Consider the following 144179-nt stretch of genomic DNA (forward strand, 5'->3'; position numbering starts at 1 on the left):
CATTTATTTATCTTTTTATTGAAGCTACCTTCTACCTTCAGTCCGTCTGACACACGTTTGCGGAAACAGAGCTGGAGGTGTGATGTTGATGTCCTGCTCTGTGACTCTCTCTGACTCCCTCTCTGTGTGCTCTGTTTTTAAAAACCTTTTCTTTCTTTTACTTTGAAAAAAAAGCGAGGATATGATCTTTGGCCTCTGAAGTTTCCTTACTTGGAGAAAAGGTGGCAAGAGTCAGAACGTCTGTACTTGAGCATACAGTGTACATAATAGAAAAAGAGCCTAAATTTTCAGTTGAAAAACAACAGTTGCAGTAGTGTTTGACCTATACTAAACAAAAGCAAAGGAAAGTCTGTCATGTCTTGGTACATATGTAATTGTCTCCTTAGCCTCCCAGCTGTACAGTTTGAGCTGTGAAAAGGAGCTGCTCTAAACCAACATGTCAGACAGGGTGGTTTAAGAAAGGTTTAAAAAATAATTAATAAATTATATATATATATATATATATATATATATATATATATATATATATATATATATATATATATATTTTTTTTTTTTTTTTCTATCATCACACAACATATATTGTCAAGGATTAAAATTGTTTCTTAATAGAGGTTACACCAATATAAGGTTAAAGGTGTCTTTACAAAGGGTTAGAGCACAGTAAAAAGCCATAATTAACTATTTATTAGATGGTTTAATTGTGCTCATGAATGACATAGGGAACTTAAACTGTTATTTGATAAAAATTCATATACACTGTTGCCCATAGAGTTGGAATAATTTTGTCATCTGACATATTCCTCTTTTTTGCAAAGATTAATTGTGGTTTAACTTTCACTGAGCTATGTCTGAAAGAGAAAGTTTTGAGAAGATATACTTTATCAAGAATAAATCACATTGTAACAATTTCATGAGATGATTTTAAAAATGTTTTATATCAACTGTTTGGGCAACAGTGTAGAAGGTCTATTTAATCATTACACATTACTGATTTTAACCCAATACAGTGTGTTTGTTCTGACAGGTAAAATTTCCCTTATTTTTAGGCACAGCCACCTTTACAGGGCTCCACTTCTTACTTTCAGTCACACAAGAAACAATCCAAAACATTTTGGCCTCAGCGTTGCATGGTTTACTGATACTAAAAAGGTATCACAATACCCCTCCCTAATAAGAATGACCATTTATTTCAGTTGGGATTTTGGGAATGACTGCTTTAATATGAGCAGTTTTTTGAGTGTGTCGAGGTAAAACAGCGGAGACTGTGTGTGTGTGTGTGTGTGTGTGTGTGTGGCATTGTTTTCCCTGCCTGTCATCTGGACACTCACTGTAGGCAGGCAGCCATCCAAGTGAATTAGAGACATGGCTGCAAGGAGAAGACCTCCTTCTGATTATACATTGTAGAAAAAACAGTGGCTTTATTTCCTTTATGGAGCTGACATGTCAGGACAAACCAACATATTCTACAAACCTGACAGTGAAAGATGTTTGAAACTGACACGAACAAAGTAGCCCACATGTCCAATTTGGCAAACCACCTCATCTGCAAACATGCTGATTTTATAAAGCAGCAGGTGAATATAATAACCCTCCCCACAAATACAAGTCAGTTTGATTTATTTGGAGACAAGCAAACATTTTTGCCATCAGTTTTTGGCAAAGACAAAATCTAATTTGGCTTTATCTTTTTAGCAAACTTAGATGTTAACTTTACCAGACATTCCCAAATATGTATTGTAGAGACCAGATCAATACAGAGTATGTAATGGCTTTAATACGCTTTTAAAACACAGCTACACACATTAAGTAAACAAAAAACTTAACAAGCAAACAAGGATTTTATAAAGCATGAAAATGTCATTTATATATGACATGGTGTTGAAGCCCAAACTTAAGTATTACTCTACACACACACACACACACATTTGTAAATTAAAATATAGTGATCACAAATTACTCAAGACACCTAATTAGTAAGGATCTGTGCTCTAAGTTCATTTTTTGATTTTTGTTGGTGACAAACAGAAATTCTGTCAAGATAGTCTTTTGAACAGTTTTATTACAAAGTATAAAAGAATAAGAAAGCACAAAGAAAGAACTACAAGTTCCTCAGCTATTTATCAGTGTTATGTCTCTCTCCCTTTCTAGCTGAACTATGCACCATTGTCTTTGCCATCTTCGTGGTCAGGGTCAGAGGCACCCATCCTGCATTTCCTCATATATCTGTCCCTCCAGAGCACTTTAGAAATTTGTGAAGGATACTTTAATGCACTATTAATAGAACATTAACGATTTCTATAACATTTCTATCATGATTTATTAAAAATTATAATGAGTTCAATGTTCTGTCATCTTTTGTACCTCAACTTCTCACAATGAGGCGAAGCGCGCACACACAAAGAAAATCCACGACCACTTCCAAGACAGCGGAGACACCCGGCGCATGTGGCAGGGCATCCAGGCAATCATGAACTACAAGACAACTTCACCTGCTTGTGACCGCGACGCCTCCCTCCCAGATGCGCTGAACCACTTCTACGCCCGGTTTGCGGCACAGAACAACGTGAAGGCGAGGAAGTCCACTCCTCCTCCCAGTGACCAGGTGCTATGTCTAACCACAGCTGAAGTGAGGAAAACTCTATGCAGACTGAACCCACGGAAGTCTGCTGGACCAGACAACATTCCTGGCAGAGTGCTCAGGGAGTGCGCAGAACAGCTAGCGGATGTCTTCACAGACATCTTCAACATCTCCCTGAGCAGCAACGTTGTTCCTACGTGCCTCAAGGCAACGACCATTGTTCCCGTGCCTAAGAAGTCTACTGTCTCCTGCCTCAAATACTATCGTCCTGTCGCACTCACACCCATCGTGATGAAGTGCTTTGAGAGGCTCGTCATGAGGCACATTAAGTCCCAACTCCCAACCTCCCTGGACCCCATGCAGTTTGCGTATCGTCCAAATCGTTCCAGGGACGATGCCATCTCCACAACCCTCCATTTTGCCCTCACCCACCTGGACAATAAGGACTCATACGTACGAATGCTGTTCATTGACTTCAGCTCAGCATTCAACACAATCATCCCTCAGCACCTGATTGAGAAGTTGAGCATACTGGGCCTGAACACCTCCCTCTGCAACTGGATTCTGGACTTCCTGACTGGGAGACCCCAGTCAGTCCGGATCGGGAACAACATCTCCAGCACCACCAAACTGAGCACTGGGGCCCCTCAGGGCTGTGTGCTCAGCCCTCTGCTGTTCACTGTGCTGACGCACGACTGTGTAGGAATGCACAGCTCAAACCACATAGTCAAGTTTGCCGATGACACGACCGTGGTGGGTCTAATTAGCAAGAATGACGAGTCAGCTTACAAAGAGGAGGTGCAACGGTTAACAACGGCGTGTTTTATTACACTGGTGTGGAGCAAACAACCTGTCTATTACGATGACAAAACTAAAGAGATGGTGACTAAAGTGATGGTGATGGAGCACAGAGCAACCATTCTCCACTGATTATCGATGGATCCTTAGTGGAGATAGTCAAGAGCACCAAATTCCTGGTGTTCATCTGGCGGACAACCTCACCTGGTCAGTCAACACCAGCTCCATCACCAAGAAAGCCCAGCAGCGTCTCTACTTCCTGAGAAGGCTGAGGAAAGCCCATTTCCCTCCCCCCATCCTGACCATGTTCTACAGAGGGACCATTGAGAGCATCCTGAGCAGCTGCATCACTGCCTGGTTTGGGAACTGCACCGTCGCGGATCGCAATACCCTACAGAGGATAGTGAGGACAGCTGAGAAGATCATCGGAGTCTCTCTGCCCTCTATTATGCACATTTACACAACACGATGCATCCGCAAAGCCAACAGCATTGTGGACGACCCCACACACCCATCACACACACTCTTCACACTCCTGCCATCAGGAAAGAGGTTCCGAAGCATTTGGGCCACCACATCCAGACTGTGCAACAGTTTTTTCCCGCAAGCCATCAGGCTCCTCAACACACAGAACTGAAATGGAACTTAAACACACTACAAACCGAACTCAACACACTCTCATCACTCATTACTCATCTCAATTCATTCCACCACCACTTATTTATTTATTTACTTTTATTATTCTACACTTACCGCACTACACTGTTTACCTGCTGTTTTTTGCACATTCCAATGCAATTGCACTGTTTACATGCTGGACATTCAAATGCACTATACTGTTTACATGCTGCTCTTTTTACACCCTTAGCACACTTGACTGTACTGTACTGTAAAATTAGTATACAGTAGGTTTACTGGTCGGCACTGTCTTAGGTTCTGTGTCCTGTCCTGTGTTACTTGTGTTTTCTGTCTACACTGTCTGTCTGTACTGTTTTTTGTCTGCACTGTTTGCACTAGGTTGCACTCGATGCACTTTACATAGCTTGTGTTGTTTTGTAGCACCTTGCTTCTTGGAGGAACCTTATCTTGTTTCTACTGTGTACTGTGTACCACTGTGTATAGTAGAAATGACAATAAAAGCCACTTGACTTGACTTGACTTAATGTTTATGTCATGGTATCATATAAGTATTGAGATATTTAGGCAGGTTTTGTTATCAAAGTCATAATTCTTTTATTGTGACACCACTAATTGGTCGTCATGGTATGAGGACTTACCCAGGTAAACAACAAATTCGAGATTTACTGTAAGTGCACAATGTCCACTCATGCACAGGTCTTGTTTAATACTTGACTGTTACTGGTGTGTGTCCTGGATGGAACGCGGCTAAGATAAACATTTCTCTGAGTCACTGTTGTGGGTTTAAGTCCATGATCTGAACATTGAAGTTCAGGTTTCCCTCCAGAGAGTGTGAGCTGAGAGGCAGTCAGCTTGTATTGTTCTTGCTTTGCCAGGTTTACTAACAGGTGAGTGTAATGTTGGCCAAAAGGTCCCGGGATGACCTTTGTATGAAATGTTTGTATACTAAACTGGTGTTACTTTCTTTCTGAACATGCCTCCTGGGTGTTGCTGTGTTTCTGTTTTAATGGGACACTGTCTTCACTGCTGACACAGCTGGAATCTCCACATGTTGAAAAGTGAGTACTGAAAACATTTCCCGTTACCTGGTTGTTCTTTTAGCATATTTGCCTTTAAATGTAAGTTTCTTTATCTCTTCTCCTCTTCCATCTATTTTTAGTACTATTAAATAATGGAACAAACTAACATATTTACAAACAAAAGCATTGTCTTTAACACCTGACATCCTGAAGTCTGGAACCCATGGAGGAACCTTTCTGCAGTTGCCCTGAGCTGCTGCTTGTTTTGGCCTTCTGTCTTGTCTTAAGCTGCTCTATGGGGCTGAGATCAGGTGACTGATCATATGATGTGACAATGTTTGGGATCATGAGCTTTTTCCTTTTCTTCTCCACACTTCTCTCTTTCCATCATTCGCTACAAAGTTAACCTTTCATCAGTTTAAATGTTTTTTTTTGTGTGTGTGCTTTCTGGCAAAGTCTATTCTCGGCTTTCTGTTCTTGTTTTTTTCATAAAACCGTCTCTTGACTTTAGACTATGCCTACCTCCTCAAGACTCCATTTGCCTTGGCTGGATGTTTTGATACGTTCTTTTTCACCATGGAAAGAATTCTGCTGTCGCTTTTCTGTTGCTGAGCTGCCAGTTCATCCCTGCTTTTTTAGGGAATGTTCCAGACTGTTGTCAATGTTTTTGCCATCTGTCTGGTGGGTTGATTTAGTTTTTTCATCCTAATGACGGCCTTTTTCACTTGCATAGACACCTATTTATACCTTATGATTACAGATCCAGTGAACACATTGATAACTCGATTAGTTATGGAGTATTATGGGAACAGGCTACATCTCGCCATGCAACTGCTTGTCAGCCATTTGTTCCATTATTTATGAGCCTGTGTGTGTGTGTGTGTGTGTATTAAATTCCTGTGTTAAATTGGCCACTTCAAAGATTTTGCTCACTTTGCTTAACTATTGGTAGAGACTTTTCTGTCCTCTGAAAATATTGGTATGAACCAACTACTGTCCACATGCAAAACTCCTTCCAGAGGTTTCAAGTCCCACATTGCTGCTCACTTAAGTTGCACGCTGCATCTATAATGTTTGTGATTTTATAGTTATATGTTTTCTGATTTGTAGCATTTCATGCATTTACTTAATTTTTGTGCCTCTACTTTTGAATGTCCTTGTCCCAAGGGGTCAGTGTAGATTATGGTCACTCACACTGCTCTCTTGACTTTGCTGAAATACTCTAGTTATTTTGGTTGCAGTCCTCATACCATGTGAAAGTTACCACAGTGCGGGTGGAGGCCCTGCAAGTCTATGATTAGCCTGACACTCTCCCAAATGAGACACATGCACTTTTCCATGTCCTTATGTGACTTGATGACCTCATTTAAACCATCTTTTACACAACCATACACACTTCGGCACTGCCACTTGCTCTTTCACAATGTAACACACACCCACTGATCTCTAAGCAGTTGTTCATGTCAATCCTTAATTGTATTCAAAACTCTCTTCTGTTTAGTTGGTATATACACACACTGGTGGTCTTAATGTCATAGAGGTCAAAGGTCAGCATGGTCACTCTGATCAGCCCCATACAAAGCACACTGTGTGCAGAGGTGGTAGAAATACAAACTCAATACTCACGTATTGCCTTAAAAAAAGCCCTCCACATTAAATCGTTTACTTGAGTAAAAGTACTAAGCTGATTATCTACATTTTACTTTGAGTGCAAAAGTAAAAGTACTCCACTAAAAGACAATGTACTTTAAACGATACTGATTATGATAATTATGGCTAATCATACACAGTAATTAATAAAAGGGGTCACTGTTGGTGAAGGTGGAGCTAATTTGAACGACTTTATGTGCCAACAGAAAATAATTTTATAAATAGAGTGGACATATAGTTTAACCCCCTCTTTCAATCTCACATTCACATATACACATTTAAAGTTGTTTGAAATCTAATTAATTAAAACTGATTAGAGGAAAAAAACTGTTCTTTGCTCTTTGTTTCTAGTGCAGAGAATTACTCTATACTGTATTACAACATTTAATCCCGTCTTTAAAACCGTTTTCCTTTCTAGGTTTTTTAGTTTAGTTTATATCTTTTCAATTTATCTTCTACAACCCTGCACCAATTTTATTGTATGCAGTAAGCTACTCTGTGTGTGTTTCTTAAAAGACTGGATGTTTTCATAAAATTAGCTTTAAACAAAACCTGATCAGAGCTAAATAGATGATAATGTGTAGCATAGCAATAAGTAGCATCACATTATAAGTAGTCTTTATTTTAGTGGGTACAGTAGTCATTTATATATAAAAGGCTTGTAAATCTACTTCAAGTACATTTTTGCATACCATAGTCAACTTAAATCACAAAAAAATAATAATTCCCAATTATGAAATTGTGGGCAGTGAAAAGAGTGACTAGTAACTTTGAAAAACTAGCCACAGTGGTTGGTGGGCAAAGAAGGTAATGTCAAGCCCTGAAAATAACCACACTATTATTTGTCACATATTAGCAAACTCTGAAAACAGCCACAAGTGGTATAACTAGTTCTGCCAGTAGAGGACTTCCATTTCATCACTTCCATAGAATTCCATTGTGTGTTTCTTCTCACTGGCAGTTAAAATTTTTGGCTATGCTAATTTATTTTTGCTCTCCTTAACTAGGGGAAATGCCATGCATTTACAAAATGACACTGCCCCACACATTGCTGCTTAACTGCAGTCAGGTAGCATAACATTCTTCTAGCTGAGCTGGAAATGAAGCTCAGCTGCTACAGTAAAGAACAGAAAACAGAAATTGAAGATGCATCAGAAAAACTTGTGCCCAAAAGAGGAGAACTGTCTGCAGTTTGGAAGCTTTTTGCTTTAAAATATCTGATTTGTTTTATGTATAAATCAAACAAAAAAGTAAAGCAGTTCAAATATTAGTAAACTTCTTTTAAACAAAAAAAATAATTATACTTTCAGTTTGCTTTGTATGTACCCACCTAAGGTATACAGACTAGTAAGTCCAGATAATTAGAAGAAATATGAAGGACAGTTCAATAGGTTTGATAAGTTCAATACACTATATGCCAACTTTATTCAGCTTAAAACACTTCCTCCTGAGGCCACCACACACATTAACAGCTGACCTCATCCTTACTGCTACTGGACATACTAATACTCAACCACTGCATCCCCATATGATGACTAAATGCAAACTTACACACTGACCAGCTGCATATAGGTATACAAGGACTTGTGCTGGAAATTTCACACACACACACACACACACACACACGAGTAAATCCGCTGTATTTTTTAGGATACTTGGCCATAAAGATGATTATGAGTCTTAAAATCATGTATAATGTACATCCAGTAAATTCTATGCAGTGCATACAAATTTAATTTCTATTTATTTCTAAATTTTAAATTACATTTTAAATTATGGAATAAAAAATGCAAAGTATATTGTATTTTCTGTTTTATTTCAATTTAAAATATGAAATTCAACAACATGAAATTTAAAAACATGCCTTTCCTACAAATCCGGCTAATATTTTATTTCAAAATTTTTAAATTAGTTTTGTCTCCATGAGAATAATCAGCGTTTTGTCGTCAAGTCAATGAGTGCATGGTGAACTACTCAGAAACAAGCAGAGAGCTACTGGCAGCTACCAAGTTCCAGGGTGGAGACCTACTTTAATGGTCAAATGACCTTCAACCATAAGCCCAAAACTGGAAAACGTGGCATTTATATCTTAAGAACATATTTCACATAAAACAACATGAAAGTCAAGTAACAACATGTCTGCTAATTTAAGAAATGTACTTTAGCATTGAAGACTTATTACAGTCAACATCTCTAATTCGCAACAAATTACATCAACTCTCTGGTTTGGTGGGGACACTCACTGAACTCTCTAGTCTGTGAAACTGTGTGGAAAAATAGTGACAAAATAACATGTTTTGAACAAATGGACAGTGACAAGAACCCCAGTACTGATGCTACTGCCAGCAATCCACAAAACAACCACTGCAAACAGCGCAGAACATTTGTTTTAAAATGCTATTCTCAAAGTCTAACATTACAAATTAAGCACTTAGAGAAGAGGTTTAACTATTCTCAACCCTATTTTAAACAATAAGCTGATTTTTCAGTTTGAATTTCGGGTGCAGGGCATACATGCAAAGTGCCTCAGAAGGCCTGAGGAAAGTTGGCCAGTTCATTCATCACCATATTACTTACTTTGGAGATGGATTAAGTTGAGGGTTTCCTTGATCAACACTGGATTCCCACTGGAAAGATGCATCCTAACAGAGAAAAAAAAAATAAAAGATTGACAAGGAGCAGACATATTTATACCTTAAGGATAATGCTGTATTGCATATCAAAAAGTACCTCTGGCTATTTATAATGAAAAGCACTGTATAATATAAACTGCATTGGCACCAATTATTAAGGGAAATACTGGAATACTAAACAGACTTTCATCAATAATTGGATCTGTTCATTACATGTACTGTTTTGAAATACTCTCTCCTCTCCCATGGGTTTACTTTTTCACAGGACACACATACTTGAGAATTGGGAGAATTGGGAATTGGGCTTATGGTGGGAGAGTTCATGTGGCTCCATGGTAGTAACTTTGGTTCAAGGGTAGCTATTCAGTATAGAAAAAATTTAAATGTTGCTGTTCTAACCACTACTGAGGTGGCGAAGGGGTGCCTCTTTATTATTGGGGCAGAAATAGAGAACTCTGTTATATTTTGTTATGCTGCTGTACTATGGACAGGAGTAATAAGGAACCTCATCTACCACCTTCTGAGAGTCTCAACCATTGACCACCTGGATTCGAAGGCACACGGAGCATCAAACAATAGGGTGTGTCAGCCAGGAAAGACAGACATGACAGGATCTACATTTCTCAAAGTTTCAGTCCTAGAATAATTAGCAGTATCATAAAACCAGTTGGATTGACTGAACACCCCCTCATTAGTCTAGCTCTGACCTTTTAACCAGGAGAAACGTTTTTATGACACAACACCTTCTGCCAAGGCTTTAAGAGATTCTAGGCACATGGGCAGACTTAGAAAAAGCGAACTTTACCTCTGGTAGGAAGTGGAACAGTCGTGTCTTGAAGCACACATAAGAAACACTGGAGATTACAGGGAGACTCAGATTGCAGGTCATTTGCTACAGGAAAGGAAGCTGGAGTTGAGATACTTCTTTTAGGAGAGTGTAAAGCAGGCTGTTCCAAGTTCTTGCTTCCTCCATTTAGAAGATATGGATGCCCCAAGGTCTCTCTTTTTCAATCTGGAGAATCAGTGGGAGAAAAAAGCAGATGACCTGCTATAAACTTCCAGGAGGCAGGGTAACCTGTATCCCCTGTGAGATGAAGCCCCATTATGTGGATTTCTATTCTGCCCTCTTTAGTGCCCAACATTGTTATATTGGGTGTGCAAGTGCTTCCTTTGCTCACCCAGGAAAAGAGAGCTGCTGGATTGTGAGCTGACTTTGTAGATGCTGACACATAATATAATAAATAAAATGGCAGCAAGACGGGCACCTGGGATTGAAGGTCTTTCTAGCAACTTTATTTAAGCAGTTTTGGAATATCATGGGTTCATATTTACAGGCTATATTTTTGGTATGTTTAAACACAGGATCTTTTCATGCCTCCTGTCAGTGCTGTCCCGGATGTCCAACAAGGTAGACTTGGTTAAGCTTAAGAGCTATGTATATTTTTTAGGATACAGCAAGATAATATTTCTTTGACTGCATTTTTCCCCCCCCCAATTAGATCTACAGCTATTGTAGTTGAGGGCCACTAGCAGAGTTTTGGACTCATGTAGAGTTAAATTTATATGCAGTCTACAAGTAAGTAGACTGCATATAAATTTTACCATAAGGAATTAAATATGATTAGAACTTTAAAACACAAAACAGTTTACACTGGTGGGCTCCACACAGATTGTTTTTACAACACTAATTTAAAGTCTGGTAATCATATTTGACATGCAGGTTTGCCATCATCCACGGTCTAATCAACTGAACGTGTTTTGCTTTCTCCTTAATTAGTCAGACAGTATGTAAACTTTGCTAGACTAAAGTATCAGCCTACATGCTTAGTCAAATGTATGATTCAAAATACTTTAGGTATTCCCTGTAACCATCACCAATATGTCCAATCATACATCATCTCCACAAACTTAAGTCTGATACAGTGCATCCAGAAAGTATTACCATCACTTAACTTTTTCAACATTATGTTACAGCCTTTTTTCAAAATAGATTAAATTCATTATTTTCATCAAGGTTCTACAAACAATACCCCATAATGACAATGTGTGAAAGAAGTTGGTTTGAAATCTTTAAATTTCATCTGTAATAAATCTGTAAATGTATTAGAAATGAAATAAATCACATGTATATAACTATTCATGGCCTTTGCCATGACACTCAAAATTAAACTCTGGTGCCTCCTGTTCCCACTGATCATCCTTGAGATGTTTCTACAACTTGATTGGAGTCCACCAGTGGGAAATTCAGACAATTTAACATGATTTGAAAAAGCATACACCTGTCTATATAAGGTCCCACAGTTAACAGTGAATGTCAGAGCACAAAACAAGCAAATTGTCTCTAGACCTTCGAGACACAGATCTGGGGAAGGGTACAGAAAAATTTCTGCAGCATTGAAGGCCTCAATGAGCACAGTGGCCTTCAACATCAGTAAATGGGAGACTTTGGAACCACCAGGACTCTTCTTAGATTCACACTGATTGTTTAAGAGGAAAGGGCCTCCACCAATTAGGCCTGTATGGTAGATCAGCCAGAAGAAAACCACTCCTCAGTAAATGCTTGACAGCCCACCTAAAGGGATAAAACCATGAAAAACAAAATTCTGTAGTTTGATGAAACAAAGATTAAAATCTTTGGCCTGAATGCAAAGTGTCATGTCTGGAGGATACCAGGCACTTCTTACCACCTGGACAATGCCATCCCTACACTAAAGCATGGTGGAAACAGCATCATGCTGTGGGGATGTCAGCGAAGGAACTGGGAGACTAGTAAGGATCGAGGGGAGAAATGAATGCAGCAATGTACAGAGACAACTCTGAATGTCCTTGGGTGGCCCAGCCAGAGCCCAGACTTGAACCAGATTGAACTTCTCTGGAGAGATCTGAAAATGGCTGTGCAGCGACACTCCCCATCGACCCTGATTGACCTCGAGAGGTACTGTTAAGAAGAATGTGAGAAACTGCCCAAAAATAGATATGCCAAGCTTGTAGTATCATACTCAAAAAGATTCGAGGTTATAATTTCGGCTAAAAAGGTGCTTCAATAAAGTATTAAGCATTAGGACCACCACACCACATTTTACATTACAAGCGTATCATGAACCCCACCTGAGTCCCTGGTCTGATCTTTCACCATCTTGTAATTTCTTTTATCTTTTAACCTCCCCTGTTCACAATTTCCTGTTTCCCTGAGGATTTTGCTCTCATGCCCTATTTACTCGTCAATCCGATCAAATTGTTGTTTTACACCTTTTGGCCTGCCTGTATTAATCCTGTTCTAACCCAGTCTCCATGCCAGACACTTACTGAGTGGCTATTGAAGTAGTTCTGGAAAAGGAAAGGGGCATGATGGATTCTTCACTTTGTCTAGAAAACGAATTAAAGTTCAGGACAATAAAAATGTGTGGCAGCAGTCTTTTGATGTAGATATGTTTGGGTTTTTAAAATTAGTAACTTTATCTAACATTCACTTACCACTAAATTGGTGTTGGGAGTCAGTGATCTGAATGGAACTCAGCCATATGCTCCTTATGTTTTATGGTCATTAATTAGCCATTTACAGCTTGTTTGAGGCAGGTGATGTTATGTAGTGTTTCTGTTAAGAGGGAAAAAAGTAGAATTGTTCCAAAATCCATCTTGCGCAAGTTTTACAGAGGTGGAGCTCTTAACTGCTTTAAACATATCAAAGGCTATAAGGGTAAAAGTACAACATGAAAATGCTCTAAAAGCACTTTAATTTGTTAATGGAGTTCATTTACATTTCTGCACTAAAATATACAGATCCAATCTAAAAAAACTGACAGAACACAAACAGTTAACAAATAAAACCATAAAGACAAAAACTAAAGTGAATGGCTGGAACCTTATTCCTGCTTTGACATTTTTTACTGTACACCCATATGAGACAGACTAGATCCAGCCCTGGTCTCTGCAGTCTACAATAATTTCTCCTACACAACCCATTTTATATTAAGACACAACAAAAGACTGCATTTTGCCAAAAAATCAAGCAGCTTTTTGCAGGGTGACAATTTGTCCCTTCATCTGATCAGATGGTCAGGAAGAATTGTCCTGTTTTGTGAAATACAAAGGACACAAAGCAGAACACAAGCAGCTAGAGCCAAATTATGCGTCCTCCCTCTCCTCTCCTGTGACATCAGCAAAATAGCTGCTCTATATTCCAGTCATTATCCAAATGTATGCGATGAAACTGCTCCACTCTGTGTTCCGGCCACATTTTTTGCGTCTTGCAGCTTTTTTTGACTGGTCAGTGAACCAGGACTTAAATACTTGAATTTGATTATGTTTCATCTATTAATACATATCAGTTAAATTTAAACTTTATTTATATAGTGTAGGACTAGGATAGGAGATTCACTGAACAAGTGAGTGCCATTAAAAATTATTGGTTTCAGAGGTAGCTGGTTTTCTGTCATTTGTCTTGAGCCTGCCGATTTAGTCTGCTTTTATAGTTAAACTGTAGCAACAAAGTTTAGCTCTTTTAGTGAAGTTGATTCGGTTGCACTTACATGTTTGGCCCAACAAAGGCACCCAAATTTAGCTGAAACCACAAATTTAGCGAAGTTTCAGCTGCAGCCAATTAACCATGTGTGAAGACCCATTTGTGTAGACTGTAAGATCACTATTTTATCTTTTTCTACTTAATCTCTTTTTGCTGTTCTTCCTTCATCTTTTATTTTCCTCTCTTTTTAAGCATATTTTATTCCAAAAAACTTCACTGTGTTTTCACCATCTGCCCACCATTACACAGAGCATCTTAACCTCTACCGTTTTTTCTCTTGCACAATCCAACAGCCAGTCTGCAGTGAACAAGGCTGATTTCATCCCAGCTTTGGCTACAAAGGCAGCTGTTCATCAGCTGCACAGTCCTCCAATGTCATCTTTTCTCACACTTCTTTCCCATTAGGACAAAGGAGGTGGGGCTTTGACTGCTCATTGCTGACACCTGGAACTTTTCCCTTTCCCCCTACAGCACCCCTCATCAATGTTACATTGTCGGATTGGGAGATAACACTGCTGCAAACGAGAGTTATTGGAACAGAAGATCACAGACTACTGTAAAAGGAAAACAGAAACAGAGCCTAACTTTCAAGAGCTGTGTACAACTCCAAACAGCTAATAAAAAGATAGCTGACCATAGCATGTTTCAGATCAGCTGTGATAGAAAGAATTCTTCCTGATCAGCTTCATGGAGTTTGCTTCCAAACAGCTCATGCACATCTCAGTTTTCGAAGCCTCATCCCCGCGCATAAGAAAGCCCTGGTTGTGGCCGCTTCTTTGTCGCAACTAAGCTTCTTAGACTGGAAGTTTTGGAGATTGTCTGGCTGTAATTACGGGTCACAGAGAGCTGCAGCTACAGAAGCAGCACATGCTGCAAGATTTTCTCCCAGTGTAGATAGTGAATCTAGGAAGGGGAACCCCAGCAGGCCCCACCCAGGACAGACTGTAGACTGGTGCTGTAAAAATTTGGCCTTGGAACATTATGCCCTTCAGACAATGACAAATAAGCGTAAAAGCTCATTTTCCTTAACTTATAGCTCTAGAAGCATCGACAGGCTACACAACATAACAACTAATTGGCATAGTGGATTTACTTTCCTCTATAACATGTAGGACAAGAAAATGCAGGAGAGAAAAATTAATATAACTGCCTGCCAGAGGTTGGGGGTTTTAAGGTTTAAGTAAATAAGGCTGTCACTGTGAATAATAGCTCTCAGGTGTGAGGCCATCTCCATGGTTACCTAGCCTTCTCCCTGCCCAGCGGACCATGGTAGAGATGTTTGTTTGCCATGACAGTAGACTTGTTAGTGACGCAACAAATACCCAGCCAGAGTGACGCACATCTGCCGAGTGCATCATGAACACATGACAGCAGTAACTTCAATAAATGGCCTATTATTATGAAATATGTCCGACACTGAGACTGGGCCAGTGTTTTTAAAGTCATTAAATTTGTGTTTATGTCCTTCTCACTAACACACTGATTTAAAATATTAGTATTCTAAAATATTAAACTGCTCATTTTATTCAGAGCAGTAAACAAATACAGACAACAGCTTAATCAGTGAGATGGCCTGAGAAAAGAAACACTTCTGGTGTCTGCTGCTTTTGGCAGACAGAGCTCTGCAGCTCCTGCCAGGGAAGAGAAGCTAGATAAGTTTGTGTCCAGGGTGAGAGGGGTCAGTGGTGATATTCTTTGCCTCTTCATGGTTCTAGATGTGTACAAGTCTTGGACAGGGCTCAGGGGGAGCATGACATTATTTTCTCGACTGATTTTACTGTCTGCTGCAGTCTGTTCTTGCCCTATTTGTTGGCTGCTTCAAATCAGACCATGGACTTACTCAGCTGCTGCTGGAAGAAACTCTTCTAAGGTTTTTTGAAGGCAAAGTCATTGTATGTGCACACTTGTAACACTTGATCAATCTGATTCTTTTCATTTTTAATTTCATTATTTAGTCCGATCTGATATTTGAATTCACATGTATCCAGCACTGTTGTGAAGTCCTAAACTGCCATGCATTATCAAATTTAACTGTGACACATGACGTCTGATATTTTCTTACAGTGTTCACATTGTAAGAGATAGATATACGTAAACTGAACATAAGGCGAAGCTCATCACCTGCCCAATACCATCCCTACAGTGAAGCATGGTGGCAGCATCATGCTGTGGCGATCTTTTTCAGCAGAAGGGACTGAGAGACCTGACTTGAACCCTATTGAATATCTCTGGAGAGACCTGAAAATGTCTGTCCACTGTCAGCCAGAGAGGATTAGCAAAGAAGAATGGCATTAAATCACCCAATCCAGGTGTGCAAAGCTTGATGCGTCATACCCAAAAAAAAACTTACTGCTAAAAATTACTGCTAAAGGTGCTTCAACAAAGTACTGAGTAAAGTGTCTCAATACTTATGTACATTTATACGTATGGACATTTCAAAAATTCGGTTTTCACTTTGTCATTATGGGTACTGAGTGTAGATTAATGATGAAAAAAATAAAAATTTAAACAACTGTAGGATCACACTGCAACATACCAAAATTGAAAAAAGCAAAGGGGGTCTAAAAACATTCTAAAGGCACTAATATACATATTAGCTGACAGTGATTGCTGGACTGAAATGATTGACGACTTACATCTGACTGTGACTTTACAACCCTCTCATTTTATACGTGTAAACCAATCAAAGTAATTTCACGAACAACGGGTTAAATAGCAAATTAAAACACAAAATAGAAGGGAGGTTCTTTAACATACTGTATACTTAGAGTTGACATCTCTGATCCTCCATCCCCCCCATCAGATCCCAGAATGAAACATGCATACTACGTGACCTTTTTGTAAACTAGGATAATTGGATTTAATGTTTACTTTGAACAAACTTAATCAATAAATTCCATTTTGTTGAGAACTTGAGTAAAACATGATGTTATACGTAGCAACTGATGGATGTAGTTATTAAACTAGTGCCTTTGTGAGTATTCTTGGTCTATTTTCAAAGGACCGTTTTACAAAAATAAGGAAATGGAAATGGTGACTCTAAACAAGATTAGCGCTAGACCTATGTTGTGAATATTTTAGCATGTTTAAGCACGTACATGTAAAGGACACATGTTTAACACTCAGAATGTTTCATGTCCTCCTTTTGTGTATTTGTCCATGAGTAGCAGCAGCTGGCAAAAGGGCACTGACCCAAACTGACCTCATGCAGTCCTAAAGGGGTTGTGTGGGAAAAACGTGGGTGGACATGAATCACTTCCTTGGGACCAGAGGAAGCAACAGAGCTGTGGCACATTGTAACACTGCCATATGAAAACAATCAAACACTAACTTAACAAGTGTTGGGCCATATGTGCCGCTGCACCTGTCCAATTGACAGGTTTAAATCTGCATGAATTACAAGATAGGAGAAGAGACTGTGGTTTATATAGCAGCCACAGGGCAACATCATCTTCATATTTGACTACTATTTAGTTAGACATGACCTGCAGGTGGAGAGACAGCGCCGAGCCCAGGTGATGCTTATGCTGAATACACTCTGCAAGTGACATGCAAATAAAAATAGTTTATTAAAACTCCTGTTTGTGCTGAAGAACAAACATGCAGCAAATACATTATTTCAGCTTCCCCTGCAGTCTTCCATTCATTGTTGCTATGTGTTACCATAGAAAGCGTGTTTGCTAATCAATATGAACATGATAAAATGACAGCTGTACATACAATAAAGTTGTTTTAAAATGCGACATTCAAAGTCATGCTCTTATTTTGAAAACCATATACTTCTTTGCTTTTACCATACTGTCCCTTTGTATCAGACACTGCACCTCCCACCCACTGCATGGTTCCTGCCATTATCTGCTTGACATTGTTTCCCTCTGGCCAAACACACCTGCAGCTTCCCTTCCACTCAGTCATTGCCAGATTGTTGGTCTATTTAAAGCCATTATCAGCAATGCAAATTGTTTTTGTTGAAAGCCAGGTTTGGATATTTGTTTGTTGGCATTGAACTTGCTAAGATTAAGTTCTTTAAGTTAGTTGGTTGCTCTTGTTTGGTATTGCTAGGAAGAAGGACTTAAAAGACTTAGTTTGAGATTTTTTTTGTGTGTGAAGACTACTTACCTTAAAGATCTTTGTGTAACATCTCAAGAGCCTGTATTATAGACCCGTTTGTCACTGGACTTACCTGTTCTGGTTGTTGGGTTTATGTTCTTAACTTATATGTAAACCCTGAGCTGAAAAATAAAACTAAAAATAAAAATCACATTATGTAATCTTGTTTTTGTTAAATAAGTTTTATAAGAATAAAAAATGTATCATTTAGGAACTAAAATTAAAATCAAGGTATCAGTATTTGTACTGGTATCAAAAATATTTTATATCTTCTTCTTTTCTTTTCGGCTGTTCCCTTTCAGGGGTCGCCACAGCAAATCATGTGCCTCCATCTAACCCTGTCCTCCGCATCGTCTTCTCTCACACCAACTAACTTCATGTCCTCCCTCACTACATCCATAAATCTCCTCTTTGGTCTTCCTCTAGACCTCCTGCCTGGCAGCTACAACTTCAGCATCCTTCTACCGAGGAGGAGAAACTGTGACTATATTCCCAGTTTCTCCTCTGATCATGTCCAAACCACCTCAATCTGGCCTCTCTGACTTTATCTCCAAAACATCTAACATGATCTGTCCCTCTGATGTCCTCATTCCTGATCCTGTCCATCCTCATTCCTGATCCTGTCCATCCTCGTCCCTCCCAAAGAGAACCATCTGTTGGATGGCATGAAACCATATTGCTGCTCACAAATGTTCACCTCTGCTCTTAGCCGAGCTTCCATTGCTCTTTCCCACAGCTTCATAGCTTATTCCTCTGTAGTTGCCACAGCTCTGCACATCTCCCTTGTTCCTAAAAATGGGCACCAGTACACTTCTCCTCCAGTCCTCGGGCCTCCTCTCACTCTCCAAAATCTTGTTAAACAAACTAGTCAGAAACTCTTCTTCCACCTCTCCTAGACACTTCCATACCTCCACAGGTATGTCATCTTAGCTCCTGAACTTCCTCATTCCACCACCAAGTCTCCTTGTCCACTTTCCTCTTTCCAGATGACACACCTAGTACCCTCCTACCTATCTCCCTTATCACATTAGCTGTAGTGGTCCAGTCATCTGGAAGCACCTCCTGACCACGCAGAGTCTGTCTCAGCTCCTCCCTGAAAACTACTCGACATTATTCCTTTTTCCCCTGCCATCACTTCGTCCTCTGTTCTGCCTTTGTCCTCTTCATCTTCCTCACCACCAAAGTCATTTTACACGCCACCATCCTGTGTTGTCTGGCTACACTCTCCCCTACCAATACATATATATATATATACACATATATATATATACTTCCTTTTATTACATCTGACTGTGTAACAGCACTTTCTGTAGACTGGAATGTTTTCTATTCTAATACTGTATCTCAGTGATTTTTGTCCTCTTGTCTTATTAGGATTTTAGTGTAGTTTAGGGTACAAAATATTACACGGATATATTGTGTTTTTTGTTTTTTTTTTGGTTAATGCACATTTACTATAGCAGATAATCCTAGCAGCTTACTTGCATCTGTGGTGAGTAGGCAACGGTTGTGGAGGGAAAAAATAATAACAGTACAGACACAGTATTGCCTTATGCTCAGCTTAGCAGTATTAAGAAACTTAAGGAAAAAAGGAAAAAAGAAAGAACATTTATTTGTTTCACTTTCCTAAAGGTTTAAACAAAACCACCTACTTCCACAAATATCCCAAAAAATGACAACAATCAGTAAATGTTTTATTTGTTTGAAAGATAAAGCTCCCCCTTCAAAACAATTCAAAAAGAACATTAAGTTCAAGAATATATATATATTTGGTTTAATGTAAACATACAGTGATTAGTGTAGATCATTCGACACTGTGCTTAAGCCTGTCAGCATTTTAAATTAGTGGCTCCCAGTCCTTGACCTAAATTTATTAGTTTCCAACTAACCCTGCACAACACACTGCTGATTACCTGGATCAGGTTTATTAAGTCAGTTAGCATCTGGATGACAGAAATTTGGATAGTCTTTTCCTTGTCCATCCTCATCTGAGATAATATATTCCAGCTTCTGATTGACTGAACAAAACTGATGGTAGTAATTAGCATTGGGCAATTAAAAAAAGGGATAATTGAAAACAGAGCAAGGGTCTTTGAGGAGCAGGATTGAGAAACACTGTTTTATACTGCTCTTTAAAAATCTTGTTCTTCATAAGATAGTGTGGTGCTCAGGTTTGGCTTAGTGGAAGAACTGTGAGGCCATCTGTGGCTGGGGTATCTCTGTCTGTTTGGACTGTTGTTCTGGAAGCACATACCACATGACAACACCTGAAGGATTGATGGAGATTGTAATCTCTGTGGTGGCATTCAGCCTCGTCAGAATCGATCCATTAAACACATCATACACCTAGAGGCAAGTAAAACATATTTAAGGATTATGAAAATCAAATGATGATTTGAGACATATTTCACCATTTGGGTGTTTAAGATATGTAATCTGTGACTGTAGTCGCTAATTTTACCAGGTTTAGAATTTGATGGCAATGGACACAGATATCTGTGCTACAGATTGTCTATCATGGTACAAGAAGTGCCCGCCTGTTTTTTCTTCTTTTAACTTCCACAAAACACAGGAAGGGAAAACTGTGGGACCATTGAGAGCAATTACTGTGTGTGTTATATTGTACTGTTGGCTTTTTTTCCAAATATGAAAACACTAAAGAAAAGACTACAGACAGAGCTGACTAAGGCCTAAGGGCCTAATCAGACAGAATTCATGGACTTTTTTAAAAAAAAAAGCAGCTTGCTGCATCTTTTTTTTAAAATTAGAAACCAAACCACTAAACTTTAGCTTAAATCACTGGTTAACTTAACATGTCAAATTTTTGTAAATACTTGAAAAACAGTTTTTTGCTATGTACACCATACCTAGGAGCTGCTTAAAAAGTGAATCTCTCTTAAAAAGTGAATCTTTATTGATCAATAAATATCTTATCTTAAAATATTAAACAAACATTTATTTATTTAAATATCTGCATTAGAAAACGAACAGGCAGTGGGTACCTGCTCTGGCTCTGATTGAGGGTGAGAGGCTGAAGAAGTGATTCGTAATGTGTCTTTCATATGCCTCTGCTGTCTTGGGGGGTTTTTTTGCAACAAAGTTTTTGAAAATATTCGAACTAGTCAGATTTAGCACTTCTAAGGACCTAATTTACACCACTTTTAGGGCAATTTAAAACCTCATTTATAGCTACTCAGGACAAAATCATGAAGTATATGAAGAAAACCAAAAGTCCAATTTTCATATTAAATATGAAAAAATTGAATATTCCAACACATTTCGGACATTTTTAAGATTCGATAAAGTCCACAACATCATTAAAAGCATCACAGCTTTTAATAAAGATCCACTGAATGCACAGTTTTGAGTCTAGGTCTCTTTAAAACTTAGGTAGATGAAAGTAACAGAAACAACCATGATATTCCACATTATGTGACCCACCACAACATGCATGGATTAATATAAATAACTAAAACTCAAAAACTCTTAGGTTAAGAAGAAAGGCAGTTTTGTCATGTTCTTCCTATCTTTGAATGGTAAATAGACAGCTCCTTCTTTAATATACATTTTCCATAATCAAATAAAAGCACAAATATTATGTTTAAGATTTGTTTTTTTAAGATTAAAGGCCTACAATTTAAATTCTTGAACTGTTTGACTTTTTTAAGAACCTGTGGAAACCCTGGTGAAAACATGTTCCAGGAGCCTTATTGTATTATCATACTGTGAAAGACATCAAGATTGTGTCCTATAACTTTTGTTTTCTCTGACCAGGAGCAAATCTTAACCATGGACAAGCTACAACTAGAATATGATATGAGGCTTTTTAAATTTAGTTTAGTTTAAAAATGACTGAAACAGTTACTATTAATAAAGTCACTGATTCATCTAATAGACACACACAATTTCAGCAAGATAAATGAACAGAGAGACAAACCTTATAGTTGCCAGGCTCATAGTTGAGTTTAGTTAGAGAAGTGTGGTAGCGGTAGGGCATGTCTGTTCGACGGCTCAAGAAAGCAAGGGTGCTGGCTGAGTGAGACAGAGGTCTCCAGTACACCTCAATACGACTGCTCTCCTGTGCAAAACACACAGACACATAAACACACACGCACTGTGTAATCACATAATACATTCCCTAGCCCCTAACCCCAACCTCAACCTTTATGACCAAATGTTGAACCCCAGCAGCTACCCTAACCATGGAATATAGCTAAATCTAACCACAACCCTAAAACCCAGTCTTAATCCTCAAGCAGACCTTTAAAAGGTGCAAGGAGCAGATACAATGGTATTACAACGGTGATCTAAAAATGGCACACAGAATAAAAATGGCACACAAGTTTTACTAATACCAACTGTATTACTGTATGTGTTTTTCTGGCCTTGTTTGTTCACTGTACATAAACTGAAGATGATGACCTGCAGCAGGCGTCTTCCTTGGATACCCATGGGGTCCTGGTTGATGGCAATGGCCATTTTGTTTTGTAGGATGGCTCTTGCACTGTTGTCTAGGTTTCGAAGATCATTAGACATGATGAGAGGTGCAGCCATTATAGCCCACAGAGCCATTTGCGAGCGAGCCTCGTCCACACTGAGACCAAAGTTGCCAATGATGAGCTGTAGAGACATATGAGGAATATGTGAGGCATTAAACATTTTTATATTAATAGAAGATATTTATATTAAAATATTACATCACTGTCACACAGTTCTCAAACAAATATAAAAGCTATCATTATAGCTTTAAGAAAAAGCTTTGTTTTCTTAATATGCACACAGTAGAAGATTATTGGTTATTGGTGATTATTGGTTCAAGTTTATCCAGCACCATCTTTATAAAGTGTATGAAACACAGAAAAAACACACTCAGTGCAACTTAGAGTGATTAGAAGGCAAAATTAGATGAACGCTCTACCTTTCAGCGCCCCAGTTGCCCCTAGTGGGATGCCTCCAGCATCAGGTACCTGTATGTACACACACTATACAAGCTGAGGTTTGATTACCTAAACTATGCGATAAACACTTAGTAATCTAAGGTCTGAGAAATACTCAATGGAGCTCTGATGGTCTCTGAGTTTGAGATCATTGTCTCAGTTTTTAAACTACAGGATCATTAGTAAAGACTAATCCATCATACCATGTCAGGGTCATTCCATCGTCCAGGCCCTGCAGCTGGCTGCAGATCATCCTGGTTACTGGAGAACCAGTCAACTATGCCCAGCACACTATCCCACGAGTCTTGGATGTCATAATAATTCCTCCATAGGTGACAAATATCCCCTAGCAGAGAGTAGTTCACCTGGTAGGAGTAAGAGACAAGACAATAAAAATCCAGACTAAAATACCAAACCCCTTTCTGTATAGAATTATGTAAGCAGCAGACCAATGCTCATTAATCAGTCAACAATAAATACATTTTAATAAAATTTACACAGCCATGTTTGCCGTTTTGTGTGTCAACTACAGATGACTGGGCAAGTGCAGCGATGCTCATGTGAGTTATAGTGTGTATACTGTAGTAAATAGTGTGCATTATCAATGTTGTGTCTAAACAGAATTGAGGCACAGGTCTATCCATTTTCAGTTGTTGTTTAATCAGCGTTCCATGATCTAACCACTACGTTTGTCAGAGATGTTTGTGATGGCACTCACATAAGGTGGAAGTCCGCCTTGATAGCAAGGCCAACTACAGGAGTAGGCTATCGGTCTGCCTGTATCATTCAAAGCCTTGGACATCAGAGGATAACCTGTGTGGCATAAGATAAAAACAAGCTATGGATGGTCCATGATCTCTTGTGCCTTCTTGCAGTAAAGGTTTTGAGTGACTTCATTTCATAAATACAAGTAGTATAAATCATAACAAGTACACAGCTTACCCAACATTTGTTGTACAGGATTAGAATTACAGCCATCAAACTTTAGATAGTCAACCTCCCAACTAGCAAAGGTCTGGGCATCAATCTCAATTTTATCTAAAGTGGTGCCAGGGAATCCCATGCATGTAAATGTGCCCATGTCTGCATAGATGCCCAGCTTTAGTCCACGATCATGAATATACCTTGCCAGCTTTGCAATGCCACCTGGGAACCTAAAGGAAATGAAGCACACAATGTTACTTGTAGGAATGTTTATATGCACTGAAGGAAACATGGCCACAAACACCCATGAAGGGATTGATTTTAAATTTTAAATATTTACATAATTAAAATAATTTTGTTATAACGTTAACCCACAGATTTTAAAAGAACTGCCAAATGGAGGATAATGACTATCCAATCAACTGTTCAAAGATATAAGTTAAGACTTATATCAAACAAACCTTAATCAAACAAACCTTAATCAAACAATATCCTAGTTAGTAATTTAGTGAAATGTAATAGCTTTTCAAATCTAACTACTGATGTAGATGACTGACAGAAAAACAGCACATTTACTCAAGTACTATTCTAAAGTAAAGATTTAAAATATGCTACTTGTACTTGATTCATACTTCAAATTTACTACATATCAGAAGGAAATTTTACCACAGTTACTGTACTCTTAGAAATGTGTAAAATAGCTGTAGACACTATTTACTTTTCAAAGTAAAATTTTACAAGTTTTAAAAATTGTATAAGCTTTTAGTGCAATAAAAACTCCAAACCTGGTCCATTGTAACCAGTTCCATCAAAGGCAGGGCTTACCTCTAAACATATCATATGGTTTTATTTAATTAACTGTTTAAGGCTAAAAGAGGTACGAATACCCAGCGTTCCAGATCAGTATATGAATGAAAACAAATTTTTACAGATGAATTAACTTACAGCACTTTTGATTTGTCAATAAAACCAGCTGCACTTTCATGTTTTATATCATTTAAATGCAACTTGTTCAGTTGTTCACTAATATAAACTAATGCTTCTTCCACTACTGAGTACAGAAGACTATAAATCCGACTACATTAATTTATAACTTCTATTATCAACTAAACATATTTGTATTATTTGCTCAGGGTTTATGTTAAAGGGAGTTTCCAGACTCATCAACAAATATTTCCAACTTTACCTAGATCCATCCTGTATTCAGTCTGAAAGCTTTAGAAAACGTTGTAGCTTTGTGTGGCTATATTTACATCATCCAACTCCATCAAAATCACACAGAATAACTCAACAGAATATACACAAGAGAAGTTTTGAGTTGAAGATTTAATGTTCACTAAGTGGCCCACAGCAAAATTAATCCTAGTTTTCTACACAGGTGGTGTATACAAAGCTGAAGGAAGAAGCTCACCTCATAGAGTAAACAACTGTAGTGATAAGATGAAAGAGGTTTTCTTCTCTATGCAGAGGTTTCACAGGTTGATCAGGGTGGATCGCACTATTGATCACACAAGATCAATAGTTTTTGGCTTGTCCCTTCGGGGTCGCCACAGCAGAACGTGTTCCGCACGTTCATTTGGCCTGTGTTTTTACGCCAGATGCCCTCCTGCCGCAACCCTCCCATTTTATCCAGGCTGGTGCCTTGGTGGGGTGGGATACAATCCGGCAGCCTTCTGCATCCCTACACAATGCTCTACCCGTTCTGCCACCAGGCTGGATCACCTTATCACACAACTTCAATCAATCTTCATGCTGCGTTCAAGCACTGTGCCACCAGTGTACATGAAACTGTGAACTTCATTTGGCAAAAGTGTTGATAAATCTACATTAAACCAGGACAATATGATAGAATAGAAATGTAACACTCATAGCAAGAACAATTGTTGATGTGTGCGAAGTTTAGATGAGGCATCGCCATATTCATCTATATTTCCCATTGCCATCTCTACCACAGCCTCATGCACGCCAATATCACCAGATAATTCAACACCAGTTAAACGGGGAACAATGGCTCCTCCTGTCACAAGTCGAAGTTTCCTTGTGTAAGACACTGAAAACCAACTTGGTTGCTTCTGATGAGTCATAACAGCTCCCTCATTGGTGTATGACTGTGTGCAATTTTTAATGCCAATTGGAGAATGAGAAGCAATGTAAAGCGCTTTGGGTACCAAAAAGATGGAAAAGTGCTATATAATTGCAGACCATTTACTATTTACGGAATAAACAGAATGCCAGAGGTAGACCAACCTATAGGGATCGGGCTGCAGCCTCCCTTGTTTGTCTCTTAACAAGGACATCCAGCAGTCATCTATGATAACATACTCATAGCCCAGCTCCTTCCAGCCATCCTCAGCCAACCGGTCAGCCATGTCTTTGAACAGATTCTCACTGTAGACAAAGGAAAGGAATAAAGCACTCAGTTTTGCATGAAACACATTTATATATGTTTATGTGTCAGATGCATTTGGAACATTGCTGTGTGTCACATGTATTTACACATTGTTGGGATTAGACATCATTTTAGGGACTAAAAGAGGTATTTTTGAGAGGAGACTTTAAGATTTAAGATATGAGTTTGGTTGTATTAAGGTTAGGGTTAAGTAAAGGCGAGTAGGCCACAGTGGAGCTGAAGGTGTCGTCCATCTGAAGGCTATAATTGCACAAAACCACAAATGGTTTTGAAACAGAATGGTATTTCTGCCAAAAGTATGCCTTTTGTCAAGTGATATATACAAGCCATCTGGCTTCTCGGGACAAATCCTGGTTTGCCTGCTGCATCTGTGGGCTGTGAAAAAGATAAGCCTCCAGATTAAGTGTTTTTTAAATTGGCCCTCCCTGTCTGCCTGAGAGTTCATTCAGAGAGTGCATGACCTTGTTTAATAGATGTTTTGAATGGCCTCTAACTGAGGCTCAGCATCAACTAGTCGCAGTGGCTGGTACCTTTGCCACAGATTAGATCTGTCTCCTTCAGAATTATAGCAACTCTCACAACTCTGACTTTTAGAAAGTTTAGCTCCTTGGACTTTATTAAATTAGACAGCTGCAGGATTATGTGTCTCAACATGAGACCTAATGGGCAGTGCGCATTTATGCACACCGATAACCTTATTTTTACTTTTATTTTTCAAAATGATTTTATGCACAGCAGAGACACTTGCTTTTGATCAAAGATTCTGTTTCTGCAGTGGAACAGTTGTTGCAGTTGTTCATGATGAAATCAGCAAAGTGGTCACCTCTATCTCATATTTTGCATTAGTAACGTTATATATAATAACAGGGTGTGGTAAGTGCAGGTAAAAGGCTTGAAGGGTTTTCGCAGCTTCAGACAATGTTTTTGTGTGTGGGTTTTTTTCTGGCCAAACATCCCTCTTCACATAGCAAAGGTTTCCAATTCATGTTCTATATAGATGGAAAAAAGCTGCATATGTAAAAGTGTTTGGGAATATGATTCCACTTGTGCTAAAGTTGGCAACCAGTGAAAGCCAAAGCAATCTGATAATCTCAATTCAATTTTCAATTGATAGGAAATAGGTCACCTGTGCAAATTCTGAATTATATGGTGAAACTGCAAAGTCAGTCTAACTGCATTTCTTTATTCAAAGCTGAACATCCTTTAGGAAGAACAAATGATTTTTACTATAAGTATTGAGACAAGGTTAGATGACTCTTGGCTCATCATTTAAAGTTCCAACAGGCCTCCCAGGTCTGGTATCCTTTACAGCCTCCTACCTCTGATGCTAGAGAGATAAACTTTGTCTGTGTCACTTTTTACACTAAATTGTAGCAATAAGAACCTTCAGCAAACATTTCAGTTATGTGAGACTTCTTCAATGCACTCTCATTTCCCATTGTTGGGAAAAAAAAGGTTAGAATTTTCCTTGTGCTCACAAGAAATAAATATAGCTTTTAAAGAAAAAAGGATCGGTAAGGCTTCCACTCATGCTTGATGGGTGTTCAATAAAGACCCGAAAGTTCACGACTGATGTTGTGTTTTTTATTAGCTTAGAAATATTCATGCAGAAAATCTAGTGACTGCTAACAGTGACATTACTTATAATCCCACAAACACTGCTTTCTGACATTTATTTTTGGGTGTGTTCGTGTCGTGTGATAGAGCAGGGGGAGAGAAAGGAAAAAAAGACACAAGGCACATGCAGCTAATCCACAACAGGAACTGTCTGACTTTAAAAAATCTGTGGGGTTAAGTGATTTATTTAGACCAGTTACATTTTCTGTCAGACATTAGGCGGACTTTGTTTTTAAAATGAGGTGGCATTGCCCCAATAACAGTCTTTTATTTTCATTATTTTTTAATACAGTGGTGTGTTCCTGTCTGCGGCCTTTGGTTACACACAAAAATGCTTCCCTCTCAACCAGGCAGCAAAATGATTAGGCCCCAATCATCTACGTTTTTGTTTTGACAGCTTCTTTCAGACATCTCATCAGACATCATTATTGTTTTTGTTCTATGAATTCACTTTTGAACAGGTCAGGCAAAAAATGGTCCAGCGTCCTCCTTTCCTTTGTTGGTAAAATTAGCTCTATAAAGATAAATGTCCTCCCAAGATGTATCTCTTTTTTTCAGTGCTATCCAATTTTACTTCCATTTTCGTATCTAAACCTAAATCTTTAGAAAAACTGATATCTTTATTTATCCCTGGCAGATGAGGTTCAATGTCCAAAAGAATTTTCTAACAAGATAAGCATCTTGGTCTCCCCTGCCCTAATATTTTATACTAGGCTATTAATGGACTACTTATATTCATAAAATTCATACAAGGGTCCCTTACCGCAACATTGGCCTGGTGCCTAATTGAGTGTCAATCATGCCATTCCTCATTATCCAAGCCCTTGTATGTGGGCAGGGTTCTTTAGCAAGTTTACTTTGAATTTTAACATCCTCTCAATAATAATTGAAAAATAAAATGTACTTTAGTTACTTTTAACTACAGTATATTTAGTCTGTTATGAGCCCTATACATATAAATACTATATTAATCCCATTACTTATGTGATTGCTCATACTGCATGGAGACTTAAAGGCATTGTGAATATGGCTGACCTCCTTATTAATGACATTTTGTGTCTTTTGAGCTCATAGGTAATTTTACATTGCAAATCATATCTCTGCACATATTTTCAGGTTTGCCGCATGGTATGTTTGCACTTTGCCTCTTTCCCATATTCAACAAATCGCTCTCTAAAGACGGGATTTATGGCTCTTTGAAAGGAACCGGCTCTTAAGACTCTGTTCCTTTCCAAGAGCCATTAAAAAAAAGTATTGTTATTTTTTTCATATTTTTATTAGGAGGTGTGGGTGACTGTGATGATCTAAATAAGCACTTTGATATGTTAGGGTAAAGTTTCAGATCAGATTCCACTTATACACCCCATAAATATAATTTATTTTTCCATATGTAGACTAAATTACTCATATTGCTAGACATAATGTCAGTGTTCTGCATTATAAACACAGGGTATACACACACACCTGCAGAGCAAAGAGGCCACAGAGGAGAAGACAGGAAAAATGTGCAATTCAGTCACATTCACACAAAATCCTTCTGCAGGGTTGTGTGGAGGTGTTAAACATGACATTGCCCCTTGTGGAAGCATACGTCTACTGTGCAACTCTAAAAGAAACACGGGCAAATATCCAAGTGTAAGTCTACATCGAGGATTATATGTGTCGACAGAGAAGCGTAATTACGCCTTGGGTTTACAATAAGTGGATTTAAGTGAACAGGTTATAGTCTCTGAAAAGCAGATTTCTTAAGTGTCATGTAAATGGGAAAGCTGGTTTCTGAAATCAGGCTAGGGCTTCTCATTCACCCTCACAACCACACACACACACACACACACACACACACACTCATACACCGATGGGGGAGCTGCTATGCAGCTGGCCAACACTCAGCAACTAAGTCTGTTCATTGTCTTACTCAAGAACAATTTGACATGTGACTGGAGGAGCCGGGGATCAAACTAACAACTTCGAGGGAACTTTGATGAACGGCCACTGCACCACAGTTGCCCCTTTTGTGTGAAACAAAAGACTGCAGACAGGAACACACAGCTTTTGTATGTATGAGACTGTTAATTGGGGAATGTTGCCTAAAAACAAAGTCTGACAGAAAATGTAAGTAATACTGTGTGTTAGAAGTCTAAATAAGGCATTTTCCCCTGCAGCTTTTTTTAAATTCAAACAGTTCCTGTTGTCGATTAGCTGGATTTGTGCCACCCCTCTTTTTTTCCGTTCTCTCCCCCTGCTCTGTCACTCTAATGCAACACGAATTAACCTGAAAAGAGGTGGACAAGAAATCAAGTTACTCTTCTGCTTCTTTTATACATAGATTTCCAGTAACCAGGTCACTGTTGCAAACACTGTTCCTCGATTACCTAAAAAAGCTGATTTCTCAAAGTCCCCCGATTACTTAAGTGTGTAAACGCAGTCCATGTCTTGAGTTACTGGTGAGGGAAGGGGACAGTGAAATATGGGCACAACATAAAAAAAGAACAGCTTTCTAATAGGATTCAGATCTCTTTGTTTCTATCATTGAGCCATGCAAAGAACCAGATCGTTGAATCTAACATCTCTACACCTCCCTACTTGAAACTATTATTTCCCTAACTAATTCTTTTGGCTCAGTCCAAGTTTTCTATAACGTCCTAATTGCGAGAAAGTGCTTGGCCTGAGTCTGTCAGAGGTCCTGTGTGACAATGGCCACAGGTATGTCCAATGTCCAATTCAATGTCCTGCATAGGATTTATGTCACCAAAATTCAGAATGACTTCACAACAGTATATTGGCTGTGATAGTTGAAGACTATTTTTAGCAAACCATATTTTTGCAGATGACCCCATGTGGGTCAAAAACTTGTTTTTGTGCTGACTGTCTGCAGCCCTAGTGCACCAGCTGCATGTGGCAGAAAAGTAAATCACCCCCTCATTTCATATATCAAAGGTATGTAATGTTTTTTTAATCAGACTTTACAATATTAACAACTTTATTTCTTTCACTTTTTAGACTTAAAATTTAATTAATTGCTGCTACTCTCCAGCACATGCACATCCCCTGTTCATGTCAGAACATGACAATGGCCATTAGTTAGTGCTTTGCTTTCTGGATTGGACAAAATAACTGGGGGGTACTATGGTAAAAGTTGATATCCTAAAAAGAGTTTAAAATTACTCATGATCTTGAAATACTAGGACAAAAACTGAAAGCACAGTCACTTGTTAAATTCTCCAATCTTTTTTCATGGAATAAGTTTTTACCTATAGATGGTGCCACAGTAACATAAGTGTATAAATAAATTAATGCTCATAAATATGACTTGTATAATAGAACATTGTTTAGTGGGTTATAGCCAATTACATAGCCAACACCTCTACAAATATTCATCATTAGTAGAATTAGTACCAGTTCCTGATCGGACTGACCTGATCTGCTCATCATAGATTAATGCAATATAGTGTTGCACAGTTATTGTGTACACTCCTCAATTATTGTAGCACGAGGTTTGACAGATTCCCACCCTCCTCTGAGTTTTGTTTTTTCCTTAGCTCCAGCAACTCTGACCACATTCTCTTTCTCACTGCTCCCAGTTGATGGTGGGCAGCACCATTATCTTTTTTCATTATTTTTTTAAGATAATTGCCTCAAAAAATATAGACTAAACTATGTTTGAGAAATTTCTCAAGTCATCATACCCGATGCAGTTTTGTGGGTCACTTTTACAGTCAACATCACAGCGAAACCGTTCCCAGGCCATCCATCCCATAGGTGGAGTCTTCAATAGTCCATTGTCCAGTGCCACCGTCAGTGACATCAAGCCAAGGAGTTGAGTCACTGCTAAGGGTCCCATCCCTAAACAAAGATTTGGATTTTTAAAATGGTTTTAACATGTACATACTGTACACACTTTAAGCATAGTTTACTGTTGGATGTTAATTCTGGTATTCAAGGTGATGAGAATGACATCTGTTAAATGTCAGTAGACTGTGTATATAGTGTGGTCTGTTGGCACAATAGTTGTTTTAATTAAAAACGGGTGATGTATAACCAGCTTTAATTCAGATTCTGCAGTGTTTCCCACAACAACAATATATTGGGGTTAGTATGTTAGTATGTTAGTGTGACCACCCATTTTTCAAGCTGTACAGAGAATGACACGATCCGTGAACAGTTCACATGAAGACCACTCACCCCACACCTGTAAACTACTTGTTTAATTTAAATGTCCAACAGAAAGACGATGGAGAATGAAGAAGGAAAACCACACATGCAGCACAAGAATCTGTGTCCAAGAGACAACCTGTGTCTGCAATTTATACGTTTTTTGTTTTTAAAGAATCCAAAGCAGATCAAATGGCTAGACATGTAGCTGCTAGTGATAACACTGGCAAGAAACTACTGTTATTTAAACAATACAATACTGATTAAGGTAATTATGTCAAAACATAGTAATTCATAAAAAATAAGGGTCAAAGGTCACTGTTGGTAAGTTTTTTCGCTTGCGTTGCTGAGAGGGGGTTAACCCTTTTTATAATATTTTTATACAGTCCATATAATATTTATATATTATAACCCCCAGGTGGTATTAATGTTGTGCCTGATCAGTGAATAATACATGTAAATTCAATTGCTTGCATACTTGGACAACTCTGCATATTAGCCTTTAAGATTATCCTCTGAATTGCACTGCAATTCCCTCAAACTGTCAATGTCAATGTATTCTACCAAACTATGGGTTTACATTTTTCTGTACTGTTGTCTGTTAGCATAGCCTGTTAAATGCATTGTTCTTTTCTACCTCATAGTTTTCCTGAAATGTCACCTTGGTATTTATAAATTGCAATGAATCTATCTAGCTATCATTATAACCAGTGCTAGTTCAAGTTTTATAAAGATTAGTGAAAAGTTGTGAAAGCTGTAAAAGTGTTAAAAATGACATGACCATCTCTTACCTGTTCACCTGAAACCTCTACTCTACACAACAGAACTGAGAAATCATGTTACAACTGATGTCTCTTCCTTCTTCCTTCTTCCTTCTTCCTGGTGAGGTAAGGTGAGTATCATGTGACTATCACATGATGAAGCAGGAAACTGGCTGAAAAGACAAATAGTTTTTTCTCTTCACTGCAGAACAAAAGGGTATACCAGCATTGGGTAATGGTAACATGACATTGCTTGACAGCACACTGGAGGGAATGACAAGACAAAAAAAAATAAAGAACTGAATAAATACAATAAAAAAAATATATAAAACCCGAACTGTCAATACAGTCAATACTGTCAATATTTCCAGGTATTTATAAGCTCTAAGTTACAAAAAAGTTTGATACAAGTAAAAGCATGTATTTCCTTAATTCAACAAATTTAATCCTACTTTTTCCCTTTTTGCTATTCTGTTCTACTGAACCATTTAACATTGTGTAGTGACTTGTGACTGTTAGAACTAAAAAGGATTACGTGCAAACCCGAGTCTTTTGGACATAATGTAATGCCATGCAGGACAAATCCAGGAGAGGTGATAATGGAGTCATTATTGTAAGTGTAATGAAATATGGAGAAAATTAATTTGACAGGAAGGCAATAATGAAAGAACAACTGGACTATTTAAGAGTGGTCTATTTCTTAAACAAGTCTTCTCCCAACCAATAGGAGGCAGTAATGCCTCTTCTTAAAAGAAGAAGAAGCGGATTGATCGGATGTAAACGACACGGAACCATTTCGGTGCAACACTGCAATGGCCGCTGTCATGAAAACACACGTGAAGTTGTCTGGTGAGTCTTTATACACGACTTGATACTACTGCCTTTGTAAAACACCATCATATTTATTTGCGGTGAGTTTTAATCTCCTAGATGTACACTATATTGGGTAGCTAACGTCCTTTGCTTTATGCTGGCCGTAGACTAGGATAGCTTTCTGCTAATTTCACTTGATTTGTTACTTGTAGTGATGTGCGATGTGTCTTTTAAGATACTATATTAATATCTGCGAGATGCCAATATCGACTGTCATTCACTTAGCAAACTGTAACACACTTTGAGAATCCACACATGGACATAGTAAGATCAACTGAGTGTGCATGCAGTGTGCAAGTGTGCTACATCCATAGATGTCATAAATGTAGTGCTTTTGTTTTTCTTTTCTGTACTGCAAACGTCCTCAAAAATAACACAGAAGCTGTGCAACTTGTGTACATGTCGTTAAGTAAACATGCCTGCTCTTTGTTTGTGTCTTAACAGATCCAGGATCAAATGAGTTATGCTGGATTATCTAATCCTGGATCTGTTTGTCTTAAAATTTTAAAACCACTTGAAGTGGTTTAGAGAAGCTACATTTAATCACCTGGCATAACATTATGCCATTGTTGTTGTTCACTAGACCAAGACCATATGTATAAAAACAGCTCTCATGGTGAATGAGACATAGCTGCTAGTACAAGAGGTCCTCTTCATTATACATGGCCTGTGGAAAAAAGCAGATTTTAAAAAGCATAATTCTCCTTCTGGAGAGTCAAGGTGAGCCAACAGACATACCTGCAAAGATGTTTTAAAGTGATGTGAAGCCAGCACATCCAACTTGACAAACCACCTTCAGACTTGATGGATTTAATGTGCAACAGGATAGATAGAGAGAATTTTGGTAACTTTCTTATTAACAATCTTATGTATGCAGATGTTTTGCTCATTTTTGTGGCCATACAGTGCTGGTCTTCAGCAGTTACTGAGGATTTGCTCACATGGTATAGAAAAGCTGCTTGCAAGGCTTAATGTGTCTTATAATGATAGCATGAGACTGTCAGTCAAAGTCCCTAGAGACTTTAGTGCAATGTATGTTTGTCAATGTTGGTGAATCCACTTGTGCAGCAACTATATGGAATTTGATGTATTTTTTTCTATGTGCAGGCTGTCTAAAAATGTTAAATCAGTTTTGAAAGGCTTACAGCTAAGCTGTATTAGGGTTATATCTGCACTTTGGGTACACTGTCTATATATTAGCAATAACAATGTTTAGTTTTGGTTTTTCGCTCAGTGGGTGTTTGTGGCACATGTGTTTGATATATGGACCTTGGTATAAGTCCAGTGCCCTCTTGGCCCTTACAGTGTGGGCTTTTGACTAGCATAGCAGTGAATCACAACAGAGAAACCACTCTTAATAAAAATCCTGTATTCTTCATTCTGTTTAATCTTCACCCAGGCATTTAAACCCCCGGTAAGTAGGAATTAGTACTATGTTACAGTTTATCTCCCCTTACTGTTGATTTGTTTGATTCACTTTTACACAACAGTCATAAATATCAATTGGGATTTAGGTCCTACTTATGGACAGTGGTACATTTTGCATTTGTTTTACTGCGCATCAGAAGCCAAACAATGATGCTGATTAACATTTGTAGTAATATTACAGGGTTTTAATGACTCAGTGTAGGTTTATTTTTCGCCACATGTCCAGTGTCCTGTTAGTGTTTGACTACATTGGATAAACCTCTTTCCACATGCATGCTTTGCAGTTCTCGCAAGAGGTCTCCATGACGGGATAAAGTGAACTGGGCCCACTGTTTCAATGATGGAGGTTGTCAGTGGATTAGACTGCCTTAATTTTAGCATACTGTACCTAATAAACTAAGTCCTCCTCCATGAAGTATTGATATCCTTGGAATTCAAAACACAAATATATTTGGACACTCTAAGCAAGTTTCTTTTTTGTTCTTTTTTTTTGCAGATTCCGAAACTTCGTGTCCCAGATGCTTCTTATATGTTAAATAACAACGTTAATTTCAAGCCCTGGCTGGTAGGCCAGTGAATATGTAATCATTACTATGTCTTTGTGACTCAGGGGAGGAAGCAGAGGCTCCATTCCAGGACAACAATGACAAGAGTGATTCTGAAGGAAGCAATGATGAAAGCTCTGATGTTCGAGCGAGTGAGGGAGAAGGAAATGACAGAGATGGTGACGGAGAGGAGGAAGAGGATGAGGAGGGAGATGACAGTAATTTGAATGCTGGATGGGCGGAGGCTATGGCAAAGATTCTTGGAAAGAAGACTCCTGAGAGCAAAAGCACCATCCTGGTGAAGAACAAGGAGCTGGACAAGATAAAGGAGAAGGAGAGACACGAGCAGCTGGAGAGGAAGAAGCAGGTAATGGGGGTACTTTGTTAGTAAGTTTGCAAAAGTTTGCATTCCCTCATTCTAAAATGGCACATAGAGTAAAATAATTTTTTCATCAACATAATATTCAATGCACATTAAGCAAGTACAAATGTTCTTTCATCAGTCATACAAACATTGATTTTTCAAGGTGGATGAAAACTTTTGTACTAATTTCTTTCTTTCTGTTCTTTCTATTTTGTTTACATCTGTGTTAGCTGAATATGCAATGTTTTTATCTTACGTTTAGACACAGACACACAAACACACACAGTTATATTCATAAATATTTGGCATCTGTACACTACCACGTTGAATTTGAAATGAACACTCAAGATGTGAGCAAAGTCAAGACTTAAAAGGCAGGAATTAACTGGCAGGTCAGCAACAGCAAAAGTCCTGAAAGTCCACAGAAGACAAGTAATGTGGTTTAGCACGGAATTCTGTTCATGGTGAACAAGAACCTTTCACAAAGTCATGAAGACTCTTGAGGAGGCTTCACAATGAGGTTCGAACCACTGGTAATGGTCAAGAACAGAAAGTTACGGACTTGGCCAGACAACACCTAAAAAACCCTGTCCAGTTCTGAAGTAAGATTCTTTGGACTGATGAAAGATTTATAACTTTGTAGCAGAATGATGTCATCATCATCATCACATCATCTATTCAACATGGTGGAGGCAATTTTACCAGTGAAAGTGGACCAAAGGTGTTTATTGATGACCTGAATGCTGGTAAAAGTAGCAGGATGAATTCTGAAGTATAGTAGGGTGTTCACTTTTTATAAGAATCACTTTCAAAAAATGTTAGAAGTTTGGGCTAAACTGTCTGCTCAGGTTCAGTTAAATGCTGCAAAACTGATAGACCACTTCATACAGCAGATGGATAATGACTAAAACATAGAGTGAAAGCTACCCAAGGGTTTTTAAGTGCAAAGAAATGGACTATCCTTCACTGGCCCAGTCAGTCACCTGATCTCAACCCCATAGAGCAGCTTAAGACAAGACAGAAGACCAAAACAAGTAGCCGGTTGAGGTACTGTGAAGAATCTCAAGTGGTGAAACTCAGCATTTGGTCATGTCCATGTCCAGACTTTAGTGATTAACTGCAAAAGATTTTCATCCAAGTACTTAAGAGGCCCGGTGGGTCAGTGGTAGAGCATTGGGTTGGGATGCTGAAGTCCAGGGGTTCAAATTTCCCACCTGGTGTGGCCCTGCCCAGCCACCAAGGGCCACCTTGGTCCTGAGCCAAGATAAAATGGGAGGGTTGCAGCAGGAAAGGCATCCAGCGTTAAAACTCACGCCAAATCAATATGTGCTCAACACTTTCCACTGTAGCTGTCCCTTAAGGGACAAGCCGAAATCCGTTGATCTTTGACTTAAGACAATCCTTATGTTTGTAATTATGTTTGTTCCATTATTTATGAGCTTTAGTTTTAACAATCAAGATTTTTGTTTGTATTTATAAAAAAAAAAATCACTTTCTATTAAGAACAGCTTCAAAGATTCTAAACATCACTTCACACAAAGTTCAGCAGCAGTTTGATAAATTACTTGAAATTTCTTCATTATTACTTGGTGATTTGGCTGCAACTTATCTTGCAGAACCCAAGCTCATCTCTGCTGCATGTGGATGCATCACTGAGAGGCCCTCCCTCCCCTTCTCCTTTTCCACCATGGAGAGCAAGGAAGCATAGCTGCAGTCAGATTTACTTTGGCTGTTGTTACTTGTCTAAAAATAGCTCCAATTATGTGTGCCTCAGGCTGTAATCTTTTCCTAATGTGGTATAACTATAAAACAAACTGTGATGAAAATGGAAGCTTGATACAAAAGGAGCCATTTGTTCTCTACTCTGGGCAGGGCTTTTGTGCTGACTGTCACTGAAGGAGTACAAACTCCTTCTAAAGCTGCAGTAGTGTGTAATTAATAATATTTCAGTAAAGCTAAGGGTCACTTTAAATCAGAAGAGTTGGACTGACCTTGACCTGACTGTACAATCTCTGTCTCCCACATTAACTTCTGGTTGTAATCCTGGTAGCATGTTGATTGTGATCAAAATAAGATGCAAGAGTCCCAATATCAACACAGAACAGCTCGTCTTTCCTTCACACCTCTGTCTGCTACTTAATGATGGTTTTAAAGTCCATAACCTTGAGAGAAAAACTGTGCTCTGCGTGACATATCTGTTCCTCCAAATGGATTTTCTGGAATGTATCTTTAGTTAAATGATAAATTTGGTAATTTTCTACATTAATCATATTGTCCTCTGTTCCGTACTAGTCACATCATGTCACATAATGATGCAGTTTGTATTACCAGATGTGCTTTTAATTATTTTGGTTCAGTAATGGAGGTCTATGAGTAGAAACTCATGCTGGTTTTAGTGTCTGTCCAGTGATTGTGGACAATGTGATTTATTTTATTAGACATTATTATATTTTAGAAAAATGTTAAAGTTATCCTTTTAAAAAATAATTCCAGAACGCCTATTTCGAAGAACAGATCTGTCCTGAGACACCAAAATAAAAAAATTAAAAAACTGAGAATTCTACATCTCTCAAAAGGTGTCAGATCAGAGCAATTGATAGATGATTGAGTGATCTTCTTCTTTTCCTTTCGGCTGCTCCCTTTCAGGGGTCGCCACAGCGAATCATGTGCCTCCATCTAACTCTATCCTCTGCATCCTCTTCTCTCACACCAGCTAACTTCATGTCCTCTCTCACTACATCCATAAATCTCCTCTTTGCTCTTCCTCTAGACCTCCTGCCTGGCAGCTCCAACCTCAGCATCCTTCTACCGATATATTCACAGTTTCTCCTCTGAACATGTCCAAACCACCTCAATCTGGCCTCTCTGACTTTATCTCCAAAACATCTAACATGAGCTGTCCCTCTGATGTACTCATTCCTGATCCTGTCCATCCTCGTCACTCCCAAAGAGAACCTCAACATCTTAAGCTCTGCTACTTCCAGCTCTGCCTCCTGTCTTTTCTTCAGTGCAACTGTCTCTAAGCCGAACAACATTGCTGGTCTCACCACCGTCTTGAACACCTTTCCTTTCATTCTCGCTGATACTCTTTTATCACACAACACACCTGACACTTTTCTCCACCCATTCCAACCTGCCTGCACTCGCCTCTTCACCTCTTTTCCACACTCACCGTTGCTCTGAACCGTTGACCCTAAGTACTTAAAGTCCTGCACCTTCTTCACATCTGCTCCCTGTAACCTCACCATTCCACCTGGGTCCCTCTCATTGACATACATGTATTCTGTCTTGCTGCGGCTAAGCTTCATTCCTCTGTTTTCCAGAGCAGACCTCCACCTTTCTAGATTTTCCTTCACCTGCTCCCTGTTCTCACTACAAATAACAATGTCATCTGCAAACATCATAGTCCAGGGAGATTCTTGTCTAACCTCATCTGTCAGTCTGTCCATCACCAGAGCAAACAAGAAGGGGCTCAAAGCCGATCCTTGATGCAGACCCACCTCCACCTTGAACTCCTCTGTCACACCTACAGCACACCTCACCACTGTCTTACAGCTCTCATACATGTCCTGCACCACTCTAACATACTTCTCTGCCACTCCAGACGTCCTCATACAATACCACAGCTCCTCTCTCGGCACCCTGTCATACGCTTTTTTTAAATCTACGAAGACACAATGCAACTCCCTATGACCCTCTCTGTACTTCTCCATCAGTGTCCTCAAAGCAAAAGTGATGTATATTGTAAAAAAGACGTATAAATTTCTGCTTTGTCCAACAGGTTGACAAGAAGCGAGCATGGGAGATGCTGTGCAGGGATAAACCTGATATAGTGAAGGACCGTGAGACTGAAAAAACTCTACAGAGAATTGCCACCAGGTTTTAATTGTTTTTTCTAAAGATTTGTTTATCATCAGAAGAGAGTTTTATTCTCATTCCATGGTGTGTGTTTTTTCTGCTTAGAGGAGTAGTGCAGCTGTTCAATGCTGTAAGGAAACACCAGAAAACGATGGAGGACAAGGTAAAGGAAGCAGGTGGCTCAGAGAGGAAGAAGGCCAAGATTCTTTCTTCAGTTTCTAAAAAAGACTTCATTGATGTGCTGAGGAGGACCGAGGAGGGCAGCAAAGACTCGGACAAGAAGAAAAAGAACACTGTGAGTTCTGTCAAACCTTTCGCTTTTTTTGTTTGTTTGTTTGTTTGGTCTTTTTGGGGGTTCAATATATCTCCTCCCAAAATTTTGATACACTGCTTTGTTTTGTAGTAGTGTTGAAAGGAGTAGATATGGGGATTCATATGTTATTTTCTCTCTGGCTTGCAATGTTTAAACTGAGTCAGTACTAGTCTGTTTAACAAAGTGTGATTACCCGAAGTGCTCACATGGTGTCACTGGTGCCTCATGACAGGAATGATTAGAAATGAAGCTAAACTAGAAGCACAAACTGAACCCAAAGCACACAACAGGAATTTAGAATTGAATGGCCTTGATTTTGTGTGTGTGTGTGTGTGTGTGTGTGTGTGTGTGTGTGTGTGTGTGCGCGCACGTGGATGCAGGCTTCTTTAGCAGAGGAGAAGCCTGGCTGGAGTGTTCTCAGAGATGACTTCATGATGGGAGCCACCATGAAGGATTGGGACAAAGACAGTGACAGAGAGGAAGCTGATCTACACAATGGAAAGGGGGTTGAGGACAATGATTCAGACTGACAACACAATTAGAGACTGAAGAGACCGTGGAAAGCAGGCTGTGATGCCTTTAGGGACACTTTTATGCAACAGGAACACAAACTCTTACCTGTTGAACTGCTTCGTTTAGTGGACTTCACAGAAAAAACTCATTTTTATAGCATGTCACACTATTGGTGACACACTATTGCTATTGGTTGTCAAAGCTGTTTCCCCCTGAAATAACAAAGCTCTGTGAATGATGAATATAATAAGGAAAGAACTGAGATGACCATCTGACCATCCTATACCTTAAGTCACAAGAAGTAGCATGTCGAAAGTCAAAGCAGTTAAACATTGTGTAGACCTCAGAGTGGAGATTTGCTGTACACTGTAAATAACCTTAATTGTTTACAACATTAATCTTAATTAAATATTCTTTGTTGTGTATACAAATATCTTTAGTTTGGTTGAAATAGATTTGTTAGTATATTGACCAAGTTAGGTAGTTATTTCAATTTAGAAATCTATGCCAGCTTTATTTTAGTAGTCAGTTGTGTCCCATATTAAGTCTTCTTTTATTTATTTGTTGAACATTCGTAGTTACTGTTTAAATTGTCTTGGGCCCTTTTCCAAATTAATTGTATTGTCAGCTTCACCATACAAACACAACTGTTTGATTGTTAGTCTGCATCCTGGATTAGCTTTTTGGTCTGTGTCATTGACATCCATCCAAACTTTTGTAAACCCATCTCATGGCAGTGCCACCATCACTTCAGCAGGTCACTGACAAAGCAGGATGCTTCTGGTTAACAGAACATGTGGATAACATTGTACATAAAAACTTCTAATTTACGTTTTATAAGTGTAGTTCGGTTACTGGAGCAGTAAACGAAAATAGCTGCTGAAAATAATCTCCATCAAATCCATAGTTTTGTCCTGTTTGACTAAAAGCGTTAGAAAATGACTGAACTTTCTGAAGTGTAGTGCTCAGGCACTGGTCCAACCTACAGACAAATACAGATCCTGAATAAGGTATTTATTAAACCAGCACTGTACAAAACATTTCTATTTATAGAGTTTACACCATTGCAGTGAAGGTTTCATAAGACAGTCCCTGGCTGGATACGTAACATTGTGGGCCAAGGTTGCTCCACAACTACAAGACTCTCCCGCCCCCACTTCATTAAATAAAGCTGAATGTAAGTGTCTATCATGTCAAAGCTTTAAAGGATTTTATCACTGAACTCGGCCCCTATGAATATTGGAAACTGCAATGCAACGCTGAGTTTTTTTGTAAAAATGATAGCGTATTACTGCTTCCAGTGTACTGCTCACAGAAGCACCTTTACTCTGAAAAGGATAATGGTGCTCAGAGACTTCAGGAAAACAACAAATGAGAAACCTCTTACATTGAGCTGTCTCCTATCTCTTCTTCTCCAAGGTCAGCTTTGAATATTGTGAGTCTGGAAAAGAGAGAGACCACTTTGTTCAAGTCCAAACAGATAAACACACAATGTACATTAAAAAGTCAAGAGTCAAGTTTGCAACTGGGGCCTTAGAATTCCAAAGGCTGCCAAATGCTCCTGGATTTATGATCACGTTGAGCTTAATTTAAATTGATAATATGTTCACTTTAAACCCAGTGTCATCTGACTGACTCCAACATAGGTTGTACTTCACTTTCTGATCTTTCTTGGAAAGTCACGTGATACAGTTGAAATATAATCAGGATTGTAAACCAGAACTTGTGAATAACAGTCTTAAAATATTTTTTGTGGAGGCCATACAGCGTATAATAAAAGGAGTTTTTTATGCTTAGAAGTGACAGAAGACAGCGCGGACTGGCGTTAGGACCCTGCGTCACGAAGCACCAGGGGCCTTTGCAGCGCTGTCCCAGTGGGCACAGCAAGCACTTCTATTCAGGCTACAACAAACCAGTCTCGTAATGTGGCATTGAAGGGGTCCCCTGCTCCTGCCTGCAGTGATGACCACAGTCTCGGATTGAAGCAGGCAGGGGGGGGAGTGCGTGGTAATTTAGTCTCTTATAAATCTGCGCTGTCCGCTTGGCACGCGTAAAAGACAAGCCGTTCCTTAAGTAGATGGGCTGAAGGAAGACGCATGAAAGGGGTCTGCAGTCGTACTAGGCAAACGCGGATTTGTTTTCAAAGGAAGACCTTTTAATCGTGAAATCACAGCTTTGGTTGGGTGTCTCCTTTCACCCTAACTGAACCAGTTCGTGCCTTGCGTCCCGGAACGCTTGGTCTGCGTTTGACTTGGTTTTAGTTTTTAACAACTTTTTTTGCTCTGTCTGGGAATAACACGAAATGAATCGCACACGTTGAATTCTGACAGAAACCTCGAAGTGCAGGCTGGTGTCGGTTGAAGTCCTGTTGAAGAGTTGCGAGCCGAGTACTCTAATGCGGTGGAGGTGTGCTCAGCTCCGCAGGCTACACGGCTGCGCGTCCCGTTGACGGTCTCCCTTCTGCTGCCTTTTTCAAAAACTTTCCTGTTTTCATAGTTTAGATCCGTTTGACCGCCGCACGGCCAGCCCGGGGCAACTCAATTTCATCTTTACGCACTGTCGCCGTGCGTGCACCTTTAGCGTAGATCTGAACGATCCCAGGACTAACGGGTCTCTTTTGTTTTGCGACACGTGGATGGATTTTCAGGTACTCTTTGCTGAAGCCGGGGCATAAGAACCACACTATTCTCAAATAACTGTTCGGGTCCCCTTGGGTCGTACGCGTAAATGCTCCCCACTTTGATTTCTGCAGGAGGAATGCGTTTGCCTGGTGACATTTAAACCGCCCCTGTGAAATATTTTCCCAAATCTGTTTTTTTGTTTAATCTGCGATTTGAAGACACTGGAGAAGATGAACCTGTACATCGTCAGTCTTCTGCTCACCTTGGATTTAGCTACTGTGGCGCTCAGTTTGTCCACATGCAGCACGTTGGACATGGATCAGTTCAAGAAGAAGCGCATCGAGGCCATCCGAGGGCAGATTCTGAGCAAGCTGAAGCTCGCCAGTCCACCGGAGGACTTTCCGGAGCCCGAGGAGGTGTCCCGGGACATTGTCGCTATTTACAACAGCACTCGGGACCTGCTGCAGGAGAAAGCGAACGAACGGGCGGCAACTTGCGAGCGGCAGCGGAGCGAGGAAGAGTATTACGCGAAGGAGGTACACAAGATCGACATGCAGCCCTTCTACCCGGCAGAGAGTAAGTGCGTGTGTGTTTGCTTGCGTGTGCCCGCTGGTGTGTTCAATGTGACGTGTTAAAGTCCCAAATAGCTTTTGTGCGTGGTCACGTGGACTTGTGATTGTTTTGGAAAATCCATTCCATCATGCTCTGCTGGGCGAGTGTGAGAAGGAACAATCCGAAAGGGAAAAGCTCAAACTGCTGTTGCCTGACACCAGAAACTGCAGCTTCACTACGTTCAAACGGACTTGTTAACAGCAGCCATGTTACCCTAAAAACATATTTTCCTGACGAGTCCTGCGTCCTCTCGGGGTTTTTTAAAGTGATGTAACTGTGTTATCTTTTGTTTCAGTTTTCCATGCTCAACCAAATGGGCAAACAGTGTTTTATTGAGCAGGTGAAAATTATTAAAAACCAGCTGAAGTCGAACTGCTACTTCATGTCCCCAGTCCTTTAGGACTTCTAGTCATTGTGACGGGAGACATGAGGTTCGTGAGATGCGTCATTTACCTTTAATTTTAAATAAATAAACGGATGTTAATTTCATTATGAAATTTACTGCTATTCAAAAGCAGACAACTGTCTGCTGCGTGTAAAACTGAAAGACTTATTTTCCATTTTGAAGATGTTTTTAGTTAACAGGCTGCTAATGCTAGCTAGCTGTCCCTAAATATTTTTAAATGTGTTGTTATATTTGGCTATTTTGTTTTTTGGAAAAAACTTCTCCTTCTGGCTGTTGTCATCAACATTTGAATTAAAAATCTTGTATTTCATGTATGGAATTACATTTTTTGGCTAACTGACTACAGTGTTTATATACCTGTCTAAAACATTAGCATTATATTATCACAACTTTTAAGTCTAAAGCAGAAGATCCCCCTCCCCAAAAAACACATGGCTGATAGACCTCACCTTTGGGGCCCTGATATTCTCTGTGACCACTGGCTCACAGACCTGGGTTCCCAGATCTGAGGTCTGCAGTTGGTCCCATCTAGAAAGAGAGAGAAAGGGTAGCTATGCTAGTGATACTAGTGGATTAAGGACCCTCTGCTGTGGTTTCTGGCAAGAATTATCATGCTCTGATTGTCTTTTCCTGACCAGAGTCGGTTGGTTGGTCTGCATTTAAAAGTTCCATGGACAGTTAACTTGGCTTTTTCCACAAGGACGCAAACTAGACCACAGTGTCTTCAGGTTTTGTTTACTGAAACTAACAAGAAGATGACTTAATTTGACTAAATCTTTCATTTTATTTACATAAGACCATGGTTTCATAGTATGTGATATTTGCCTGTAACAAGGAAATTCATTTAAGAGTAGTAGAATCAGATTATGATCTTCATTACCCATTTGGTTGCCATTACTAAGTTTAGAGACCATCTGTTTTCTATCTATACCACTGTACCGTCCATTGACCTTGGGGTTTCTGGTGTTATTCAACCGGAAGTTAAAGATAGCCTATCTACACATTATGTTTTCACTGAGTAAGTATAACTTTTTCAGCTCAAATTCCTCTTTAAACTGAATATAAATCATAGGCACACATGTTTTTAAGCTCAGTTTTTAAAAACAAGTTTTTTTAAAAAAAAGATGTATAGATAGCTTAGATGCTGCTCAGCAATAAGTTTGAATCGGTTACAGTCATGTGCAAAAGTTAGTACTGGCCTTTTTTCAGATGCCAAAAAGAGTAATCATCCTCAACAAAATATTTATTGCACAATTAACTTTTACAAATGTTTCTAAATCAGAAATTAAAGTACATTTTTAATTGATTTATCAAGGACGAAGTAAACTTTTGCACAAAAATGTTTTTATTATACATTTTTTTAAATTTGCATCTCCTCACATTGAAAGTACATCAAATGTCATTATGACAAGCAACAAAAATGTTTAGAAGTGTAATTTAGTGTATTGTGTTAACTCATCTTAATAATTGCTTAATCTGTGAGAGCCATTGTGATGCATGAACACCAATGTTACAGGTTAAATAGACAGTTATATTTAAAATGGCTAGGATAAGTTATATATCCTGCTGATTTTAGTTTCTTTAACTTCTTTAACTTACTGTCCAAATACAGTAAAACCATAAGCTCTAAAGGCTATCTTGGTATCACTAAAATGAACTATTTGACAACTAATTTATAGCAACTGTTCTTCTAAATAAACAATACAGGTCAATATGGTAATATGCTTCAGGAAAATATGATTAATAGTAGAGTTACTTTCTAAAACTCTGCTTGATTTTCATTAGGAACAGAATTAACATCATAAAACTGACATAATCCTGCCTTCATTATATTTTTAAACAATTTCAACTCAAAACAGTAATACCTCTAATTATTATAGTTCTTCATATTACCATATCATAAAAATAGGTGCAATTAAGCCAAGCACCCAAATTAACATTCTGTGTGGATGTGGTATGTTGTCATGTTGACTGGTTCTCCTGGCAGATAGCTACTTTTTCCTCGCAGTGGTTGTGTAGCCTATGTTTGGAACCAATAAGAAGAACTCAAATTCAGCTTTTATCACGGGTACCTGGGATTCTGAGCATTTTAAACTGGATGGAACCAAGTTTTAAATCCCAATCCTACTTTCCAACAGTCCATTTATTTCTCCCCATTGTCTTCTAGTCTTGTGTTCTGGCGTAGGATCCAGCTTGACTGTAACATATGATATTATCATCACCTAGAAGCATTTGTGGCCAGTAGATTTCATGCCTTGGGACATGTTTCAGTTCAAATCACACCACATCTTTCAGCTCTGGTTTAGACAAATTCATCGCCCACTTATTCCTGTTAATAGTGCCTAACTTGGCTTCTCCTTGAGAATCTTATGTGTAAGAGTTCAAGCTTATCAACTTAATTGTTTTGATATTTCTGAGGATGAATTTTTAGCAGCCAGGAGGTATTTCATGTGTTTTTAGCAACTGTAAGAAATGTCTGAATGTGTAAGTTTTGGGCAATTTTTTTATTCATGTCAATGTCTGCTTTAAAAAAATCCTCTGGAATCCAAATAATTTTACGACCTGAGACCTAAAAGAACGTCATAGAAAATAAAAGTTGACAAAAAGTTGCTAAGAGTGAAAACATATAGTTTTTTAAACATTAACATTAGAAACCATCCATCGATCCATTTTAGTAACCGCTTATCCTGGTAAGGGTCATGGAGCTTGGGGGCTGGAGTCTATGGAGCTGTAATTGGGCGAGAGGCAGTGTACACCCTGGACAGGCTTTCAGTCTATCTCAGGGCCACCACAGAGAGACAGACAACCATTCGCACCTACGGGCAATTTAGTCACCAGTTAACCTAACACGCATTTGGACTGTGGGAGGAAACCAGGGTACTCAGAAACCCATGAAAGCACAGGGAGAACATGCAAACTTCACACTGACTGGGATTCGAACTGGGGACCTTCTGTGAAGCAGCAGCACTAACCACTTTACCACCCAGAGAAACCCATGTTTGTGTTACAATTTTATAGTAGAAGGTGTGAGTTCATCATTTCGCTCAATGCAGCCGCTTAAGTACAGCTGAACGTGATCTTTGACCTCCATGTGGAGGAGATGAATTACACTTTTGGCAGATCAAAGGAATGTCAGAAAAAGGCCATGGCTGCAGAAACTAATATGAAATTAATCTTCAGAGCCATTAGCTCAAATATGGTTTTCCTTTACATCAGAAATGCGAGGGCATGAACTGAAGCAAAAATAAATAAGCATGGCATTTTATATGCCCTTAGGTGCATTTGGCATTAAATATTATCCTTGGCCCTGCCTATTGTGTAAATACCTTAAATATGAATTGATTAGGCTTGATTCCAAATGCAGGCAGGAAAGCATTTACTGGGTTTAAATAATACTGAGTCAACACACAGGGGGGAAAGAGGGCAGTACTGGTCGCACTAGTTAGGTCAACATCTGGAGACAGACAGGAGAGAGCTCAAGGATTTAGGCTTTTAGCAGAGAGGTTGTCATTTTAGTTTCCCTCGCTTGATGAGTTGTGAAGGTGAATATCATGTGTACACACTTTTATAAAAATATCTTTGAGGACAGTTATTGACATTATCCACCCCCACCATCACCACCCTAACCGGACACCTAAAACAAGGTAACCCTCAAACAGCCTCATGAAGGGAGTTTAGGTCTTTGTCCAGATAACCCCTGATGATGAAGTTATGATGGAGATAGTGTGTTCTCTAGCTAATGTAAAAGGAGCTGTTTGGACAGTCAATGTGCCCCACAGCTGTTGTAAAGGACCTGTTTGGACAGCAAGTGTGTCCTCCAGATGTCATAATGGAGCTGAGTGGACAGGCAGTGTTTCCTTAAGCTGCTGTAAAGGAAAAAGTTTGACAGTCAGTGGGTCCTCCAGCTACTGTAAAGGATCTGATTGGACAGTCAGTGTGTCCTCCAGCTTTTTCTAAAGCTGCTGAGTGGAAAGTCCTGTCATTTATGAAAGAAAGCTCACTGATCTCATATTCAACAATATTCATGTAGTATCATGCACTGCATACTTCAACTGGACAGCTAAGGGACATTGTTAAAGCTGTAAAACGTAAAAATGAAAGAGTTGGTCTAAAAAACTCTCCACTACAAGTATCACTTCAAAAAATTTACTCATTGTACTAAGTACAATGAGTACAATGTACTAAGCATATTATCTACAAGTTACTCAGCGCACAAAATTAAAAGTACTTCAGAAAATGAAAACAATGTATTTTAAACAATACTGATTATGGTAATTATGGCAAAAGATGTACAGTAACTAAAAGTCAATTTTGGTAGAGGAGAAGCTGATTTTAAACAGTTTATCTTCTGACAGGTTGTTAACCTATGATAATACATCAACATTTATTAATTTTTATTTATTTATTTGGATTTATCCTTTGTGTTGAGGGTCGCCACAGCCAAATCCGCATGTTGATTTGGCACAGTTTTTACGCCGGATGCCCTTCCTGACGCAACCCTCCCCATTTTCTACTGGGCTTGCATGGGACCAGCACTGCTGGACTGGGGATTGGGGTGGGCTGTTGGGGGTTCAGTGTCTTGCTTAGGGACACTTAGACATGTGGTCAGGAAGAGTGGGACGCGAACCTCTGACCCTCTGATGTACAATATTTTTATAATGAAACCACCAGGTGGTGTTAATTATTTTTGGCTGATCAGTGTATGATGTGCAACAAGCAGAGTTTAGAATTTGGCTGTGATAAAGCAGGACTGTCCTTGGATGCAGACTGATCAGCATGAATAAACACACAGCAACTGTTCCCCTCAGTCACTTATAAATCCTGCCCTTTCACAGCCAGTGTTTGCTTTATTGATATGTGGCATTTGATTTACTCTGCAGTTCGCTTTGCAAGTGCCCTGGAAACACACACACACATACACACAAAGCTCAACACTACCATCAAAGCATCTGGTGATGACACAGAGTGGCCACTGCTACAAATCACCTGTCTGTTGGTGAACATTTTAAACACTATTTAAAGAAGGTCCGTTTTTTGACGGTGAATCAAGGATTTATTGCTTATATACAAAGCAAATCTGGACCATATGTTTCTCTCTGCTTTTATTTAGTAGGCTGAATTCAAAGGCAATGATTAACTCCCCATCTGGTATACAATTCACCACATTACACACTTTGAACACCTATTTATAAGGCATTTGTATTGGCACAAACACATCAAAAACATTTCACACGCTTTGTAACAGTTTTAGATTTCAGCAAATGAACACTGAAGCTAAATAATAGATCTACGTTAACAGTGATGAGATTGGAGCTGAGTAATCTTTATCATCTGTTCAGGTATTGGCAGCATGCAGACACATTCCTGTGGTGTGGAAAGAGCCGTGTTGTTTGGCATATGTTTCAGATCAGCCTCTCATCAGGCCTTTAAAGAGCACAGGAAGGATGTGTCCCCCCTTTAAACAGGAAGCAGGAAGACTGAAAGGAGTAGCCCAGTTTATATGAAGCAATTTCAGACCAGAATTTTTTTTTTTTCATAGGTCTTAGAGCTATGACTGAAAGTTCCCCCTTTTTTCATGTGTCCTAACAGCAGGAACTATGAAACATAAAACTGCTTACTTCAGTCAAGGTACTTTCTCACCTGAATAGGATACATGTTTATATGTAGAGGTTGCTCAAAGCTTTAATACGTGTCCTCACTTATTCTTAAGTTAAGTTTTTTCTTGCAAAAGTCCCAATTTAGATAAAAAAAGATGTGGTCAGTTTATCCAATCTAAGTCTGTTTGTAAATTTCATCCATAGTTTTCAGCATTGTGAGATCCCCTCTGCCGTGTGTGACCACGATGATCTCAAAAGCCTGTAGCCCAGCTTTTGAAAGCATCGCCCAGTTTATCTGTCTTCCTGACGTATCAGTCAGTGCAGCAGTGTTAGTAGACTTTGATCAAGTTTTAAAACTATTATAAATTTTATCTGTGGACTGCTGCTTTATTAAGTTTAGATATTATTCATGTGAAAAAGTCCCTATTTAGAGTCAGACGTGGTCAGTTTATCCAAATTTTTAGATTGCGGTTAACTCCTCAGCCTGTATCTTGACTCTTGACAAAAACATCCAGTATGTGTCTTTGTCTGGGAAAAACAGGGATGCAGTGGTGATTGGTGATCAAGGCCTTGTTGCAATTTTTGTCCCAGGACTCTTGCTTTATGAATTTTTATTATTAGTCCAAGTGAGAGATTCCCATTTAGATTTAGAAGAACCAGACTAAACTGTCTGCATTTTAGGTATTTGATCCAGATCTCACGATGCAAATCTCACCAAATGTCGGCAAACTCTAACTAGTTACTGCCTTTTAAAATGGTATAAATAATACCATTAAAATATAAGTTAATGTCATGTGTTGCTGCCATTTGCCTGAAGGGAAAGTTGACAAGGGAGATTTTATGGGATATGGTGAAATGCTGCTGACTCACAACAAATCAATATAAGAATACATCAAGGCATACTGACTGTCTGCCAGCCTGCATTACAAATCCTTACTGGTGGTGTGAATGCAAAAAGAAAAAAAGACCCTGAAGGTGAATAGCTCCTCAGTGGATAGTCACTAAATCCTAAGTCCCTAGAAGTGTTTGGTCCAATAGTGACGGTGGTAATGCTATGTGTCTAAAAGTGTTTGTTCTGCAGTACAAAGTTGGGATTTGTACTCTACCACAACTCTATCTCTTTACATTTATCCTTATAATTCAGAAAACAATTTCCTTAATAATAATGAGAAGCTGATAAGTCATTTTCAGTCAATAATGTTCTGCATCTAGGGCAGTGGTATGTTTGTGTTGACTTTCTGTTTGTCCAGGACAATTAAAAAAGTAGTTTAAATGTAAGAGATCTGCTTGTGCAACAAAGTTTAAATAACCCACAATGATCCAGTTTAACTTCAGCAACTGTATGACTCCCAGTTTTTAGGCAAAAACAAGGAAAAGACACAGATGAAACAAAAATTAAATGTGTGTATTCCTTGTGCTGTTGAGGGTGGCTGTAGCTCAGTTGTCCACGGCAGTTGTCCACGGACCACAGGGTCAGTGGTTCAATCTCCAGGTCCAACCATATGTCGAATTGTCTCTGGACTGGCCCATGCCCACCCCCAGCTGTGCCGTGCCAGTCAAAGCCTGGTCAACATTGGGGAGGGTTGTTTCAGGAAGGGCATCTGGCGTAAAAACTGTGCCAAATCAACATGCGGACAATGTTCTGCTGTGGTGACCCTGAGCTCATGGGCTATGCTGAAAGGACAAAACTGACAACACTTGACACTTTTACAAGTAAACATGGATTTCAGGGGTAAAATGGATAGGACTTCCAGACATATGGAGGAATGATTCTTTAGTGGATGCTGTGCTAAGGTGTGGCTCTCCAGGTTAAAGCACTCTGTCCTTTACTATGGAGTCAAGCTTGTCTTGTGGATGCTATTGACATGGTCTCTCTAGGATTTGTGTGAATGTCACTGTCTGAATGAGATGTCCTGAGGCACATTTGTCGTATCTGAGGATGAGGATCTGTGTTGTTTGTGGCAACTGATAGAACTGTTCTTCTTTTGTGGAGGGGGTAAACACATCAATCCTAATGTGGGAGTGCCATTTTAGGGATCCCCAAACCGAGGGGGACACTTTACTCTTGTAGGAGCTGTGCTTTGGGGACATCTGCCACCTGGGCTCTGAGCTGGCAGCAGCCATGGGAGAGGCTAGTTTACCTTATGTGTCTACACAGGCTGCTCTGTTCTGCTCAAATGCTGAGCAGAAGGTAAGCACTTCTTGGACCTTCTTACCAGCACGGGGAGTAGTGTGGAGAGAAAAAGAAATACTGTAACCTGAGGCAGTGAGTGGAGTTCAGGTAGGAGGTTGAGAAGGGAAGGATTAAGAAAAAATGAGTCCATGTGACTGAAAGTTGGGCCATTATTGGAAATTCCAATGTTATAGAAAAATGAAAATGACAATTTGAAAAATTGTCAGACAAAAAGAAGTTATAGGGGAAATTTTTTTATTTAGTTTCAATGTTGTCAGGGGTGTGCTTGAAACATTGAGTGGGTTAACAACAAATTTTTTAAATTATTTTTTATTATTTATTTTTTGGTCCTTTCAGCTTTGTCCTTTGGGCACAGATTTTACACCGGATGCCCCTCCTTATACAACCCTTCCCAATTTCTACCGGGCTTGGACTGGCACCGCACAGGTGGGGATGGGAATGGTCTGTTAGGGGTTTAGTGTCCCAGAGACACTTCGACATATAGCCAGGACCAGGGATCGAACCTCTAACCCGGGGGTCCGTGGACGGCTGCCGTACCAACTAAGTACCAACTTACAGCTGCCCCATGAGTTAACAATTGAATAACGAGTTAAAATTCAGTGTTGAGGCAGTTAATGTGAACATTTACATTATATGAATTTTAAAGTCACCCATTATTATGACTTTGTCTTTACTAAGCATTACATTGGATAGAAATTGTGAAAAGTCAGTTAAGGGACAGTATGATGGTATACAATAAGAAATAGAACTGGTGTTTACGTTTTTCAGTTTGGGTATGAGAGCTTAAGAGTGGGGCTATGTTTAGGTCTAAGGTTGAATAATAAGCTTGATGGAAGATTGCTGCTATTCCTCCAACTTGATGTATGTTTCAAGGAAGGTGTCGCTTAATCTGACTCATTTAAACTGACATATTCTTTCAGCTGTCAAGCAGCAAGTTTGATGTTCACCTATCAACTCATTTCCTAGTAGAGATTTAGACCAGACACATGATGTTTAATAAATCCACATTTTATTGGTTGAGATTTGTTCTCCTGTTGTTTTACCCATATGATTAACTGGTGTTGACTTATTATTATACTACTAATTTAAATGATTGGCAAACCATCAGAATGTGGGAGTTTTGTGGGGGTGACAAAAGTAAGGACACTGCAGTGAAGCATTTAAAAATAGACCTCTGTGTCCTAGCCTAAAGTCTGGGTGTTCATGCTTTTTGTTGTGTAATAAATTTATATTTATATCTATAAATATAGCATCTATATTTTTACATAAGAGAGCTGCACCATCTAAAGTAGGATTGATGCTGTCTTTTTTCCCCCCCCAAAAAAACGTTCAGTTGAGAACAGGTATCCTTCCATTTACTCTGGAAGTTTTTAGGTTTAAAAACATTCAGGAGAAGGACACATGGTGATTATTTGTCTTTTTTTCTCACCACTCTATAGCATCTTCAGGTCTGATGTTTAGTTTTAGAGACAACAACAGTGTAACATTTAGCAATTCAGTATTTACACACAATGAGCACTCCAGTGTGCAAACTTTCCACACTGCAGTCATGTATGTATTTTGTCCAAGAATCTTCTTTATACATACGTACTGTAGCCTACATAGTGTTTACAATGTCAGTCACATGTGGTGCTGTGTTAACAATGTTTAGTAGACCTTTGAGTAAATATGCAATACCTGCCAGTAGTACCTACTACACTGTAGTAGCGTGCAGTTTAGTAGTACTATGGAATGGGAAATAGAAAGCAACTTTGTCACAGCTGGTGAGGTTAGATTTTATGAGCCTGCTTCAGGATTCAAACAGTCCTGATGCAACACCACTGATAGGGTATTTTTTATTTTTATTTTTTTTATTTATTTGTTCTTTCGGGTTATCCCGTGAGTTCAGGATCGCCACAGCGGATCATGATTTGGCAGTTTTTACGCCGAATGCCCTTCCTGACGCAACCCTCCCCAATTTCTACCAGGCTTAGGACCAGCAGTGCAGGACTGGGTACAGCAAACATACCGCAGTGAAAAAGTAGGACACTTTGAATGCCTGCATCAGTACCCACAACACTGCACACTGTCCATTACAAAAGTTTTATGAAGACTAAGCTATGGTGGTTTTGCATGACAAATGGAAACAAGGATGAAGACAGAACTGTGGTCCAGGACTTCGTTAGTGTCTGAGCAATAGCCTCCAGTGTAATACAAGTAAGATAACAGATATACTGGCTAATTGCTTTAATGCAAAATGATGAGCATACCTGCACTGATTTGGAGCATTGGTCGTGTGCATCATGAGAAATTCCTCTATGCCTATACAAAATGGCTGGTGGGGCAAAATTTAACAATGTTAGCAGCAGTTTTAAATCACTAGTGCCAGTCCTGCACTTTGTGGGGGGCCCAGTCAAAGAAGCCGATCAAGGCTCCTCAGTTGCTAGAAGGGACACCATTGTGATCTTGCCAGTGTCTGTCTCCCATCACAAAGTAATATGAAAACATTTTATAAGTTTCAAAATTTAAAAAATAAAGTTAGATTTAAAAATTGAGATGCGGTTCATTTTTCTCAGAGTGAGGTTTTAATGTTGGCTCTCTCAGAGACTGGAAGGTCCTGCAGGTTCTTTTCTGCTGCTTGGTAACAGCCTTTGTGAAATGAGAAAAAAATAGTGTGCGAGTTCATGTTTTGAAGTGAAAATGTTTGTTAATTTGCCTTGCTGTGTTTGTGAATTTTGATGTGTGGTGCCCAATGTGTGTGTTGGTGATGTCTGATGGATGATGTTTGGATAGTCAGAGTGAAAACTCTGGCTAATCCCCCCTATTCTGGTCAAAATAAACCCATTCATGTGGTCGCTGTTGGTTTGTGGAGAGAGGTGTATAAAAATAGCCACATTAACACATAGACATACACATTAGCCACATAGACACATTAAAACAAATACAGTAAAGCAGTCTGGATTCAGTGTAGGGAGGACATGTAGACAGGGTTGTGCCATATTGTATTGTCAACAATAAATTGCGACAAATTTTCCCCATGATGAGAATTTATCATTTAACCACAAACGCAATATTGAGGATATGACAAAAAATTTGTCTAAAAACAGGTTTCCATAAGAACAGTGAAACATGTTCTTATTTTCTTTTTGTAATCAGTCCTCCTCTTCATACTTAATTAGGCAATCAGTACTGTGCTGGAGCCTAATGACCCCCAAACCCCAGTTCATTTGACTAGTGTGATGAAGAGCTTGCTTTAAAAACAAAAAGTCACATGGCAGTGACATAATGTGAGCTCAGGCCAACCAGGGAGAGAAGGAGGGGCGGCAGTCATGCTTGGGAATATAAGGCAGTTATGCTTGTTGTTGTTGTTTGCAACAATTAATTCAAATGTGTATCTACAGCTAAGTTGAGGACTATGCAATCGGAGATTTTTTAAATCAAGTGGATATCTTCCAAAGTTTGTCTTTTATAGTATAAAATTCTCCCTTTGTGTTTCTCTGTTCACTTCAGTGGAAGGAAAATAACAAAAATAAAAATTTCTATCTAAAAACACTGCAGCTCCAGAAGATATCCACCAGCATGTGCCAAATATGGAAAGTTGAAGCCTCAACTTGTTTCCAGATTAGGTTTTTATTATTTTTGCACAGATGGAGGAGTGTGGATTTTGGACTCCATTACTTACATAGGAACTAACTTTTAGAGGGTTTCCCCAAAAGAAGGAATCGTTACAACAATTAAAACCTTTTTCAGTGTTCATATGGACATGGGAAAAAAACTGTAAATGTAAGCTTTAATGTATTAGCTAACCAATCTTTTTATATTTTAAACAACCACTTCATTAATTCATGATGTTTTTACACAAAGACTTAGTCAAAAACATTAATTTAGACCTTTTAGATTTTTTCTCTTAAATGTGAAAAATAATCTTGAAATTAAAGGATCTGGAGGGTCTGGCTAGTTGTAAAGAGCTTAATATTCGTGATCTGACTGAATTAGTCAGAATTAAGTTGAGACTCACATTGTTGGAAAAGTGTGAGGTTTAACTTCAGTGTATAGAGATAGTGATAGCGTGCCACAGTTGGAGTGTTAATAGACTTCTTATTAAGCTGTGTTCGAAACTTTGTTTACTTTATATTTACTTTTTTACTAATAAATATTTTTTAGAACAGCCCACAAATCTGCAAGAATTCTAGAAATTTGTATATTAATAATTATAATATTTATATTTATATTATTATTATAGTTGGGTTTAATATTAATGCATGCATAGACTAGTTCTATAGCTCTCAAAGCACATGGAGCATACATATGGCTCACCAAACCTTCTAAAAGTCATATATAGACACTTATTTACTGACTTTTTTAAAAATATATATATTTATCAGTAGGAAATATGCTGCCCAGTCCTTACGCTTTCTAGTCCTGGCTTGTAAAACATGCTGAGCATGTTATGGTTCTTAGTTGTGGTTAGGCAAAGATGGTGGCTCAGTAAAACACTAAAAAACCCACAGCTGACCTGCAGCACAACATTGGATTAGGGAGCTTTTTTGTATTTTAAGTACCATCTTTCAACAGCCTTAAGCAAATGTTTTGGTAATTATACATCTGGAGATAACAGTGCACACAGTAACATTAATAGTGTTAAACATGCTTGTTGACATGAAAAGCAGTGAAAGTGTGTGAGGAATGAAAAGGAGAGCTTGGAGGTTGGAAATGTCTAATGTCCAGACAGTTTAGCAGTCAGTGTGGAAAGTGGACATAATTAAAAGTGTTTTTAGACACACTTGGTTTGAAAGCTTACTGAGGCCTTAAAGCTGGTGCACTACCACTACTGTTCAGGCTGCTGTTAAAGTGTGTATTCTGTTGGGGGGGGGGTTTCCCTTCACATTTTGTACAGATGTCATCATATTCAAGCAGACTGGCACCGCTCTCCAGGAGCTTTCTGTTTTCATCACCGAATGTCATTGTCACTATGATGGATCTTGTAGTTTTGAGAGCAGGAACAGAACTTGTAGTCATAGTGTTATTGCTGTGTTGCTGCAAACAGACTGCATGGTAACGGTCCATCTTTTTTTATTTCAGTGAAGTGCCAGCATTCAACTGTGATGACTGCAGTCCACGCTTGTTGTTTTTGTTTTAATACGGATCTTCCACAGTCAGCTGAAATCCTCTTTTCCTGTGATGGAGTGATGAGAAAGAGAGAAAGCAGCTGCAGGGAGAACTGAAAACCTTTAAGACCTTGGGGTATTTGCCTGAGTGACGGACCTCACCACACTTACGCAAGACCTGGACGCTGCTGCCATTTGAACTGCTCAGCTACTGAAGCCAAGCAGCATTGCGTAAGAAAAAGAGAGCGATTTAGTGAGAGTTAAAAGAATAACAAGCTCCCTCCAGTGATTTCTGTATTGTTTACAGCAACAGCACAAGTCCTGTGTAAAATGATAGTCTTACCAGGAGGGCAAGAGGAAGGGGAGCTGGATATATGGTGCATGAGCGGAGTCTGAGCTGCAGTGGCCTCACATGCTGGATGGGAGTGTGGACAGTGTCTATGGCTTTGCCAGTGCACAACCTCAAGTTATGCAACAGGCAGCTCGAGCACAGCCTGCTGGAACTATGGTCACAACAGTGTGTGTCACTCACTGAGTAATGAGTTATGTTTGTGCATGTGCACGTAACACTGTGTGAATGTGTGTTTCTGCCATGCTTTTTAATTACCTTGTTGCCATACAGCAACAGTGAAAGTGAACCATCCCAGGAAGCATTTGACAGCACTCATCATGCAGGCCAAGTTTAAAGTCAGCCCAAATGTGCACCAAATGTTCATTTTATTCAGTGTAGTATTAAGATAGTTAGAAAGGTGAAGGGGTGCAGAGGGTTGAAAAAAGCACATAGTATCAGGGCGACTGTTTTGCAGGATGATAAGAGCAGTCCTCCACCAATCCTGCAGTTGTTGGTTCGATACCCGGCTCCTCCGGTCACATGTCAAAGTGTCCTTGAGCAACTGAAGCCAAACTTAGTTGCTACCAGTGAGTGTTGGCCAGCTGCATAGCAGCTCTGCCATCGGTGTATGTGTGTGTGTGTGTGATTGTAAATGCAAATGTGAATGGGTGAATAAGAAGCAGTGTAAAGAGATTTGAGTGCCAATAGGTAGAACAGCGCTACATTAGTGCAGAACAATTACATTTGCAAAAATAGTCTTCAGAATTTAACTATTCTATAGCCACCAGGAGCAAAAGTTATAAAAAGCAAGAATTGTAAAAAGTCATTTTAAGTTATTTACATTGTTTATTATTTTTCTTTTTTTTTTTTTTTTTTTACTTTTTTCAATGAAGCTATTGAACCAACTGAAGGTTGTAGCGGAAAAAATAAGAATCAGTGTTATGAGAAGTTTGACAAAATTTTTTTTTAAAATGCTTAATGACATTGCAACAGGTGATGGCACAAAACAAAGATAAACATTGATGTGGCCTTTTACCAGATTAAATTTTTTATGAGGGACAGATGTTTGATGTGTTTTAGGTAATTAGGTAATTAATTACCAAATTACCTTTAGGTAAAGGTAATTTGGTTTAATACATATTAATAACTACCCAGTAGTGTTGCTTATGCTTCCCTGCAATAATTTAAGTAAATAATAAGTCACAGACACCAAATGTATATGTTGGCCATCGGCTATATATAGCAACTCTGTGCTTTACATGTAGAAATTTTACTAAGTAGCAATGAGAGCTGTCAAATGCATGAGGCCCTGTTTCAACTCAGTGTCATGTTAATCTTAAGTGGTAAAGATGGACGACATGACAGTTCTCCAGCAGTGAAATATTAAGCCATGGTTGCTGTCATCAACAGCTTTCAGCTTGTCCCTTCAGGGGTCGCCACAGCGGAACCTGTTCCGCACGTTGATTTGGCATGACTTTTTACACTCAATGCCCTTCCTGCTGCAACCCTCCCATTTTATCCAGGCTGGAGGATGGCACCAGTGTGGCTCTTGGAGGCTGGGTGGGGCCACACCTGGTGGGATGGGATTTGAACCTGCTGCCTTCTGCATCCCAACCCATATCTTTACCACGGATTCACATGGCCCAGTGATGCATACATCACAATCCCAGTCCCTCCAAAGAAACTATCATGTGTTTCCTTATATTAAGATTTTGCCTAGTTATTACTTTAATATTTACCATATATTATTTGATTATTACATTATTAACACCAGTGGTTTCATCTCCACCTTCTCCTGTACATGTGTACATAGTGTTACTCCTGGGGGTTCAGGTCAGCACCTTGCATTTCAGCTACCTTCATGTGTGAGTGTGTGTGTGTGAATGTGTGAATGAGAAGCAACTTCAAAGCACTTTTGGTACCAATAAGGTATAAAGGTGAACTATAAGTGGAGACCATTCACAAATTCAATGCCACTAAACCTTCCCCACTGCACTTTTAAGCAGCACTCTTTTTCTTTTTTTCTTTGCAATGCAACTTGAAGCCAGTTTGAAAGGTTTCTACTATAATGCTCCAGCTGTGGAAGAAATTGTTTTATTAATAAAAAATTATGAGTAAGCTAAGGTAATGAGCATGTGCTGTGCTGTAACTTATGGTTTAGTATTATCGGATAATCCCCTACCTAGCCTCAATACCTCCTGTCTCCCATTCACATGCGCACATGTTCATGTCTTTACTTTATGCACGTGCTTGTGTATGTCTGTTGTGTATATGTGTGTTTATCTGTTGCTGGGACTTAAGCCTGTGGAGACTGACAGGCTGTGGTGGATGGGCCTTAAAAACCCTGGGTATTTTTAGTTCTAGGGATTATGTGTAGAGTTGTTCTCATTTTGCTATTGGCAGGTGACTGGCTAGGCAGAGGTGTCTGCAGGGAATGAGCTCATATTCCTTCTCTGTTGATCCTTTTCTTTTTCTCTCTTGCTCTCAGCCTCTCATTTTCTGCCTCTACTCTCCTCCTGTCCTCCGTCATCTCGATGTTTCCTTCATTTCCTCTTGGCTGCTGCGTATTTATATCTGTCTGCTCCTATCCGCTGTTTTCTGTATTTTGCTTGCATTTCGTTTACTCTGTGGTGTCTTTATTACTATTATTACAGCTTGTCTAGTTTTCTTTTCTACACCTGTAGAAGCTGGACAACGATCTGCTTCACTGTGGCTCCAAAGAACGACCTTCAAAACATTTACAGTATCTACTAAACCAGTTGAGGTTTCAATTGAACACTTCCCACTGCAGACACTATTTAATGTGAAAACAATAAATTCCTCTCCTTTTTCAGAATGTATTTTACTGTAGTATTCTCCTAAAATGAAGCTGCATTAAAACATCAATAAACAATAAACAGAGAAAGATGCAAATGCAACACTACTACATTGGGGGAAAATCAGGAAGTATTGATACATTAACGTTCATTCCATTAAACATATTTCACATACAAAGTAAGAGTTGACATTGGTGTGAACTCAATAAGGTTGAATAGGGAAAGAAATCATAACATTCCAATCAATAGGGTTATTTGCATTAAGTTGCAAAAGTCTTCCTGTACAAAGAAACTTTTCTCCTACAGTTTTAAGGGGGGAGTTTGTTCAATTATTCTAATGTTGGGATTATCTCAATACTGTAGATATACTGGGCCTTTCTAACACTTTTATTTTCTTTTTTGCCGGAAGGTTTTTTTTTTTTTTTTCATTTATTGTCCTGTTGGAAGGTCCTTCTATGCATCATAAAACTGCTATGCTTAAGATAATACACACTCCACCATTCTGCACATAGTGTAAAAACTTACTTTAATACACCTTAGTAATTTATAGTACACTTGTCCGAATTTCATCTAAATTTCATAACTTAGCATTCATAGCTTGACAGTTGGACACAGCTTTCATCAGTTTACCACAGTATTGTCGAGTTAGCTGATTATTGCAGCCTGTTAGCTAAGCTAACAAGTTGACTTCTGGTGTCTCCAGTAAGCTGGACACATTAGGCTGCTCTACTAACTTAGTTAGCTAAATTAGCTCATTTTAAATGTCAACATACAAAAAAGAAACAATGTGAAACCAGTGGAAGTTCTATTATTCAACTGTCTCTTCACCACAGTTACAGCTACACTAGCACCATTTAGCTAACACTACTACTCCCCTTTCGGCTTATCCCGTGAGTTCAGGGTCACCACAGCGGATTATATTTAATCATTATTAGCTCTACTGCTTCACATACGTAGATGCTCAACATCTTGCTTTTTTCTCTTCTTTTTTTGCAATAACTCCACTGTAATTCATTTTCATGTGCTTTTCCTTGTTTCATAGACCATTTTGTTTATACTATATCATGCGCTACTTGCAGTGGAGTGAGAGTCGGGGTCCTCTTAGGGAGGTCTGCGACTGGTAGTATCATTGCAAACTTTGGACACAGGCAGTGCTGCACATAGTTTAACTTTTGTCAGCCCGCAGTGGCCCCCTATTGACCTGGGGCCCCAAGCAGATACTTTGTCTGTGTCTGTGTATGTTGGCCCTGTGTTGGCCCTGAGCCTCTCCCCCAGTGACAGCTTTTGATAGATTTTGGTATTTATGGCAAATTGTAGTTTTAAAAAAATAAGAGTGAAAGGTCACTGTTAGTAAAGATGGAGCTGATTTAACCACGTTATGTGCTGACAGGTGGTTAACCCATAATGATACATCAACATTTATTAGCTCATAATATTTTTATAAAAACTAATGACGACATCTACTATCACTTAACTACACTCTACTGCATCTGTGGACCTCGTATTTGCTGCTTAAGCTGTCGAACAGCAGCTTAGATCAGCTGTTTGTAATGTTATTTCCATGATTCAAATTGATGGCAGAACAAATGAAATGTGTTTGATCTCTGCATAATACTGGAGAAAAAAGGTTCACCATTGCTGTCTGTGCCAAAGATCTGGCCAGCACATCTTTGCACCTGGATTTTACTTGTTGGCAAGAGCTAAAAGAGCTACAACTAAGGAATTTATTGGCAGTTCAGTAACAGCTTCAGCTTGTAAACAAATGTACATATACCACAGTTCATGTGTAGCTGTTAAAGCGCAACTGGTATTTATGAAAATCATGTAAAAATGAATTACAAATTGCACCTAATAACTAAATCCTTCTAGCTGGGACTCAAACACAACAAAACACTTGAATACATACCTGTAATACTGGGGAGGATTATGGCTCAGGAGGTGGAGCAGTCATCCACCAATCCCAGACTTCTTGGTTCAATTCCTCACTTCTCCTGTCTGTTATATGTTAACATTTCCTTGAGCTGGACACTAAACACCAACTCTATCTATCTATCTATCTATCTATCTATCTATCTATCTATCTATCTATCTATCTATCTATCTATCTATCTATCTATCTATCTATCTATCTATCTATCTATCTATCTATCTCCCTCGCTGGTTTATGTGTATGTGATAGTGAGTGAAAATGGGTAATTGAGAAGCAGTGTGAGTGAAAGCACTTAGGGTACCAGTAAGCAGACCGTTTACTAAATTCCATCTGTTCATAGGTTCGCACCTCCTGGCCTGCAGAGTTCCTCATATCTTACATTGCTCCATGTAATGCACGTATCCATCCATCCATTCATCCATTATCTGTAGCTGTTTATCTTGTTTAAGGTCACTGGGAGGCTGAAGGGGGGCTACACCTGGACAGGTCTCCAGTCTATCTCAGGGCCAAATTAAAGAAACAACCTTTCACACCTACATTCACACCTACGGGCAATTTAGAATCACCAATTAACCAAACATGCATGTCTTTGGACTGTGAGAGTAAACCCACACAAGCACACGAAGAACATGCAAACTCCACACAAAAAGGCCAGAGATGTGAACCCGCAACCTTCTAGCTTTGAGGCAGTAGCTCTAACACTGCATCTCATTACTCTAAAGTTTATTTAGCACAGCTCAATCAGCAAAAGCCTGTTATATATAAAGACTGAAACCCTGTGTTTTCTATCTCTTTTTCTCTATAAATTATTATTTGTAAACTTCGAATAAACATACTTTTATTTTGCTCTCTCTCTTTAAGTCTACAGAAGTATACTTAAAAGTAGGTCAGAGAGTTTTTCCTCAAGTCAGTCCCAGCATTTTAGCTCAGCAGGCCAATATTTTGTCTGTGTTTCCATTCTGAAATGGTAAAAGTGATTCTGAGGTAGTAAACAGTTGCATCCGGTAATAAATCAGTTTGTCCTGCCTACTGCGATGTGTTTATGTTGTGTTAACTCTACATTTTTGCACAACTCTCCATGCTAACTGAAATGTTTAAAATACTGCTGAAAACATTTAACATATAAATATTATATCACCATATGTGTGTGAGGAGAACGAGATGATAATGATGTCTCAGTGCCAGGACTCACTACCAGTTCTGAAGAGACACGTGGAGTTCTCCATGCCAGTACAGCTGCAAAAGTAGTCACAGCTGAATTCCTAAAAGCTTGGGATCACAGCATAATTATTTCACAGCAAATGTTTTCATTTATGAATTCCCACACTTTGAATCTGTTATTGTTCAGTTCATGGACAGAGCTGAATAATATGGCTGCCACCTGTTCAGGTCATGACAGAAAAGTGAGGATTTGGAAATAAAACTAGAAATGGTCCTAAGAAATCCTAATAAACTGATTCCAAATGAAACAGTTTTAGCTGTGATTGTTTCTTCCTCTCGTCCAGCTCAGATGTGGGCCCATTGCAGGTGTGTTGGTCAGCCCCTACCAATATTATAATGGCCCTTTCATGTTGCAACATGTGATTATGACAGTGTGAATAGTAGCCCTGTAAGGTTGGAGCTAACTGCAGCTGAAATGTTACATCATGGAATCCAACCTAATGTGAACAAAACAGAGTTTGGTAAGCTGAACCTAATGAGACATCCATTCTCAGGGGCTGCTGAGGTCAGAAGACTGGGGAGGTAGGAGGTGTCTACACACAACATCTGTCACAGCAGCTTTCATTACACCATGACCCCATGCTTTTCAATTCTTTTCTTCAGATAAATGCATATCTAAACATAAGTGCAGCTACGCACAGAAACTGACACACAGACAAACCATAAAAATACGCTTTTATCATTTTTATGCATGTATAACAAAACGGACATGTTGGCTGAAATATAGGCTGTAAAGACAGCTGCACTGACTAAAATATCTAAAATCAATCCGTTGTGTGAAACGTGTGACACACAGTCAGCTCACCTGAAACATTTATAATGTGGATGTAGAATCAAGCTATGCTATATCTGCTCTGATACTGCTCTGATATCAGGTCCAGATGGACGGAAATGTGCTTTTGTCTAGGATGCTTTGGGACAGGGACGGATCCCTTTTCACTAGTTGCTTTATTAGTTTGTCAGAAGAATTGGACTGTCCAGGGTGGACCCCCCCTTCCCCCCCCTGAGGGGTAGTAGTGGTGAAACCCTATATAACTTTAGGTAAAGGCTATCGTATGAGAATAGGAAGTTAATCTAAATAATTGGAGTCAGTGGACCTAAAATTTCCAACAGTACGCTGCATGTAGCCTATATTTTTTGTATTAAACAGTCCATAAAGGCAGGTCTGGGTGTGATCAAATCTGACAGGATGGGTTAAATTTTAGAAACCTTTTAATCCTTCAACTTTTTTTGATGGTCAGTTTGTTAACAACCTGGGCTCAAACTGCTCTGTTATTACAAAAGTCTCATGACATACAGTGTTGTGTTGTGTCACACACTGATGACCACTACCAAACTACCACTGCTCGCCTGACCCAATGATAGCAACATCCAGTGTTCATACAGAAAAATTTGCCCACAGACACTTTAACATGTAGCTGTGAAGATCTGGGAGTCGATCCACTGACCCTGTGTTTTTGGTCGCTGCCATTCCCTGAGAGAAATACCTGGATATTTGCAAAACCTTTTATAGCTGTTCTCAAACTAACTTGCTGCTGATCCAGTAGTGGAAAGTGGCTTTTTGCTGTTTTTTATACCATTTTATATGGAAAAGAGGTAGTAATTGCAGATTCGCCAGAGGTCTGGCACTATGAGTGTTACTAACTGTCATTGTGCTGCAGAAGAGCTCCACAAAGCCAGTGGTTTCGGCTGACAAACCCACCCATAAAATTGTTTGCAGGCTAATGGACAAGAATTCAGCCACGCACAGAACTCTCAGACCCCTCGCGTCAGGAAGGAAACCTGTATTTGATGAACTCTCACACAGGTTTCCTATGAACTCTGGGGTGTTTCACTCAGGAAGCTGTTGTGCTTTTTATTATTTGTAATAGATTGGTCACTAGTAGATGGGCCCCACTTTCTTTCTGACTTACTTTTACGTGGACTAATGTGTAAGTATTATGTCAAAGAGTCATAAATACACAAATATTTTGGAACCTGAAACCTTACTGATAGTTTAGTCCAGTGGAAGTCCATAAGAAGAAGTAAGCTGTATAGTGTTTAGTAAAAGAGAGAACACTGATGATGAAAGCCGACAACATGATGGAGCTTCCACATGTAGATTTGTACTCTGACAGTGTCATTAGGCCAAAACCAACAACTTAGTAATTTCTGTCTTGTGTGCTTATCTCTGTCTGTTGGCTGAAGACACTGAAGTGTTAAAGATAACAAACAACATGTCAGGTCTAATATTTTTCAGGCGTGCTGCATTAGTTTGATTATTGCATTACCACACAAAACATCAGTCTTTACCACAGAAGTAATGTATTTTGAGTGAAAGTTGTGTGTTGTTCATATACACTCCACGGCTACTGAAAAAAAAACCTCATAGTTAATTTTATATATATATATATATATGCACTGCTGCCAGTGCATCAGCATGTTTCTACCATAAGATATGTTATTTGGGCCATACTGCAGCTTTAACTAATGCATCTGATTAACTTTTCTCATATCACATGCATAAGCCTTATTATATACATGTTCAGATTTTTTTTAAATCTGTGTGATCTGTTGGAATACTACACTGCTTGGCCAAAAAAAGTCTCCACCTGGATCCAACTAAGCAAATAAGTACAGTAAGAGACTTCCACTGGATAATTATTGCAGCAATTAATATGTCTCAGCTGGCAACACGTTATTCAGGCCTAACTGATGCAATGAGTACCTGACTACCTAAATGTACTGAGTGACCAGGTTTTTCCATCAATAGATTTCTTCTTCACTTGTGGCACAGCCATATTTAAAGATTAGAATGCCAAGCTAAAATTGTGAAGAAGTGATTCAGAGAGCATGAAACATCATTTTCACATATGGATTGGACACTTTAACACCATTGAAAATCTTTGGGATGGGCTGGAGAAGACTTTAAACAATTGGCAAATAATATATACACACAAGAAAAATTAAACGCTAGATGCTCTGGGTTATTTCATAGTTGTGTACTATATTTCAGTAGTACAATTAGTATAGTATGTGTTGTTCCTAACTCTGTCCCTGTAAGTTTTAGTGTAGAAATATAGATGATTATGCAATACTTACAATAACTAATTTTTCAACTTTATTTACTACTAACGCACTGAATGAAGAGTAACAGGCCAAAAAAGTCTCATTTAGTTGTAGCCATTATATATTTGTCTATTTTTACCCTGTAACTTTAGAGGCAGTGATAAGTTAAGCTTTCTTTCTTCATGATCTGGGATGCAGTAATTTAATGTCAAATTTGCTGCTGTGAATAACATACAGTAAATGTGAAAAACTAGGCTTGTTTAGGCCTATTGTTCAAGTAGGTTTAGGAACCTTAGCATGTTACATTAATGGTAAAAAGAAACCTGATGGGATGTCACAGTCTTTCTATAGATTTGTGCAATTAAACATAATCAGTTTAGACAGTTGTTAGGAATAGTTTATAACTTAAATTACGTTTAAGTTATTTTCTATTAGTGTTTCTCAAGAAGCAAAAACACACCAAAAAAAGCAACTGCAGTTAGAAAACATAAATTCATGCACACAGAGGTGGCAGAAACACAAACTCGATAAGAGTAATTGTTTGCTTAAAGAAACTGGCCTTGATATTTGGATTCCATAAATGTAAGAGTCAAAAAACAACAACACAAATTTAAGTAATGATTCAAACTAAGTACAAAGATCAGTGTTTCTAAAGAGATTTGTTTTGGAACAAAACCTGGTAGTCATCCAAGTCTTGATTGGTGGAATCAAACCCATCTAAACTGCTCAATAAATCACACCCTATGTAGAAATTCAATTAAATTCAATTTAATTTATATAGCACCAATTCACAACAATTTTCAAAGCACTTTACATAATGAAGTTAGGGCTATAAAGATGTATAGAGAAAACCCGAAAAATCCCCCATGAGCAAGCTCTAGGCAACAGTGGAGAGGAAAAATTCCCTTTAATGGAAGAAACCTACAGCAGAACCAGGCTCAGGGTGGGTGAGCTTCTGCCTTGACTGGTTGGGGTGAGTGGACATTGAAGAGAGAAAAGAAAAGAGCAACAAAGGGCAACAAAACATTGGCCAGGTTAGTAGGCCCTGTAACTGTGCATTGGAAAACACACAGCTCCAAAGCCGAGGACAACTGCAGAAAGAGACACAGAGAGAGGGAGACAGAGAGGAGACAGACAACTATGGGAGAAAGAAGACACAAACTGAAATGCAAAAATGAATTCATAAATATTGAGCCTGCATCAAAAGAAGGAATGCAGTGGCCTGTAGTGGAAACTGAAGGATGAAAAGATCACAGGCCAAAACATCACAGTTTTGATCATAGCTACAGTATCACCTCACTTCTTACTGATTTAAACACAAGCTAAATAATTGCATGTGTCTCAAAAAAACTCCACATTGCTAATTACTGTAAAAACATGAGAGCACATGGCTAATTTCCAATCAGGCTATGTAACTCCAACTAATTACACCAAGGGTGGAAGGCTTTGGTTCATATCACAGTTGTGGCAGTCGGTTTTTGTTGGTTTGTTTCAGTATGGTTTTAATTAAGCAGGAGGGAGGGCATTGCCAATTTCAACATGCTATTCATCTGTTTTCTTAAAATTCAGAACTTCACAAATATAAACTTCTTCATTGTCAAACATTTGTCAAATTTTTATTTAAAGAACAGCTTTTGCAATTAATGATCAGAAAAAAACATCCACAGAAGGTAGTTTCTGTTTTCTCCCCAGTGCTGTATGCACCTGTACATGTGTTAGAGACAGATGATCGTCACTGATTTCCCTGCAGATCTCACTTCACCTAACCAGTCTACTTTCCGTGAGGATTTAGCTGTATTTACTGCTTTGCTTTAATTTTGGCTAGATGACAATTACACTTTGTAGACCAGCAAATGAAAATGTTATTAAAATTAAGACAGATTAGCAGAGGTTGAGACACAGGGACAAATCACTACAAGAGTAAGCAGAGACTTTATCCATGCACATATATTGTCATACAGTTCAGTTTCTTAGCTTCTTTCATCATTAAACAGCTTCTTGGGTGGGCTGTAAGTGTGTGCTGTCAATGGATCTTGAGTCTCAACTTCTGATTTAAGTTTTGATCCATAAAAACAGCTCCACTCACCATGAAACTAATGTTCATCTGAACATCTTACCCTGTCACCAAATATGCATATTTCTCAAAGTACTGAAGTAGGCAATTCATGTAGTTACTTTGCTTTTTTACAATCTGGCTTACTTGAAAATACAGTGAAGCTGCTAGGCTCTACTGTGAGCTGAGAAACAGGCAACAGATGAATGCAATCCAGCTCCAAAATAGTAAAAGTACCTTCAGAGTGTAATGGGAAAGAAAATAGTGGTCATCAAGAAAGCAGACATCAGTAAAACTGAGCTTTATGTGAATGTCCATCAGGACTAGTGGATGTGTGTGTGTGCTTGTGTGCGTCTTTCATCAACAACATGTGTCAGCATGAACCTCTGCTCAATGCGTCCAGTGTAAAGCACAGCAGGCTCATTCATGAGGCTCTGCAGCAGTTTTTTGTAAACAGGAGCTGGAGTGACTTACTCTGCTGACAAATGGGAATGAGAAACAGCATCATTAGTCTCTGCTGCCGCACTTGTGTATGTATTTCCAGTATGATGTAGTCTAGATAACTTGGTAATTAGATCGTATTCGCATGCTAACACACTAAACTAAGTTGATGAGCATGGTTATAAATATTCTATCCATTATCTTAATCGCTTCTTGTTAGGGGTTATAGGGGGGCTGCAGTCGATCGCAGCTGTCTCTGGGCGAACAGCACCGTACACTCTGGACAGGCCGCCAGTTTGGATCGGCTGTCACTCCAGTGGTTAGTATTGTAGCTGTGGTAATGTGCATGCATGAATTGGGGGGGATGTGGAATGAAACCCTTAAATGAAAGGAGTGGTGGGTTTGTTGAGCTGCTGACACAAGAGGACAGAAATTTACACTAGAGGGTTGAACTGTGGTTTTAACATCCAGTAACATCTGTGAGAGAGTTTCTGTAATGTCCTAATAGGGTGTTACAGTTTTAAAGTTATCATTCATTTATCATTCATTCCTAAATTAAGGGGAGGCTTTAGCTCAGTTGGTAAAGGCAGTCATCCACAGACCACAGGATGAGTGGTTCGATCCCCGGCCCTGGCTATATGTCAAAGTGTCCCTGGGCAAGACACTGAACCCCTAACAGCCATTCCCTTCCCCACCTGCAGTGTTGGTCCAAGCCCAGTAGAAATTGGGGAGGGTTGCGTCAGGAAGGGCTAAAATCTGTGCTGAATGATCCGCTGTGGTGACCCTGAACTCACGGGATAAGCTGAAAGGACAATACATAAATAAAAAATCATACTTAAATTAAGATGTAAAATCTTGAATCACAAAAGTTTCAACAAAAATCTATCGAGACTACGGTGACATTTAGAGTCATTTTTGTGAAGAGTTGTAGAACTTTGACTGTGATGTAACAGAATAGAGAGCAGTTTACAATAGGAAATATGAGTCACAGTGCTCCTTGATACATACACTGAAAATGTATATTCATATGTATATGATGAACCATGACTAAGAGACCAGGAACAGGAACGATTAGGATAATAATAAAAAAATAATGACACTGAAAATGGGACTCGTGGACTGAGGAGAAGTGACTGCAGGAGTCTTAGGAGTGACCAGTGTTGGCTACTGTTACTTACTACTATCAGAAAGTAAGTAGCAAGTAAGTCAGGTCAACTTGTGTCTGTTTTTTCTTGCACTTTTTTTTTTTTTTGTCCTTTCGACTTATCCCGTGAGTTCAGAGTCGCCACAGCAGATCATTGTCCGCATGTTGATTTGGCACAGTTTTTACGCCGAATGCTGTTTCTGACACAACCCTCCCCAATTTCTACCGGGCTTGGTTTTTCTTGCACTATTGAATATAAATCCAAACTAACTATGTTTTACGGTGCTCTACCACAGGCCGAGAGAGGTAAAGATCGGAGTTGGGGTAGAGGCGGATTTAAAGAGGGGAAGGTAGCAGATATTCTGAGCAAAAACTTTTCCTATGTCGACTTCTTGCAATGTAATTACATCAAAGTCTGGAAATAGCGTACATATTGATGCTGTGTTCATGTTTATGTCATCTAAACTGTGACTGGGGGCAGTGTGAGAAGAAAACCCTGCGTGCACTTCAGTAGCTGCAGCAGTTCTCAGGCTGACACAGTCCTGGTCTCAGTTGGTCATCATAAATTTGTAAAGTACATGGTCAGGAATGAAGTCCTTTAAATTCTTAAATAAAAAGTGTACAGAACTTTGTGTGTCCTTACAGAGACTGTGGTAATGTCTCATCTTTTCACCCGCTGCACACAGCTCCTTTTGCAGGCGGAAAAGTTAATCTGTCTCTACACCTTTTCCAGTTAGCAGCTCTGGAACCGATGGCTGATGTGGTGCAGAAATATTAACTTTTGAAAGCTTTAAGCAGGGCTCACCCTTCTGACCAATCAGAGAAAAGCTACAATTTCTGCTTGCTGGAAATGCTAAAGAGAACTTATTTATCTATTGTAATTGGATGACTATGACTACCTGAAAGGCGTTCAGATGTGGTAGAATGGGAGGAGCGATGAAAGATGTGTTAGAGCAGGTAGAGGGAGACCTGCTGGGTTGTCCCTAGAAGTCCATAGATTTTGCGAGATTTGTGCAGAAAGGATGTGTTAATGCCTAGAAAACAACATGTAATACATGTAGATAGGACATTCAAGAGTCGCTGCAAGGGAATGATGCTTTTTTTTTTTTTGGTCTAAACTTTGACAAGTTTGCTGTTTTGCAACACAGCACAGCAGCAGCAGCAGCAGCAGCAGCAGCAGCAGCAGCAGCAGTGGAGGTATTTCACAGGTGTCTGTGAGAATCCTGAAAGTTGGGTGTGAAAAAACACAAGCTGAATCACACAGTGGACGCTTAGTTACTAGTCACTTAGTTATTTTACCATCATGTGTTTCTGCTGCGTAGTCACTTACACAGATGCTCCAAACCTATTCAGGATGTACATTTTTCTCTTCCAAGAAATTGAAAAAAATTCTCACTGGCCTGTTCAGAGCTCACAAAAAAGTGAAAGACACATAGTACAAACAGCTACAGTACAGTATGCAGCAGTAATTACACAAATACCCAAATTCTTTCAGAGCAGGAAAAAGTACAGTTAAAGATTGGGAGAAATAATGACACTGAAAATGTGAATCGTGGACTGAGGAGCATATTTTTCATGAAATGGTAAAATGTCTCATTTTCAACATCTGATATGTTGTTGTGATTAAAATATGGGTTGATGAAATTTGCATATCATTGCATTGTATTTTTATTTACGTTTTACACATCTTTCCAACTTTTTTGGAATTGGGGTTGTACAATGAATTTTATTTATTACATCGTTTATGAGCTACAGCCTTAGTCTTCATGTGTTTCCACATCAAAAAATGTAAATCTTATTTTTACTTTACCTCTTTCAGCTACATTCTAAAAAAGCAAAAGAATAAAGAAATTCTATATAATAATTATGAAAATCCAAAATGAAAACAATGGTTTGTACTACAAGACTACGGTGACATTTAGAGTCATTTTTGTGAAGAGTTGTAGAACTTTGACTGTGATGTAACAGAATAGAGAGCAGTAGAGAGCAGTTTACAATAGGAAATATGAGTCACAGTGCTCCTTGATACATACACTGAAAATGTATATTCATATGCATATGATGGACCAGGACTAAGAGACCAGGAACACTGAAAATGTGAATCGTGGACTGAGGAGAATATTTTCCATGAAATGGTAAAATGTCTCATTTTCAACATCTGATCTGAAAACAATGGTTTGTACTACAAACTGAGGTGGTATGTGGTGCAATTACAACATGACACAGAGAAATGCATGTTGCATGTTGCAATGCAAGAATGGACAGAATCACAGGAGCAGAGGTGAATGGGAATAAGCAGCTCACAGAGTCAGTTTGGGGCTCTCTAGAAGCAGAGGCTGAGGAGGAAGGTAGAAGAATGAATTGGCCTTAAGTTGATGTAAAGTCCCACTTGAGAGAGAGAAGGTTTGTGTGTGTGTGTGAGAGAGTGTGTTTTTATGTCTTAATGAAACAACATGTCTCTTCCACAACTCCTGCAGTCTGTAAGAGATTTGTTTCCTCCTAACTGTCAAGTATTTCCGTTTTTCTGTAATCTGAAAAATTAACAAAAGAATACACTAATATAGTTATATTTAACTATTTAAAATAAAAAGACTTGTGTTCTGTGTGCGTGTGTGTGTGTGTGTGCATTTGCTTCTGTGAGATGGTCCCACTTTATGTGTATGGCTGGTTGTTTTGGTTGAATATTCTCTCTAACCCAACTGCAGTGACTTGCTAATCCCAGGCTTCTGCCCTACGTTAAAGCCATCAGTGCAAACCCCCAGGCCTCCTAATTCACCGTGCTGTGGGATGCTGTCAAACACTCCACTGCACACATGGTTTCCAGTATTACGTTGTACGTGTGTGTATGTTCCCTTGTCAGTGCTGCACATGCCCCCCCACTCCTGTGTAAGCATCTGTCAAACACATCTACACACATGCTTTTAAGTAGAAATGGGCAGGACTGTGCTCTTACTACTGTGCAGGCTGCTGTCATGCTGCAGGAGTAGATGCTGTCAAAGCTTAGATGATGACTGATATATTGAAACTTTAAATAGTTTTTTTTACACATCAGGATCTGTTTATTAGCCACAGTGAGCACTAATGCTGTGAACAGCTGTGGAATATCTTGTCCAGAGCTGTCCGACAACAAAGCCCAGATAGTGATGCCATCAGGGTTATCTTGGCTTGCGGTCACATTTTTATCACAAAGCTTGACAAACTGGAGGTGTGGAGTTTAAATCAAATGGGCCTTTACAATGCACTGAAATGTTGCATTATAGGAATTGTAAGTCCAGAGTTATTAGATTGGATCTACATATATAAAGCCTAACTGTACAGAGTCGCATCTGTTGCAGTGGTTGACCATTCATTTTATTTTTGTTGTTTTGGGGTCTAACTCCTTGCTTGAATTGTTTTGCGTTGTTTACCTTTGCCTACAAAAATTAAATTATACTCAAATAAACTGTGCTTTATGCACTGATGGGCAAAGGTTACATATGTAAAAAAAAAAACAAAGCCCTGCCTCACTTTAAGGCTATACAAGTGAACTGATTATTTTGGCTGCCACACCATAACTCTGCTTTGATAGGTAAAAGCTCTGCATCTCATTCTTCTTTGGAAATTCTGGGAACAACAAATAGGTCTACAATTTGAGTTTAAAGCAGTCTATTGGGATGAAACAATACTCTATGGTAGGTACTTTAGATACAATGAAGCTTGACCATTAAGAGCTTTGCATGTAAGAAGGAGGGTTCACCTATTTTGTCCATGATCGGGTGCCACACCAAGGATTCTCTTGGTGGCTGGGTGAGGCCAGACCTAATGGTGTGGGATTTGATCCCATGGCCTTCTGCATCCAAACCCGTTGCTCTACCCATTGAGCCACCAGGCCCCTTCATTGAGCACATATACGTGTTACAGTAAAGTTTGTGCACTGCATGTAACAATGGCCAGCCAAAGGCAGTGCTTGGGGAGTTACCACATAGTGTCTTAAGGGCTCAGAGGAGTGTCTCAGAGGCTCACTATGGCCTCTGTAGAGCAATAAATGATGTCAAGTTAGTACATTTTAACCAATAATTTACAACAAAGCCTATAGCAAATAACGCTAGATAAATCATTGCATTATTGACTTTTATTACATCTTTAGATACAGTATTCACAGTTTTTACATAATGACTTTCTACAAACATTCTGCCCTTATGATAAAAACTGTCATTCACACACCTCTTAATTAGCCATTTGCTCTGTTGTTTTGTAGATGTCATCTCTCCTACACACTTCAACCCGTACTTCAGGCGGCTGACTTTTGACGTGTCCCCAATGGAGAAGAATGCATCCAACCTGGTGAAAGCTGAGCTCAGGATCTTCCGTCTTCAAAACCCTGGAGCCCAAGTATCTGAGCAACGCATAGAGCTCTACCAGGTACACATGCCTTCTTGTGACATTCGAATCTGCCTCTAAAGATTATTTAGGAGTTATTTTAGGGACTCATATAGGCTAGGAAGGACTCTAAAGAATGAACAATAACCTTTACACGTTGTAAATTGTATGTATTTTTATCTTGTTGCAACAAACTCTTCACTTGTTTGTCAAAGATGATATTCTAAAGACAAACATTTAACCTGAATATAACACTAAGTAATTTCACAGAAAGTATTTATCTGAGGCAAACCTTAGATAAAACTGTAATCTTTGTGGAAGACCCAACGGGGTCCTAATAAACCTCTGCAGACCACGCTTGGTGGAAATATTAAAACATTTCCTAAAATGGGGGTTTAGGCTCAATATATGCCATTGTTTTCTAACTATGTGCCTGAATTGATTGACGTGTGAGGACTAACAGAACACACACTGAAGGGTTTGCCTGTCTTTTTTTGGAACTGAAACCAGACAGTTCTTTCAGTTTTTCTGAAATTGTTTTAGCCTTTTCTGTGACCTTCTCTTTATTTCCTACTTCCCTTAATTTTTGTTTGAATATTTGCTGTGATTTTTGTAGTAATCCTCTAACCTACAGATCTGTTTTATCCAATAGAAGTAGAATAGGAATATAGTAATATCCAAAAAAATGTTCCATGATTGATTAAGATTTTTGTGTGTTTGTTTAGGATTTCATTAAAAGACAAAAGAGACCTTTTATCCCCTGACCAAATGGAGATCACATCCTCTATATATATATTCACCACTATTTTTTTTGTTTGAAGAAAGGATTATATCAACATTTAGACCAACTCATATTCAACAAAATGTGCAGTTGCTTGGAGAAGCTTTGAAGCTCATGCTCCAACCTTTTAAATTGAAACAACATGTTGTTCTTTAGGACTTTTTCAGTCAATTCTTTAATGCACAAGGTCTTAGGAACAGAATCATCCACTGGGTGGCTCTGGTCTAAATACCAATTTAAAGCTTCTAATGCCTAGTTGCACACTAACATTTCAACTTACTTAAAAGTGTTAAAAGTTGCTTTACCAATGCTGCTTTATGTTCTCATTAAAATCATGTAAATCATTGTGCTATTTGAAATTTTACAGTTGATTTCAGTAAAATTACTGAACTTTATACACCAATTATTTTATTCTCTATTCTCTCTGTAGGAGTATTTCACATCTTTATTCAGTATTTTTCATTCGTCAGTAAAAATTAGACCATATGAAAAATTATTGTTCACATACAGATAAAAGCATTTTAAGGAAGGTTTTCTTTTTTGTAATAAACAAATCTTTAAAGTTACAGATGTTTTATGTATATTAATAAATCAACTTTTATTTTAAGTATTAAGCCAATAATTATAAATTACATTAATTTCATATTTTTGTACAGAAACATTACTGTTTTATGTAAACAATATTTCTAATGTTTCTCTTTCTTAGAAGATTCTAATTTATGTTATTTTACAATAATTATCTTTAATTTAATACTTAGGTTATTAAATAAAAGTTTATGTCGATACAATCAAGTTAAGTAAATTTGTCATATTTTACCATAACAATATATATTTTTTATTATATTTAAAATTTATGATTTTATATCTGTGTACTTTTACATCCTAGTTGTTAATTTTTCATAAATTTTAAACATGAATCTAATTGAAATGTGGTAAGGATCCATACGCAATATTTGCTCCGCACCTGTTTTGTAGTTGTGGTGGCTGTTGAAGGTTCTAGTTGATTGATTGATCCATCTCCACTGCTGCTTCATGGTGAAATACATGCTATTGGCTGTCTCACCATGTTGATTTGAGCATGATTGGTTATTCTTGCTGTCATCTAGGAAACTGGCCAATGACAGCTTTGCATATCTCTTAGTCAAGTTTGGAATAATGTCTGTTAAAGTAGGTTCGCTGCACGGGGCATGGAAGCTCGAGCTCGGTTGATCCACTAGTTACATGTATTGTTTTACATCTGCCTGCCAAATGATTATTTGGAGCAAATCGGAGTTTCGGTCTGTCAATGAAGAACAAAAATCTGGAATGTGGTCAGAGAAAGTTAAGTGAAGCCATTGGTTACTGAGAAAAGAGGACAAGAGCCCTTTGAAAATTGGAAACGCTACCCTGAAGAGTAATGGCCATTAAGAGTTTTACCATCAGATAACGCATATGGCATCTGCAGAAAGTAAATAAATCTGTGTGTGTCTTTATGTGGTGCTTCATTATGTTATAAAGTGAGATGCTAACCACAGTTAGCGTACTAGCACGATGCTAATATAATATGCATTGCATTCACCAAAGAAAAAGAAATTAAAGACCATATGTCGTAATTACAAACATTTAGCCAGTGATGGTGTACTGAGCTCTGAGTGCTTGTAAAATGTGGGTGACCTTCACTTTGTATTGGACCCTAACATCTCCTATGAAGACACACATGCAGCACGGAGACTGCTGCTCATGTTTCTGTGTGCACACAGCTTTAGAACGAAGTGGTAGCTTTGCCGCTATTTTGCTGTAGTAAAAACTGTACGTAACATTGATTATATCCACTGGCTGGTGATGCTGTGAAGAAATAATAATGTCTGAAAGCTGTTGAAAAAAACGGAAGTGACTCGGTCCTCAGAAATGACATGGAATATGTGTGAAACTTGAGGTAAAGAAAATCTTTTCAGATTTAATTTCTAGACACCCAACTGTCATATATTAGTTGATTTGTATAAAATATATCTATGATTTGTCAGAATTTGTCAGATTCGTCACATGTGAATCCTCAATAATACCTGTAAATATCCTAGCTGTGGCTTTTATACTTTTTGAGATATTATACTTTGTGAGTGTGGGGCAACTGTGGCACAGGAAGGTAGAGCAGTTGTCCACCAATCCTGCAGTTGATGGTTCAATCCCTGGCTCCTCCAGTCACATGTCAATGTGTCCTTGAGCCCAAACCCCAAATTAGCTCCTAACACTCACTCACACTGGGTGTGTGTGTGTGTGTGAATAGGTGAAAAGCAGTATAAAGCACTTTGTGTGCCAAAAGGTATAAAATTGCTTTATAACTGCAGACAATTTAGATAGAGCCACCCATGCAGTTCTGGATTGCAGATTATCTGTTGTTGAACAAATGATCATAGCTCTAAAATATTTTTATATGAAAAAATAAATACATAAACATAAAATTTTTGTTGAGGAAATGAATGAAATCCATTCATGCCTAGGATAACCCTAACAGTACAAATACATAATGCTGTAAGTCACCCGAAATTGGCAGCTCAACCAGCGGGTTCACTTTCATATCTGCTTCCTGATTGGGAAATCTGACAAATAAAACCTGCCATATTGCTGAATAAAGAGGCAGCAACACAGTTTCAATACTAAATAATTTGCAAATGTATTTCTCAGTGTGGAATTTGAAGGGTTAAAGCTTATGTTATGAGAATTTGAAGAAACATTTTCACTGTTAATTGGTTTTAATATACAATATTGTATTTTAATTAAGGCTTGTACTATAATTATACAAAAACAGAATAATTAAATATTGTTTTAAGTTAAAAACATGTTTTTTACCATGATGTATTTAGTTAACTTTAAAGTCTGGCATTATTGTAAGCTGTTTTATACAGTATTTTATGAGACTTCTTTTTTCTTCAAAAATACAGTAAAATTCCGGTATTACTTTATTGAGTGTTGAACTGCCATGTTGTTAAAGGTGTTTGACCAGAATAATTTGGGACTATACTATATATACTTATATACTATAAGTGCTGTCATTTTAGGAAGGTGTTTACTCAGAATCTTTAACAGTGTTTTTCTGTGAGTTCTTTAAGAAACATTTCTGTAATTTTGCACTTTGCACTAAATGTAAATGTTTTGTTTGGCAGACCTTGCTGCTGCCAGTCATTTGACCGTTTATATGATTAAACGACACACACAGGTGGCTTGCTCTCTCAGAAAAGAGAGCTAATAATAATGCCATACCTGCCTGCTCTTTTGGTGAAGTGATTCTTGTCTTGCTATGGATTTGTTTTCATTAAATAAAGACAGTGTAAAGTAATGTGATTTCAACATGTAACGCAAACGTGATTAGAAATGTACTTTAGCACAAAGTATAGATAAAATTAGTGGAGTAAAGTTACAGTTGCCATAATTAAATCTATTTAATTACAGATATGCAAAAAAACTACTTTGTTTCTTTCCACCACTGGGAAAGAGATGCAGACCCATGCTGACAGAGTGGAGCCATCTGGAGGAAAAGACTGGGAGTGTTGGGTGTCTGTATAGAAATGATAGAAGAAGCTGTTTGAGTAAATGAAGGCCCACAGAGGTGGTGTACAGCACATTGAGTCAAGAAGAGGGCAGAGAACAGAGACTCTGGTGTTGTGAGATCCGGATATATGGCCCTGCATAGAAACCTTGAAGGTTGTTCCAGATAAGTAGGGCCTGAGCCAGCAGAGAAGTGTACCAGAGAGGCTTGACTTGCTATACAATATGTAACACCTTTACAGTACTGGGAGTACTTTACATTGTTGCTTCTCATTCACCCAGATACACACTCACACAGTGGAGCAAACATTCAAGGTGCTGACAACATGGAATCCGGTGTCTAACTCAAGGACACTTTAAAACAAATTCAAGACTCTCACTCAAGAAAAATGTTGTACATTAGATATATAATGTCATAATTGCTAGTTTTTGAATTATTTGCCAGTTTGTTATAGATCAAATATAAGCTATTAAAATGAAAAACAAGGTTTTCTCTGCTTCCTGCATGACATTTGCTTTGTCTTTATAGCCCTATAATTCATCAAGAAACAGAAAGACTGTTGGACCAAAGAGGTTCTGGAAAAGAACTTTATTGAGAAAGTGCAGAAGTGTCACAGAAACATTAAGAAAATGCATTATATGAAATAAGAAATAAAATGCAGAAAACCTGGAGGCTTTAAGAACATGTTGTCTTTTAGATTTGAATAAAATTTCCTATTTCATGACAAATGGAAACCAAATATTGAACCCTTACACCTTTTAGAATATCTGCTGCTTAAATCACATTTGTTTTGAATGACACCTTTGACTGGCTCCTTCACGCAGTCATTAGCCATGAAACACTGAGTTCTCAGTAATAATTCATTTCACCCAGTGGCCAAAAAAGCCTGTGCATGGAAATAGAGCAACTAAAAGTAATGTACATGGTAAATGTAAGGCTGCTGCATGTTTTAAATTGGTTTGTAACACAGCCCTGTCAGTCTGTCTGCACCAGCCAGTTCCCAGGCTGTGTTTACATCCAGACAGGGAGCTGACAGCTGTGCTAAACACAGCTCCAAACAAGCATATTTTCTCATGCAAACTTAGCGCCTGGAAATGTGTGAGGGAGGAAGGGATGGGACGGTACAAAGAAGAAGACTCGATAACATCCACCTCACACACATTCATCACCACAGGCTCTCTCTCTCTCTCTCTCTCTCTCTCTCTCTCTCTCTCTCTCTCTCTCTCTCTCTCTCTCTCTCTCTCCTTGGGGTTGTGGGAGTCTCAGACCAGCTTGTGTTTTAAATTTTAGAAAGAAACACTACAAACTGTTACAAGCTTTCATCATGATCTGAAGCAATGTTTTCAGGGGACAGTGCAGAGTGTAGGTAGAATTTGTAGAAAAGTCGTGTAAATTAAAATATAAAGAGCAACAGAATTCAGGGGGATTGGCTGAATTTTCATTAGCTGTTGTGATCCCTCATTGCAAAAGCAGTTCGATCGTACTTTTCACCAAGAGCCAGTGAGCTAAGACAGATAGGTGACACTTCATTAAAGACACCTGAGGTTCACCACCAACCATTCACATTCCTAATCAATTTTCTCCACTCAGCAACACACCCACCGAAGAGCCAATTCTGCTAATTGGCAACTCAAAAGTCAAAAACCTGAAGAGACTCTGACAGCCTTACTCAAATAAATTCGCAGGACCGGAGCCGGCAATGCTCAGTCTTATTTAAGAATAAACGTAAATACAGAGAAATTATCATTCAAACAGGAGTTAATGACGCAACAAATGGGAGGTCACTAAAATAAATGTTGAATAGGTGTCTTACTTTGCCAAAATAATGTTGGACTCCGTAGTTTTCTCATCGGTGACATGTAACTGCATGTGATTATTCAACCTCATCAACCTCTGACTGTGTAGGTGGTGTCCAGCAAACGATGTAAGGTACATAGATAATTGGAAACCTTTCTGAGCAAAAACTAGACTGAGAGGGCATCCATCCTACTTTAGATGGTGGAGCTCTTATCTAGAAACCTAAAACATGGCAACCGAGACTTTGAGCCCAGGATGCAGAGATCCAGTCCTACACACCTCTCCCCTATGACAGCCATCACCCCCCCTTAAAACTCCCAAGTCCCAACAGCATGATTTCACTGCAAGCAGTAACATTAGTATGTGTAAATGTGAACAGAGTTACGGAGGGTTTACCATGTTTTTACAGTGGATGGTTTTATGGGGCACTCTTCAGCAATTGAGACCACTCATTTGGATCTGATAACGTTTATAGGTGTTTGTAAGGGTTGTGCCGTTTTATAGGGAGATATTTTAATCACTACCCCTTATGACTCTGTTTTGAGAGGAAACTCAAAATGAGGGAGCAGCTGAAATCAAGGGGAATTTTGATTGAGCAAAAGTAAAGAGCCAACTTTTAACTATACATTTTAAAATCCTACAGTTTTCATAATGGATGTTAATTGACAGAACATTCACACATACTATTATATGGGATCTCACAATGCTGCTTTTTAATTTACTTTAATGTTTCAAATGGAAATTCATTAAAGCCCACTAATGCAGAAATATGAAAGAGTAATATGTTTTAGTAGTTTACCAAACTTGTACAGGCAGATGATGAGAAGTGCAAGACACACACAGTCATTTTATGCCTTTTTCCTTTTTTTGTGCTTTGTGTCATTGGTAATTTCTTGCTTCTGGATCAGAAATGGAGAGTTCTGGTTTTACCTCAGCTCTTTGCAGATAAGTAAGGACTCAGAGGGGTCATCTATGATCTCATCAAAACACTTTTATAGGTCTTAGCTCTCAACCCCCACTTGAGAAAAAAAAATCTTTTCCTCTGCACTGTTTGTCTCTGAGCTTTGGTATCTATCCTGTCAGGTTTCCCATACCGGCTCTAACAGGAGACATGAGTGAAAGCAGCAGGAATAGTGTTTTACACATTAGACAGAGCTGATCCAACATAAACACATAGTTCTGAAGGACGGCAAAATAACAAAGAACTGTCCAGCATATGGTTACACTCTCAGTGCTCCTCCCAGACCTGGCCAGTCAATCGAGAGAAACAAGCAAGCAGTTAAACTTTAGCCAGTTGCTTTTCGCTTTGTTCTGTGTTTATATATTGTTTAGGATACTGTAGCTAAATACCTTCCCAAATGGAAGTTGGCTTGTTTCATTTTGATGATTAAAGGCAATGTAGCCAAGTAGCAAGTACAAGAAAAGTAACTACCCCAACACTGATTATTAATAAAGCTACAAATATGCTGTCAAGGGGTAGAATAAACAGGCAGCTGATGGTGATGGCAGCTGGTGCAGCAGCTGCTGAAGTATCTGGGTGCTAGTTATACATTTGTACTGTAGCGCAAATAGGGTTCTGTTTGTTAAAATGATGCCTGTTCAGTTTCACATCTTTGACCTATCTTTGCCCTTTTTTTGTCCCCAGATTTTAGGACACAAAGACCTGACATCCCCAACACAGCGTTACATTGACAGCAAGGTGGTACGCACACAAACGGAGGGAGAGTGGCTGTCATTTGACGTAACAGAGGCAGTGAGTGAATGGCTGAATCACAGAGGTAAGTGTGTAGTCCAGTCAATGTAGTACATGTCATTTGCTGCTATGTTCCATCATCATAACTCTTCTTTTTCCGCAGACAGAAACAGTGGATTCAAGATAAGCCTACACTGCCCATGCTGCACATTTGTACCATCAAATAACTACATTATTCCCAACAAGAGTGAGGAGCTAGAGGCCCGGTTTGCAGGTATTTAGATTTCAAAAATGTTATGGTAAATGATACATCTGCTGTCAGTCTATAGTTTAGTATTTACAACAAACTGTATGACTAAAACTATGTGAACACACAGAAACAGATGCACGTAATCCTGCTTTGGTTTTGAAAATGTTCGTTATCACAGAAATCAGTGTAGGTGTACACTTCTCATTTCTACTCCCACCATTTCCTATGGATGGAAGTAGCAACGAGTTAAACATTAAATTGCATATCGATGCTTGTGCCTGTTTCACTGTAAAATCCCCAAAACATTAAGGAAAATTATTTAATGGTTGCAATGCCTCACCAGGCCTTGGAGCAGCTGTAGTTCAGTTGCTAAGGCAGATGTCCACAAAGCCTCTGTGTTGGCCACATGTCAAGAACATGTGTGACAAGAAACTGAACGACTTCCCCACGGGGATCAGTAAAGTATTAAAACTTTTAATTTTATTAAACATCATCATTTTAGCATTCGCACCAATGCTTTATCACATGTAACTAAACCCCCCCATGGTTTGATCAGACAGGAAAATGGTTTTCGCTCAATTGTTTCAATTAATCTGATTAGAAAATGAAAAAATGCTAATGACTTTAGGTACTTTACCACCCTTAGTTAGCCTTTTTTAACTAGAGGCCAAGAAGGAAATAGATGCACTGCTGTGTCTTTTTACGCCATTTATATAACATTTATCCAGTAATTTCGGTTTGGTTCATGATCAAATGCTTAACCTAATGACATTTGTAGTTTTTTTTGGATTTTGTGTTTATTGCTAATTAGTAGAGATGTTCCAATCTTATACCAGCACTGATTCAAACATAAATCAGAGTATTGGTATCGGCCAAAATAACGCAGAACCAGTTTCAAACTATATTTAGTTTAACTGCCTTAAATTTTAGGGAATGATTGCTTTTGGCGTTTACGAAAGCCAGTTGAACAACTGTCCCGTTAACACATCTCTGCTGAGGTGATGCTTACGCAAATATCCAACTTCTGGTATACTGTTTGTGTTTAGTGGGTGTCAGGAAGATGCTATTGATCATGGAAAATCATCGAACTTTTGGGAGAGCTGGGGCTGTCTCGTTTCTGTGGTTGAAGAAGTAATTTGTCACTGTTTTGTGGAGATTTTGCCTACCTACTTATTTTATTTGTATTTTTTTGGTCTTTCGGCTTATCCCGTGAGTTCAGGGTGGCCACACCGCATGGTTGATTTGGTTTTTACACCAGATGCCCTTCCTGATGCAACCTTCCCCAATTTCTACCACATTTAGACCAGCACTGCACAGCTGGGGAAGGGAATGGCCTTTTGGGGGTTCAGTGTCTTGCCCAGACACCTGGACATATAGTCGGAACCAGGGATCTAACCACTGACCCTGTGGTCTGTGGACGACTACCTTACCAACTGAGCTATGCTTACCTACTAAATATGAAAAATGCATGTTAGTTTACCTGGTGACTCTAAATTGCCCATTGTTGTGAATTTGAGTGTGAATGGTTGTCTGTGTATGTCTCTCTGTGGACTGGAGACCTGTCCAGGGTGTACCCCACCTCTTGCCCTATAACAGCTGAGAGGCTCCAGCCCCATGGGACCCTAAACAGGATAAGTGGTTAAAGAAAAAGGATGAGAAGATGGATATTCCCTTACATTTTCCAAGTTGTTTCATCATTCATACAAAATAAATTAAGCTGATAAAGATTTTTTAACCTTTATTTAATCTGATTAAAAAATATTCCTTTAATGACCATATTCGTATCAAGTAGATCCTGAAAAGTCTCAGATTGTGTCATGTCAGATACATGTAATGACTATTTGCGACAAATGTCGGATCAGTATCAGATCCAAACAACCTTGTTGGGGACATCCCTACTAATTGAGGCCATACTCACACGCTAAAGCACAGAGGTTTCAATGGTTGATCGTATTCGCTTCTTTTAAAGTATGCCAGTGCCTTTCTTATTGTCTGGGTACCTACACACACTGTGATTGGATTAAATCAGATGTGCTTATCTGTTACCTAACGTGACTGCATTGAATAAAATGGAGGGCATCAATATCTGTTTTGTTTTTTCCCCAGGTATTGATGACAGCTTCATCCATGGTGGTGACCTAAAGCTGTCTAAGAAACGGCGGCACAGCACTCGGGCTCCACATCTTCTCCTCATGCTGCTCCCTTCCTACCGGCTGGAGTCCCAGTCCCAGCACATAACCCATCGATCCAAGAGAGCCCTGGATGCTGCCTACTGCTCCAAGTACTAACCTGCAATTTACACACATACATCTGCTTATGTAACTAGTCTTTTGTTGTATTGGAAATGTGTATTTGCTGATCCATGAGAATAACAACCCAGGGAAAGGTATGCTGTGTCTGGTATCAGTGTACTGCTAATATACATTAACTTGTTCAGCACCAATACCATCCTCTTAGACCACTATTATAAATGACTTCAGAGGAAGCAGGAAGAGGAACAATACAAAAAATTAATAACTAATTATTGTTATTAATAATTGTTTTATAATAGCATTTTTGACACAGGGCGTCTGCTAACTTAATTAGTGGATCCCATCGTTATGTTCTAATTACATTTTAAACATTTACTGTTTTTAATGTTGTCATGTGTTTAGTGTAGTTATTGCAGATGGTATTACAACAAAAGAAACAACCAAAACTGGATTGATCCTTTAAATAGCAATACCAGATGGTTCAGAGCTTAGAGTACAGTATACACCATGTAACACCATGTAACTGCCAACCTCAGCAGGCATCAGACCCTTCCACCATTCACTTCTCCATTTATTCTCCTTGTAGAAATGTTCAGAACAACTGCTGCTTGCGGTCACTCTATATCGACTTTAAGAGGGACCTGGGCTGGAGGTGGATCCACGAGCCCAAAGGCTATGAGGCTAACTTCTGTGCAGGGGCATGTCCGTATTTGTGGAGCGCTGACACCCAGCATTCAAAGGTACTTAAAGAGGGGCAGGGTTAAAGGTTAAAGTGTGTGTGATCTGAGTTGGAAAGGTCAGTAACTTGACACTAAGTGTTAATGTTCACTTCTACTTAAGGTCTTCATAGTATGGTTCTCATTTGTGTGTTCCAGGTGTTAGGCTTGTATAACACCATAAACCCTGAAGCATCAGCATCACCCTGCTGCGTCTCCCAGGACTTAGAGCCCCTTACCATCCTCTACTACATTGGAAAGACTCCCAAAATAGAGCAGCTCTCCAATATGAAGGTCAAGTCCTGCAAGTGCAGCTAGAAGCACAAACACTCTCTGTGTCCTTCCTTTATACAAACACACACATATAGCAGTTGGTCTACATACAGTTAAACTGCAATTACACAGCAGTGGTTTTACAGGCACAGTCAGGGTGTTGGAGGATAGAGGTACAGAACAATTTAGTGCTACTTCAATACACAACAAACAGGAGCAGTGCTGGCACAATACCAGAAATGTGGCTTTGATACCAGTGCAAGTAGCAGAAGTACAGTATTGCATTGCAGTTGTTTTTTTTTTTTAAGCGACAAACTGTCACGTTTCTTCTGGAGGAGAGTAAATTTCATAGCAGACTAGAGGCTTTTAAAAAACAAGAATTCCTCATTTCCCACCATTTGGGAAGTATTTCCCAAATGATAAATCTGCCAGGAGTACATTATTGCAGATATATGGATAAAGGTCCAGGTCTCAGCGAAACACTATTGAACTACCTACCTTGAACTAAAAATGTTCAAGGTCATTTAGGAATAGCCCTGCAATTATATAATTTATTTTTTTTGTCTTTTCTCCCCAATTGCAATATGTCCCTTTCAGTTCATATCTTGGTCACAATTCTTTAGTGACTTTAGACTTTATTATTTTTGCACTGTTGATGATTGTAATCTAATTTTAGCACTGCTATCAAAGCCACATTAAATTGTAAATTATTGTGACCCCACTGCAAATTTTACAGTATTCAGACACACGTAGTCACATCAATATAGCTTATATACAGTGGTGTCTTTTTCATTTTTAAGACCCTGTCAGCATGCACCACCTCACACATTTGTCATACCGACACACAAGAGTAAGGCTAACACTGGAAGTATAAGTGATAAGTGTGTATATAAGAAGTAAATTCTGAAAAACAGCCCCCATTCCCAGCACCTACCCACCATTTCACTCATGTCTTCCCCACTTCATCTCTCCACGTCCTCCTTTCTGTGTTTGTCTTAGTTTTCAAAATTGTTCCATTCCAATCTATTTAAGATATTCAAATGTGGAATATGTCAACAATGATGAAGTTTTTATCTACTCGACTATTCTCCATCTGTGTACAGATGTTGGAAAATTAGTTTGATAAATGCCTGAAAAGGCACCATTAGAAAAAAATAATCTGTCACATGAGAACTCCTTAAAGGAAAATTCCAGTTTATTGTAAACATTTTTAGTCTTGTGCCATGTTTGATATTTAATAAAAACCTTTTTAGCTAAGTTTACATGCACTTGACCTGGTCAGAGTCCTTCTCCAGTAGCTGATGTCTAAACTGTCATATAAATGTTATTGTCATATTTTTCTGTCCTTTTACCTGTCCATCATGTGTTCTGTGCTTGGGTCCAAAGCACAGATAAGCAAATTAAATTTCAGGTTCAGGCAAGGGTTGGAATGCTGCACTGGTTTACAATGTAGTGCTTAGCAGAGGCTATACAGCCAAGTCATCTCATGCACCCAGCACAGCAAATCAATCTGAAAGTAATGATCATAAATAGGAAATAAACTCCATATTAGGTCTCTGCCTGAACGTTTTACCCACAAAACCCCCCAAACCTGTCAATCATTATGCCTTTCTTACTTTACTAGAAACAAATTGCACTGAAGTTGTCATGATCATTTTACAATTTTACAAACACCTAGTTTCCGTAGTTAGTCTGATCTCCCCCCTTTTCAAATAAGAAATACTGAGGTGAGCTGGCCCCAGCCCCTGTGGGCATTTAGTGACAGTGGTGGTTGGTGCTATCAACTGCACCAACTAGCAAGAGTTAGGCACCTACTCTGTCATGATGAGCTGTTTTTTATGTGTGTTTGTTGTTGTTTTGATGATGATGATGATGATGACAACGTTATTTTGACCCACTATGGTGTATTGTAACACAATATTGTAGTGGTAAATAAATTATTTAAGTTTCAAGGGAACTGTTTTTGGTGTGATATTTAAAGACTGCTGCACTGTGGAAACTCTTGGAAATGCTCTTGTTTCCATCATTTTTGAAGTGCAGTCCAATCTCCTAATATGTACATGTAGTTGCATTTTTTTTTTTTTGTTTAATTCATGCAAATCAAAGACAACCTTTTCAAGTGAGAATAAACCTCTCTGTTTTGAGCACTCACACACATTTTTCATGCAAACAGGCAAGCATGCTTCTGTCCCTTTGTGATTTCTACTACACTAACATTACCACGGACCAAGCATATTTAATCTAACTCCCCTCTATTGTTTCAGCACTTGCAAAACTCTAAAACCATAGCCTCTGTCAGTGTTTGTCAATTACTGACATTGTAAGTTGTGCAAAGCAGTTTGCTCTGCCTTTGTACAGAACATAATGATATTGCCTTACACTGTCATTAGTCAAGTCAAGTTCAAGTAAAGTTTAGTAGTGAGTATCTGGTTGCAGACCTCTGTTGTTAGCTCCCTGTAGCCTGCAAATATCCTGGAAATCAGATATTTCTTCTCTCCTTGTTTTAAGTAGAGCTGATCTGTTTTAAGACAGTAACACTGGCCAGTCACAAACACTTAAGATCACAATTCTTGTGATCGCAAAATAGCAAAATACTGGAGGAATTGGTTTATATTAGGAATTATATCCTTCCCCTAACCCATCTGATGTCTGTTTCTTTAGCTTGTATATCGTTGTCTAGATATTTGAGGACTCTGAGTTCTGGTGAAGCTGTCATTCTGGTGGTGTGTTGTGCTGAGCATGTTAGGTAACTGCAACCACTAAACACCAACAATTGCAGTTGTTTACAAAAGTCCTTGTTTATTTTCTGTCCCAATAACTTAAATTACATAATTAATTATCAGGTAACTGCATCATTTCATTTTCCTCTTTTTAGTTTACAATTCCCCCATGTCAAATAGTAAACTAACTTTCGTTTTAGTTCCCATTGAAATCAAAGTATTTCTAACTGGCTCACATCTGGTTGCAACTGAACTGCAGCAGAGGATATTTGCATAAAGTTTGAGTTATTGCAAATGCATGTGAAACACAGCAAGAGCTACTCAGAAGCAAATCTGGCTTTTCAATTCAATTTAACTTTATTTATATAGCGCCAAATCACAACAACAGCTACTGTTGTTGGGCAGCTACTTCTGACATAGAATTTTGAGGCCCCTGTAAAAAAGTAAGTTCTATCACATAAACAAATACGTTTACATACAGGGCTATGAATCCTTTTCTAAGGCCCTGAATGTAGAGCAAAGAAATGTCAGGTGCTCCACAATGCAAAAGCAGAAAACCACATCACTCTGAAAACAATTGAAAACAATTACAAAAAAGCCGCCCACACTGCTAAAACAATTTTTGTCTGATGTAGCACACACAAGGTTGCAGAGAATGAATCCAGAGTATCAAGAGGTAATATATAGGTTTATAGCAACCTGCTGTCATTTGCACATAATTTCATAAAAGTAAAGGTGGGTGGGTGCACATAGCAATGATGCGCATCGGCTCAGCAAAAGCTGATCTGACAGCGAATCATTGATTGAAGTGGTATTAAAGTGAATATCCAATAACTATTGTAGTAACCTAAAAAGAGAATAAGTTATTGAATAATGTGCATATTGGAACCAGTACTCATCATGACTAGATTTACATGGAGAATAGTTTTCAAACATGACATTTCAACCTGGGGCTTGGTGCTTAACATGACATGGTAACTTTAACATGGATTATTAAATTGAATTCAACTTTGTTTATAAATCACCACTTTAAAACAAATTAATCTTATGGCACTTTAAATAGTAAAGTTATGAGAAGACTTAATAAATGCCACTTGCCACTAGGCAACAGTAGAGAGGGGAAAAAAATCTATTTAAAGGAAGAAACAAAACTAAGGGGATAAGACTGGGTTTGGTATTTACCAGAACACAAAATTACAACCTGAGGATGATGCAAAAAATTACAACTGAAATAGTTGCAAAAAGTTACAAGGGAAATTTGTAATGTGAGAACTAGCTGCAGTCAACTCTGCTGAAAAAACTCCAAACCTGTAAATGATAAATTTTTGCTCATATAGCACTTTTATCCAAAGCACTTTACAATGTTCCTTCTCATTCACCCATTCACACCATCCACAGACCATTAGCAGTGGCTATTATGCAAGGTGCTCACCTGACCCAGCAACTTGGGATTTAATGTCTTGCCCGAGGACTTTGACACGTAGCTAGGAGGGACCAGGAGTTGAACCCCTGACTCTTTGGTCCATACACGACTGCCAACCGAGCTACAGCTACACTAAAGGTCATGAAGACAAAGCCAGAAAGGAACTATTGAAGTGGAAAGGAATCTAGGAACTAGGCATTTGGCATCTTAACATTAAACACAACAGCTCAGTTAGAGCAAATCTCTGTGACTAGCATGAAGTTACATAACAAAAGGAACAAACACAAAGATTCCACACACTGAAGGCAAAACAGTAAATAATGTCTCAATCAAAGAATGAATTAATTGAGAAAAGCCTAAAGTCCATAGCATTGGCTGGAGAGATACGGTGAAAGGGAATTTCTTGAAGAATGTGGGGAAAATGCATGTGGTTTAATGATTTAACTTCCCAGCAACAAGTAACTGCTGGCAGTGTCCTCATATACAACTGGGATCAGTAATCAACTAAAAACAGGTGTGTGATAATCAGAGACACGGTAATGAGAGTAAATGGGCAGGGTGAGGATGAATGAGAGGGACTCAAGCTAGGACTTCAACTGAACCGTAACCTGGAACTTCCTGGAGCTTCTTATAACCAGAACTTGTAGGGTAAATCTTAATGCATCAAATCCATGCTGTAGGTCTCATGAAGGTACCTACACACCCTACATCATGGCATGACATGCACCTCCCCAAAAATCTAGCTAAACAACATGGCAACAACTGTCCTTCTTTCCCAGTTGATTCACTGGTCATTAGGACCGTCTCCTCCAATGTCCCATCTCTTTCCTGCATGTTTTCAGCATGTATTATCTCCAGCTCCAGCATGCTTCACTGAGTTTTCGTTACAATTGTTTGTTGTACACACACATACATACACACACACTCAAAATGCACACAGATAGAAACCCCACCGTTGTTCAGGGTTATATTGCAGAACAACACAGTTATACTATCACACAAGAAAAAATGGTCACAACAGCGTAGGCCAGTGTGGGCTTTGCATGGATACAGCACACAAACATTAATTCAGCTTCAATAGGGGTTTGAGTTTTCACTGAGTTTTCACTCTTATATTAGTGCTCGCGTGTGTTTTTACCCAATGAATAGCATTTAGCATTTGCCTTTGACAAATCACTACTGACAGCCCAAAGTGCACCAACCCCCACCTACCTTCTGAAGTCGAACTAAATTTAGCTTCCAGAACTTTTCTCCAAAGCAGGCTGAGGGCAGTGGAAACAAAAGCAGAACCTGAACCTAGGGGGTAAACTTAACTGGCTCACAAAGTTCCTGTGGTCAAAAAGCCCCATTAGTGTGTGCATGTGGGAAACCTTGCCAAGATGAGGATAATAAAGACATCGGCTGAGGATTTTATTAGTGAAGACAGCAGTGTTGTGTTGTAGCCTGTTGCATAGAGCACACAGTCAAAAGCAAAAAAGGTTCCCTGAGTAGTTCAAAGCCAAGGAATTTGGGTTCTACCTCTAAAAAAGCATGATGCTCCCAGTAGGAAAGACATAGGATGGGTGGTGTGAAAAGAAATTTGAGTGGTTCTAACAAAACATGGATGGTTTCATCAGCTCTGAAATGAGGCTTTCCACCAGGCTCTGTAAGAGGGATTAAGTCTGCGTGGCAGACCAGTGATAAAGACCATGTGGTTCTTGTGCTGTGTGGTTCCTATCCAGGGGAGAAGAACAGAGGAGACCCTGGCACGGGCTCCCATTTATAAACTTCCACCAATTATAAATCAGCATCTCAGCTGGAAACTATTGAATTGTGTCATCATCTGGGTCAGTGGTGATTATGCTGAGCAGAGCAGAGCTGCACAATCACACACACTGCTGATCTGGCTTAAACAAGAATACACATCGATGATAGTTCAGTCTTTTACCAGTTAGTCAGATGTCAGACAGAAAACTACTTGAGGGACAGTGTAAAAATCCTCCTAAAGCACAGGACAGGGTGTGTGTGTGTGTGTGTGTGAAGTGGGATGAGGATATTTTCAACTGGCTGAAAATACTTTTTGTTGGAGGAAGTTGCATAAAAAAAACACACATAGGAACTATGGGATTAATGTAAGTGAAATATTTCTTTTTGATCTTTTTATTTCTTTCTTTGGGAGGAACTGCAGACAAAAATGTGAGATTCATTGTTTGGGATATGTATGAACTGTATAGATTTATGTACAGCTTTTATGTAAAAGCTGTGAAAAGAACAACTAGTTAAAGCAAATCTGGAGGCTGCAACATTCAGAGCAGATGTAAAGTTGTGAGTTGCACAGTGATGATTAGCTTGTAGCATCACTAACTACGTTTCAGTTTGCCTCATTGCTGAGGCATCAAAAAGCACTGCTTGTCCAGTCTCCTCTGCGTTACATGCTGACATTTCAGGTATCCATTTACGTCGGTGATTGTTTTCAGTGTAGTCAAATATAAACCCAGATGTTTCAAAATTTTATACCTAAAACAATGATGTAGAACTTTAAGGGAGTGTCATGGGGGCAGCATGGTGGTGGAGTGTTTAACGCTGCTGCCTCACAGCTAGAAGGTTGAGGACGAGGTTCGCACCCTGGCCGGCCGTGGCCTTATGTGTGGGGTTTGGATGTTCTGCAAATGGTTATCCGTCTGTGTATGTCTCTGTGTGGCCTCTGATTGGTGACCTGTCCAGGGTGTAGCCTGCCTCTTGCCTGATGGGATGGACTGGGATGTACTCCGTCCCCTCCATGATCCATATAGGATAAGCAGTGACGGATGGATAGTCTCATAGGGTGGTGGATGGTCCAACAAGAAGGAGCCACCTTTCCACAGGAGAACGGGGTTCAACTCTAGTGCGAGATGTTGTGCACTTTATTGATCATAACACAACATAGCACATGTTGTTACTATAGTAAGTAAGTACATGTGTGCGTTTGTCACTAGCATTTTATTTTTATGTGATTTTTCTTGTAACTTAATCTTAACCCTGAAGTTTTTGAAGCATCCAATTGTAATTGTAATTGTAAGGGTACCTGTGGCGTCAATATGATGTACAAAGTGGCACAATTTGACACATTAGGAAGCGTCAATATCTGACACTTTGTGATGAGAATTTGTTGGCATATCTCTAATAACCACTTACTTACTAACTTACAGGGGAAAAGGGAAGATTTTATTGTTGGGCTCCTAAAATATCAGGAAGTGTCGTTCAAAGGTGTTGTTATAATGGCATTTAACTTAAGACATCCTTCTTGTTTTAATTTCATTCTGTTTTCCAGGATTCCCAATAAATCCTAATTGTTCTTGAATTTTTAAACAGAAATGTGCCACTGTAATGAAGAGTATGTTTGCAGACAGAGACAAGGTGACTGAACCTAATGAAGGAGTTTTTAACCAGTTTTCTTTAACTTATATCTTGAGTCCAGCCAGATTCCTGAGCCTGCTGTAATATTTATACAGTATCTCACTTGCAAAAAAAGCCCGGTGTGTGATCGGAGAGGGCGAGGTGAGTGGGTGTTGCACAGAGGCTGTGAAGGGCCTACTGTCCTCAGCCCTGCAGCAGCTCCTTTGAAAGGCCTATTCCTCTGCAGCTGGGAAGAGAGCAGATTTTCAGGGTGAAAGGGCATGCTGTCTCCAGGGAGAAAAGCGATTTTGAGATTTTGGTTACTCAGCTGCAGCTGCCGGCACACAAAAACACAAAATCAGAGAGATGTACTTGAACTGTGACATCAGCAGTCAGCAATGCACTGCTTTCATCAGCAGAGCAAACTCTCAGAGGCCGGCCTACCAACAGAAAGTGCTCGTCTAACTAAGTTATGTGTGTATTCGCGTGGTTGGAAACTAGAAGCCAAGACATTCTTTGACAGCAATTTGAACAAACTTGATACCATCTCGGCCGGGTTCAGTGTGTCTGCCCACCCCGCCTCTGACTCTCAGTCCCCCTTCTCATGTGGCAGCAGTAATAGCCTATAAGACAGAGTTGTATTGCATCTGTAATTACACAGGAAGACCAGCTCTTTGTGTTTCACTGAGAAAGGGGAGGCACAAAGAGGCATTACTCAGTACAAAGTGAGTTTTTTCCCCTTTCCTTTTCTTTTTTTCTTCCTTTCTGTTGCCTTTCTCTAAAGTTTGACAGGCCTCTTACAGATATCACGATAGAGAAAAAGGCAGGAAGGGAGCTTTGGAGTCCCGGATATTCAATCCCCCAGCGCCAGTCTGCCTGCGTGTCTGACATTTAAGTCAGGTTCACTTTATTATATTGAGGCTCAAACACAAAACACTGTAAGATAACGTGCTGTGAAAGGTTAAAAGAAAAGAGAAGAAAACTGGAGAAAACAAGAGGAAAATAACAAAATTAGGTGTCTGGTTTTGGATGACTCTAAAATGAATTCTATAAAATGTCCAGTAGCAGCAGTGGTTTATGAAGTCACCAGTATGTTACAGTTATTGGATTATTGGACTGGAAGCACAAAAATTCTTATTTGGTTAAAAAGGCAAAAAAAATAAAAAATGCTGTGACAGACTAATATGTTATGATGTCCTGATGTTTTGATGATGCTTCCATTCAACCATTCAAACAGGCGAGCGAGTTAGATAAGATTCCAGCCGCATCTCCTGTCTCTAATTATGGACAATGTGAGGTCTCTAGAGAACAAGGTGGACAAGATGGTTTCACGAAGACATGCCTGCAGGACAGTATGCCCGACACATCAATATTCAGTACAGTTCAGGCGGATTGGAGGAGAGAGGAAAGAGGAAATGAGGGGGCCTGGTCACGTACATCAACAACACATGGTGTAATAATGGTCATGATACTGTGTAAGAAATCGTCTCTTGCCCGGACATCAAACTGTTGGCAGTGGGCCTCCTTCAGTACTATATGCCCAGAGAGTTCTCACACAACATATTGATCAGTGTCTATGTTCCTCCCTCTGCCTCCGCAGACGGCTCTTTATGATCTCAGGTGACTTTAATCATACAACCCTCTCCAAGACCATCCCAACCTCCACACAGTATGTGGATTGTCACACCAAGGGGTGAAGTCAAGTCAAGTCAAGTCAAGTCAAGCTTTATTGTCAGTTCTTCCACATGTAGAAGTACATACATACAGGGAACTGAAATTGCATTTCTCTCGGATCCATGGTGCTTACAGGTAGTTCTAACAGTGGAGCCTAAGATCTAGATCACATAAATATAAAAATATAAAATACACTACACAATTCAACTATACAATAATGGCTTTGGTGAGTATACTAATAAAAGTACAATACAAAGTACAATAAAGTAAAAGTAAAAGCAGCGCAAGGTACATGGCAGATGGAGTGCAAACCAGTAAAGTGTACATCAGTGCAGGTAACAGAATTAGTGCAAAAAAAGGGCTTATTCAGACTGGTAAAAGTGTGCAGAGGGCTCAAGATCAGTTCTTTGAATTAAGTTTACATGTGAGGTAGTAGGGGGTTATAGTTCTGCGCCTGTACAGTACAGTACTGAGGCCGAAGAGGGAATGGGGGGCAAGTTCGGGAGCAAGTTCAGCTTCCTGACAGCCTGATGGATGAAGCTGTCCTTCAACCTGCTGGTCCTGGCCTGTAGGCTCTGCAGTCTCCTCCCTGATGGCAGCAGGCTGAAGAAGCTGTGTGATGGGTGAGTGGGATCACCCGCAATGCAGAGGGCTTTGCAGGTGAGACAGGTTCCATAAATGTCCTGGAGGGAGGGGAGAGAGACACCAATGATCTTCTCAGCTGCTCTCACTATGCGTTGTAGAGTCTTCCGGCAGGAGGCGTTGCAGGGCCCATACCACACAGTGATGCAGCTTGTTAGAATGCTCTCGATGGTGCCTCTGTAGAAGGTGTACATGATGGGGGGCGGGGCTCTGGCTCCTCTCAGTTTGCGGAGGAAGTAGAGACGCTGCTGTGATTTTTTGGCTAGTGCTGCAGTGTTATCGGTCCAGGAGAGGTCCTCTGTGATGTGCACACCCAGGAACTTGGTGCTCCTCACCCTCTCCACATAAGCACCGTTGATGGTTAGAGGAGCGTGCTGAGTGAGCGCTCTCCTGAAGTCAACAACAATCTCTTTCGTCTTCTCCACATTCAGAGAGAGATTGTTGTCACTGCACCACCCGGCCAGGCGTCTCACCTCGCTCCTCTAGTTTGTCTCATCGTTGTTGCTAATGAGACCCACCACAGTCGTGTTATCTGCAAACTTAATGAAGAGGCTGGAGTTGTGTGATGGTGTGCAGTCATGGGTCAGCAGGGTGAAGAGAAGGGGGCTCAGCACACATCTTTGGGGGACCCCAGTGTTCAGTGTGATGGTGCTGGATGTGTTACTGCCGACCCTTACTGCCTAAGGTCTTCCAGTTAGAAAGTCCAACAGCCAGTTGCACAGCAAAGTGTTGAGCCCCAGCTGGACCAGTTTGTGAATGAGCTGTTGAGGGATGATAGTGTTGAATGCTGAACTGAAGTCTATGAACAGCATTCTGACGTATGAGTCCTTTTTATCTAGATGTGTGAGTGCTGAGTGGACAGCCGTTGCGACAGCATCGTCGGTCGAGCGGTTGGACCGATATGCAAACTGGAAGGGGTCCAGGGAGGGGGGGGAGGGCAAACTTGATGTGGTGCATGACTAGCCGTTCAAAGCAGTTCATGATAATCGGAGTAAGTGCAACTGGACGGTAGTCATTGAAGCAGGATGGAGACGGCTTCTTCTGGACTGGAATGATGGTGGTGGCTTTGAAGCATGTGGGTACAACAGCCTGACTGAGAGATGTTGAAAATGTCTGTGAAGACATTGGTGAGTTCTGCTGCACAGTCTCTCAGTACACGCCCAGGAATGTTGTCAGGACCCGGAGCTTTCCGTGCTGAAGGATCTCCTCACGCTGTCTGGGGTCAGCATCAACACTTGGTCGCAGGGAGGAGGTGGAGTCTTCTGTGCAGTGGAGCAGTTTGGCTTTTCGAAGCGAGCGAAGAAGGCGTTCACCTCGTTCAGCAGAGAGATGTTACTGTCACACGTCCGCAGTGGGGGCCGGTAGTCCGTAATGGTCTGTATTCCCTGCCACAGGCTCGGAGTGTCTCTGCTGTTGCTGAACTGATGGGCTATCCTCCTGGAGTACTGTCTCTTAGCCTCTCTGATGCCACGGGATAGGTTGGCCCTGGCTGTTCTCAGGCCCACCTCATCTCCAGCTCTGAAGGCAGCGTTCCTCGTCTTCAGGAGTCTGTACACCTCCCCGTCATCCATGGCTTCTGGTTGGCCCGTACAGTGATGGTCTTTTTGACAGTTACATCATCAATACACTTGTTTATGTAGGCACTGACAGTCTCTGCGTACTCTTGGAGGTCTGTGGTGTTATTATATGTTATTATTGACACTGAACCTGATGTTCTCAAATGTTAAAGAAGCCTAAAGCTCTACTGTCCTTCTGCCTCTGGGCAGGTCTTAAATGATTATTACATTTTATCTTACTATTTTACAAAGTAGTAATGGCAATTTATACTCAGTGTAATTTTGAAGGATGTTAAAAATATTGTATGTTGTTCAAACTTTGCCTCACATACATGTTTTGTCTTGAAGTGTTTGCAGAACTGCTCCAAGGTCAGTTATTGTCTAACATCAGACCACCCCACACTGTAGTGACCCAGAGTCACTCCATGCTCACAGGTGCTTATCAAAGTGCTGAAAAGGGAAAAGGTTTCCATAAGAGGAGAAAGGGGCTGGGGGCAGTAGCCTGAGGGTGGAGAATGTTCTGCCCAGCAACAGAAGGTTATTGAAACTCTGTGGATGTTCTTCTCTCTTGAAAGATAGTAAAACCTAAAAGACATCCTGGATGTTGAAGCTTCTTTATTGATTACACCTGAGGTGAGTAAGACCAGATGTTGTCATTTTTGCTATGACACTGATCCACCTGCATACAAGCTCCTGGTTCAAAGGCAGCCCCTTAGGAGGTTGGTTTTGTTCTGGGGGGAGAATCTGGAGCCTCTGCCTGTTGTGGCTGAGAGGAAAATGTTGTCCAAACTCCTCTCAATCCTGTATTGTTATTATTTCCTTTATGTTTTTTATTTTATTTATTTTTACTCCTCTATTTGATTATTGTCTTGGTGGAAGTTTTTTCTTTCTTTCTACGTTCACATGGAGAGCACCTTTAACAAGGCAACACAATTTCACAATTTGTTGTTGAATCTCAAATCTTGAATCTTTGTTTGTTGTAAGTATGGTTGTTATTCTCTATCTGTATATTAATATTAGTTGGCTGATGAAGATGGTGTGGATTAAATAGTCGCCAATAAATAAATAAATAAAAGACAAAAGTAATGGAGCTATTAGGAATATCAGCGAGGACACTTCTTGGTCTGGACCTTTGCTTTGTTGTAATGTTGTAATTTATGTGTTTTTCTTTTTATGTTTAGTATCACTGAATAAATGATACTTTTTAGCATCTGTTCTGTTGTGTTCTGTTTCTGCACTAATAAAACTGATGCACATAACAAAATACAGTGGCACATTCCTTTAAATGATTTGAAAAGGTTTTAAACTAAAAGTTAAAACCCTTTTTGGAAATTAATTTAGGATATTATTAGGCTAATACTGTGTTTATAAAGTGTAAGCTAATAACTGTTGGGGAGAGGTAAAAATCCATCCTTTGCAGGAATAATCGGTCTGATTGGAAGTGTTACAAAATTCTATTGTGACAAATATAGGAAACTACCTAAAATATACATAATAAGAAATATGTATTTATGATAACAGTGACTTATTTCAGCTTCAGATCTGGTTAGTTCTCCTAGTGCTAAAAATTCTACCACTTTGTCACTGGGGGAGGAGGTGGTCTCTGGGATGGCCAATCAGATTTTGGTGGAGATTTGGTGGCACGTATGTTGTGGAGCACACAAGGCTGCAGAGACAGATTCCTGCCTAAGGTAACAAACTGACCTTTAACCTCTCTCACCTGACCTGAAATATCTCTTGGAAAGTTTAACTGTGACACTCAACTTTCTCTCAATGAACAAAGACTGTTTCTTTATGCACATGGACACAGGACACCAGATTATATAAATGTCAACATTCTCCTACAAAAGGACCACTCTGTGGTTCCTTATCAAGATTTACCTCAGGTTGAACTCAAGAAACTCTAATTTGGACAAAAGAGAGACAGTCATAAGCCATAAACAAGGTGTCCTAACATTTTCATACATGTCAAAATCTGTATGAACTAATGTTGTAAGCCTAATGAAATTGTAAATGAAGTTCTAAATGGAATTTGTATGACGCAGGTGCCACCTGAGGAATTTGTGTGCCTCAGGTGGCACAGGAGGAGAATGGTGGAATAAGCAGGATGACATCAGGACAGGATCGCCTCCCTCCATACCGGTGTTCTCCACGTGGCCTGTCAAAAGGGAAGACTGACAGGAAAATAGACAGCCATGAAAAATCAAAGATATTACTTTTCTAATAAATACATGATGGAAACAAAAAGGAAATAATGATCATCACTGTGCAAACAAATTGATTTGTTTTGTAATTCTTATCATATAGCCTAATATATTACAAAAACTAATGTGTACTCAGGAAATGTTACATGCACTTTTGACTTAAGAGTGAAGTAGTTACAGTACCAGTTAGTTAAACCTACAGAATACTTATGTCTAAATATATATATATATAAATTTATATGTGTTTGTGCTGCTTTAAAGTCATTAAATTATTTCCGACTTTTACATTTTAATGATTCAATGAACGTCTTTCTGCTCTTCCTTTCTGGGGTTGCCACAGCGGACAAGTTCTGGACTTTGATTTGGTTTGAGATGGCGTTTTTATGCCGGATGCCTGTCCTGCCGCAATACTGGGCTTGGGGCTAATGCATGTACAGAATATTTGTCTTCTAGACTAAAGAAACACAACAAAATTAGACATTTGTTATTCTTGCAAAGGTAATTTCTTCTTCCTCCTTTAAAGTAATAGAGAAGTTATCTGAACATCAGTTCAGGCTGGACTCTACTCACTGTGTTTGGCTTTGTCTCTTTTTTTAATTTTTGAAATGGTGTAATCTTTTAGGTTTAAAATTTTCTTTAGGTAATAGAAGTGCCTGTTTGACCTAAAATCTTTAAGCCCACATTTTGTTATGATCCTCCGTCTTAGTTCTTGCCGAAGTAACCTTGTGGCAAATTATTTAATTTGGTTGTGGGACATGTAGCAAGAGCTGCTGAACACTGCCACAAACCAGTTTGGTGTTGACAAGGAGAACACACTGCTTCTTTTTCATATGAATTGTTGCTTTTATGATGTGGCTACCTGGAAACAAAGCCTTGGAACTGGTGGAACTACAGCCCTCAAAACCACATCTGGTTCTGAGTCCTGGCCTACTTGTTGGTGCCAAGGCTTCAGAAACAAACTTTGTTCAGACATCTGCTATGAAAGGCTAATGTCTGAAGATGGAGTATAGTTTTGTTGCCTAAGTCCAGCCATAAAGTTCATGTGAAACTTCACTCAAAATTATCCAATTTTAACTCTCTGAGGGTTAGTCAATCTAGAGGACCCAAAGATGACCAGACACAAATCGCTCAGTGTATATCAGGTTCAATGGCGATAAGGTTGACAAACAGGCAATTGTATGAATGAGTTGAGAGCGCATGCAGGGAATTGCTCCGGCTCACTAGATGATGCAGTAGCCCAAATCTACAGAGGTCATGTAGATGAGCTAAGATGAGTCTGTTGGAACCAGGAGTTTCAGGGAAAATATTCAGCTGATAAAAGAGTCCTCTCCTCAGGAATATTCACAAGTTCAGTCTGACTAAATCCAGAGTCCAAAATACCAAACAAACAGTATTTGTCCAAAAGCATCCAGAGTCATTCAGAAATCCAATCCAATAAGCCAAGACTTTGAGAGTCCAAATTTAAACATCAAAGAGTTTGAACAGAATCCAAATCCCAATTTCCAGAAATATACCAGTCAGGAAGTCAGAAGGCCAACGAAAGCAGAGGATTCAGATGAAGGCCAGAGGCAGAGTTCAGAGTCCAGGTATATAGAAGAATGGAGGCAGAATGAAGTCAATACCTTGAAGCGACCCGCTTAAAAACAGGCTGGAGAGTCGCTTTAGAGGAGCAGGCAATCTGGCAAATCAGTGCACAAATTAGGGAGTGAGGGAGGCACAGGCTAAAGTAATCTGGACTAATTGTGGTGAAGTTACAGAAAAGAAATACAAAGTGGAAATTGAGGACTTCAAAATAAAAGTCCAGAACAGGAAGTGATCAGGACTGATATAGAGATAGAGGGTGCTCTATCTCTATCTTTAGTACTGGGAGCAATGGGGTTTTTCTTTGCACATTTCACAGCTCATTTAACCTCCCTTTTAACATCATGTGCTCTATTCTCCATTCCAAACTGTTATTCCTGTTCTGCACCTTACATTAAATATCATTTCTCCTGAATTTATCCTGTTGTTAGACGATTAAATATTCACTTTTATCTTTTGATTTATATTTATTCGTTTGGGGGATAGAAGACAGAGATCAATTATCTAAAGAAGAGCCTGCCTTTGATGGACACTTGTGACTAATTAAATAATTTGCTATAGTTAATCAATCATTATCTTGTTTTAACAGTGGTCATCTCATATAACTGACCTGGTGCCCTACAACAAGGTTAAATTACTGATAATGTGCATGTTTGCTACCTTATTTTTCAATGTCATGACCTTGTAGCTGTGAGGTAGCAGTGCTAAACACTCCACCATGCCACCCTATGCTAAATATAATTAACAGTATGTTTATGTGGAATGTGTGTGTGTGTGTGTGTGTGTGTGTGTGTGTGTGTGTGTGTGTGTGTGTGTGTGTGTGCATGCCTGTGTGTATGTATAAGTGTGAGGTCACAGATGAGAACATGACTTAGACTATGACTGAGTAATGACTATTCCATGTTGGGCCAGTGACCCTGTGCAACATTTTAGCTGTGCATTTAAAATCCCACTTACTATAATAACTAGTCATAATTAAAAATGTTGAGAATAAATAGAGCTGGGGATTCCCACTGTTACACGCAGGTGTACAACAGGGGGGTGCATTGGTGTTATGCTCTGCACTGGGCACTCATACTGTTACTTCTGATCATAGTAATCTGCTATTGTCATTATGGGGAGCCAGCCAACACATCTATTATTAACTACTGTCTGCTTTTGACTCTCAGTTGACACTGAGCTGCACTGAACAACACAGCTCTGCTCAGATGAGGAACACATTTTCATTCTGTGGTCAGACCACATCAGTGCTCAGGTTCAGCTAAGTTGGCCAGGACATCTGCATGTGAAACACACACAAACACACACAGTACAGCAATAAATTTCACACTGATGACAAGGCAAGAAATGAAAGGCAAAAAAATTAAACCCCAAATTGCTCGTGAGGAGTCAGGCAAGCACCTTGCATGGTGGCTGCTGACTTTGGTGTGTGAGTGGTAAGTGGTCTGCCTATATGATTGCTTCAGCCGTTCACACACGCACACACACACACACACACACACACACACACACACACACACACACACACACACACACACACACACACACACACACACACACAGTTTCAAAAAAGTTTTGTCATTCTTTAATCTCAGCTAAATTGCAACTCTGTGGACCACTAACAATGCATTTGTAATTAAGCCAAATTTACAAAATATATTATATCACTGTATTATAAACTACAGTGAGAAACTAAAAGATTAAACTAACAACCAAAGAAATCAACTAACCAGGCCTGTCACACATTGAATTTGGGTGCTGTGTGAGGTGTGGTTGTACTACTACTAGTACTGCACTCAATAGTGGTTGAAATGAGTAAGTACTGCATGTATAATGAATGTTACACAGTCTTTGATGGTAACACGTCAGAGATATCTTGGAAAGAAGCAGTTTTCAGTCCATTTTTGTCATTGTGGCTTGTTCTGAAGCAGCTGTCTTATGGGGATCTTAAACTAGTGGTGTTTAATGTCTTGAATGATAATATTAGCCCTCTTCAAACAGCGAGTACTGTGTAGTTGTTCCAGTGATGGCAGATCTGGGCCAACAATGTCTTTGGCTATTTTCACAACACTTTTGAGGACTTTTTTTTTTAAACAGGATTGTTGCAGCTGTTGTAGCAAACTGTCAGTTTGTTAAGATGCTTTCTGTGGTGCACATATAAAAGTTGATCTGCAACTTTTTGGGGAAGCTGGGCATTCTTAGAATATAAAGGGTCCGTTGTGCTGAGGTGTTATCGGCCCAGGAGAGGTTCTCTGAAATAGTAACTCATAGTAATCTAATGCTGGGGACCCCCTCCTCATGAAATCTCTGATGTAGACAGGCCTGTCTTCTTGTTAGGAAAAGGTTCATGTAGCTGCACCATACTCAGGTTCTGAAATCTGTGCAGCCATGTTCAAAAGTTAGTACCCCCTTTTGAACTCCATTATTTATTTTGTGTAACTACAGAATGAAAATTATCCAGTGGGTCTTACGGCAGCCAGGTGCTGCAAATCATCAGACTTAGATTAACTTATCATTAGCAGGTCTGAAGATGATTATAAAAGCAGAAGTTTTGCCAGTTTGCTGTTCTGGAGCATTCAGGTGTGTGTTAACACAATATCACGAGTGAACAACACAAGCAATGAGCTTTGAGAAGCACTTGGTGCTGCACATCAATCTGGAAAGGGTTAGAAAACCATTTCCAAACCATGTGGAGTTTGATGTAGTACAGTTAGAAAGATTAAACACAAGTGGAAATCATTCAACACAGTTGTCACTCTTCCCAGAATACGATGTCCCAGCACATTCACCTTGAGATAAGAGTGTGCAATGTGCAGAGAAACACAAAAAAGAGCTGAGAGCTTAAGAGCTCCATCTCAGACCCTACAGGCCTCACTGAGTGTGTTAAATGCTAAAGTCCATGACAGCACATTATAAAGTAGACTGAACTAGTACAGATTGTTTGGAAAGGAGAAAGCCTCTTCCTTCTCAAAAGAACATGAAAGTATAATGGAGGTTCACAAAACTGCATCTGAACAAACCATTAGACTTCTGGAACAATGTCCTATGGACAGATGTCCATGATGCACAAAGTGATGTTAAGTGAAATCTAAACACATCATTTCAGAAGAAACACGTCATGGGACCTGAGCACCTTGCAGTCATTGAGTCAACCATGAACTCCTCTCTATACCATAGTTTTCTAGAGGCAAATGTGAAGTCATCCTTCCATCAGCTAAAGCCTTATATGAACTGAGTCATGCAGCAGCACAAACAGAGCAGTAAATCTACATAAGAATGGCTGATAACAAAAGAATAAAGGTTTCTGAATGGCTTGGTCAAAGTCCAGACATCAACCCAATCAAACTGTTGTGGTGGGACCTTTAGAGAGCTGTTCATAAGTGAATCTCCAAAACCTCCATGAACTGAAGCAGTGTTGTAGAGAAGAATGTGAAGAACTGTGAAAGACTGACAAAGTCACACAGGAAATGCCCCTTTTTTCTATTTGGCTTCGTGTTTTGTTAAATAAATATTGGCATGATGAAAAAAGCTAAATGTTTTTGTTCGTCTAACATTCTATTAGAAAATAGAAAATAGAAGAGGGATTATAGCTTTTACAAGTGACTGTGTCTGCCTTTATCTTATTCTTTTCCTTTGGGCTGTACCCTTTCAGGAGTCTCCACAGTGAATCATGTGCCTTCATCTAACCCTGTCCTCTGCAAACTCTTCTCTCACAACAAGTAACTTCATGTCCTCTCTCACTACATCCATAAATGTCCTCTTTGGTCTTCCTGTAGACCTCCTGCCTGGCAGCTCCAACCTCAGCATCCTTATACCGATATACAGTTTCTCCTCTGAACATGTCCAAACCACCTCAATTCAATTCAACTTTATTTATATAGCGCCAATTTACAACAAAGTCATCTCAGGGCACTTTACAGAATAAAGTCAAGATTATAAAGATATATAAAGAGAACCCAACAATTCCCCCTGGAGCAAGCCATAGGCAACAGTGGAGAGGAAAAACTCCCTTTAACGGAAGAAACCTCCAGCAGAACCAGGCTCAGGGTGGACGGCCATCTGCCTCGACCGGTTGGGGTGAGTGGAAAGGGGAGAGAGAAAAGAACAGAGCAACAAAAGCAACAACAAAACATCGGGCAGATTGGTAGGATCAGTAGCTTCACGCTGGAAGACACACAGCTTCAAAGCCGGGGGACACCTGCAGAAAGGGACAGAGAGAGGGGGACAGAGGAGGACAAAGACAACTACGGGAGAGAACACACAGAGTTAATGACATACAGTGGTGACAATTGCGAGGTGAGAGGAGAAGAGAGATAGTCAAGAGGAGGAAAGGAGCTCAGTGCATTGGGGGGTGGGTCCCCCAGCAGTCTAAGCCTATGGCAGCATAACTATATGCTTTATTAAAGAGGAAGGTTTTAAGCCTAGACTTAAAAGTAGAGAGGGTGTCTGCTTCCCGAATCTGAACTGGGAGCTGGTTCCACAAGAGAGGAGCTTGATAGCTAAAGGCTCTACCTCCCATTCTACTTTTGGAAAATCTGGGAACCACAAGTAGGCCTGCATTCTGAGAGCGAAGTGGTCTACTGGGATGATATGGTGCTATGAGGTCTTCTATTTATGATAGAGCCTGACCATTCAGAGCTTTATATGTAAGAAGCAGGGTTTTAAATTCTATTCTACATTTAATGGGAAGCCAATGGAGAGAAGTTAGTGAAGGTGAAATATGATCTCTCTTGCTAGTTCCAGTAAGCACTCTTGCTGCAGCATTTTGGATTAATTGCAGGCTCTTTAGGGAGTTACTGGGGCATCCTGAAAGTAGGGAATTACAGTAGTCCAACCTAGAGCTAACAAATGCATGGACCAGTTTTTCGGCATCACTTTGAGACAGGATGCTCCTAATTTTGGCAATGTTCCGTAGGTGGAAGAAGGCTGTTCTAGAGATTTGTTTTATATGTGAGTTAAAGGACACTTATGATCACTTATTAAGTCATTTACTAACAGAGATTTAGAAGAGAGAGATCTCTGTCTATGTAGCCCACATCGTTTGCTGGGCACCACCTAGACAACCAGCGGTAGAATGACGACATGCGGGTGGACATGTCGTCACTGGTCAGATTTGGCAGGGGACCAGAGAAAATTACGGAGTCCGACATTGTTTTGGCAAAGTTACACACCGATTCAACATTCATTTTAGTGACCTCCGATTTGCGTAATCGGGCGTCATTAACTCCCACGTGAATAATAATATTACTGTATTTACGTTTATCCTTAGCAAGGAGTTTCAAATATGATTCAACGTCGCCCGCTTTGGCCCCAGGAAGACATTTGACTATGGCCACTGGAGTCTCTAACTTCACGTTTCTGACTATGGTGCTGCCAATTACCAGAGTTGGTTTCTCAGCAGGTGTGTCGCTGAGTGGGGAAAATCGATTAGAAACGTGAACCGACTGGTGGTGAACCTCGGGCGTCTGTTTAGCATTAGATCTCTTACGAACCGTCACCCAGCAGGACTGGCTTCCCGGCTGCTCGGGAACTGCCGGGGGACAGCTAGCAGGGGCTACGCTAGGTTGGCCCGCACCAGCTACCGGGGCCTGACTAGCTGAGTTGTTTTCCATGGTGCGGAGCCGTGCTTCCAATTCCGTGAGCCTCGCCTCCAAAGCTGCAAAAACCTTACACTTATTACATATACCATTATCACTAAAGGAGGCAGAGGAAAAACTCAACATGAGACACACCGAGCAAGTGAGAGAAGGAGAGACAGAGGGAGACAGAGAAGCCATTGCTAATGGATAACTGCTAAGCTAACGAAGCTAATATAAGTGAAATGTGGAATTTGTAAACTTTAGCTGGTTATGTTTTGCAAAAGCAGGTGCTTGTATAATACAAGCGTATGTTTCGACTAAGTATTAATTCTTGTGTGAAGAAATCCCTTATTTAAGTAAAAATAACAGCTACAATTAATCAGTAAACAGTCTTTCGGTAGAAACCCAAGAGTGTGCAGAAACAGGAAGTGACGCAATACGCTTAGCCCACGAGCAGCCGATCTCTGATTGCTGGCCAATTGACTGCGAGTAAGAGAGGAGGGCATCACTCAATCTGGCCTCTCTGACTTTATCTCCAAAACATCTAACCTGATCTGTCCCTCTGACGTCCTCATTCCTGATCCTGTCCATCCTCATCACTCCCAAAGAGAACCTCAACATCTTAAGCTCTGCTACCTCCAGCTCTGCCTCCTGTCTTTTCTTCAGTGCCACTGTCTCTAAGCCGAACAACATCGCTGGTCTCACCACTGTCTTGAACATCTTTCCTTTCATTCTTGCCGATACTCTTTTATCACACAACACACCTGACACTTTTCTCCACCCGTTCCAACCTGCCTGCACTCGCCTCTTCACCTCTTTTCCACACTCTCTGTTGCGCTGAACCTCCACCTGCTCCCTGCTCTCACTACAAATCACAATGTCATCTGCAAACATCATAGTCCATGGAGATTCCTGTCTAACCTCATCTGTCAGCCTGTCCATCACCAGAGCAAACAAGAAGGGGCTCAGAGCCGATCCTTGATGCAGACCCACCTCCACCATGAACTCCTCTGTCACACCTACAGCACCTCACCACGGTCTTACAGCTGTCATACATGTCCTGCACCACTCTAACATACTTCTCTGCCACTCCAGACGCCCTCATACAATACCACAGCTCCTCTCTCTGCACCCTGTCATACGCTTTCTCTAAATCTACGAAGACACAATGCAACTCCCTCTGACCTTCTCTGTACTTCTCCATCAGCATCCTCAAAGCAAATACTGCATCTGTTGGACTCTTCCTAGGCATGAAACCATATTGCTGCTCACAAATGTTCACCTCGGCCCTTAGCCGAGCTTCCACTACTCTTCCCACAACTTCATTGTGTGGCTCATCAGGTTTATTCCTCTGTAGTTGCCACAGCTCTGCTCATCTCCCTTGTTCTTAAAAATTGGCACCAGTACACTTCTCCTCCAGTCCTCAGCATCCTCTCACTCTCCAAGATCTTGTTAAACAAACTAGTCAGAAACTCTACTGCCACCTCTCCTAGACACTTCCATACCTCCACAGGTTTTGTCATCAGGACCAACTGCCTTTCCCCTCTTCATCCTCTTCAACGTCCTCCTCACTTCACTCTTAGTAATCTTTGCTACTTCCTGCTCCACACCTGTCACATCTTCTACTCTTTGTTCTCTTTCATTTTCCTCATTCATAAACTCTTCAAAGTTCTCCTTCCATCTTTCCATCACACTCCTGGCACCTGTCAATACATTTCCATCCTTATCTTTAATCACACTAACCTGCTGCACATCCTTCCCGTCTCTATCTCTTTGTCTGGCCAACCTGTACAAATCTACCTCTCCCTCTTTAGTGTCCAACCTAGCATACAAGTCCTCATATGCTCTTTGTTTGGCCTTTGCCACCTTTACCTTCACCTTATGATGCATCTCCCTGTACTCCTGTCTACTCTCTTCAGTCCTCTAAGTGTCCCACTTCTTCTTAGCTAACCTCTTTCTCTGTATACACTCCTGAACTTCCTCGTTCTACCACCAAGTCTCCTTGTCCACTTTCCTCTTTCCAGATGACACACCGAGTACCTTCCTACCTTTCTCCCTGATCAAATTAGCTGTAGTGGTCCAGTCATCTGGAAGCACCTCCAAACCACCCAGAGTCTGTCTAAGCTCCTCTCTGAAAACTATGCGACATTCTTCCTTTTTTTTAACTTCCACCACTTCGTCCTCTGCTCTGCCTTAGTCCTCTTCATCTTCCTCACCACCAGCATCATTTTACACACCACCATCCTGTGTTGTCTGGCTACACTCTCCCCTACCAACACTTTAAAGTCACTGGTCTCTTTCAGATTACAACATCTACACAAGATGTCGTCCACCTGAGTATTTCTACCTCCGCTCTTATACGTCACACTATGTTACTGTCTCTTCTGGAAGAAAGTGTTCACTACAGCCATTTCCATCCTCTTTGCAAAGTTTACCACCATCTGTCCTTCTGCGTTCCTGTCCTGAAGACCAAACCTGCCCATCACAGTCTCATCACCTCTGTTCCCTTCACCTACATGCCCATTGAAATCTGCACCAATCACCACTCCCTCACCTCTGGGGATGCTCTGCATCACTTCATCTAACTCAACAGAATTTCTCCTTCTCTTCTAACTCACATCTTACCTGTGGGGCATAATCACTCACAACACTGAACATCACGCCTTCAATTTCCAGCTTCAGACTCATCAACCTGTCTGATACTCTAATCACCTCTAGAACATTCCTCACCAACTCCTCTTTCAGGATAAGTCCTACTCCATTTCTCTTCCTATCTGACCCACGGTAGAACAACTTGAACCCTGCTCCTAAGCTTCTAGCCTTGCTACCTTTCCACCTGGTCTCCTGGACACACAGTATGTCCACCTTCCTTCTCTGCATTATGTCGATCAACTCTCTAGCCTCCCTGTGATAGTACCAACATTCAAAGTCCCTACTGTCAGTCCTACATTCTTAGCTTTCCTCTTCTCTCTCTACCTACGAACACACCTTCCTCCTCTTCTTCTTCCTCTTCAACCAACAGTAGTCCAATTTCCACCGGTACCCTGTAGGTCAACAGCACCGGTAGCAGTCGTTGTTAACCCGGGCCCCGACCGATCTGGTATGGAAGTCATTGTCACGATTCGCATGTTTGATTTGGCATGTGTTTTACATCGGATGCCCTTCCTGCCACAACCCTCTGCATTTATCCAGACTTGGGACTGGCACAAGAAGACACTGTCTTGTGCCCCCTTGCTGTTGCATTACTGTGTCTGCCTTTATCATAGTCTGTTATGAGCCTTCTGACCATCATATCGTTAATAATATAAGTTATGGACTGGTTGAAAATAATGTGTAGATGCCTCACTGATATTTGTGCATTACTTTGCTTATGACAAAGTGTTCTGGAGTCACAGAAAGCTATTTTAAAGAAGACACAGTTGGAGGCATGTCTCAGTCCTGCAACTAGTGCATCAGTTTGATGACATCACTACAAATTGGTCCACATACTACAGTACCTAGAAGCTCTGCTTATGGATCAGATTCACACATGTTTACAACGGTGAATACTGACATTAGGTCTGGCAAAATGGGTAAGTTATTACTCATACTCAAGCTTGACTGTGAAATAAATCGTACTCTAATATATCAGTCGTCTTAGTGATTACTCATATAAGCCAGTACCGCTGTCCCCCAGTAAAAAAAAAAAAAGTGACCTTTATTTGAAACTTTTTTGGAATGTGGCTTTAAAATGTGTGGCTGCATTAACACGAAGTGATACAAACTGACAGTGATCTGATCTAGTAAATTTGCACTATTGTCTCTATGAGCACCTGTTGGAAAATGATATTTTTAGCAAATGACAGAGAGCAGTATGAGGTGCAGTATGAGACGGAGAGCGATGGAAAGACAAAGGGTGGTGGAGAGTAGGACATGGCTCAGTGGAAACTCCACTGAGCTGCTGCCTCTCCTGCTCACGTGCTTCCACTTTACCAACACACACTGCAGCGCTGCTTTACTTGGCTAGGTTTCCTTCTGCACAGCTTTGTGTGTGCATGTGTATGACCACATCATTTACACTCCACCAAGAGGAAAAATTCTGAAAGGATTACTGAATGTATGATGGGATGGGAAGGTAACATTTGAGATGTTAAAGGCTGCCAATTATAAAGTCCTAAAGTCATTCATTTAAAGCAGACAGTTTAAATGTACAAAATGTACAAAAATTATTATTTAATGTCAAAATGAAAACAGATTTCTACAAACAATGTGAATTAATTAAAACATAATAAAGGAAATGCATACAGTGGGTCTTTACGATCTTTAAAGTCACTCTGCTAAACTAATGCAGCTAATGTGTACCCAAATGTAGAAATGAAAGGAATATAGCATAGGTGTAAATCTACCTCCTTTGACAGAGTCACAAGCTTCAGGCAAACATCCATTGCCTAGGTTCTTCATTCATACTATAATAGGACTGTGTCAAAGTGAAAAACTCATGTAACTCATAGAGTTGGTCAGAAGGCCTGCAGGAGTGTGCGCTGATGTCAGCGTAGGCCAATGTTTGAAGGCTGGCGTGAGCAGCTGATCAGTTTATGCTTCAAAGGATCTATCAGCAGTGAGAAGCTGAGTGAAGAGGATGGCAGAGACACTGACTTCTTAAAGGCCTTAACAACTATCGGAACAAAGGTTTTGCTTTGGGACTGTTTGAACAATTCATTAATATTCCTTCCATTATAGGCTATAAAAATGAAATGGACTGTTCAAATGTGGCAGAGCTGGACATGAGCCAAGAAAATCAACAGTCCCTTCGGAGAAATCCCACAGCAGCATGGAAACAAACAATACAGAGTGAATTGGCAGAGAGCAGCAGGCTGCACAGACAAAGAGACAACTAAAGAGGCTTCAGGCACATGCACATGGGTGCTGCATGTTGTAATTGAGGGGTCTGATAGCTGGCACTATGTCAAACGTTGGTGCTTTTGAGTAACAAGTGTGGTTCAAGATATGGAATGACATATCTTGGACATTACTAAATACTGCTACTAATTATCTAGAATCTGTCAACTGTTGCTTTGTCAGATATTTGGACAGAGTATACTGCAAGCTGGAACCTCCTTCTCCGTCCCTTACACAAGCACAAACACACACAAACACACACACACACACACATCAGTTCTTCACTTATTTCCAAGCAAATTACTTTGCCAGGGTTTCTGGATTCCTGTGCAAACATCTGGAGCTGTAGTAGCTCAGGACCCAGGATGCTTTGAGTCTTGCACACAGTATTATGTTTTACACAGTGACATTACAGAGCTGGGAATTTCCCAGAGTTTTATGGCTTTTTTTTTCATGGGGAGTTGAGAGGGAGGCCGGTTGAGCAGAGTGGAGGTGGTGCTCGGTCTGTTTTGCAGCAGTTGAGGACTTTCTCAGAATTCAGGTTTGGCCCACATGTGTAGTTTAACTTTCTCCATTAAAAAGTTTACATACACTCATCATGTACATTGCTCTGCAATGGCAAAACTAGCCTTTAAACAATTTCTTAAACTGATTTTTCATTCATTTTTTGGCTAGTACTCAATCATGACCACTATCAGGAAATGAAGAGGCTATGGCCTTAGGAAATTAAGATATTTCTGAACCTAAAGCAACACTGAATAACTAATGTGAGTGTGTGTGTGTAGTTTTAACACAGTATGTATAATTTGAGGCTGTGTCCATGTCAGACAAAACCAAACAAATTAAACCGGTTGCAAAACAACTTTTGTCTATTAAATACGTGTGTTGTACAATCGTTCAGCCTCAGCAACAATAAAAAAAAACAAAAAAAAAACAATTTAAACCACAATCTTGGTAATGGCAGTCATGTCCATAATGGATGTATATAAACTTTTGTTCACAACTTTACATTCATACTTTTATCCTTATGTTGATCTGCGTGTAGACCTTTCACTAAAAGAAATCCGTACATTTGGACAGTGCTAATATCACTATTACAAAGAAAGAAAGAAAGAAAATCATCTAGTAAATCAAGTAGCCTACTGCCTTCATGCGTACTGCGGTGCTGTTCTGGGTACTGGTAATTACAGTGCATTTACATATACAGAGTCAAATTAGGTGATCACAGGAGGGATTGTCCACTTCCAGATACACCAACAATGTTGGTACTATTATTTTACACATCATTCCTTTTATCTGGTAGTAGTTGGCCTCCAACAAAAGGTTCAGGTTTGATTCCAGTTTCCTCCTGCCCATATGTTGAACTCACCTTGGGCAAGACAATGAAACATAGGTTGCTCCTGGTGGGTCACACCAGTGTCTTGCAATCCTCAAAACATAATCAGCAAAAAAAAAATATATATATATTTTGTTCTTTCAGCCTATCCTGTAAGTTCAGGGTCACCACAGTTGATCATTTGTCTTTATGTTGATTTGGCACAGTTTTGACGCTGGATGCCCTTCCTGACACATTCCTCCCCAATTTGCACTGCACAGCTGGGGAGGGGCTGTTGGGGTTCAGGATATTGCCCAGGGATAGTTTGACATGTGGTTGGGAAGAGTGGGACGCAAACCTCTGACCTATGGTCAGTAGGCAGCCACTCTGCCAACTAAGAAAAAAACTCATAAAATATCATATATTTGGTAGGTGGAATATGATGAATATGATATGATCAGATCCGTCTCATAAAAGATTGCCCATAAATGTGTAATTTTCATGAATTATTTAAATGATCAAATTGATTAGAAAAGGCAGCAGGGTGTTGGAGTGGTTAGCACTGTTGCCTCCCAGCTACAGCATCCAGGGTTTGAATCCAACTCCCATCTGTGGCCTTTCTGTGTGGAGTTTTCATGTTCTTCCCGTGCTTGCATGGGTTTCCCTCTGTTACCCTCTTTTTCTTCCTCAGTCCAAAGACATACATGTTAGGTTAATTTGTGACTCTGAATTGCGCGTAGATGTGAACGTGAGTAAGAATGGTTGTCTGTTTCTGTAAGTCTCTCAAAACAGGGTAAGTGCTTAACGATGATGGATCGATGGAAATCAAATGGAAAATCCAATAAATCATTAAGGTTGTACTTCAGTTATAATTACACTGGCAAGAAAAAGGTTGGAAACAAGCACACCTCAAGCATTCTTCACAGTTTAAGCATTATCTGGAGAAGAAAGTAGCTGCTAGAATACTCTCAGTGGTTGCTTGGCCAGGTGACCAGATCTAAACCCCATCAAGCTGGTGTGGGAGAAGCTGGACTGAAGAGCTCAGGAACACTGCCCAAGCAGCACAGCAGAACTTTGGGAAGTTCTGCAAATGGCCTGAAAGAAAATCACACCTGAATATCTGCAAAAAAAAACAACTGATCAGCAGAGTATCACAGATTTGTCAGGGAGTTATTGCTGCAAAGGGTATTATTTCAATAAAAGTGCGTCATTTTTTGCATATTTTGTGATTCATTTATAAAATATGGCAAATATGGCAACAAAAAACAGTATTTTTTCTTTTGCCAGTGTAAACTAGAAACCAAAATTTTAACACCAATAGGTTGAAGGCAATTAAGAGTTGCTGTTTTTAGAAGTGGTGTTGGAATTCAAACAATTATGTAGCAAAAACTACTACAACTAGGTTCATTACACTAAGCATTCACAATGAAGCAAATAATATTTCACTATAATAAACACACATTAAAAATTTCTTCGTTGGGTTAGTGAAATATTTACTTGTGTGTGCGTGTGTGTGTCTTTAAAAGAAAGATTTGATGAGAAGATAAGCAGAGAATGTAGGAAGGTGATACTAAGAGTGAGAGTCAAGTGGTTAAGTGGTAGCTGATGTTAGCACCTGTTGCTTTACTCATCACACTTCAGTTAGCTGCTAGTTTCTGGCCTCTGTCTTTTGCTGTCTTCATATGCGTTTGTTTATGAAGCCATTTATTTTAATAATGCAACAGCCTGACAATTTTAAAGCCCGCATTTAAGCACATAATTAAATTTATGTTAGGAATGTGAATGCTTGGACCCCCCTTTTTTAATTAAACAATGTTGAAGGTAATAATTATTTTCAGCACATTACTGTCAGTAAGAATGAATATAACTATCAGTAAAAACCTTCAGCTGGTTACATGATAACCATTAATGTAATGAGACCCAATTAACAGAGTTAATGAAAGACATACCAACTCCATGGTTTCTATTTATGAACAATTATTATACTTTCTATTTTCAATGTGTAACATTTAAACTTTGTTTAAACAACTTGTATTAATTTGTTCATCTACAACTCAAACCCTGTTGCATGAGGCAGAGTTTCATTCACAATCACAGTGAGAAACTTGATGCAGAACTGAAGCAGCTGAACCTCCAGCAGATGATGATAATCATCTTTTTTCACCCACAGACACTCTTGGACTGTTACCTTTGGTGCTGTGTTCATGAGAGAATCTGCTTCCTCTGCTGGTTTTGCCATCCAGGGGTTAGGCTCTGGTGGCTAAATAACAATTTGTTTATTAATATGCTTAATGTAAATGAGTTCTATCTATCAGGCCTGCCGTTCACATACAGTGTAACTAAAAACATTTAAACATTGCCATTTCTGGCTTTTTTTTCCTTTTTCCATCTTATGTTGCATCTATTGAAATGACAAATATTCTACTGTCTCATAAAGGCAGAAAAATAAAAGTGTGGGGGTCACATTGGGATCACTGAAACACTCCCATTGTGAGTGTGTGATTGTGAGTGCAAATGAGTGAATGAGCACTTTGAGTGCCAATAGGTAGAAAATCTAAATGTAAATGCAAACCATTTACCATGAATGATACACAGTTGTTTAGGTACAAATAGTTAAGCAACTTGTTTTAAAGAACAGTGATAACAAAACGAGCTTCAAGAACTGTGAACATAACAACTTCGCCCTGATAAGCCTTCTTTGAAGATCATTCTGCTAACAAGATGTCTTCTGTGTCCACATTTTTGTCAGTTTTCCGCACAATTTCTTTGGGAAAATGGATTTTGTTGATCCAGCTTTATATTTGGCTTTTCTGGTAGGTTCATGTGTGTCCATTTTCCTTGTGAATGGCTTCCAGTCACCTCTTCTGTCACCATTTGTTTCTCCAATCTGTAAAGTTAATTTTATTATTTACCAACAGCTCCTGGTTAGATCACAATACACTGTAACACATAGGTTAACTCTAATTTGTTGAAATGAAAAAGTCTAGGACTGGCTGTAGAGCTGAAAGGAAAGTTAATTTAAGACAGTTACTGTAGTGACCAGGTGTATAAAATCCAATTATTTCCTCACACATTATAAATATTATGTTCAAACTAATCATACAACACGAAGACATCACTCAATATTTACAACACAGTATGAACTGGATTCCCACTACAATTAACCAAATTATAAAAGAACACAAGAATTTAAATATATTACATATATTAATATAATATTCAAAAACCAATGCACCAATTCATTATGTTCTCGTTGATAACAACCCTCAATAGAGTCCTTTGAATGTGTTTTTTTCTTTTTCAGTTATTACTGGACTATTAAAGTGCTGGAAAGCACAGACCCAAAGCTCATAAATAAGTCTATGTTGTGATGTGTTGGTCCTGTCCTACTATGGTGCAGAACAAGTAGAGTTAAAGAATGGGGTTATCTGATTCCAGTATGTGGTGACTGATTCGTAGTCTTTATGGGTTTCCTTCTGAGTTTAGCTCCAGCTCGCCATCAGTTGATCCACTTTGACCTGACCAGACATGACAGTTGTATTGTTCCCTTAAAGCTGCCACTCAATAATCATGAGATTTCCTTTGAGCACTGTAATTATTTCATACACATTTTCATCCCAAAGCATCAGATATTGAAGCTTCCTAAGACATCAAATTGTGCCACTTTGTATGTCCTTTAGGGTATTATATTTATGCCACAGTCACCCTTTGGATGCTCCCGGAGTGCCACTATTTTACGCCCTGTGGTATTGATGCTACAGGTGTGCTTCGGTGTCAGTATTGGACTCTACAGGAGTGTCACCTTTTGACACTGCAGGAAAGACTTTATATTCACATAAAAACTGCATTAGGGTTATCGAAAACAATTTCAGGGTAATATTACGAGACAACAATGGCTAGGGCACAAGAAATTTCAGGGTTAAGTTAAGTGAGAAGTTAAATTACATAAAAACTAAATGCTACAAACAATGGGACCTGTGTTATTATAGTAACCACATGCACCACGTTGTGTTCCGATCATCATTAAAGCGCAAAACATCTTGTCTGTTTCCTGTGGAAAAGTTCTGTGTTTTGTGGTATCATCCACTACCCCATCCACCTCGTGATGACACTTTTTCCCTTAATATTCTACGTCACTGTTTAAAGCATCAAATATTGACCTGCCAGGGTTTCCCTTGAACTACAATGCATACGAGTACCTTAAGCATCAGCATGTAACACAGAAGGGACTGGACAAAGCAGCACTTTTTGATGCCTAGGGAATAAGAATGGGCCGTTATTTCTTGACGTTGAATACACAATGTTACCTTGGTGAAGAGCAAACTATCATCAGCAAACTAAGGTGTAATAGCAAAAACACAGAGATAACAGAATGATGCTTAATGTGAGGGAAATTTCAAAATTTAGGTAACACTGTTTTCACACTTCTCACAGACCCACTATCAAACCTGCTTACACCAGTGCCTCCTCACCTTTTGCTCCCCAGCAAGACATCCTGTCTCTGGCCACACAAAGAAGTGATTAGGTAGATATCAACTATAAAACTACCTACACCTGAACATTTGCTTCCCAGAAGGGAGCCTACGGGAACCAGCACAAATCATCGAACTCAAGAACTTAAAAGCCAATGAAGACAAAATGACAAATTAACATGAACTTGTTAATTAAGACTCCTGACCACATTGTATGAAGGTTGATTTGCATTGACTCATCCCTTTGTTCTTTGTGTGAACCCAGCTGTTGAGTTGTATGTATAAAAGGCTGAACAACCTACACATCTTGGTCAATCAGATTGGCCTGCTCTAGAGTGTAGCTCTGTTCTGCTCTGCATGTTTCTCTATTTGCTGATTAAATTCACCATTATCATTCACTTGTAAGTTGCCTTTTTGCCTCCTAACTTGCCTTACAGTTTTTTGCCACGACAGAATTGCTGTCAGAAGTGGGATTGGACGCGTGGTCTGGACTCTGATGGATGAACAGTAGCAGTGCACAAGTAACAGCTGATTCTTCCCTATGGTTGAGAAGCTCTTCTCCTGAGGAGCCCACCCGCCAATCCAATCCAGAAGCGATACGGACCGTAATACGGCGGTGAAACAGCAACGGAGAAAGACGCGAGCAGACCAGAACTTGGTAAGAGAGCTCTATAAAACTCACTACTGGTTGGGTAGTTGACAAGACGTTGTCTTAGTTGAACCGTTGTGCTATTGACTACTGTTGTATGCAGCGCAGTAAACTCTGAGTCGCACGAGGAAAGGCAACTAGAGGAATGGGTATAGTACTGGGTACTAGAGAAATGAGCGCCTGGCCTGGGCACAGTCTGCCAACTCATTTGTCACCATTATGTGAAGAAATGTCAAAAAAATACAAGGGTAGTTGTAATCAATTGACTGAATGGTGGGAATTGGGGTTTCCTAAAGAGGGTAGTCTGAGTAGCAGACAGTTAGCTCAGTTAAAAGATAAACTGGAAAAGAGAGAAAGGGAGAGCGCAGAGCATCACAAGTCCTTGTCCAAACGAAGTAAAAGAAAGCATAAGATGTTCCAACCTGACTGGAAGGCATTTAGTATGTGGAAAGATGAATGTCATGTGAGGGAGAGTAGAATGTTTAGATGACAGAATGCAAATGAACATGAGAGGCCAAAACAGAAAGAACCAGAAAATGTAGTTTATAGACCAAAAGATTGTTCTGACACTGAACCTCTGTATCCTGTATTGTCTGAGTTTCACAAGGTGGATCCAGATCTGGACTCTGCTCCTCCACTGCCTCCCCCACCATACCAGAGCCAAGCAGCACAGCAGGGGGGAATCCAAGCCAGCCCTCCCCCATCAGAAAATGCAGCAGCCACACAAAGAGCACAAAGGGGCAACACCTCTGAGGAATCACTCCTGGAGCCCAGCCCTGGAAGTGTGAAAGGACACTTCATGCACACCAGATCAAAAGGACATAACTTTCCCCCCAATCTTGAAGAACAAATAGAAGATGGCATGCATGTTCTGACTTTTCCTATGATTGAGGTGGGAGGAGTTCATAACCCCCAACTTGTTTTCCGCCCCTGGACAGAATTGGACATTAAGGAAGCAATTGAGAAAGTCACTCACCCAAAAAGAAATGCAAACAAGTGGGGAGAGCACTTCCAGAACATGGTGCAGGACTACAAACCAACATTTCAGGAATTGGAGCGCCTGTTGAAGCGACAGCTGGGATGTGATTTTCACAAGGTCAGACACTTGTTTACCAACTCTAATCTCAGGCTTCGTCTGAAGCAGCAAGACTGGGAACATGAGGACAATGCTTTATACAGGAACGCTGTAACACTACTGGTGCAGGGTGTGCAAGCAAAGTTTCCGCGTAAGCAAGACATGAGTGTGATCAGTGCCATACAGCAGGAGCCAAACGAGTCTGTGGGAGCATTTCTCGCACGGCTAACTGAGGCATATGACATACACAGTGGTCATGTTCCACCAGAAGATAGACTGGGAAGGAACCCCATGAGTTCCTATGAGGCCCATCTTAAGGATGCTTTTCTAAACAGGACGAAACCAGAAATTGCAGAGGCAGTAAAACAGAGTTGTTTGACTTGGAAAATCTGTCCACTCAGAGACATTTTGCAACATGCAGAACATGCAGAAGAAACACAGAGGCGGAATGAAGAACAAAGTAAACAGAGGCACCAACATAAGCTTGATTCTGCACAATACACCATGTTCAATGCCATGTCCAACATGACAGCTCGTGGCCACGGACAAAGAAGCGAACGTGGCCGGGGAAGAAGACGACACCAGCATGACCCAGAAGCTTGTTACCGGTGTGGTGAGAAGGGCCACTGGGCAAGGGACTGCTTTGTGAATAAGCAACAAGCTGACTGAGTGGGAGAGCAGGGGGAGCAGACGCTGGATCAGGTGACACCTATACAGGAACAGACATCAGATCACGTGAACCGCACCCTCACATTCACACACACAAAAAAAAACCCAGATATGATCTGCATAATTTTACAATGTATAGTCATTCTGATAAGTACAAAATATTCCCAGAGATTTGCCTTTTCGTTGAAAATCATGAAGTAACCTTCTTAGTTGATTCGGGAGCTACAAGCTCTGTTCTGAAGACTGGCTCATTACCAAGTCCTCCCAAATTGAGTGGTAGATCATGCCTTACAATAGGTGCTAGTGGAAAACCTGTTTTAGAAAATTGCTCTGTTCCTCTCAAATGCAGTTTGGGGAAACAGACCATCAAACACTCATTCATAGTGTCACAAAACTGTCCAGTTAATCTATTAGGGAGAGATTTGATGTGTCAATTTGGAATAGTACTTTGTTCAACACTTGATGGAATCAAAGTCTTAAAACAGGGAGATGAAGAATATCCATCACAGCTCAATCAGATGATTAACATCCATTCACAATATGCATATAAATGGCAACTTGTTGACAACACGCCTGTTGTACAGCAGCTTACAGATTTTGCACACACACACAGCACACAAGCAGAAACATTCCAACATCATAAGACACTACACTGCACAGCACACGTAAATGAAGGACCAGAAAGTGAATATGAAAGTCAGTGGTATGTTGAATATGAAAGTCAGTGGTATGTTGAAAATGGGGAATCGGAAGTGATATGTTTGACAAATGTGTATTGGACAAGGACTGCTGCGGTTGCCTCTGTCTCACTCTCCTCTAAACAGGAAGTACTATTTAAGGGGGACACTCCACATATCCCATTGGCAAAACCTTCTGACTGGAGTTGGCAAGAACTGGGCCCATGGTTGCAGAGCCGGCTGCTCCTCGAGGATTTCCAACCAACAGCATCAGATCCTAGGACAGAATACAGTAGGAAGGGTGATGTACATCGTACACAATTTAAATCAATTGTGCAAGCTTTTAGAACAGTTGAGCTCATTGATGGCCATGACACCGCACAGGCTGCAGCCTATACCATCACAGAAACTAGTTTACCACCAGAGCTCGAGCAAATTCCAAAATCTCTCTGGGCAGCCCATAAATATGATGTAGGTCTTATGAGAGATGCAGAACCTCTGACAGTACATCCAAAATCAGAGTACAGGCCATGTCAGAAGCAATATCCTTTAAAGTAGGAAGCCATCGATGGCATAAGGCCTGTGTTTAATTCTCTGCTAAAAGCAGGTGTAATAATTCCATGTAGCAATTCCCCAGTGCGCACTCCCATATTCCCTGTTAAAAAAATTAGAGACCAAGGTCAACCAACTGAGTGGCGCTTTGTGCAAGATTTGCAGGCGGTGAACGCAGCCGTTCACCCCCGGGCGCCAGAAGTAAGTAATCCCCAAACCATTTTGTCTCTGGTACCACCAAATTCAACTTACTTCTCAGTAATAGATCTGGCCAATGCCTTCTTCTCTGTCCCTGTACACAAGGACAGCCAGTACTGGTTTGCTTTTTCATTTGAAGGGAAGGTTTATACTTGGACCCGTTGTCCTCAGGGCTATTCTGAAAGTCCAGGTTACTTTCATCAAGCTCTCAACAGAAACCTCCAAGATCTTAATTTGCCGGCCGGCTCAGCGATCTTACAGTACGTAGATGATCTGCTGATTTGTAGTCCAATTGAAGATGCATGCAAAATTGATACGGTGCACCTTTTAAAACATCTTGCAGATAATGGCCATAAAATAAGTCTCACAAAAATGCAATTTGTGCAGCAAAAGGTGACATATCTGGGCCATGTGATCACCCCAGAGGGCAAAACACTGTCACCAAACCGAATTCTTGCAATTCAAAATATTCCTAAGCCTGTTACAAAAAAACAGATGATGAGTTTCCTTGGCATGACATCATTCTGCAGACAGTGTATCCCAAATTACTCTTTGCGCGAAGCTTCCCTGTCTGCTATGGTGCATGGTAAACAACTTTCAGCGCGTGATAAAATTAAATGGCCTATTGAAGGAGAAAAAGCGTTTAGTGATCTTAAGGCAGCACTCACTGCAGCTCCCACTTTGGGTCTGCCCAATCCTAACATGCCTTTTACTCAATTTGTTGATCAAAAAGACAGTTACATGACCTCTGTGTTATGCCAATCTCACGGGGGGTAAACTGCGGCCTGTTGCTTATTTTTCATCAAAGCTGGATCCAGTAGCAGCAGGTCTTCCCCTCTGTCTGAGAGCAGTTGCTGCAGCAGAAAAAGCTGTTTTGGCGTCACGTGATTTGGTTGGCTATTCTGATTTGATACTTATGGTTCCGCACGCTGTTACACACATATTACACACACAGAAAACTGCACATCTGTGAACTCAGCGTTGGCTGAGATACCACACAGTATTGTTGGAAATGCCTAACATCACTGTGAAAAGATGTAATGTGTTGAATCCTGCTACTCTTCTTCCTACAGTAGAGGATGGAGATCCTCATAACTGCACAGAGGTTCTGGAAACCATATGTACTCCCAGACCTGATCTCACAGACACACCAATCTTGAATGCTGACTTAGAGTTATTTGTTGATGGGTCTGCTTCCCGAGATTTCAAAACGGGTAGAAACCTAGTTGGATTTGGTGTTGTCACCAAACATAATGTCATTTCCAGTGGTACACTACCCTCTCACCTGTCTGCTCAGGCAGCAGAGCTGATAGCCCTTACGGAAGCTTGTAAATTGGCTGAAGGAAAAACTGTCAATATTTACACTGACTCACGTTATGCATTTGGTGTCGTCCATGATTTTGGTTGTCTCTGGAGACAAAGGGGTTTTATGACATCAGCAGGAACACCCGTTGCACACCACACTCTGGTTGCAGCACTCTTAAATGCAATCCTGTTACCTAAACAAATATCAGTAATAAAATGTGATGCTCATACTAACAAAACAGATCCCATTTCTACAGGAAATTCAGCAGCAGATGCCGCAGCAAAAGCAGCAGCCAGGACGGGACAAATGTTTAACCTAACTCTGCTTTCTCTTTCACAGGAACTCAACCCACAGGCTGACCTGTCAACCATGCAGTCATTGGCAAGCATATCTGAAAAAACTCTATGGAGAAAATCAGGTGCAACACTACAAAATGGGGTATGGCTTGGCCCGGATGATAAACCTTGCTTACCTAAGGCTTATTTCCATTTGTATGCAAAATTAGCTCATGGTAAAGATCATGCTTGCAAGGGGGGATGTGTGCATATGTCAACACTCACTGGTACACCAGGGGTTTTTCAACATATGCAGCTGAATACTGTAGAAAATGTTTAATCTGTGCCGCAAACAATCCCTCTGGTGCCATTAAAATGCCATTGCAAGGTCACCCCCCACCTGATGGGCCTTTTGAACATTGGATGATTGACTTCATTGAATTGTCACCATGCCAAAACAAAAGATATTGCTTGACCATGGTTTGCATGTTTAGCAAGTGGGTAGAGATTTTCTCTTCCTCCAAACAGGATGCATCCACAGTGGTAAAAGCCCTAATAAAAGACATCATTGTTCGCTGGGGTATTCCAAAAAAGATCAGTAGCGACAATGGTCCTGGGTTTGCCAACAAAGTGTTGAAGGATTTGTCAAATTATTTTGGGTTTGAATTCAAATATCACTGTTCTTATCACCCTCAGAGTGCAGGTGCAATAGAGCGACAAAATGGAATCCTCAAAGCAAAACTAACAAAATGCTGTGAAGAAACAGGTTTGACATGGGTTGAAGCATTACCATTGGTACTGTTCTATATGCGTACGAGAGCAAGAACAACACATGGGTTAAGTCCATTTGAAATCATATTTGGAAAACCTCCTAGTATAGGGCTTAATCCCATCAAACAAAGTCTGATGACTGGGCGTCATGAAGACATGATGCTGGATTACTGCGCAAAACTTTCTGCCTCTCTCTCAGTTCTTCGTCCCCAGGTGAAAGCAGCCCTGTCCATCCTCGCAGACACCACCCTGCATGATCTCAGACCAGGTGACTGGGTGGTCATCAAGGACCACCGGAGAAAACACTGGAGGCAGAGACGTTTCACAGGACCACATCAAGTACTGCTGACTTCCAGTACAGCAGTGAAAGTAGAGGGACGCGCCACGTGGGTCCACGCCAGCAACTGCAAGAAGATCCTCACACCTGAACCAGAAAAGGAACTACACCCAGGAGAACACCAACTAGACAAGGAAACAACCGCCGTGGAAGACGACCAGCAAGGTACAGACAGTCAAATTTGTCCCCTGAATTGTTCACCCCGGTGAGGGGGGAGAACTGCAGATCGGGCTCAGCACGCACTTCAAGCTCCAACAAACGTCGAGAAGGGTGAATACAGGAAGGTGACAAAGGCGACATCTGGTGCCCAACGATGGAAAGTCCTACACAGCTGTACCCACTCAGAACAAAAGAGTGGAAGATCAAGTCCTGCATTTTCCTCCTCTTCACCGTGGCTGCAACAATCCTGTGGATGATCCATGAATGTTGGCAAAGTGAACTGATCACCCAGCAGCTCACTAACACATTCAGGATGACAAGAAGTATGGCAGAGACTGCACGTTTACTTGACCCATACTCTTCCACACGGTCTCCGTCATGGATGATGGAAAACCTGTGGATACAATACATCAACTACACTGTGAGGACCACATTCACCTCCTCGTGTCTTGTCTGCCAGGGATACAAGACCAAATTATTATTGGTGGGACTCCCTGAGGATCCATATTGTACAACGGACAATGTTAATAAAGTTTGTCTGGTTGATTGTATCATCACTCGAGCCTCCAGACAGACGACCTGGGACACGAATGGCATTTTATTCCAAAAATGCCCACCACATCGCAATGCAATATCCATTCCACCTCTTCTCTCCACACTAAACCACATCAAGCCTGCATTGCAAGCTAAGTTTGTCTGCTTCAATCGGACCTATGGAAACGTGTCAGTAGGCATCACACCACTGAACTGTACAAAAACACATACTCTCTACCCACCACTTAAACCTGGACATTCACAGAGCTCTGAAGTTGCCAAGGAAACTATTGAAATGGAGTTTATGGCAGGCGCTACAAAAGAGATGCGTTTGATGCAGGAATAAATCCTATGCCGGATGTGTACTGGATGTGTGGCAAGCCAACTAGATCTCTCCCAGCTAACTGGACAGGAGTGTGTGCCCTTGTCATGTTGGCCCAAGAGATACACATACTCCCAGCAGGGGCCTCAGACATTGCATACTGGGCTACTACACCACATCATCGCATGAGACGAGCACTCCAGAAACCTCTAGGCTCATTTGACACCGAAGTATACATTGATGACATCGGAGTACCACGGGGAATCCCAAATGAATACAAGGCTCGCAACCAGATAGCAGCAGGATTTGAGTCCTCCCTTTGCTGGTGGTGCACAACCAACAAGAATGTTGATTGGATCAACTACCTGTATTACAACCAACAGAGATTCATCAATCAAACACATGATGCCGTTGGAGGTATAGCTGAGCAGTTGGCAGCAACATCGCAGATGTCATGGGAGAACAGAATGGCAACCGACATGTTGCTTGCAGACAAAGGAGGAGTCTGCACCATGTTTGGAGACTCGTGTTGCACCTACATCCCAAACAACACAGCTCCAGATGGATCTGTAACAAAGGCACTAGAGGGACTGAGGTCACTTCGAAAAGAACTAAAAAGACATTCTGGCTATGATGACACCAGCCCCTGGGGCTGGTTTGATGTCATGTTTGGAAAATGGAAGGCCTTCATCTTGTCCCTTTTCACAGGTGTCGTTATAGGCATTACTGCCCTAACCCTGTGTGGATGTTGCCTTATTCCGTGTGCACGTGGGCTAATAATGCGTGCAATTGATCATTCCATCTCACACCAAATGACTATAGAAAGTATGGCTTTACTTAGAGACAGTGCTACCCTTGAGTCCTTCCACATCCCCAACTGGGAACCTCCATATAATGAAACTGATAGCATTGAGTTAAATTGATTTGGCCTAATCTGGGAACATAATGATGAAATGTTTTGAAAATCTTTGTGAATTAACATTTCTGATGAACTGTCCCTACTGTTGCTTAGCCTTATTAAATCCTGATCATGTAATTATCATAAAATGATAAAAGGGGCGATGTGTGAGGGAAATTTCAAAATTTAGGTAACACTGTTTTCACACTTCTCACAGACCCACTATCAAACCTGCTTACACCAGTGCCTCCTCACCTTTTGCTCCCCAGCAAGACATCCTGTCTCTGGCCACACAAAGAAGTGATTAGGTAGATATCAACTATAAAACTACCTACACCTGAACATTTGCTTCCCAGAAGGGAGCCTACGGGAACCAGCACAAATCATCGATCTCAAGAACTTAAAAGACTATGAAGATAAAAGGACAAAGTAACATGAACTTGTTAATTAAGACTCCTGACCACATTGTATGAAGGTTGATTTGCATTGACTCATCCCTTTGTTCTTTGTGTGAACCCAGCTGTTGAGTTGTATGTATAAAAGGCTGAACAACCTACACATCTTGGTCAATCAGATTGGCCTGCTCTAGAGTGTAGCTCTGTTTTGCTCTGCATGTTTCTCTATTTGCTGATTAAATTCACCATTATCATTCACTTGTAAGTTGCCTTTTTGCCTCCTAACTTGCCTTACAGTTTTTTGCCACGACACTTAACATGTAAAACTTTCTTAAACGATTCATAACCAAAAGATTAAGTGATTGATTAAGACAGTTCAATTAAACAAAATTAACAACTAACTATGTAACTCTGAGTAAATTATTGAATGTTCATACTGTACATGCAAAACAACTGTAAAAAACAAATACAGCATACTTGAGTAAGTATAATTTTAAGATACTGTTAGTTTCATTTGGAGTTATTTCAACCTGGCTACAAGTAAGAGGAAATATATGTTTACTTGTAGTTACTTTGTAGATGCAGGTTTTAAACTATAAAGAAATTAACTCATAAATGTGGATACTTACTTTATTAAGTATGATGCAGCTGTCTGTATAAAAAATGTTTAAAATCACTTTTACATGCTTGAACAAAGTAATGTATCAATAATAACCTTTTATAATCGTTTGTGGTTTATATAATCGGTGGTTCTTTTACTTTTGGTACTTTAAGGACTATTTTGTAATAACATCTCAAACATTAACTAGAGTGGCCACACTTACTAAACCCTTTCTGGGGCATGAGGGGTGTTATGAGTGAAGAAAGACCATCCTGTAAGATGTAAATGAGTTCCAGAGCCAACTATTCCTCAGTCTGAAGAAGCTAATTTGCTAATGAAACTTTTTCATATTCCACCATATTCATGCAGAGACAGAGAGAAGACTAAAGGGGTTCACAAACTTTCAAATGCCAAGGCACTGTTTAGCCATCAGGTGAATAACTTTCTCTGGCCCTCTATAGGACATTTAAGCACAGCTTCCATTTTATATAGTTGACATCTTAAAAAAACATGACATCACATACATGTGGCACAAGTTGAATGACAGTAATGCATGAAGTATGTATTATTACACAGGCAACATTGCTGTATCCTCCATTTGAAGACAATTTGTCCAACTGGACTGATGGACTAATTTTTATGTAGCTGGCATTTGACTCACTAATGATCAAAACATGACATTGATAGACTTCTTGATTATGGAGATTATGGAATTAAAGTTTTATGGTATTTATGCATGAAATCTGTAGTTGCTGTTCTTTTGAGCACCTAAATGAAACAGATAATATTATTTGACTGGTTCTTATGCTGTTTGAAACATGCTTTGTGCCTTTGTGTATGATTGTGTGTGTGTGTGTGTGTGTGTGTGTGTGTGTGGTTGTGCCAGAATGCAGTGCAGCTTCCTCCTCGTCAGATAAAGACAAGGTAAGTGAGAAAGTATTCTTTGTGTTGAAACGTCAAAGATCATCCTAGTTTCTGTACCAAGACTGTTGTCTTCACGAGGGTGTTGTGGTGTCTGAATGCCATAACAGCAGAAACTGGTGGAGGGATTAGAGTCCATGATAACGAAATGTATTTAGTCACAGGATCCTTTTGTAAAGGGCGAGAGGTAAAACCCTTAATAAATAATGTCAGAATGTGTTTGAAAATCTTGATTACACATCGAGTGGGGGATGGGCATGACGTGAAGCTTAAATGCAAGGACATTTTGCCACTGGGAGGACCATCGAATGTTTACACCATTAATGCAGATTTCAATTCGTCTGTCCTATTTCAGATGCCTTGTGATGAAAATTCCAAGCCTGATACCAAGCAGCCAGATTCAGCTTTGGCTGAAAATCAAACTGTAAGTTACATTAATTAGTGCATGAGATGTGTAATGGTTGACTGTATGTGGGGAAATTTGGAAAAACCTGCTTTTATTCATGCTTTTCATGGCATGATGATTCATGTCTGCTGTGCACACGTTAGTAGTGAAAGTCGCAGAAGATGCTGAATCATCAATAGTTCTTGGATAGACTACATATTGTTGCGGTTTCTATTTAGCAGATATCATGCCTCAAAGTGTTGCCTCTTTCACACATTTACAGGACTTGTGTGATGAGACTTTAGTGGTTGTGCCAGAATGCAGTGCAGCTTCCTCCTCGTCAGATAAAGACAAGGTAAGTGAGAAAGTATTCTTTGTGGACACTGAATTGGGGTTTTGTGTTGAAACGTCAAAGATCATCCTAGTTTCTGTACCAAGACTGTTGTCTTCACGAGGGTGTTGTGGTGTCTGAATGCCATAACAGCAGAAACTGGTGGAAAGGTTAGAGTCCATGTTAACGAAATGTATTTAGTCACAGGATCCTTTTGTAAGGGCGAGAGGTAAAACCCTTAATAGATAATGTCAGAATGTGTTTGAAAATCTTGATTACACATCGAGTGGGGGACGGACTTGATATGCACAGTTTAATGATAGCAAATTGCATCACCTTCCATTAGACTGGTCATAAAAATTTCGAAATTTTATCTATTTTTCGCAAGGGAAAAATGTTTTATTTTATTTTTATTATCAATAAGTCCCAATCCAAGACTGAAAGCTCAATATAAACTTTATTTCAGTCAGAGGGAAAAGCATTCCTTTTAACCAATTTTGGAGCATATGCAGAAATATGTTGCTCTTATTTTTAAAAATGTAGAAACCTACAATTTTATGATAATTAGTTGCATACTTGATGTGATGTAACTATGCTATTGACAAATTGTGGAGATCCAGAACTGTTTTTTAAAATATGAGGATTAATGATGGCTATAGTCAGTGATTTTTACATCATAGTTCTACTATAAGAAAGCAGCAATTTCTTGTCTACGTGGCTCAGAGCTTTGTTCAACCATTATGGCTTTAAGAAAAATAAGATGTGAGTAGGGGTGCATATTTGATGCCTACTATAGAGTTTGCCAGCTGGAAAAGTGTTTAGGATTTTGTGTAACACCTTTTATTGCCTACTCATTTCCTTACTGATCAAAAATAGAGAAAAAACAATGAGCTGGTATTATCTGTAGATATGCAGTAATAGACAGCTGAGACCCAGAGGTGCTCCTTGCTAGCAGGCAAGGCAGGCAACTCTTTGGGGGGCCCAGGCCAGTCGGGGCCCCCACGGTTGACAAAAGTTAAATTATGTACAGCACTGGCTGTGTGCAGAATTTACAGTGACATTACCAGTCACAGACCTTCCAAAGAGCGCCCCAGTTGTGCATGATTCAGTGTAAACAAATGGGTTTAATGAAAACCAGCTAACAAAAATCAAGAGGCATTATCAATTTAAATTTAATAATCATAATAAATAATAATAATAATAATAAAAATAAAGTGTTAGGTAACAGCTGCCAATATAGTTGTAATTGTTGTGAAGAGAGAGTTGAGTAACAGAACTTTGTTTCACATTGTTTTTTTTGTTTTTTTGTTTTTGTTTACTGTGACGTTTAACATTAGTTAACTAAGTTAGCAGAGCAGCCTAATGTGTCCAGCTTTGCTGAAGTCAGATTTAGGATACCAGAATTTACCTTGTTAGCTTAGCTGGTTATAGCTAACTTGGACAATACTTTTTCTCTAGTAAATTGATGGAAGCTGTATCTGAACTAAGCTAACTGTGAAGCTATGAAAGGAAAGAATGTTATGAAATTTAGATGCAAAGAAATATAAACAAGTGTACTATAAATAATACGTTGTATAAATCTAAATTATGCTATGTGTGGTTTTAAAAAGTGGTTTTAAGATAAATACATTTTTGCCTAGGGGCCCAAAAAGTCTAGGATTGCCATTGCTGAGACCTGGTTCTTATGAGCTGCAACCTTATCCACACTGGTTTCTGGTTATCTGTACGTTGCATTGAGATCACATAATGTATTCTGTTCATTAAAAGTGAGTGTTGGACCGAAGGTAAAGTAGTATTTTATTACCTTGATGTGTTTATAGGGCAACATCACCAATTTTCAACTTGCTCTCCATATCTTTAGTTTAGGGTGTAAATGTACAATAACATTACCCAGAGAAGGTTTACGTCATTAGGAGTTCAGATAATATCATCTGGAGGAGCTCTGGAAAAGCAGGTTGATCACGATCACAACCTCCATAGTGTGGACGAGATGACATAATCTGAACTGAAGTTTGAAGTTAAAAACCATAATTGTATATTTACACCCTTAACTAAAGCCATAGGGACCAAGTTGAAAATTGGTATTATAAGTATTAATTCCTATCCACTAACTTTAATACAGTTGTTTTCGCTGCAATGTATAATTGAGTGCACAAGTTTGCATCTGAAATGATCTGAAAAGATTTTTTTCCCCATGAACAGAATATTTAATCCATTCAGCTGGTACAGATGTTCCAATATTATGTTGTAAAAATATACTAGTACTTTTGTCATTTAACAGTAAGGGCTTTGAAATTGACATAAATGAAAAATAAGGGGAAACATTTCCACCACCCTTACAGAATTAATTACTTTTAAATGAAGGGAGTTTTGTACAAGCTAAATGGGCATTAAATTATATACTTTTGCTTTTGTTTTGTTTGCTTTAGTATTTATTTTGCTTAGTTTTTCTCTTCTAGTGATGTCAACATTAGAGATGCAAACTTTTACGCTCAATGGAAAAATTCGAAATATTATTGAGTAAAAACAAAAATTATATTTTTCCATGTGCAGTGCCGCCATGTCGTTTCCAGTGCTGTTATCTCCAGCTTGGATTCTTGTGGAGATTGCAGAGGACCTTTGGCTAGCGTAAAATGGCTTGGGTTAAAATGCAAATGTGAGTATACTGTACTGTATGTGCTTGTACTTTTCATTAATGTAGGTGTTTTATTGGTTTGTGACCCTCTTCCAAAAAAAGATGTTTTTAATTTAGTTTTTTTTTTCTTTTCAAGTCATTATTTCTTAAACATGTTTAATATCTGGTCCCCTGCCAAATCTGACCAGTGACGACATGTACACCCGCATGTCGTCATTCAACCGCTGGCTGTCTAGGTGGTGTCCAGCAAACGATGTGGGCTACATAGACAATTGGAAACGTTTTTGGGGAAAACCTAGGCTGATTAGGAGAGATGGCATCCATCCTACTTTAGATGGTGCAGCTTTCTTATCCAGAAATATGGCTGGTTTTATTAAACAACCAAAAGTATGACAATCCAGAGTTGAGCCTAGGATGCAGAGATCCAGTCCTACACGCCTCTCTGCAGTGTCCTTACAACCGTCACCCCCCCACAACTCCCACATACCTATAGAGACCTAAATTACATAAAGTAAATATGACAACAAGAGGAGTTAATCATAATAACCTAATAAAAGTTAAGACTACTCCTCTTACAGAACAAAACCCCAAAACTATTAAATGTGGATTATTAAATATCAGATCTCTCTCTTCTAAATCTCTGTTAGTAAATGACTTAATAAGTGATCATCAATTCGATTTATTCTGTCTCACTGAAACTTGGTTGCAGCAGGAAGAATATGTCAGTTTAAATGAGTCAACCCCCCCAAGTCATATTAATTACCATGTTCCTAGAAGCACAGGCCGAGGTGGAGGAGTTGCAGCAATCTTCCATTGTAGCTTATCAATAATTCCTAGACCTAAACATAGTTATAACTCATTTGAGAGTCTTACTCTTAGCCTTTCACACCCAAACTGGAAAACTCAAAAACCACTATTATTTGTCATCGTGTACCGTCCTCCAGTCCCTTATTCAGAGTTTTTGATTGAATTTTCTGATTTTCTATCTGATTTAGTGCTTAGTACAGATAAAGTCATTATAGTGGGTGACTTTAACATCCATGTAGATGCTGACAGTAACTGCCTGAGCACTACGTTTAATTCATTATTAGATTCAATTGGTTTTTCCCAAAATGTAAATAAACCCACTCACTGTTTTAGTCACACGTTAGACCTTGTCCTTACGTATGGAATTGAAGCGGATAATTTAACCATATTTCCTCACGACTCTCTTCTGTCTGACCATTTTTTAATAACATTTGAATTTACAATAACAGACTATATAGCAGGTAGGGAAAAATTCCACTATAGCAGATGCTTAAGTGAAAAAGCTGTCAACAAATTTAAAGAAATTATTTCTTCATCATTTGCTTCACCATATGTTAATACAATGGAAAGTAGTCTCCTTAATGTTACTCCTGCACAAGTAGATTATCTTGTTGACAATTCTGCTGCCTCACTACGTACAATACTCGATAGTGTTGCCCCTCTAAAAAAGAAGGCAGTAAACCAGCAGAGGCGATCTCCATGGTATAGTTCACAAACACGCAACTTAAAACAGGAAACACGAAAGTTAGAAAGGAAGTGGCGTTCCAGAAAGTTAGAAGAATCTCATTTAGCCTGGAAAAATAGTTTAAAAATGTACAAAAAAGCTCTCAGTGATGCCAGAACAGCATATTATTCATCATTAATGGAAGAAAATAAGAACAACCCCCGGTTTCTGTTCAGCACTGTAGCCAGGCTGACTAAGAGCCATAGTTCTGTTGAGCCTACTATTCCCTTAACTTTGAGCAGCAATGACTTCATGAGCTTCTTTATGAATAAAATTGTAGCTATTAGAGAACGAATTCACCAGATCCTCCCCCCAAAAATTACAGATAGATCTTCATGTTCAACAGTGCTAGAGTCATCGATAAGGCCCCACTCCCTGTTAGACTGCTTTTTACCCATAGATCTCTCTGAGCTAACTTCAATTATTACCTCATCTAAACCAACAACCTGTCTGCTAGACCCTATTCCAACTAAGCTGCTCAAGGAAGCTTTACCCTTAATAGATACATTCATATTAGATATCATAAATCTATCTTTAGAAACAGGCTATGTACCACAGGCCTATAAGGTAGCTGTAATTAAACCATTACTTAAAAAACCCTGTCTTGACCCAGGTGTTTTAGCCAATTACAGACCAATATCTAATCTCCCCTTTATTTCTAAAATAATTGAAAAAGTAGTCGCAAAACAATTATGTGATCACATTCATAGGAATAATTTGTATGAAGACTTTCAGTCAGGATTTAGAGTTCATCATAGTACAGAAACAGCACTGGTAAAAGTCACCAACGATCTTCTCATGGCCTCAGATACTGGACTCATCTCTATACTTGTTCTGTTAGATCTTAGTGCTGCATTTGATACCATTGATCATAACATTTTATTACAGAGACTGGAACATGAAAATGGAATTACAGGAACTGCACTAGGTTGGTTTAAATCTTATCTATCTGATAGATTTCAATTTGTTCATGTTAATGATGAATCCTCCATGCACACAAAGGTTAGCTATGGAGTTCCACAAGGCTCTGTGTTAGGACCAATACTTTTTACTTTATATATGTCTCCTTTAGGCAACATTATTAGAAAACACTCCATAAATTTCCAATGTTATGCTGATGATACCCAGCTATATTTATCTATGGAACCAGATGAAAATAATCAGTTAATAAAGCTTCAAGCATGCCTACAAGACATCAAGGCCTGGATGTCCCACAATTTTTTACTTTTAAACTCAGACAAAACTGAAGTCATAGTATTTGGGCCCAAAAATCTCAGAGATATGATGTCCAACCATATTGTCACACTAGATGGCATAAGTCTGGCCTCCAGTACTACTGCAAGGAACCTTGGAGTTATTTTTGATCAGGATCTATCCTTTAACTCACATATAAAACAAATCTCTAGAACAGCCTTCTTCCACCTACGGAACATTGCCAAAATTAGGAGCATCCTGTCTCAAAGTGATGCCGAAAAACTGATCCATGCATTTGTTACCTCTAGGTTGGACTACTGTAATTCCCTACTTTCAGGATGCCCCAGTAACTCCCTAAAGAGCCTGCAATTAATCCAAAATGCTGCAGCAAGAGTGCTGACTGGAACTAGCAAGAGAGATCATATTTCACCTTCACTAGCTTCTCTCCATTGGCTTCCCATTAAATGTAGAATAGAATTTAAAACCCTGCTTCTTACATATAAAGCTCTGAATGGTCAGGCTCCATCATATTTAGAAGACCTCATAGCACCATATCATCCCAGTAGACCACTTCGCTCTCAGAATGCAGGCCTACTTGTGGTTCCCAGAATTTCCAAAAGTAGAATGGGAGGTATAGCCTTTAGCTATCAAGCTCCTCTCCTGTGGAACCAGCTCCCAGTTCAGATTCGGGAAGCAGACACTCTCTCTACTTTTAAGTCTAGGCTTAAAACCTTCCTTTTTAATAAAGCATATAGTTAGTTATAGTTATGCTGCCATAGGCTTAGACTGCTGGGGGACCCACCCCCCATGCACTGAGCTCCTTTCCTCCTCTTGACCATCTCTCCTCTCCTCTCATCCCGCAATTGTCACCACTGTATGTCATTAACTCTGTGTGTTCTCTCCCGTAGTTGTCTTTGTCCTCCTCTGTCCCCTTCTCTCTGTCCCTTTCTGCAGGTGTCCCCCGGCTTTGAAGCTGTGTGTCTTCCAGCGTGAAGCTACTGATCCTACCAATCTGCCAGATGTTTTGTTGTTGCTTTTGTTGCTCTGTTCTTTTCTCTCTCCCCTTTCCACTCACCCCAACCGGTCGAGGCAGATGGCCGTCCACCCTGAGCCTGGTTCTGCTGGAGGTTTCTTCCATTAAAGGGAGTTTTTCCTCTCCACTGTTGCCTATGGCTTGCTCCAGGGGGAATTGTTGGGTTCTCTTTATATATCTTTATAATCTTGACTTTATTCTGTAAAGTGCCCTGAGATGACTTTGTTGTGAATTGGCGCTATATAAATAAAGTTGAATTGAAATTGAATTGAAGTTGAATTAATACCTTCAGCAGTTGTCTTAAGTGTGTGGTGTTTTAGTGTACTGAGCTGATGACAAAAATAAATTATTATTTAAAATTCTTATTTTCAGTATGTTCAAGGTCATGGCACAAAAGCTGCTTTATAAAGAGACAAGAGTTACTGGTATGTTTAATTTTTTTTCACGCACTTTTGAGGGTTTTTGTGTGAAGGTATTGTACTGTAAACACTGTACAGTATATCTGATTGTGCAAAACATTTTTTTTTAAGCTGGACGAAAGAAACGACTCTGATGAAGAGTTAGAACCTCATATTGAAGAATCCTCAGATGAACACTACATGCCGGACTCTACTCAAAGTAGCGATGATGGTAGCGATTATAGCCTTAACATCAGTCCTCACAAACCACCACGCAAGATAACACCAGTTGTTTCAGGGACTTCTAAGAAAACAAAGAACAGTTTGTCACAATCCACTTACTGTTCTTCTAATGAACAGGACATGCTTAGGGACAAAACAAGCTCAGGTCAACCTCTCCTATGTGACTCTGCACCCTTTGAGAATGACGCCACCAAGAACAAAAATGAGACCAGACTGAGCTCCATCCCGACATAGCCGTTGGCCTGTCACCATTTGAGCAAAAAATGTCCAAGCTTTACAGCAGAGTGGAAATCATGGGCAAGAGAGGGAGAAAAGTCGCTGTTTTGTTAAACTCTGAACACCTCAATTCATTAACTCTACTTGTGGACAAGAGAGATGCATGTGGAGTTGATAAGGACAACCCCTTTCTATTTGCCAGGCCAAAATGTGGACCCACTAGCTATTACAGGGGGCAAGACTGCATCAGGGTTTTTGCAAGTCAGTGTGGTGCACAGAACCCTGAATATCTCAGGTCTACACATCTCCAGAAACATGTTGCAACTTTGTCCCAGATTCTGAACCTAAAAGATAATGAACTGGATCAACTCGCAAACTTCTTGGGCCACGACATACGGGTCCACAGAAGCTATTATCGGTTGCCAGAAGCAACAATAGAGATTGCAAAAATCTCAAAGCTGTTAATGGCTATGGAGAAAGGAACTCTTGCAAGATTCCAAGGAAAAGGTCTTGATGACATAGATTTTGAAGGTATGTGTACTAGTTTAAATATACTTTATGAAGTGCCATTATCAGTTTATTTATAAAGTATTTTACATGAACAATATAAATCCAACAATATTTGAGCAGTGAAAGTAGTGTAAAGATAAGATAAGTGATAAAGGGTCATTTGGCCACATTTGCAATAGTAAAAACAGCCTTTAGACACCCATTTAGGGCCTGAATGAATCATAGTATGCTGAACAGCAAATTTACAGATGTGGCAAAATTATTGGTACCCTTTCAATAAAAGAGAACAACCCACATATCATCACATATCTTCTGACTCGGGATCGGCTGCTCGTGAGCTAAGCGTATTGCGTCACTTCCTGTTTCTGCACACTCTTGGGTTTCTACCGAAGGACTGTTTACTGATTAATTGTAGCTGTTATTTTTACTTAAGTAAGTGATTTCTTCACACAAGAATTAATACTTAGTCGTAACATACGCTTGTATTACACAAGCACCTGCTTTTGCAAAACATAACCACCTAAAGTTTACAAATTCCACATTTCACTTATATTAGCTTCGTTAGCTTAGCAGTTATCCATTAGCAATGGCTTCTCTGTCTCCCTCTGTCTCTCCTTCTCTCACTTGCTCGGTGTGTCTCATGTTGAGTTTTTCCTCTGCCTCCTTTAGTGATAATGGTATATGTAATAAGTGTAAGGTTTTTGCAGCTTTGGAGGCGAGGCTCACGGAATTGGAAGCACGGCTCCGCACCATAGAAAACAACTCAGCTAGTCAGGCCCCGGTAGCTGGTCCGGGCCGACCTAGCGTAGCCCCTGCTAGCTGTCCCCCGGCAGTTCCCGAGCAGCCGCGAAGCGAGTCCGGCTGGGTGACGGTTCGTAAGAGATCTAATGCTACAGACGCCCGAGGTTCACCACCAGTCGGTTCACATTTCTAATCGATTTTCCCCACTCAGCGACACACCTGCTGAGAAACCAACTCTGGTAATTGGCAGCTCCATAGTCAGAAACGTGAAGTTAGAGACTCCAGCGGCCGTAGTCAAATGTCTTCCTGGGGCCAGAGCGGGCGACGTTGAATCATATTTGAAACTCCTGGCTAAGGATAAACGTAAATACAGTAATATTATTATTCACGTGGGAGTTAATGACGCCCGATTACGCAAATCGGAGGTCACTAAAATGAATGTTGAATCGGTGTGTAACTTTGCCAAAACAATGTCGGACTCCGTAATTTTCTCTGGCCCCCTGCCAAATCTGACCAGTGACGACATGTACACCCGCATGTCGTCATTCAACTGCTGGCTGTCTAGGTGGTGTCCAGCAAACGATGTGGGCTACATAGACAATTGGAAACGTTTTTGGGGAAAACCTAGGCTGATTAGGAGAGATGGCATCCATCCTACTTTAGATGGTGCAGCTTTCTTATCCAGAAATATGGCTGGTTTTATTAAACAACCAAAAGTATGACAATCCAGAGTTGAACCTAGGATGCAGAGACCCAGTCCTACACGCCTCTCTGCAGTGTCCTTACAACCGTCACCCCCCCCACAACTCCCACATACCTATAGAGACCTAAATTACATAAAGTAAATATGACAACAAGAGGAGTTAATCATAATAACCTAATAAAAGTTAAGACTACTCCTCTTACAGAACAAAACCCCAAAACTATTAAATGTGGATTATTAAATATCAGATCTCTCTCTTCTGAATCTCTGTTAGTGAATGACTTAATAAGTGATCATCAATTCGATTTATTTTGTCTCACTGAAACTTGGTTGCAGCAGGAAGAATATGTCAGTTTAAATGAGTCAACCCCCCCAAGTCATATTAATTATCAAGTTCCTAGAAGCACAGGCCGAGGTGGAGGAGTTGCAGCAATCTTCCATTCTAGCTTATCAATAAATCCTAGACCTAATCATAGTTATAACTCATTTGAGAGCCTTACTCTTAGCCTTTCACACCCAAACTGGAAAACTCAAAAACCACTATTATTTGTTATCGTGCACCGTCCTCCAGTCCCTTATTCAGAGTTTTTGATTGAATTTTCTGATTTTCTATCTGATTTAGTGCTTAGTACAGATAAAGTCATTATAATGGGTGATTTTAACATTCATGTAGATGCTGACAGTAACTGCCTGAGCACTACGTTTAATTCATTATTAGATTCAATTGGTTTTTCCCAAAATGTAAATAAACCCACTCACTGTTTTAGTCACACGTTAGATCTTGTCCTTATGTATGGAATTGAAGCGGATAATTTAACCATATTTCCTCACAACTCTCCTCTGTCTGACCATTTTTTAATAACATTTGAATTTACAATAACGGACTATATAGCAGTTAGGGAAAAATTCCACTATAGCAGATGCTTAAGTGAAAAAGCTGTCAACAAATTTAAAGAAATTATTTCTTCATCATTTGCTTCACCAATGGAAAGTAGTCTCCTTAATGTTACTCCTGCACAAGTAGATTATCTTGTTGACAATTCTGCAGCCTCACTACGTACAACACTCGATAGTGTTGCCCCTCTAAAAAAGAAGGCATTAAACCAGCAGAGGCGATCTCCATGGTATAGTTCACAAACACGCAACTTAAAACAGGAAACACGAAAGTTAGAAAGGAAGTGGCGTTCCAGAAAGTTAGAAGAATCTCATTTAGCCTGGAAAAATAGTTTAAAAATGTACAAAAAAGCTCTCAGTGATGCCAGAACAGCATATTATTCATCATTAATAGAAGAAAACAAGAACAACCCCCAGTTTCTGTTCAGCACTGTAGCCAGGCTGACTAAAAGCCATAGTTCTGTTGAGCCTACTATTCCCTTAACTTTGAGCAGCAATGACTTCATGACCTTCTTTATGAATAAAATTGTAGCTATTAGAGAACGAATTCACCAGATCCTCCCCCCAAAAATTACAGATAGATCTTCATGTACAGCAGTGCTAGAGTCATCGATAAGGCCCCAATCCCTGTTAGATTGCTTTTTATCCATAGATCTCTGTGAGCTAACTTCAATTATTACCTCATCTAAACCAACAACCTGTCTGCTAGACCCTATTCCAACTAAGCTGCTCAAGGAAGCTTTACCCTTAATAGATACGTTCATATTAAATATCATCAATCTATCTTTAGAAACAGGTTATGTACCACAGGCCTATAAGGTAGCTGTAATTAAACCATTACTTAAAAAACCCTGTCTTGACCCAGGTGTTTTAACCAATTACAGACCAATATCTAATCTCCCCTTTATTTCTAAAATAATTGAAAAAGTAGTCGCAAAACAATTATGTGATCACTTTCATAGGAATAATTTGTATGAAGACTTTCAGTCAGGATTTAGAGTTCATCATAGTACAGAAACAGCACTGGTAAAAGTCACCAACGATCTTCTCATGGCCTCAGATACTGGACTCATCTCTATACTTGTTCTGTTAGATCTTAGTGCTGCATTTGATACCATTGATCATAACATTTTATTACAGAGACTGGAACATGAAATTGGAATTACAGGAACTGCACTAGGTTGGTTTAAATCTTATCTATCTGATAGATTTCAATTTGTTCATGTTAATGATGAATCCTCCATGCACACAAAGGTTAGCTATGGAGTTCCACAAGGCTCTGTGTTAGGACCAATACTTTTTACTTTATATATGTCTCCTTTAGGCAACATTATTAAAAAAACACTCCATAAATTTCCACTGTTATGCTGATGATACCCAGCTATATTTATCTATAGAACCAGATGAAAATAATCAGTTAATAAAGCTTCAAGCATGCCTACAAGACATAAAGGCCTGGATGTCCCACAATTTTTTACTTTTAAACTCAGACAAAACTGAAGTCATAGTATTTGGGCCCAAAAATCTCAGAGATATGATGTCCAACCATATTGTTACACTAGATGGCATAAGTCTGGCCTCCAGTACTACTGCAAGGAACCTTGGAGTTATTTTTGATCAGGATCTGTCCTTTAACTCACATATAAAACAAATCTCTAGAACAGCCTTCTTCCACCTACGGAACATTGCCAAAATTAGGAGCATCCTGTCTCAAAGTGATGCCGAAAAACTGGTCCATGCATTTGTTACCTCTAGGTTGGACTACTGTAATTCCCTACTTTCAGGATGCCCCAGTAACTCCCTAAAGAGCCTGCAATTAATCCAAAATGCTGCAGCAAGAGTGCTGACTGGAACTAGCAAGAGAGATCATATTTCCCCTTCACTAACTTCTCTCCATTGGCTTCCCATTAAATTTAGAATAGAATTTAAAACCCTGCTTCTTACATATAAAGCTCTGAATGATCAGACTCCATCATATATAGAAGACCTCATAGCACCATATCATCCCAGTAGACCACTTCGCTCTCAGAATGCAGGCCTACTTGTGGTTCCCAGAATTTCCAAAAGTAGAATGGGAGGTAGAGCCTTTAGCTATCAAGCTCCTCTCTTGTGGAACCAGCTCCCAGTTCAGATTCGGGAAGCAGACACCCTCTCTACTTTTAAGTGTAGGCTTAAAACCTTCCTTTTTAATAAAGCATATAGTTAGTTATAGTTATGCTACCATAGGCTTAGACTGCTGGGGGACCCACCCCCCAATGCACTGAGCTCCTTTCCTCCTCTTGACCATCTCTCCTCTCCTCTCATCCCGCAATTGTCACCACTGTATGTCATTAACTCTGTGTGTTCTCTCCCGTAGTTGTCTTTGTCCTCCTCTGTCCCCCTCTCTCTGTCCCTTTCTGCAGGTGTCCCCCGGCTTTGAAGCTGTGTGTCTTCCAGCGTGAAGCTACTGGTCCTACCAATCTGCCTGATGTTTTGTTCTTGCTTTTTGTTGCTCTGTTCTTTTCTCTCTCCCCTTTCCACTCACCCAAACGGGTCGAGGCAGATGGCCGTCCACCCTGAGCCTGGTTCTGCTGGAGGTTTCTTCCGTTAAAAGGAGTTTTTCCTCTCCACTGTTGCCTATGGCTTGCTCCAGGGGGAATTGTTGGGTTCTCTTTATATATCTTTATAATCTTGACTTTATTCTGTAAAGTGCCCTGAGATGACTTTGTTGTGAATTGGCGCTATATAAATAAAGTTGAATTGAATTGAATTGAATAGATGTGTCAGGTGTGAAGGGTGCCTTTTCTCAGACTGCATGTTTTAGCTTTCCGCAGGTGTTCAATCAGATATAGACCAGGGATTGTAGAAGGCCACTTCACAATACTCCAGTGTCCTTATCCATTCTTTGGTGTTTTAGCTGCATGTTATGTGTCTGCATATCTGTACACTCAGAGTATATTTATGAAAAAAAATTGTTAAAAGGATGGCTACTTAAACACACTTCAATTAATGGTAGATAAGAGATTGAATCTATTTTGTGTTTGGTATTCATTGCACATATATATGTCCAATATTTTATTTTTATTTTTTTATATATAGCTGAATTGGATTTGGAACTTGACAACATAAGTGAAGATGAAGAGTCAGATTCTGCCGTTGAACAAAGGGGTATGTATTCAATGTTGTTGTTTTTGCACAGCTACATCTTAATACATTGTTAACATCTAATGTTTAGTTAAAATGTAAATCATTCTACACAGCGTGTAATATATCAAAAGTAACCCTTCCCTTTTGGGGGTTATCACTAAGCTTTTTGATTAAGTCTCTACATATCAGGAAGTTGAGTAAGGGCAACTAGACTTTTCCTTGTTAGGTCAAAACATTTCATTTTGTACATTCATCAGTGTGAAAGACTGACTAAAGCTACTTTGCATGACAAGTAAAACATTTTGAATGAACAAAGTCCAGTTGCTATGACTCAATTTCCAGATAACTTCATCTGCATGACTGAGAATCTTCACAGATGTAAATCTTCTCACACCTGGATTTAAACGCTTTTGTGCTCAATCCTGTGAAGCTCCATCAGATTGGATGGAAAGTGTTTTCATTTTTATTGCATTGGTTTCATCAGATAGTGCTTTGGTTTTTGCCCAAAGTCTTTTTTTTTTTCTTATTTAATTTTGCTGCATCAGGCCACAGACTCATTGTTCTCATGTTTCCAGAGGCTTTTAAATGCTGATTGGCTGACTCCAAGGTCACGGTCATTGTTGGATTAGTCAGTTTAGTTAGACAGACAGCTTTAGAAAAAGTCCTGGTAGTTTCAGACATCTTACTCTTTGCAATTACTGAACTGCTATGCTCCTGGGAACATTCAATGCTTTAGAAATTGTTTTGTACCCTTGTGTCCTGATAGTTTCACAACAAAATACTATTGTTGAGTTTCTTGGACTTTATGGTTTGGTTTTTGTCCTGATATGCACTGTGAAATGTGGGACCTTTTTTATATGTACATTTCTATCTGTCTTAACTATGGCCAGTCAGTTAAATTTCCTAGGTTTTTAAGAAAACCTTTGCTGAAATACCTTTATTTGTTTTTTTTAATCAATTTGCTGGGGGTTATTTTTGTTTATTTTTTTTATTCTAATTCAACTTTAATGTTGTCATCTTCATGTTACTCAGGGCTTGTGAATGATAGTATTTTGCTTTCTATGAAAATATTTATTTTTAATTTTATTTCTCTATAGAACAACAGACAACTTCTGAGACAACTATGCCCCATGATAAGACCGTGAGCTCTACAGGTCTGTGTCCTATGTTACTCTTGGCATGAAATAATCTTTCTTCTTGAGATTTCATAAGGTCAAACTATTTGGATTGAGTTAAAATGGATTTTGTTTTAATTCTTGCATATGAGTCTACACATAGTTTGTGATTTGGTTTTGTTTCTCTCTCTATAGGACAAAAAACAATACCCCATGAAGAGACCGTTAGCATCAGAGGTGTGTGTTTGATGAGGTGTAAGACCATGCAATAACACAATATTTTTTTGTGTGTATTAAAGTGATCAATTTGGAACTCATGTGTTCCTAATTTTATGCCCTCTCCCTTATGTATATACATAGGGTGCCTCAATTAATGCTGTCTTGCCAAAGATCACTAACAAATGCTGACATCATGTCTTCGAGACATCTCTGTCATAACTAAGTTACCAATAGTTAAGATTATATGTATTTACATATGTATCTTTAACTGATTTTTCACATTGCCGCACCATTTGGATTTTAGTTTTGTTTTTCTATCAGGAAAAATAGAGAAGCACCAGGTTGTTGCTGAGAGCTAAGACAGTCCAGCTTTTGTTGGTTTTAAACAAATATTTAACTATACTGTATTAATGTTCTTGTTACTCTTGTTTTATTTTTTAAATCATTGATTTATTTATTGTTTTCTATAGAACAAAGAACAGCGCCACTTGATGAGACCGTGAGCTCCACAGGTGTGTATGACAAACTTTCTCCTACATACTCTGTTAGGATTTCTCATGGTTAAATTGTGTATATGTTTGTTTTAAAAAAAATTTAAATCAAGACTAAAATCAGACAGTTATTTTTAAAAACATTGTAAAAGCCATTTTTGCAGTTATTACAGCTTTGAATCTTTTTTGGCTTGGTCACTTCAGACTTCTCACAACTAGATTAAATGGGACACCATCATTTTATTCATATAATTTATATTTTTTCCATAGAAAAAAAACAATGCCCCCTGATACCACGGTCAGCGCCAGAGGTATGTGTGCCTGTGTATAACATGTGTATGTTAGAAACAATCTTCAGTGGCAGTTAGATTATGTAAACATATCTAAGATTTCACATGGTCAAACTTTGGATTCTAGACTTCAAATTGATTTTAAGTATGTCTTTTATCCTTCAGGAAAAAGAACGAAACCCCATAATGATGTTGAGAGCTCTGCAGGTATTTAAGAAATTGACAGATATGTTATTCAGTTTTTAAAGGGACTTTATCCAATAAGGTGTCAATTCAGATTTAAGATTCAAAAACTGAGATAAAGGATAGGATACATTTTAAGAATTTATTTCTTGTCAGTAATCAATTGTAAATGTTATTCAAGGCATGGGATAAAATTTCTCATATGCTATCTGTTAAGACATCCCATGGCCAAACTTTTTCAGTTGTAGAGTTGAAATTAGATTTTAACTGTTCTTTTTCCCTCTCAGGAAAAAGAAAAAAGCTCAAGGATGATGCAAAGAGCTCTGGAGGTAAGTAGATAAACATTTTTTTTTAAACATTATTCAATATTAATGTAGTCATGTTCATGCAGGTCCGTAACATTTTTAAAATG

At 39.5% G+C, this 144179-nt stretch overlaps 3 protein-coding genes across 7 annotated transcripts; 2 read left to right on the plus strand and 1 right to left on the minus strand.

The window, feature by feature from the left end:
* Nucleotides 1-19544: 19544 nt before the first annotated feature.
* Nucleotides 19545-43670, minus strand: LOC137130159 (alpha-N-acetylgalactosaminidase-like). 2 transcript variants are annotated; one of them, XM_067509962.1, is made up of 11 exons: nucleotides 43531-43670; nucleotides 42035-42088; nucleotides 32784-32926; nucleotides 31527-31683; nucleotides 26061-26201; nucleotides 23832-24043; nucleotides 23608-23702; nucleotides 23093-23254; nucleotides 22375-22572; nucleotides 21890-22030; nucleotides 19545-20298 (listed from the first exon to the last, which is right to left on the minus strand). In XM_067509962.1, the coding sequence occupies exons 4-11, from the start codon at nucleotides 31679-31681 to the stop codon at nucleotides 20131-20133; spliced, it is 1272 nt and encodes a 423-aa protein (XP_067366063.1). In that variant the 5' UTR covers nucleotides 31682-31683; nucleotides 32784-32926; nucleotides 42035-42088; nucleotides 43531-43670; the 3' UTR covers nucleotides 19545-20130. The 2 variants fall into 2 exon arrangements, with proteins under 2 accessions (XP_067366063.1, XP_067366064.1); XM_067509963.1 differs by lacking the exons at nucleotides 42035-42088; nucleotides 43531-43670 and having other exon boundaries at nucleotides 32784-32941.
* On the plus strand, nucleotides 33515-41080 carry rrp15 (ribosomal RNA processing 15 homolog). 3 transcript variants are annotated; one of them, XM_067509964.1, is made up of 6 exons: nucleotides 33550-33602; nucleotides 34071-34346; nucleotides 35665-35966; nucleotides 39745-39842; nucleotides 39927-40116; nucleotides 40515-41080. In XM_067509964.1, exons 2-6 carry the CDS (start codon nucleotides 34289-34291, stop codon nucleotides 40662-40664), a joined length of 798 nt encoding a protein of 265 aa, XP_067366065.1. In that variant the 5' UTR covers nucleotides 33550-33602; nucleotides 34071-34288; the 3' UTR covers nucleotides 40665-41080. The 3 variants fall into 3 exon arrangements, with proteins under 3 accessions (XP_067366067.1, XP_067366065.1, XP_067366066.1); XM_067509966.1 differs by lacking the exon at nucleotides 34071-34346 and having other exon boundaries at nucleotides 33515-33602; XM_067509965.1 differs by lacking the exons at nucleotides 33550-33602; nucleotides 34071-34346 and adding an exon at nucleotides 34416-34470.
* tgfb2 (transforming growth factor, beta 2) lies at nucleotides 42127-87749 on the plus strand. 2 transcript variants are annotated; one of them, XM_067509959.1, is made up of 8 exons: nucleotides 42127-43844; nucleotides 69225-69323; nucleotides 74386-74549; nucleotides 82254-82386; nucleotides 82465-82575; nucleotides 84658-84832; nucleotides 85390-85543; nucleotides 85679-87749. In XM_067509959.1, the coding sequence occupies exons 1-8, from the start codon at nucleotides 43499-43501 to the stop codon at nucleotides 85835-85837; spliced, it is 1341 nt and encodes a 446-aa protein (XP_067366060.1). In that variant the 5' UTR covers nucleotides 42127-43498; the 3' UTR covers nucleotides 85838-87749. The 2 variants fall into 2 exon arrangements, with proteins under 2 accessions (XP_067366060.1, XP_067366061.1); XM_067509960.1 differs by lacking the exon at nucleotides 69225-69323 and having other exon boundaries at nucleotides 42135-43844.
* Nucleotides 87750-144179: the final 56430 nt, after the last annotated feature.

The sequence above is a fragment of the Channa argus genome, chromosome 7 (genome assembly GCF_033026475.1).
Source record: "Channa argus isolate prfri chromosome 7, Channa argus male v1.0, whole genome shotgun sequence".
NCBI lineage: Eukaryota > Metazoa > Chordata > Actinopteri > Anabantiformes > Channidae > Channa > Channa argus.

What these genes read in the sequence shown, in the direction of transcription:
- LOC137130159 (XM_067509962.1), bottom strand. Translation starts at nt 31,681, where the DNA reads ATGGGACCCTTAGCAGTGACTCAACTCCTTGGCTTGATGTCACTGACG. An exon ending in TCCTGTACAACAAATGTTGG is followed by an intron (nt 23,703 to 23,831) that starts GTAAGCTGTGTA and finishes TATGCCACACAG; the next exon opens with GTTATCCTCTGATGTCCAAG. An exon ending in AAGGCGGACTTCCACCTTAT is followed by an intron (nt 23,255 to 23,607) that starts GTGAGTGCCATC and finishes TACTCCTACCAG; the next exon opens with GTGAACTACTCTCTGCTAGG.
- rrp15 (XM_067509964.1), top strand. Translation starts at nt 34,289, where the DNA reads ATGGCCTGTGGAAAAAAGCAGATTTTAAAAAGCATAATTCTCCTTCTG. An exon ending in TCTCCTTCTGGAGAGTCAAG is followed by an intron (nt 34,347 to 35,664) that starts GTGAGCCAACAG and finishes TTTGTGACTCAG; the next exon opens with GGGAGGAAGCAGAGGCTCCA. An exon ending in AGCTGGAGAGGAAGAAGCAG is followed by an intron (nt 35,967 to 39,744) that starts GTAATGGGGGTA and finishes TTTGTCCAACAG; the next exon opens with GTTGACAAGAAGCGAGCATG.
- tgfb2 (XM_067509959.1), top strand. Translation starts at nt 43,499, where the DNA reads ATGAACCTGTACATCGTCAGTCTTCTGCTCACCTTGGATTTAGCTACT. An exon ending in GCCCTTCTACCCGGCAGAGA is followed by an intron (nt 43,845 to 69,224) that starts GTAAGTGCGTGT and finishes GCTTCTTGTTAG; the next exon opens with GGGTTATAGGGGGGCTGCAG. An exon ending in GATCGGCTGTCACTCCAGTG is followed by an intron (nt 69,324 to 74,385) that starts GTTAGTATTGTA and finishes GTTGTTTTGTAG; the next exon opens with ATGTCATCTCTCCTACACAC.